The 144,179-nt window shown below is 40.3% G+C and overlaps 5 protein-coding genes across 8 annotated transcripts in view; 3 read left to right on the plus strand and 2 right to left on the minus strand.

The window, feature by feature from the left end:
* Positions 1 to 4,032: 4,032 nt before the first annotated feature.
* Positions 4,033 to 9,052, plus strand: Cebpzos (CEBPZ opposite strand). 3 transcript variants are annotated; one of them, XM_052186418.1, is made up of 5 exons: positions 4,033 to 4,100; positions 6,123 to 6,238; positions 7,125 to 7,169; positions 7,783 to 7,867; positions 8,001 to 8,099. In XM_052186418.1, the coding sequence occupies exons 2-4, from the start codon at positions 6,124 to 6,126 to the stop codon at positions 7,863 to 7,865; spliced, it is 243 nt and encodes an 80-aa protein (XP_052042378.1). In that variant the 5' UTR covers positions 4,033 to 4,100; position 6,123; the 3' UTR covers positions 7,866 to 7,867; positions 8,001 to 8,099. The 3 variants fall into 3 exon arrangements, with proteins under 3 accessions (XP_052042378.1, XP_052042380.1, XP_052042377.1); XM_052186420.1 differs by lacking the exons at positions 4,033 to 4,100; positions 8,001 to 8,099 and adding exons at positions 4,107 to 4,270; positions 8,862 to 9,052; XM_052186417.1 differs by lacking the exon at positions 4,033 to 4,100 and adding an exon at positions 4,107 to 4,270.
* Positions 7,770 to 24,969, minus strand: Cebpz (CCAAT enhancer binding protein zeta). The gene is made up of 16 exons (XM_052186416.1): positions 24,764 to 24,969; positions 22,476 to 23,968; positions 20,105 to 20,336; positions 19,326 to 19,512; positions 17,659 to 17,747; positions 15,584 to 15,637; positions 14,777 to 14,879; positions 14,608 to 14,676; positions 13,294 to 13,360; positions 11,866 to 11,966; positions 10,997 to 11,054; positions 10,605 to 10,789; positions 9,855 to 9,941; positions 8,751 to 8,809; positions 8,579 to 8,660; positions 7,770 to 8,041 (listed from the first exon to the last, which is right to left on the minus strand). The coding sequence occupies exons 1-16, from the start codon at positions 24,917 to 24,919 to the stop codon at positions 7,905 to 7,907; spliced, it is 3,159 nt and encodes a 1,052-aa protein (XP_052042376.1). The 5' UTR covers positions 24,920 to 24,969; the 3' UTR covers positions 7,770 to 7,904.
* A 55-nt stretch (positions 24,970 to 25,024) lies between these two features.
* On the plus strand, positions 25,025 to 35,304 carry Ndufaf7 (NADH:ubiquinone oxidoreductase complex assembly factor 7). 2 transcript variants are annotated; one of them, XM_052186422.1, is made up of 11 exons: positions 25,025 to 25,088; positions 25,377 to 25,540; positions 26,666 to 26,746; positions 27,572 to 27,682; positions 29,948 to 30,161; positions 31,094 to 31,152; positions 31,628 to 31,738; positions 32,763 to 32,906; positions 34,208 to 34,381; positions 34,754 to 34,997; positions 35,288 to 35,304. In XM_052186422.1, exons 1-10 carry the CDS (start codon positions 25,052 to 25,054, stop codon positions 34,967 to 34,969), a joined length of 1,311 nt encoding a protein of 436 aa, XP_052042382.1. In that variant the 5' UTR covers positions 25,025 to 25,051; the 3' UTR covers positions 34,970 to 34,997; positions 35,288 to 35,304. The 2 variants fall into 2 exon arrangements, with proteins under 2 accessions (XP_052042382.1, XP_052042381.1); XM_052186421.1 differs by lacking the exon at positions 35,288 to 35,304 and having other exon boundaries at positions 34,754 to 35,044.
* A 1,450-nt stretch (positions 35,305 to 36,754) lies between these two features.
* Positions 36,755 to 110,385, minus strand: Prkd3 (protein kinase D3). The gene is made up of 19 exons (XM_052186423.1): positions 110,203 to 110,385; positions 102,348 to 103,266; positions 74,145 to 74,283; positions 72,471 to 72,602; positions 70,492 to 70,649; positions 66,468 to 66,660; positions 65,817 to 65,894; positions 63,438 to 63,621; positions 62,401 to 62,524; positions 59,100 to 59,177; positions 57,580 to 57,856; positions 54,041 to 54,093; positions 51,235 to 51,307; positions 49,119 to 49,225; positions 44,758 to 44,919; positions 44,131 to 44,229; positions 42,056 to 42,323; positions 39,816 to 39,901; positions 36,755 to 39,446 (listed from the first exon to the last, which is right to left on the minus strand). Exons 2-19 carry the CDS (start codon positions 102,633 to 102,635, stop codon positions 39,273 to 39,275), a joined length of 2,673 nt encoding a protein of 890 aa, XP_052042383.1. The 5' UTR covers positions 102,636 to 103,266; positions 110,203 to 110,385; the 3' UTR covers positions 36,755 to 39,272.
* Positions 110,386 to 142,902: 32,517 nt separating this feature from the next.
* Positions 142,903 to 144,179, plus strand: part of Qpct (glutaminyl-peptide cyclotransferase) — a 33,107-nt gene continuing 31,830 nt past the window's right edge. Inside the window, exon 1 of the mRNA XM_052186424.1 lies at positions 142,903 to 143,273. Within this exon, the coding sequence (XP_052042384.1) occupies positions 143,151 to 143,273 (123 nt within the window). The 5' untranslated portion in view covers positions 142,903 to 143,150. The remainder of the gene's footprint in view (positions 143,274 to 144,179) is intronic.

Raw genomic sequence — 144,179 nt, forward strand, 5'->3', positions numbered from 1 at the left:
AAATAGCTTCCCTTTCCTCTCTGTTCTCATGAGAGTTGGGCATATCCTATCTTGTCAAATCTCTCTGTGATTCATGTAGCTGCTGGTATCACAACTAATAATTATGTTCTCCAAAAAACTATTGGCAGGAGAGGGTCTGCACATAGCTTCTGGGACTGTTTTTCGAGACAGGGTTTCTCTGTGTGGCCCTGGCTGTCCTGGTTCTGATTGGTAAGTAAGTACCAGCAGCCAATAACTGAGGAGGCAGAGGTGGGATTTTAGGATTTTCTGGGCTGGGACCAGGAGGAAAGGAAGAGAAGGCCCACCATACTTGAGGAGAGTGTGGAGAGAGGAGAGACAGAGGCCATGATGGGGTAGAGAAGCAAGAAGAGCGCCCTGGGCTCCTGGCAAAGAAAGCCCAGAGGGTACCACAGATGGGTCCAGAGCAGCCAAGATGAAATGAAGATATTAATAAGTTGTAACTCAGAATTATCATCAAAAAGCAGCTTCTAGCAGCCCAGAGGGCAGGCAGTCACCCAGCTATTGTGCTGCATAGGACATATTAAAATATGAAGGGTGTGTGTGTGTGTGTCTTTCATTCGGGAACATAAACCTTTGAAGTGGGTAGCAACCCTGCAACCAAAATTTATTTATTTATTTATTTATTTATTTATTTATTTGGGTTCCCCCCACCCCAAAGCCAGGGTTTCTCTGTATAGCCCTGGCTGTCCTGGAACTCATTCTGTAGACCAGGTTGGCCTTGAACTCAGAAATCCGCCTGCCTCTGCCTCCCAGAGTGCTAGGATTACAGGCGTGAGCCACCAGCGCCTGGCCAAACTGTATTAATAATACAACAGATTCATCACTCTTTGTCTGACACTCAATTAGACTCACCTTCAAACTTAGGTGCTTCTTTCTACAAACTAACCTCGCCTTCATTGTTTGGGACTGAAGGTGTGTAGTAAGGGCCTGTGTGTATTCCAGCCAGAGGGAGTAAAGAAAGGTGCATGCTAAAGGCTGAGCCACACCACAACTAGAAAAGGCTTCTTTTTCCCCAATAAACAACAGATTCTTGGGGTTCACAGCGTTTTCAAATATCCTGCAACAGCTGACTGCAGCTTTATATGGTCTGTTTATAATTGACAGGCAACATATCTACATTGACTGAAAACAGAGTTGGAAATTTACCAAGGTATTATTTTTCTGGGAATTTTGAAATCTGCTTTAAATTCTTTAATTTTTAAATTTATTTTATGTGTTTGAATACTTTGACTGCATGCATGCATGTACCACGTGTGTACCTGCTGCTTTTAGAGGTCAGAAGAGAACACTGGATCACCTGGAACTAGTGTTACAGATGGTTGTGTGGGTGCTGGGAATTGCATTCAAGTCCTCTGCAAGTAAAGCAAGTTCTCTAAACTTCTTAGCCATCTCTCCAGCCAATCATATTCTTGTAGCAAATAAATAAGCTGCATATTTTTTGCTGGTCCTAAGAGCCCTGTTTAGTCAATGTATCAAAATGCAGAAAATTGTTTGCCTTAATTTGAGATTGCCATAATTTCACCTTTATTTGAAACCTTGTTATGATTTGAAACATTGTATTTCCTTTTTTGTTGTTGTTTTTTTTTTGTTTTTTTTTTTTTTGTTTTTTGAGACAGGGTTTCTCTGTATAGCCCTGGCTGTCCTGGAACTCACTCTGTAGACCAGGCTGGCCTCAAACTCAGAAATCTGCCTGCCTCTGCCTCCCAAGTGCTGGGATTACAGGTGTGCGCCACCACTGCCCAGCTGAAACACTGTATCCCTAAATTGGATTTCATCTTAAAGACGATATAATTCATTTAAGTGATGAGTGAAATTCACTGTGAGTGCTAAATCTGTATGGTAGCTTTCATCAAGTTCCGGAATAAATTCAGTTTTGAGACTATCAGCTACTTGATAACATGTCTCAAGTAATAAAATCTGATTAACAGTTGGCTTTAACTTAGTCATCTTATTCCTGAAAAGTAAATTATGCTGTTTTAGTCATTATCAACATTTTAAAGCGTTCCTGGGACTGGTAATGAGTTAGTCCCTCATCCCGTGACACTCATGGCTTTGAGGATTTTCATAACATACATTTGTAATGCTTTTTGTGCACACATTGTCTTGATGTGCTGTATAATGATAGTCCATTAAATTATAAGTGCAAGGTGGCTTTTGCATTATCTTCTATTAGTTTTAGAAATGTGTCTCTCGCCAGGCAGTGGTGGCTTTTAATCCCAGCCCTTGGGAGGCAGAGACAGGTGGATTTCTGAGTTTGAGGCCAGCCTGGTCTACAGATTGAGTTCCAGGACAGCCAGGTTACACAGAGAAATCTGTCTCGAAAAAAAAAACAACAGCAACAAACAAACAAACAAACAAACAAAACCAAAAACAAACAAAGAACAAAAAACAACAAAAAAGTGTCTCTCTTTTTTATCTACCATTAATGAGTTATTAACCATAACAGATATATTGACAGTGGACAAAGAACATGGGCTTAACATATATTTTATTGCTCCGTATAAGTTTCTTGGTTTAGTTGTGTCTTCTAAGGACACTAAATAAACCATTTCTGGATGACGTTGCATTTGTCAAAAAGACCCATAATAAAATGGCTAGTTGAGCCATGTCTTTGCCATTGCTTTATTGCTCTGAAGAGACACCACATCCAAGGCCACTCATAAAGAAAAAGCCCCTAACTGGGAGCTGGCTTACAGGTTCAGAGGTTAATTTACTGTCATCTTGGTGGGATTGTGGTGGCGCACAGACAGACATGGAGCTGGAGAAGTCGCTGAGAGCTCTACAGTCTTCTGATCCATAGGCAGAGAGAAAGACTGGGTCTGGTGTGAGCTTTTGAAATCTCAAATCACACCCCCAGTGGCACAGGTCCTTCAACTAGGCCACACCTCCTAATTCTTATAATCCTTTTAGACACTTCTACTTCAGGTATAACTTTAATTTTTTTCAAATCCTATTTTTAATGATAGTTCTTAAACACTAAACTTTCTTGTAACCCACCACCCAGCAGAGGTAGTGGGAAAGAAGGGCTGGGAGTGGGGGGAGTGGGGGGAGTGGGGGGAGTGGGGGGGAGTGGCCCTGATTAGAAAGGTTCTTTGGAGCAACTCCCGTCTGTGTTGTGTGAAAATCAGTTCAGTCTACAGGTTAGCAGGCAGCAGCAGCTGGATCCACTGGCAAACACTGTCATACTGTCATACATACACCAGCAGTCCAGTTCTGTAGAGTCAGGTTAGCAACAGCAGTGACACGAGGTTTGGGTCAACAGGAGGGACCCACCAGAAGTTCTTGGCTGTGCCTCTTTCTCTCAGGGAATCAAAGATGCAAGCCCCACAAGTGTTGCACAGCTGGCTGTACCAGCAAGCCAAGCCAAGCCATGCCAAAAAAAAAAAAAAAAAAATCCCGTTATACAAAAAGAGTCTCACGATGTTTTCCCTTGAAGATTTTATTGGGCAGCATTCATAGCTTCCTAAGTTGGACAGCCAGGCATTAGACCACATTTTATTTATTTGCTTGCTTGTTTGAGACAGCCCTGGCTGTCCTGGAGGTAGAGGCAGAGGGATCTCTGAGGGCAGACTACATTTTAATAAAAGTGGATGTAGTCTAACATTCCAGGCGTTGTCATGCACATGGTCCCCCTTTAGGCATGCCTGTTCCCCATTTCCTCTCTTTCTTTCCCTTAGGTCAGCCCTCTTCTTGACTATTGGGCAGTACCTAGGGCCAGCGCTTCACAACTTTAATGTGCAAAGGAATTGTCTAGGGATCTGGCTAAAGGGCAGATCCCAATTTAGGGTCCCACTTTTCTGGCAACTCCCTGGAGATGGGTTATTCCTGTTTTGATACATTTTGGGTTTAGAGTGGGAAAGAGGATCCATGTGCAGAGTTTGGAGCCGGTGTCCTGGGTTCAAAAGTGATTTTTTTTTTTCTTTTACTTGGGTGTGGCCGCGGGCAGAATAACCTTGTCTACAAAGCAGCAGCTTCCCACAGCAATTAAGTCAGGTCAGGTTCCTCTGTGGGGCGTGACTAAAGCTGGGGGCGTGGCGCTGCAACCGTGCGCTTGCGCAGTCGGGTTGCGGCGGCCTCAGGTAAGGACTAGGCCGTGTGTTCCGCGTCCCGCGATCCCCAGTGTAGGGCGCGTGGGGTCTGTGACATTCTTGGATCCGGGGAACCCTCGAGCGAGACCGCCCCGCAGGCGCCTGGGCGCGAGCGTTTCCGGGTCGCCGAGCCGCGGCGCATGCTGGGACCAGGAGCCCGGGTAAGGCTGGTCGCTCGCTGTTGGAACCGAGCAGGGCAGCGGCCCAGGGTCGGTCGCAGCACCGCTGCAGCCCTGGAGCACACGCAGGGTTGCTTCACCTCGCTGCAGCCCCAGCCGCTCCTGTGCAAGAAGGCCCCGTGGTCTTCGGGCTCCCTGGGCCATCTTGTCTGTACAGTGTGTCCCTGGTGACAAACGGGCTTTATTATTAAGTAGACAAGACCCGAAGCGCAGGGCCTTGGGATGTAACGCGTCCATTAGTTTTTAAGAAAGTAAATGTTTTATTAATATCGTTATTTGGACTGTTTGAAACCTTAGCATCAATCTCTTCTAATCAAAAAAGATTTTGCTCAGATCCCTTAAGTTATGGAGCAGACAGGTGCGCTGTGTCCTTGCCCCGAAACCTTAAAAAACGGCCTTGAGAACTTACTACTGAGCTGGACTGTCAGTGATGTAGCAGAGTACAAGGAAATTGAGGAAGAGAGCTGTCCCTCTTGCCTCATTCCCAGTTTTTTATTGGCTTCCTTTTAAAAATGAGAATAATACAGGTTTTTTGGTCCCTGAATAATTCCCATTATTTAAGTGGAAAAGAAACGTTGGAGGAGGGACACATGGTGACAGTCCAAGGCGAATCCTGACAGTGTTTGATTCTTTTCAGGCTTAGATACCGTGAAAGGGAAGTAAAAGCAGCGGGAAGGACTGACTGCCCATGAACATTATATACAACAGCCTGTCTCAGCTTTGAGGCCAGAGCAGTGGGAAAATATCAGAATATTAGATAAAAAGATTAGTAGTTCTTTTCTTGATTGGGGTTATAGGGAAGCAGAGTTATAAAGCCTGGGCTACCTTTTGTATATTTAGCAACTCAAAATCTTACTCGCTGTATAACCTTTCTTCAAGACACTTTCTTTTGACTGCTGGAAACTGAACCTGCTATTCATGCTAATAAGCTTGCATGCTCCAACACCAATACCCCTTTCTTGGTTTGTTTTTGCATGCAGGGAGGGAAGATTTCAATTACCCATAGCCACCCAGTCAACTTCTCCCCCATGGGCCAGGGCTTTGTATAAAAACTGGGATGGGGGCTGGAGAGACGGCTCAGTGGTTAAGAGCACTGACCATTCTTCCAGAGGTCCTGAGTTCAATTCCCAGCAACCACATGGTGGCTCACAACCGTCTGTAATGAGATCTGACACCCTGTTCTGGGGTGACTGAAGACAGCTACAGTGTACTTACATATAATAAATAAATCTTAAAAAAAGAAAAAAAACTGGAGTGACTTCAGGGGGGAGATTAGTGGGGTGCTACCTTAGGCTTGCTGAGTGAGAATCTGGGGACTGGGAAGTGGTCCGAAGGCTTAGGAATGCACGGTGCTTTGGGGATGGTGCATTGAAGCGTTCCAACACTCAGAGATTTGCCTAAGAGACAAGACTGATTTTATTGTCTGGTTTCACATCCCTCTAGGAAAGGCATGAACTGGGGTACAACGTAACAAAATAACCTTCCTCTCACAGGACAGTTTCCAAAAGGGCCTTCGAATGCTGTTCCTATTATTGGATTGTATTATAATTCCTAGGTCAGCTAAAAGGTTTCTCTAACCTAGTACCCATTATATATCTGACACTAAAAAGCCTTAGTTCCTCCAGTTTAGCTTTGTAAAAAGGTCTATGCCTTCTCGGAGTTTCTGTGCTTTATCATATTCCTTAGGCATGGAGATTGGAAAATGGTTGTAGGGATGTCTAAACCAAATACATACTACTTTTGAGTTTCATACAAGCAGTGAGCCTGGGAGTGGGTTTCCTTACCGCGGTGGCAGCAGGTATTTAAACATGCTCCTTCATCTTGCTATCTTCAGGATGGCTCGGGCCATGGAACCCCTGGCGCGGAAGATCTTTAAAGGAGTTCTAGCCGCTGAGCTGGCGGGTGTTCTTGGAGCTTATTTTTTGTTTAAAAAGATGAACTCCAGCCAAGGTAAATTCAGTTCAGCAGTTGTTTTCTAGCAGGGGATGCACTAAATATTGGTGGCATTTCTGGGCAAAATGTTTCTTGAGATTGAAGGTATCAGATGTTTTTATGGCCAGGAGGGGAGCGAGGTGTTTGTTACTGTACAATAGGTGACTCACATTTGACTTGCTGACCAGGAGTGCCTGGGTTTTACCTGGGAAGGGTAGAACAACTGTCCCTATCCTAGCTCAGAACTGAAAGGAATGGATGGAGGCAGCTTGGCCTGCCCGTCATACTTACTTGTTTGGTATTCTGAGAAAAAGTGAACACCACTGTTTGCTCAGAACAGCCTCAGGTCACCGGCATTCTTAACATCAACTGTAGGCCCTAAAACGGGTTTCCATGCTATTGTTGAAAACAAGAGTAACAATTTGTCCCAAGTGCTGGGATTAAAGGCATGCACCACCACTGCCCATTGAGCTCTCGACTTTTAAAATTAGGAATTCCTATTATTTCCTTCTCTAATTAAAGCAGGGAACAATCCTGGGACAGTGATATATCTTTGAAGACTATCACATGTCTTCCTCAAAGTACTTCACTAGGATTTTATGTCAGGGTGTGACTGGATGTTCACAATCATTAAATATAAAAGTATAGAGGCTGTTGGGCGGTGACACTGCACTCGGGAGGCAGAGGCAGGTGCATCTATGTGAGTTCAAGGCCAGCCTGGTATACAGAGTTCCAGGACATCTAGGGCTGAGAACCTCTGCCTTGAAAAATGAAACAAAAAAAGTATAAAAACTATATTTTAAGATGAATGTAATTTGTATACTATCCTATAAGATTCTTGGATTAGTAGATGGACTGTAATTGTGGTTTAATATGTTAACAGATTTTTGTTTTTAAATATCAGATTTCAGGCAAACAATGAGCAAGAAATTTCCCTTCATTTTGGAAGGTATGTTTTTCATCAAGTAAAAGTTCAAGTGCAAAATAACCTATAAATTCTGTGGTACTTTTACAGCTTTTGAGCAAGTGACATTATTTTGTTTCCAACACTATTTACCTCCTGGGACCACATAGTAAGGAGTCATTATTACCTTTTTTTATTGATCAACCTTCAGGCTTTACAAACACTGGGCAAACATTCTATCACTGAGTTACATACCTCACCCTGCAAGCTGGAGTTTTAATTCTTTCAGTGGTTAAGATCAGATTCCAGAGTGAGGCCTAAGGTGGTGATGGCACAAATCAGTTTCTGCTGTAAGACTGTCATCCTCGGGTGTGCTGTGTTCTCAGAGATGCTGGTTTCCCTGGGGAAGAGCCAATGGCCACCTCGACTGCTATGAGCTGACCACAGTGACGTCATGTACCCTAACCTAAGCTTGGCACCCGGTGTTCCAACAAGCAGCTCATCACAGTGGCAGGAGGGGGGGGGGGGTCACAGCCTGCGCATGGACTTGGAGTCCTGATGTCCCTTTCATTTGTTATGTAGCAATATGGAAGAATTTTTTTCACTGTAAGTTTAACTTTTGTGTAATTTTATAAATGACAGCACTTTGTTTTCGCAGTTTATTACAAATCCATTGAACAGTCTGGAATGTATGGCATTAGAGAAAAAGATCAGGAAAAATGGTTGGATAACAAAAATTAAGGGTAAGTATAATCTTAATTTATTATCACGCGGAAGCTGTCACTTCCTTTGCCTTTTGGGTTTCTGAGGGGCTTTCATCTTCTTCCTGAAATTTTTCTTTTTCTTGATGATACTTTTCACATCTCTGTTGTGCAGCCAGTCATCACGATCAGCTTCCCACTTGAGCTGCTTGAAACCTTTGAGGGGAGAAGACAGACAGAGGAGTCTGTGCCCGTGACCCCCACAGAAGCTCGCAGACTGTAACTGCTGGCCTGTGGTTCCCACCCTGTCTGTTGCTCTCCTCTACAGTCTAGATGAGGATTTTACAAATGAAAATATAGAAGGATTTATACTGTTAAGATTTTTCTTTTTTGTTGTATGAAAGAACAGAAACTAGTGATTATAATAATATCAGGAATAATTACAAAGTCTTCATGCATGTGAGAGTATACCTTTAGTCAAGGCTAAATAAAAAAGACTGAGTCTTAAAGAAAAAAATGTGTCTGGGTCTGTAGTTTGTGGTTTAAATGCCTTGCTATGTGGCTTTCTGCCACTTAAGGACATCTTTAGGAAGTCCCGTCTAAATACTTACATGGCACAAGGTGACCTGGTAGTGCACACTTGCAATCCTACTGCTTGGGGGGAAGGAGGATCAAGAGCCCAAGGTCAGCCTGGGCTACAAAAGACCCTGCTGCCAAAACAACAAAACAAGCAAAGAACATCAGTTTACTTACTTGCATTATCTTTGTTAGCCATGGCATTCATGCCAATAGTATCAAACTTGGAGCCCATATTCTCATCCAACAGATGGCCAAACTTAAAAAAGAAAGGAAGGGTGGGGAGGCTATTAGGAAACTGGAAAAGAATGTAGACAGCTACTTTCTTAAGTCAGTACATTAGCCTTACCTCCTCAGCAGAGACAAACAGGCTGGAGTCATTGAAACTTTTCTTCTTTTTCTTTTTTCCTTAAAGAAAAATTATGTGTAGGTTACTCAAAGTGTACCTATTTTTTTTCAGATTTGGTTCCTGATCAATGTTTATTTTTACAAGAAACCATCAGTATCACTCAGGATTAAAATCCCACAGCTGACCTGGATAGAGTTTGTAATATGTCTTATTATTTGGGCTTGAAAAGCTGACTGAAGTATGTTTTACTTCAGTAAATTTTTATTTATGTTACTGAAAATAAAATGTCTATTAAAAACTTACCTACAGTTTTGAATCTTTAGACATTTCAAGAAAGCTAAAAGTGGTGGGCTGGAGAGATGGTTCAGTGGTTAAGAAAGAGCACTGACTGCTCCTCTAAAGGTCCTGAGTTCAAATCCCAGCAACCACATGGTGGCTCACAACCATCTGTAATGAGATCTGATGCCCTCTTCTGGGGTGTCTGAAGACAGCTACAGTGTACTCAATAGATAGATAGATAGATAGATAGATAGATAGATAGATAGATAGATAGATAGCAAGCTAAAGTGGTAAGATAGTTAGGGCTCACATATAATTGGATTCTTGAAACATGACTGAAAAGATCACTGAGAGATCCTTAAGTGTGAGATGGGGGGCTTGAGAGCCATGAACACTACAGCTGCACTCGAGAACCCTCTCTCCACACTTAACAACTCTGTTAGAATTCTTAATGCACCTTCCTTGCCTGGGAGAGGGTTTAACTGGTATACTCGAGTCACAGGAGTGATGTCAGAGTTCAGACCTGCAGCAGCCATGTAAAAGCCTGAGCGTAGTGCTGTGACGTCAGTGAGGAGAGAGGAGGCAGAGGCAGGCAAGTCTAGAGCCTCATGGAACAGTTAGCCTCACCTAAATGCTGAAGTCCAAAGCCTAAGAGAGACCCTTGTCTCAGACAAATGACAGAAGGTGCCTGAGGGATGACCTTAAAGAAAAATTTTCTAAATGCGATCAAACCAACTTAAAAAACATATTTGCCCAAATAATAACTAGTACTGCTCTTCATATGGCAGCTGCTATGGTTTGAAGAGAGTACATGCATTTTCTTACCTTGAAACGACCCAGCGAAGTCAAAATCATCTTCACTCCTTCTCTTGCTTTTCTTAGTACTGGCTTTGGGGCTGGCGTCAGCAAGTTCTGTTAACCAAGAAAGTTTGCTATTAAACCATTTAAAAAACAACAACAAGCCTGGAAAATACCTATTCAGTGGCACTGTCTGTTCCATGTGTTTCCAGCCCTGGAATCCCAACAGAGCAAGCCTGGGGGATACAGGACACTAGTGCCAGAGTCCCTGCTATAGCTCCCAAGAATAAATTTACTCAGTGACTATTAATGAGACCAAATACTTGCACACTTGCTTAAGTAAGACCATCTCCTGCTGAGGTCCAGAAGCGCTATGCAAAGCAGGTGTACCCTTTAAGTAAGCGGAAGGACAAGAATACAAAACCTCAGCTGTGAGTGCCCTGCTCATTTATAATTTACACCAGTCATCTCTCACGGTGCCATACGGGTGTGTATATGAATACTGCTTTCTCTTGGATAAATGGCTCACCATCATTGCTTTTGTTCATTGGTAGCAGAGGTTGTAACCCAGAACCTCACACATTCTAGGAAGTACTCTACTACTGAGCTACACTACCAGCCGCTTATACTAAATGACAAAAAGAGGCCATATGACAGCTCAACTGCAACTGGATAGGAAAGCTGTTGACTAAAATTAGTTCAATACTGAGATGTGTACTTCAGACATAGAAACCTAGCCTAAGAATGAGCAGGAATGCTACATGATCTGATGTGTACCTGGAACATGTTCACTTTCATCGTCAGACACATCCATGAATGTTCCTCCATCTTCATCAATTTCAAAGTCGTCATCGTTCATACTTCCTAGAGAAAGCTCGTCGTCATCCAGGTCCCCGAACTCATCGTCACTACCCTCCGAGTCCTCCAAGTCGTCCTTAGCTCCTTTTGTTTTTTTCATATTGCTGGGGGGGGGGGGGGAGGAAGGGAACACTCATAAAGAAGCCGTCTGTGTCCTCTCAAGTGTGCTTGGGAGACTAAGCTCAAAGCACTGTAAAGGGTCAAGCCCAGGTAAACACTGCCCTGTGGATCACGTGGTTTCTAGGCCTCCTCTTCTGATGAACAATAATCTGGGAAATACTGGGAAACGGGAAAGAGAAAGTGCGTTTTACCTGGCAAAATCAAGATCATCCTTTCCAGGCGTGAAGCAGTTGTCATTTTCAAATGTGTCTGCCCAAGAACAAGATAAAAAATGTGAGAGATGGCAGGGGACAAGAGCAATACACATGCCCTAGTCAGCCGTGACGTAGAGTCAGGATTTCACAACAGCACAATGCTGTTATTAGAAATGCTGCTGCTTTGTCTTATACAAACCTATGAGCTCAATGAACTTTTTAAAAATGGAGTCTGTTGCCGGGCAGTGGTAGCACACGCCTGTAATCCCAGCACTTGGGAGGCAGAGGCAGGTGGATTTCTGAGTTCAAGGCCAGCCTGGTCTACAGAGTGAGTTCCAGGACAGCCAGGGCTACACAGAGAAACCCTGTCTCCAAAAAAAAAAAAAAAAAAAAAAAAAAAAAAAGTCTTGTTATTTTTAATTCCTGTTTATAGTTCTTTTGCTGAAAAAGAATGTTGATGTTTATTTTTCACCAAGAATATGATGCAACAGTAAGAGCAAAGTAAACCCTTCCATTTTTATGTAGTTTCACTTGATTAGTTAATTAAAAATCCCCAAGCTCTAAGGATGAGAAAGAAAAAAAATGATAAACCAGCAGACATTGCTACTCATAGAATTAGGAGATTATGAAAAATAAACAGCATCAGAGACTTGGTTTGAGAAATGAAAACACTCTACTTGTAAACAGAATTGTCTTATATATTATACAAAGCTCAATAATGTTATTTTTCTAGAAAGATTCTGAGTAAGTAATCTCCCATTATAATCTGCAGAAAACAATTTATCAATACTAAGTTCACTTATACCATTAATACAGCCTATTAACAAATAATAATTTTATAAATTGAGTTAACAAAAGCAAATTACCAATCATATTTTCAAATTCCTCGTCATCAACATCTTCTATACTTTCTTCGTCTGCGCTGCGTTTCTGTTTGTCTTTAACAACAGCAACTTTTTTGTAATACCTAAAGTAAAATGCATGTTATTTATCTGTTTAATTTATGACTAAAGACTAGTTATAACTCAAAGTGTGTTATGGATACTGAAATGGACACAAATGAGTAAAATTTGTATTCAATCTAAGTGTTTTGAGTTAAACAAAATAGCGATAAGCTTTTGGAACATGAAGCACGCACACTTTTCTATACTCTTTAGAGGGTCTTCCATGTAGCTGTGGCTGGCTCTGTACACACAATCCCTGCTTTCCCTCCTGAGTGCTGGGTCACAGGTATGAGCCACCAAGCACGTTTAAGTGAGGTAGAAGAAGCTTTCAAGACCTTATAGTGCCTTAAAGCCATTTCCTCAATCATCTTCACATGGCATCATAGAGGCCTTGGGGCGCGTGGAGTATTGTCTAGCATGAATAAGGCCCTGAGTTTAATCCTACACAATAGTAAAGTAATCTCTAAAGTCACAACCTTAACACTACTCATCTAATTATTAGAATATGGTGCTTTTTTTTTTTTTAGTTTTTTGGATTTGATTTTTTCGAGTCAGGGTTTCTCTGTGTAGCCCTGGCTATCCTGGAACTCACTCTGTAGACCAGGCTGGCCTCGAACTCAGAAATCTGCCTGTCTCTGCCTCCCAGAGTGCTGGGATTACAGGTGTGTGCCACCACCGCCCGGTAAATATGGTGGTTTTAAATGACCTAAAATCGCTAACATCTTATCAGCCTACACCCAAAGTCACAGTAAAACTTAAAACTTTTACTTTTGGCATTACTCTCATAAAATTATTCACAGAAAAAGTTATTTTTAAAAGCAATTTAAATTAAACATAGTTAACTAATCAAGCAGATTAACTTGACACCCACTACAGGCACTAGCAGCGTCAGTAGTGACTTTAAAGAACAATCAGTTCGGATTCACGCAAAGGATCCTTTTGCCGAAGGATCTTGGTCTGAACAAATTACTCCTGAGTTACTCCTATATCAAAGTAACACAGATAAAGACTAGCAAAGAGTTACTGTTTGGGAGGTAGAGGCCGGAAGATCACAGTTGGAGGTCAGCTTAGGCAATATACAGAAGGATCAGGAGTTAGGGTTAGAGTTAACGTGATGCCCCAGCATAGCGGGTACTAGAGTGGTGAGGCGGGAGTGGGTGGGTGGAGGAGCACTCTCTTAGAGACAAGGGGGAAGGGAGGTAGGATGGGGGTTGCAGAGGGAAGACCATGAAGGGGAACAACATTTGAAATATAAATAAAATAACCAAAAAAATATTAAAAAAATAAAAAGCAGTATATCAAATATAAACATTTAAACAGTGTCAAAGAATGCTGTACCAGGTATCTTACCTGTAGAAAAACACCTCATCCACTGGGATCTGACTTTCTTCTTTTGCAAGGAACTCTTTACTATTCACTGCAGAATGAAGCATTTTATTACACCCATTCCCGTCACCCACATGCTCAGACTATATTTAATTTATAATAAAAATAATATATAAATATATATAAATAAATATAAATAATATATCTTATTTTTTTTCTTGAAAGGGTTTTTCTGTGTAGCCCTGGCTGTGGTGCAAGTTACCACTGCTGAATGGTTCTGAAATCTTGAAACAAGACACTGTTGGGTAAGAGGCCCACCAGTACAGAGCACATCTCGGAAGTGTGTGGACAAGTCTCAGCATCCTAAACTCTTGGCTATTCCGTGGAGAACAGGCGGAACATAGCCACAGTAGGGCGACAGGTTCTTTTACTGTTCTCCAATTGTATTCAAGACACAAGTTTCAAGAGAAGCAAATTATTTTAGAAGATTTATTTTCTTTATATGTACATGTATGGGCAAAGACATGTGATTGCAGGTGTCGGCAGTAGCCACAGATGTTGTGCCTCCCTAGAGGTGAGATTACAGGTGGTTATAAGACACCCTACATGGGTGTCAAGAACCAAACTTGGGTCTTCTCCCAGAGAAATAAGTATCCTTAACCTCTGAGCTAACCACTGAGGCCCCTCAAAGAGTGCTGCTTCCACCACCCACATGCAGGATTATAGCATACTCTGGCTGTCTTGGAAGAAAAGGACAATGATGCTTGTAATTTAAAATCAGAAAGAAACCATCAACAGAACATTCCATAATTTTACTTAATAGTGAGGTAAATTAAAAAAAAAAAAAACCAAAGAGTTCAAGGATATTTGATATTAGAGAAATAGAATTTCTGATTTGATTTAAAGATTTGGTTTGCCTTACAGTCCTAATTACTTCTCAGTAATCCTGTTGACATTTCGGATTTCTGGGAGGTTGGCTGGGTATAACTAAAACTAACTTAACTCTAATTTCTGACAAGATGAGAGGCAGAGGCAGAGCTGGAAGACTGGTCCCAAATACATGTCCACAGGGGAATATCAACTGGTGCTGCACCAAAGAGCCAGCTGTTCATTTCTTGTTAGAAGAGTTTAAGGTATGGACTGCACACGTTGGGTTCTGAAGGAGCTCCATGCTCTGAGCATGGCAGAATGGTTTACTGCCAAGGCTGGGGAATGACTGCCAGACGGCCCATCGTCTACCCCACTCTGTCATCCTGGTAAAGTAGGTCATGGACGACAGAGTGGGCTGCACTGTCCTATGCTGCCCTCTGCTGTCACCTGCCCAGGCCCTGTGCTTACCAGCGAGGTCCCGGATAGTCTTCATCAAGTGCTTCCTTTTGGGTTGCATCACAACACTGTCGGTATTTTCTGAAATGTAAACCATGATGGCCTAATGCAGTTATACGTTCATCCACTTACTAAATCCCAGCAACGAAAACCAAACAGTCATTAAGTAGTGCAGGCATACCTTTGCCTTTGTGTGGCTTTGGATTTCGGTACACAAATCGATCCAAGAATCTCATGAGTGTGAAATCCTCCAGTGGGTCCCCTGAATACTGAATACAATTTCCCTGAAAGGTGAAAAGATGGAAGAGGTTTTAAGGATTTAATAAAAATTAACCCATCTATTCAAATACAAAAAACGGGAAAAACATAAGTTGGTATTATGTCCCATCTGAGGCACATATGAACAGTATTTGTATACCACACTAAAAAACTATACATACAAACACATATTTTATGGTGTACTGGTGATTTTATAGGTAGTATAGTGGCGACTATGTCACCATTATAAGGACCAAACACTGAAAAAGCACACCCAGGAAGCAGAGGCCATAGCACATTTCCCCAGAAGAGCCAGCCTGTCGTAAGCAGCTGCCTTTGACTGATGCGCTGTATTTCCATTCATCTCAGCAGGAGACCAACTTTGTTTTCTATATTAGACATTGGCCCTTAACAACAGCAGAAAAAATCAGATTCTACATGGCAGGGAGATTTGTACCATCAATTACTGATGACCAAAACCCACAATACTTAGCTAGGTGTGAAGGCTCCCTGCACTCAGAGGCAGGCGGTTCCAGACTGAGTCCAGGACTAACCCAGAAAAACTCAGTTCTAGGACAGCCAGGGCTCTGCCTCAGAAAAAAGCAAGCAAGCAAGCAAACAAACAACAAAAACAAACAAAACCTCAAAAAGACCTCCAAATCCCTGACCCCTTGATTCCCCCCCAACACCCTACAATATTTACATATTTTTAAGAGTATTTTATACTTACCTCAAGGATAGTCTTTGCAAAAAGGGCCACAGAAGGGTGGAAATGTTCAGATAGCTATATAGAAAAAAATATAAACATCATTATTTTTAAGGCCAGCCCCCCACTTTTTTTTTTTAAATAAGCAAAATTACAGGTTATGGGGCTGGAGAGATGGCTCAGTGGTTAAGAGCACTGACTGTTCTTCTAGAGGTTCTGAGTTCAATTTCCCAGAAAATGCATGGTGGCTCACAACCATCTGTATTGGGATCTGATGCCCTCTTCTCGTGTGTCTGAAGATCGCTACAGTGTACTCATATAAATAAAATAAAGTCTTTAAAAAAAAAAAAGAAAAAAAAAAGAATTACAGGTTATTTGAGAAAAATCTAGTGAACTAAAACTTAGGCTAATACAGAAAGGCTGATTTTCAAACTACAAATCATGTATGCATTTAAAAATCTGAAAATTTAAGAACTTCTGGCTAAGTGTGTTATTTTTATATTTATGTTATTAGAAATTACAACAGGACAAATGTAAATGCTTGTAGTTCATTTAAATTAATAACTCCAGGGACTAGAGGGACAGCTCAGCAGTTCAGAGCACTTGATGTACTTCCAGAGGTTCTGAGTGTGGGTCCCAGCACCCACACAGTGGCTCTGAAATGCCTGTACCTCCAATTCTAGCTTCTTTTGGTCTTGGGAACCAGGCATGCAATATATATAAGCAAAATACTCATACACATAAAAATCAAAATAATAACATATATACGATGTATTAATGCAAACAATATGTTCATGAGCTATAAGTGTATTTCAAAACAGAAGTTACAAAATTAAGCATTCATTAATTTTCAAAGTATTAGTTAACTTAATATTTTCAAAATGTCCTTTTGTTTAGGTGAATAGAATGCAATGCATTTTGAATTTTCCCCAGTGTTCTACACTGTTTGAGCAGGTATGAAGAGAACCTAGCCTTAAGCAGACCAGTGGTTAAAAAGGGAGTTATTAAGTCTTTCAACAAAGTGTGGATTTTCTTCTTTGAAGCTATACCAAAAGGAAAAATTTAACTGCCAGGTGGAATCAACCACACCAAATAGCCTCAGGCATCTGCTACTTAGAGTTAGCTGGTCTACTAGGACTGTGTGGACCTTACCCACATGTGAATTAGGAACACTACTCTGGTCATTTGAAAAACACTGGATGAGTAGGGCACTTCCTCCAAATTGTACAGAATTGCACTGTTAGTATGAACACTAACTTTATCATCCAACTTTGTAGAGAGGTACGATTGATCAATTACTTCATTTACAAGCAGATGTGTCTCAGACCGAGTAAGCAGTAGGCCAGTCAGTCTATCAGGATAGAGCCCCACGGACCAGGGACAGCTGACCAAGTTCTACCTTGAGACAGAGTTCAACCTTCATACTTTGGTGCACAGCAAGAGGGGAATGTGCACTTTCCACTCCCATGGGGAACACTGGCATGTGTTTACTTGTTGCTTTATCATTCCCAAGCGATCCTGGCTTTCGCCCTTCCCTTATTCACTACAAGAACACGTGGAGAAGGATATAACAGAAGGAATGGCTACCAACACAGTAGCTTGCCTATACAGGGCATCAGCAGCAGTTCACCTGTCTTCTTTCTCTCCTCAGTGCTACAGCTAGCACAGTGACAGACAAAGGACACACTGGCATTGCCAGGACAGTAGCTGTAGTCTTGCAGACTCAATGGAGTGCTGGGCGCATCTGTACTCACATTTCAAAAATAACTCACAGGGAGAAACTCACTGTCTTTTGATCACTGGAAGGCTATTAGAAACCCAATTCCTCTTCTTCATTTACAAAATAGCATAGGAAAAGATTTCTATTCTCACACAACAGCAGGACACGTTAGAGAGCCACATGCATCCACGTTCCTATTTGTACGCTATTTACATGCATATCAGTGAAAAGTTTCTGCAGAATGAACACAGCACACTATGTTTTTGCTAATGTATGTTTTCATGTTAGCTTCTTCATCATTTGCAAATAAAGATTCAATGTATTAAAATCCATGAAAGCAAGTCACAAGTGAATTAAGAGATAGTTGAAATTATTTTACCTTTCTGAGCTCCCAAAGACTTGTGTTTTCGGCTCCGCAGAATAAAGGATTTCTACTGAACGGGTCATATGTCTTTATTTGCTTGCCACCTAAGAACACAGTGTTTTTGAAATGCTTTATTCCTAACTCAAGAAGACATTTCAAAACTATCACAACTAATATTCTCACAGAAGATCTAACCTTCAAAATTGTTAGTAGTTCAGTAATCCAATATTAGATTAAAAATGTCAAGTCCCTTCAACAATTTAACTTGATGTCTGTCTATTCATTTTTTTTTTTTTTACCTGAAAAAACTTTGCAACATACTGGCTCCACCTTCTAAATGACTGATTCTTCAGCAGTTTTCAATCAGCCAGAGAAGTGCTAAGAAAACAGGTATTAAACAGCTAAGATGGAAATAACCTAAAGGGATATGTCTGGAGTGTGTCAGAGCATTTCATTTGTGGTGTTCCAAATCCTTACTATTAAGCTACAGTCAGGAAGTATTGTCCAGGAACAGATTTGTGTGTTTGTAAAAACCCCAAATAAAAGAGCCTTACTTTTCCTTTCTACCTTTTCTTATTGGGGGGTGGGGGGGAAGGTTCGTGTGGAGAACAGAAAACAAGTCTTTAGAAGCCAGGTCTCCATCCAGTTCATGATCTGACCCAGAGTCTGAACTGAGGCCACAGGCTTAGGGCAAGTGCTTTCCCTTTCCTGGATACGCTGTCTCATTGGCCCCAGCAAGATTTTTACAATCAGCTGTAAACTATATAGCTCTAGCACAAGCTTGTCCTCCTCCTAGAGGACAACAGTTTGTGCTCCAAACAGATAAATCCTTTTAAGAACTTCTTCCCTTATGACTACCAGCATTCCCTTGAATATATCTAAATGGACACTTAAAGCTGAGCTACTTTAACCATAGGTCCTAAAAGAAATGAGCCTGGCACTGTCTTCCTCAGTCCAAGGCCGGTGTTTTTTCATGGTGGCCCCAGATAAAGACTGTATTTCTAAGCGTTCTTTTGGCTCTAATATTCTATTAGCTGACTTATTTTCCTCTTATGTGTGTGTACAGACACTAACGGCTTCTATTTCTCAGAAGGTCTATCTTAAAAACATGCTGAAGAGATGGCTCAGTAGTTAAGAGCACTGGCTGCACTTCTGGAGGACGTGGATTCGATTCCTATCACCCACATGGTGCTCACAAAAAACACAAGAAGGCTCGTAGAGCTGTGATTCAATACAGGTCTGTTCAGAAACCAAACTTCCTGTGAAGCACACTGGGTGCTTTCATGTGTTGATTAAAGTGGCTCAGTGAGGCTTAACCTCCCATTTAGGACGGAAATTAATGATTCCCAGTGCACAGCATTTTATCGTTTTTCCGCCGAATTCCCACAGCTCTAAAGTCATCTGCTTGATTTCCAAGATTTATTTAAAACATATAATTTTGCTAACGAATATTATCTGTGATTCCCTACCATTAAAATTTCACTTTATGGTTGCAAATGTAGTTCAAAACTTGCTCAGCACACACAAAGGCTATGGATTCCACCTCCAGCATTGTGGCACTCCTGTGCGCGCCCATGCACCCACGTGCACGCACGCACGCACGCACGCACAGAGCTATGAACATAATGGAGGAAACTAATTCCTTCGTTTAAAAGTTCAAGGCAACAAGCAAAGGACTTCACCTTTCAGGTTGTCCAAGTGCACCCAGGAAGCGGCCTTTGGCTTCTCGGGTTCTGCGCTGCCCTCGGGCTCCGTCTCCTTCACATCCACTTCCTTCACGGCTTTGGTTGCTGTTTCTTTGTCTGCATCGGTAAACTTTTCATTGTCACTGTCATCTCCTATGTCAACGAAGTTTTCTTCATCAGATTCCTAACGAAATGGATCAATGACTGTTAATCAATGGGAATTTATAATGAAATCTGTATTCATTTATGTGATGCAGAGTTTCAAAGACTCAATGCAATTTGGTAAAAAGGTGAAGAAACACCAATCAAGTATAACTCCAGTCCTGACTGCCACTCAGGTGAAACAGAAGATAGACTCTCTTCTTAAACATAAGAGAGCCAAGTTCTGAACCCGGAGATTTTAGAACCGAATCCTCAAATAGTTGCCGTGTTATAAACCACAAAGACAGGTGCTATTACTATTTATTTCTACTTCATAACCGAGGAACCAGACGGAAAGGGTCTACTCATTCTATAATCTCCCATAACGTCCTAATATGACTGCAATTTCTATTGTAGTACAGTTTCTTATGTAATAAGTGGAAGAGTCAAGCAACCTGCCCATCTATTTAGCTGTACATCAGGCAGTGAAGCCCAGAACTCTAGAACTTACACTACTATAACACACTCTAGAGAAACTAAGTCACCATCAGTAAAGCAAAGAAAAACATCCACACAAAAGCCCCCACCCAAACACACTAGCACCCACTAGGGTCATGAAACAGTAAAGAAGATACCGGATGATCATCTAGTTGGCTTCTTAAATCTGGCTTTGCTTTAAAGATCTCAGACACAAGATACAGTGCTCCACAAATGAATGGCGGCATCTGTGTGCAGGTAACCTGAAGCAACCTCTTCACAAAAGCCTTCACCCGGCGCAACATGATGTCAGCTTTTAAAGATTTGTAGATCAGGTTAAGAAACATTGCTTGCTTGGAGCATGTCATCAAGCCTGGATCCAACATCTTTCTGTAAAATGAAATCAAGGTCAAGTGTTCATAAAGTCATCTTCACATCCAGGACTCACAGTCAGAGACTTCACAATCAATTACAACAACCTCATCTTAAAGATATATTTCCTACATGTGTTAGAATAAGAAACTACTTCTGTCTTATCAGATAAAGAGAGAATCAATTACTCCAAGAGAAAGAACACACTGGTACAAAGGAAAGACATCAGTTAAGGGCCACTTTTTTGTGACTTTTTTCTCAAATTTTTTCATACTGATACAAACCCTACCTGAAAGGTTACATACATGTCACACACACATAAAACTGACACCCACTCAGTCTGCTTTTAACCAGGTCTTGGAAGGCAGAGGCAGGCAAGTGCAAGTTCAGACAGCCTGGTTTTCATAGCAAATTCAAGGCTATCCAGGGTTAGTGAGCTGCTAACAAAACACTAAAAGCGGATACCTCTAAGCACGGATGAGATGACCCCAGTGTCTGTTTACTCTTGAGGTGAGCAGGGCAGCCCCCGCGCCCCCTCCTGCCAATATGGCTCTAGTGTACACCACATGAGTACTGAAAAAGGAAATTCTGAGTCCTTAATATGTGACCCAATGGACTAAGCAAGTCTTCCTTCATATACCGCCCCAGTTCAGAATGTCCGCTGCAGGTCCACAGTCCCTAAAATAGGTTTGGTTCTTCTAATATTCTCCCAGTCTTAGGCTTCTGCTCTGCCTAAACCCTGAGTCCTCAGTTTTCCTGCCCTTTCTCCCAAAGACTATTACTAGTTTCCTTCAGGTACTGGTTTCCTAAATGAGGGGTCCAATCAGACACTGACTAAAGCCTTCATTAATTATCCCAAATAAAGGGATAATTTTCCCTTTTCCCTTATAGTTCTCTTAGGAAATGTGTGTGTGTGTGTGTGTGTGTGCACGCGCGCGCCTATGGAAGTCAGAGGACAACTGAGAGAGTTCCTTCTCTCCCTCCACCATAGGTCTTGGGGGCTGAATACAGGCTGGCAGTCTTGTCAGTAAGCACCTTTATCCCCTGGACCACCTCACTGGCCCTGGAGCGCTGCTCGGTAAGATTCCAGTTCTTTCACTCACAAGCTAAACTTAGGAAGCGCTTCTTAATGTGCATTATCAGGCCATGAGATAGATGCACATCCCCGCACTGCACTAAGAAAAATGAGGTTAGTCAAGTTACCAGTAGGGTTTTACTGCTAATTAAATAATTTATCCAGTTTTAACATGGCCAACTACTGCCTGGGATTCAAATCATGCTAAAAATGGCTTAAGTCTAACTATTAATCACGACTTTACATTTTTCTTCATAAGTTAGATACAGATGTGCATCTGTTAAAAACAAAACAAATTACAGGCCAGGTGTAAAAGAACAGGCCTTTAATCCTAGCACTCAGGAGTCAAAGGTGGATCTCTATGGGTTTCAGAGCAGTCAAAGCTAAATAGTGAGGAAATGTCTCAAAAATAAAAAAGCAGACAAGAAAAGGATAGCTAAGTTGCTCAACGTAGCTTGCTGGCACGTATAAGGCAGAACAAAGTGCTAGCACTGTAGCACTGCCTGTCTTGGTGAAATACAGGGCAGCTGCATGATTCAACAAATTTATCTTAAAGGTGGAAAAAAGTACAATACAACCAACCAAAGCCTGAAATCTGAAACTCCTAACACACATTCTTTAGCATATTTCCAGTAAGGGTCTGCAGGGGTAGGATATCTGTTGATGGTGATATATCTTACACACCCAGAACATGGGCAGCAGATATAAGCACTCAAAAAATCACTTGTTGAATGAATTACTGAATGGCTGTCTGAAGAAGTGGAGGGAGATTTAGAATGAGTATATTGGGGAAAGGGAATTTCAATTACACCTCTGGTTCTAGTTCCTTCCTATCCAGTTCCAGTAAGACTTAAAACAAATGTTAGCAAAGTGCTAGTTTTTAAAACAGGTGTCAAAGAGTTATGTGCTCAAGGCAGGGGAATACTCAGTTGCTGTGGGGCCTATGTGAAATATATGAGTATGATTGTACACATATATACTCATATGCATTACCTACATATGCATATATACAGACACATTTTTTACCCTATATACTACATATGCTACACACAGCAAAGTTTACACCACATTCACGCACTTACCTGTATAAAGCTGTGTAATATCGGTCAGATATTGTCTGTTGAGAATTCATTACTTGGAAAAGTAGCATTAAAGCCTGCACACTAGTATTAAAATTTACAACATGCAACACTTTGAATAAAGTGTCCACCTGCTCTCTCACTTTGTCGTTACCTATCTGGGAGTAAGGGTATGCTCTGTTCACTCCTGTTAAAATGGCACTGAGCATTTTTGATTCAATGTCTTTTTTCTTGATACAAGTCCGAAAGAAACAAAAATAAAGAGTAATTAATTTGTTAGCCAACTCACTTTCTTCATGGGAGAGGACCATTTGGTTTAAAAAGCAAATTGCATAATACTGAGCCTTGGGGCTGATATTTGAGCGAAACAGTAGCCTTTCTATTTCTCCACACACAACTCCTTTCATATTGGGATGCTTCCGAAGCAACACTTCTAAGAGATGGGAAGCTTTTGTGGCAATTCTGTTCTGAGGATCTCCCAGCTTATTGATCACCTGCACAAGTAGAGCCTTTTCCTCCTCAGGTTTATCACAGAGAAGCTCATGAGCGGCTACCAGGGCTCGTGTTTTAGTGGTTACCAGGGAATCATGGCTCAAAGTCTCTAGGACCTGAACGAATTCTGCTACCCAGTGTTTCAGTTGGTGTTCATAATACCACAGAATCAGCCTTCTATCTCTCGAGTCCTTGTTGCCACTGGACAACTCTTCCAGCTTGTGAAAAGGGTGCTGGCTGAAAACCCGGAGCTTCCGACTGTCTGGCAGAAGGTCTGTGATGAGCAGCTCCTTGAACGTATCCAAAGCCATGAGGCACTGCTGCTTGCTGCCCTTCTTTTTAACAAGGTTCACGAGGGTCTCTACAAATTCCAGTGTGTGAACAGCAGCATCCTGGATCAGAAGGATCATGGCCGCCATCCTGTCCGCCAGTGTCCCTGAGGACACGATTGCCTTCATCCAGGTAGAAGAGCCTCCCTTCTGATTATTTGTCTTGCTCTTGAACAAGCTGACTTCCTGCTCATACAGCCTCTGTGCCAGGGCTTTGTACTTGGACACCACATCCTGAGGCTGCGGTTCCAAGGAATATTCACTGCTGTACTCCAAGTCGTACCACTTGCCCCCGGGCTTGAGCAGCAGTGTCTGTCTCTCTAGAAATTCAAATACATCTGGCTGCTTGTCTTTCTTTGCTTTAGAGATGGTACGGCTCTCCGGATGCTGCTCTGCTACAGTCTTATTTTTCACCTTTTTTTCTGATGTCTTCTTTCCTTCTGCCGCTTTTTGTTTTTTAGTCTCTACCTTGGGTAGTTTTGCTTCTTTTTTGCTGGCATTTTCATTTTTATCTGGTTCATCCTCTTCAATCAAAGACTTCGAATATTTGGCCAAATTCAGATTCTGAATAAATGCCTCCAATTCACCCTGTTGAAGGTCGTCTATGGTGCCCTTTCTGCCCCCATCCACCACTTCCTCATTTTCATCCAAAGTAGCCAGCATAAGGTAATCTTGCTGCAGAAACACATTTAAAAAAAGCCACATTACAAACCCAGAACTTCTGTAAGAACTTCATCTTTAAAAACCATCACATCTTAATTATTACACTACTACCTGGCAAACTCACAGATATGCAACAGAAAAATGTGTAAAAGATATGTACACCATAGGGAAAAGGTTTCTGAAGAACCTTCTTCAAGATATGAAAACATGGGCAAGCTGACGATCACAAAAAAAAAAAAAAAAAAAAAAACAATGAAAACCGCAATCTCATATGCTCTTGTAATATGTCAGGTGAGCAAGGTTAAAGGTTTATATGAATGGGCAGGGGTTGGTTCAGTGTGGGTCCAGTCCTTGCCAAGCAAGCCTGGTGACTTAGGTTCGATCCTCCGAACCTAAAAGAGGGAATGGATTCCAAAGTTATCCTCTGACTTCCAACAAACATACAGTACTCCTTCGAATAATTAAAAAAGATACTTTATAAGGTAGAGTAGGGAGGGAAAGACACTCTCTCAGAAGACTTAATGCAAACTGGCAGGTCCTTTTAGCAACTTCAACCCAACCTAGCAGATTTAGATCACACACACAGGAGTGTTCAAAACATTTGGCCACGTGGTTAGACTTGGATCGCCTACATTTTAACAAAGCATAAACACAGGAGAAAACATGCAAGCCGAATTGGTTTTTTCCACTGAAGAGCCGTGAAAGTAAAAGCGTGGGAAGCGCTCAGAACAAGTCGGAGGCTGGGCTGCGGGTCCCACACTCCCCGCAGCCGTGCACACCCCCTTCCCCAGAGCCTGCGGCCGTTACCTTCGTGCCTCCGAGGCGTAACACCTCCTCCAGAGAGAAACCATTATTGGTCTCATCGCTATCTTCCTCGTCTTCTTCGTCTGGATCTTCTGTCACCTTTTTGGGACGCCAGGGCTGCTTGGCAAGGAACTCTAAAGGTTCCTGGTCCGCCGACATTGCAGGTTGGACACGCGAGCGCAGCCCGTAACTTCCTTCCGCTTTCCGATGACGCACTTCCTGTTGGGGCAAGTCAGGAAATACCCTTCTACTCCGCCTCCCGGGGCGGAGCCTGGCCCCAAGGTGATAGGAATGAATGCTCTAGTGAGACGCTGCGTGGTCCGCGCGGGTGAGCGTCCTCAGGCAGAATCCTGTTTCCATGGAAACCGCGTGGCGCGGCTCCGTGGTTCCTCGGTTGCTTTTTGGGGCTGGAACTTGCAAGCCGGTCCGCAGAGAGGCTTGGCTGTGTGGAGGGGCTTGTACTCATGGGTTCAGCGCATGCCTCCATCGGGTTCTGTCGTGGGGCGAAGTTAGCGATGAGCTAGGCAGCCTTGCAAGCTCTAGGCTGTTTGCTGCGCATGTAAATAAAATGGAGATTTCTAATGCCGGGGCTGGGGGGCTTAATCATGTTTTTCAGGCATTCCCTTTATTTGGAGAGGGAAATGCTTCAGCTCCGGGAATGAGCCGGCAGAAAGCAACCAGGTGACGCCAATGCTGCGGCATCTTATGTATAAAATAAAGTCTACAGGTCCCATCACTGTGGCCGAGTACATGAAGGAGGTTTTGACCAACCCAGCCAAGGTAAACATAGGGGCGTGTGAACCACGTATTGTGAGCCTGAAGGTTTCCAGAGCCATCAGGGGATGGAATCACCTCCGAAGTCCTTGGAATGTAGTCTAATCTGTCATGTGATCTCGTTGCATTAAAGGGCAGTGCCAAAAGAAAAGAGGTCACGACAAATTTCTGCGGTGTTTAGGTGACAGCATGTAGTTTGAATTTCCTGAGTTAAAGGAATGATGACTTCCTAGCTGGGTCGTGCATCTATGTATGTGGTTGACTCTGAGCTTGAGGCATCAGTTTACCCGCCTGAGTGTTTGGATTCTAGGTAATCTCCACCTGCCTGGCTCTAAGAAAGCTTTGAGTCTTTCTTGAAGGTTAAGCATTATGGTAAAACTTGGGATATGAAGATAAGACAAAGTCTTCTCCCCAGATAATTAAACCCTGTAAGCAACATACTAGTTGTCACATTTAAAAAAAAAAAAAAAGCACTGAATTTAGTTTTGGGCTGGAAGTCTTTGGAGAGAGAAGTCAGTGAAGATGCTCTTTGAATAGACTGAACAGGTACAGAACTAAGATGGGAAGAAAGTGAGACTTTACATTGGCACGGAAATAGAGACAAACAAGGCCATTGTTTTAAACCTACCTTTTTATTGAGATACCTTAACCATAGGAACATTGTGTAAGTCACTGGTATATAGTTGGATGGCTCTGCCTCTCACTGTCACTAACACATGGATGGATTTTCACACAAACCACATTTATTTAGGTTTCACGATGGTCAAGAAAAATTGAGGAACAGAGTATCAGCCACAGGCAGGACTAACTGGGAGGGGAGGCAGCCAGGATGGTGAGAATCTGTGTTGACTGTGTTGACTGGGAGTGGGAGAGGGCCAGGAGTCGAGAGGTGGACATTGCACGTCCGCAGCCCTTCTACCTGAGTACCTGCTGGTCTTCCTTGAGTTTGCAAAATGACTACGACTATGTAAAATTTAGGCAAAGACTCTGTCCTTATCTTGATTATTTCAGAAGAGAGAACTTCTTAATAAATAGTTACTTCACTTATATGTATTAAATAATATTTTGGAGGAGCACTTTTAAAAATCTTATTTGAAAATTAATCCTTTCTATTTTCTCTTTTTTACGCAGGGATATTATATGCATCATGATATGCTAGGAGAAAAAGGAGACTTTATTACTTCACCTGAAATAAGTCAAATCTTCGGGGAGGTAATACCCAACATGAAGACCACAGAAGAAATGAATGTTATAGATACTTGAGAGAAGACCGAGCTATGCTCATCTGTAACAGTGTTTTATGGTGTGTGTGTGTGTGTGTGTGTGTGTGTGTGTGATTTATCAAATACTTAAAATTTTAGAGGGAATGGTAGAGAGAACATTTGAAAAACTCAGATTTCAGTATAGAAAAAGAAGTGGAGACATGTGAAGGACAAAGAAAGATAGAAAAGATTTGAGAGGAGAAAAACCATGAACAATGTGATTGAAGAGAGAGAACGAGAGGGGGAGGGAGATGCCAGCTATAACTTAAGGAGGTTACAGTGGGGTCTTCCTGTAAGAGACAAGAGTTGCGGTTCATTTACTTCCCTAAAGGTGCCTTTGATGACTTAAAAATAGGAAGTAGTACATAAACAGAGGTGGGGCCTAGGCTTGAGAAAGTAAATTATATTTAAGGGTTGTGTACTAGTGGAGATCACGAGTAAGAAGCAACGGCATAATTGTTCTGTGCGCTTTTGTTCCCAAACTCTAGTACCTTTCTGTAAGTGATTGCTTATGTGTGCCATGGGGCTTAGCACCCTTTGCCCTGATAGTAAGCTTCCTATGCAGTGTGTGTCGTGACAGTCCCACTGCCGTGACAGTGCATTCGGATGTGTGTGTACACGTGTGTGTCTGTCTCTCTCTCTCTTTGTGTATGTGTGTCTATGCATGTCCAATAACCTATATTGAATTATTTGTAAAGGTTTTGCATTTTGGTATAAAGCATGTATTCAGGTAGAGTTTTATAGTATAATGTTTTAATGATTTTTCCTGTCATAGCTGCTAGGGGTCTGGTTCGTTAGTGAATGGATGGCTTCTGGGAGAAGCACAGCCTTCCAGCTGGTAGAGCTTGGTCCAGGTCGGGGGACCCTCGCAGCAGATATTTTGAGGGTAAGTAGTAAAAGAACATCACTTAAACCCCTCTTTCTGTTTTCCAACTAGTTTTCAAGTATTATTAATCTTCTGGGTTTTCCGTCAACTTTCTAATTCTTATATTTGTCTACTAAAATCCAATGTCAGAGTAATGTGGAGTAATGGCGGATGACTTCTGCTATTGATTTTTCCTTACTTGAGGCAGGATCTCTCATTGAAATGGAAATGTGTTGACTCGCTAGAAAACTCCAGTCACTCTCCTGCCTCTGCTTTCCCAGGATTGGGATTAAAGGTGTATGTATGGCACCAGGACTCTCTGTTTTTGACATGGTGTTGGGAATAAACTCAGGTCCTCAGGCTTGCACAGCAGGCTCTACCAACCGGGCATCTCCAGCCCAAGGGGGGGATATTCTTTTATTGTTCTTTCCTGTCATTTTGCCTAGAACTCTATGAAAATATTTTAAAAGGATACATAGTAATATTGATTAAACTGTAAACTTTTGCTGTTTTGAAACTCATCAATATTTTTGAAGGTAACTCATATGCTTTTTGGCAATTTAATGTAAAAATAGGATCATAGATTTAATTTTTTGACAAATGATTTTTTTTTTTGAAATTAGGAATTGAGTTTTTTTAATGACAAATAAGAATCCCGATTATATTTTGTTTTGTAAAGATTTATTTATTTATTTATTATATGTAAGTACTGTCTTCAGACACTCCAGAAGAGGGCATTGGATCTCATTACGGATGGTTGTGGCACCAGGTAGTTGCTGGGATTTGAACTCAGGACCTTTGGAAGAGCAGTCAGTGCTCCTGACCACTAAGCCATCTCTTCAGCCCGCCTCCGATTGTATTTTAAAGAGAAAAAATCCCACTCACGAAGTTTCCAAGGTTCTATTTTATATATTTTTAAAATTGACAGCCATTTGAATATGAAGCATTTAATTGAGGTTTTTAAATAGCATTTTCTTAGTTAGGTGTGGCCGTGTGTGCCTTTAATCCCAGTCTTCCGAAGGGCTACAGAGCAAACATCCTCCCAAATAGAATAGCTTCTTTATTTTACTTTTTAAAAAAGAGTTATTTATTTTATGTATGTGAGTACACTGTCACTGTCTTCAGACACATCAGAAAAGGGCATTGGATTCTATTACAGATGGTTGTGAGCCACCATGTGGTTGATGGGAAGTGAACTCAGGACCTTCGGCAGATCAGTCGGTGCTCTTAACTACTGAGCCATCCCACCAGCCGCCTATAATTGCTATTTTAAATTTGACCTTTTGAAAGTTGTTGTTTCAGTATTTTTCATATATAATTTGATTTCAAAACAAAACAAAAAAACTTCTAGTTCAGAAGATTAGTCTGTATCTTCACACTCCCAAAAGTAGAGGAAGCAACAAGCAGCCAATGGGCCGCTGAGTTGCTAAAGGTTGGTAGAAGTGTATTTCCTTTCCCCCTGTATTTTTCCCTACAGTAAAAGCTGTTAAATAGTGAAGGAAAAATGGAAAATGTGTTTTAATCCCAGGGTTAATCAAGTCACCAGTGCCATTTAATTTGGTTCTGAGGATACAGTTTCATCATGTCCCCAGAGAAGTTTAATACCCAGGTCTTATTAAATCAACGCTTTATTTTCTCAGACTTTCTTTAGTGTACTTGATCTGAAACATTGTGTGGATGCTAAATCTTTTTATTTTTAATAGTAAATTGTTACTTGGAAGCCATATTGTAGTTTATTTCTTATATAGATGTTGCTTATTAACTCTGAAAGATGTGTTCTTGTTACTGGAGAATGTTCTGGGTCAGGGATAAATCTTTGTTGTGATTCAAGTAAATGGTTGTGGTGAGCAGTCAGAAATCCCTTTTACTTGACAGTGTTTGCCAGTGTGTGGTGGTTTGGCTCTCATAGGCTCATACATTGGAATGCTTGGCAGGTATCTCGTTGGCAGAACTGTTTTGGAAAAGATTAGGAAGTGGTCTTATTAGAGGAGATATATCACTTCGATGGGCTTAACGGTTTCCAAAGTTCACACCAGGCCCATTCCCACTCCATTCCCACTCTCTGCCTCCAGCTTATGAAAAGATGCAAGCTCTCAGCCACTGCACCAGCGTCATGTCTGCCTGCCTGCTGCCATACTCCCCACCATAAGGGCCACGGACTCACCTTCTGAAATTAATCAAGCTCCAATTAAATGCTTTCTTTTCTAAGTTGTCTTGGCCATTGTGTCTCTCCACAGCAACAGAAGAGTAACTAAGACCCAGTCTTCTTTTCTTTTTTTGTTTTAGGTGTTTAGTCAGCTTGGGGCTGTGCTAAAAACCTGTGACATTTCAATACACCTTGTAGAGGTGAGCCAAAAATTAAGTGAGATTCAAGCACTGACATTGACTGAGGAGAAGGTCCCCTTGGAGAGAGATGCTGAGTCCCTGGTATACATGAAAGGTGTCACAAAGACTGGGATTCCAGTCTCCTGGTACCGAGACCTGAATGATGTTCCTAAAGGTACAACTGCACATTGATTAAAAGTTGGAACATAGGTCGGAACTCTCCACAGCTGTCACAGCTGACCAGCTTTTTGCTACAGTTTCATAGTTGCCACTTCCAAGTCCCTAACCTACAGAGAATGGCTGATTCTTCTTTTTCTAGCAAAAAATATATCAGAACATTGCTTAACATTAAGGAGTAGTGTATTTCATATCATTTTATAGAAACCCAAAATGTAAATCTCTTCTGTACTCTGTAGTATTTCCCTTATCTAGGAAAGTACTGATGGTGAAATGCCCCGAAGCAGCTGAAAAACGTGATCGTGGATTGGGTTAGCCATTAACCTCCTGAAAAATCCTTACTTGCCCACATGCAAGCAAGGTGTGGTGGTTTACCAGTCTAGGAGTTGTTGATGGTGTGGGGACAAGATCCTTAGCAAGACGCCAAAAGCCACTCTGACCCGCAGTTCACATTCTCTCACAGAGGATCAATTCAATTCTCATTGGTTTTAGGCTTAGTGATGAATAGACGACTTCACTGACCGAGGGGTATTTCAGTTCTCAGGGCACTATGTGCAGAATGAGGAGGACTGTTTGTATGCTGTTTATAGTGAGCTTCCCATAGTTCTTAACCTGTGGTGACCTTCTTGGGGGTTTAACAACCATTTTATAGGGGTTGCATATCTCATATTCTACACATCTGATATTTACAATTTATAACAGAAGCAAAATTAAAGTTATGAAGGAGCAATGAAATCATTTTATAGTTGGGGGTGGTCACAATACGAGGAACTGGATTAAAAGGTCTCACCATGAGGAAGGCTGAGACCCACTGGCCTAGATGGTAGTACAGAAGCATCCCAGGTTTCAGGCACTTTTTATGGTTAATGTTCAATAGAGTCAGTTGTTTTGAAATGCCAAATAACTATGTTTTCTTGTACTTTTAAACAGGATACAGCTTTTATCTAGCACATGAGTTTTTTGATGTTCTTCCTGTGCATAAATTTCAGGTATTGTTGGGAAAGTCCTGTTTATGGTTAACCAAGGGCCTTAAAGCTATGCTAGTAAACATTCTGCTTACCCACCTTGGGATTTTCATGACTATGACTGAGAAGCAAATATCAACCAGGATCATATTCTCCTGGGAACGTTGCTATAAATTCTTAGTTTTGGGTGAGGGCACGAGAGAGCCTATAATGGGAATGGCTGTATCGCGAGGACTTACGACAGTGCTTAAATTACAAGACTAGAATTTCCTCTATCCATTCTTTGAGAATTTGGGTTTAGTGATTGGCTGTATCCATGGCAACTTCTAAGGCTAAGAGAAAGTTTCATGTAATATAGTCATTTGTCATGTTGGGTTTGATTTCCATCTCTGTGCAGCCCCGTGAGGCTTGCTTCTCCTATAGCTCTATTTGTTATTCCTTCATTAGAACATCATGTTTCAAGTGCTTGTGAATACTTACTTTGATGTATTTTGTTTAGAAAACACCACATGGATGGAGAGAAGTGCTTGTTGATGTTGACCCACAAGCTTCTGATAAACTGAGGTTCGTCTTGGCGCCTTGTGCGACCCCTGCAGAAGCCTTCATTCAAGTATGAATTTGAGTTTTTCTTCTAAGCTTTGTTGCTGCAGAATAGTCCAGTCTGTCTTCCTAGTTGCCAGTTTAGTTCTTCCAGTGGGAAGCTGGAGCACAGCACGTGAGGTACTTGGTGGTGGCAGTCACAGTGGCGGTCCAGAAGCCCTATGGGCCGCTTTGTCTCTTGTGTGTCATCTAGATGGGGCTTGTAAGCATTTAATCAGCTAAGCGCCCCGCTCTGTTCCCTGATGAGGAAGGATGCCATCATTTTCTTAGCAGGGACGGTCCCTGTGTGAAGGCAGTGTCTGTGGTAACTGCTGATCTGAGCAGCATGCCGGCATCTGTGTGCTCTCATCACTGACAGACGCTGGGTTATACGCAAACCCAGACCTCCCTTTGACCCCACACTGTGAACAGATTAACTGCTGCTTTCTCTTGCTTTTGAGGAATGGTCCCCAGAGCTTTCTATCTTGGGACTGCACTTAACTTAAAAAAAAAAAAAAAGATTTGTTTTTATTTAATATATTGGTGTTTCACCTGCATGTTTGTGAGGGTGAACGTTCCCCTGACTCTGGAATTATAGATGGCTGTGAACTGCCACATGGGTGCTGGGAATGGAACCAAGCACTCTGGAAGAGTCCAGTGCTGTTATCTGCCGAGCCACCCCTCCCACTCCAGGGCTATGGTTAGAGATCCCCAAGGAGCACCTGCTTCTCAGGAGTATCAGAGCTTTCTATTTATTTCTTCTTCTCTGCCCTAGAGACACGTTTACTTCCTAGATCGTAAGAATTTCCTCAAGTTTTCTGTTTTAAAAACAGGTTTTGAAAATATACCTTCATGCTCTTCGTGTCTTCAAACTTAATGTCCACCTTGAAATAACCAAGTTCTGTATACTGAAAAGGGTATCCTGTGCAACGCTGGCCACACCGTATTCAAGCAGAATTCATTATAACTAAGAAATGTTCACTGTGGAAACATGTAAGACCCTAAGGAAGCAGCTCTTCCGAGTGATTCAGTGAATCTAACGCTTCCCTCCCCAGCGTGATGAAAGGAGGGAGCATGTGGAAGTGTGTCCCGATGCTGGGGTGATCATCCAGGAACTGTCCCAGCGCATTGCATCAACGGGAGGTGCTGCCCTGATTGCAGATTACGGTCACGATGGAACGAAGACAGACACTTTGAGAGTATGTGTCACCCAGGGAATGCTTTATCAGCATCTCCTTGTTAGACCTGAAGTTCACTGAATAGTTGTCATAGCTTAGCTTTCATGGTGTCTAATTTTGTTGCATTCATTTTTAAAATTAATGTTAGTTATGCTGTTATAACTACCCATAATTTCAGATCTTACAATCATTCTTAGCACAGAGCCTGGATATGCATTGAGCCTAGGAAGCACTGAAATGATATAAAATTTGGGAAAGATTCTCTTCACATTAATGTTTTAACCCTGCTTTCATTTAAAAAAAATTAAAAAAGCTACTTTGCATGTTTAGCCTAGCTACTTCCAACTGTTTTAACATTTTTCTTTCCAGATATTTTCTTTCACCTTTCCTAAACATTTTTTTGAAATGTTTTTTTTTGTTTGTTTGTTTGTTTTTGTTTTTTTCAAGACAGGGTTTCTGTTTCTCTGTGTAGCCCTGGCTGTCCTGGAACTCACTCTGTAGACCAGGCCGGCCTCAAACTCAGAAATCTGCCTGCCTGTGTCTCCCAAGTGCTGGGATTAAAGGTGTGCGCCACCACTGCCTGGCTTGAAATGTTCTTTAACTATGACTAACCATGTTGAATAATCTTTAATTGAAAACTATTTAGCCAGAGGCTATTACTCATTTTCTAGATCATTGGTTCTTTCTAACTTTATTACTGCTAGGAATTCTTGCTGGAGGTGCATGCTTTTAATCCCAGCACTCAGGAGGCAGAGGCAGGCAGATCTCTGAGGTCAAGGTCAGCCTGGTCTATAGAGCGAGAGAGCGAGTTCCAGGACAGCCAGGGCTACACAGTGAAACCCTGTCTCAAAAAATGAAAACCAACCAAACAAAAAGGAATTCTTCCATGGGAAATGGTTCTCTAGCCTTCCTTCTAGGATCCTAGTAGAGCAGCTCTGATGGAGCACACACCATATTCTCAGGCACTGTAAACTGAACTACCTGGCCTTTGATAACCAGAACTTGTCCACAGCATTAAAGGGAATGCTAAATAGCTTATGCTAAAGGCAACTTCGTTAGGCACTCCAACTTTATAAATTCTACTGGGTTTTCCTTGTGTTACTTTGTTTGAAGAAAGAATGTTAGACTTTAGAAAGAAGAATGTTAAATTTGAAGAAAGAAAGAAGAAAGACTTTAACTGTGGTTTAAACAAATAGAGTTTAAACCACAGCCTTAGGACAGACTTAACACTTACAATGTAAAACATGGATTAGTAGGATATTCTATCATTACTCTCAATAATGTTAACTAAAACAGAATAAAAACTATTCTTTATCCTCAAGGGGTTTTATGGACACCAGCTTCACGATGTCTTGATCGCTCCTGGAACAGCAGACCTGACAGCTGATGTGGACTTCAGTTACCTACGAAGAATGGCACAAGGAAAAGTAGCCTCTCTGGGTCCAGTGGAACAGAGAACATTTTTAAAAAACATGGGCATTGATGTCCGGCTGAAGGTAATGGTTTACCTCACTAACACTAAATATCTTACTTTCTAAAATTATTTAAATTGAGTGAACTAGTGTTAATGCTGTTGTATCGAGCAGCCTCAGGTGTAATTTCTGCACAAGTAAGAGCTAGGGTGTGCACAGCTTGCCAAGTTTCCCATGTTCTCGGGTATGAATTCATAACTCCTCTTCCATATGGAGCAGATCACCCGGGATATCTGCTAAAGATGCAGCTGTATACATATGGATCACAGCATTCTACAGTTAAAGACACTGTGATCCCATCTGGGCAATCGATGCACTGGGTCATTACACCGTTAGTGGTGCACTGGGGAATTCTTTCTTCTGGGGCTGCTCGTTCAATGCCTTTCCCCCCTTCAGGTCCTTTTGGATAAAGCAGGCGAGCCATCCGTGAAGCAGCAGCTACTCCGGGGGTATGATATGTTAGTGAATCCTCAGAAGATGGGAGAGAGATTTAACTTCTTTGCCTTGATACCTCATCAGAGACTTCACGGGGGGAGTCAAGAGAGGAAAGGCTGCCAGTCAAAAGCCCCCTCAGCCTCTGTAGCCGGGTTTGCTGAACTTGTCTGGCAGTGATATTTCAGCTTGGACTTTTTATTCCTCAGTAAGTCTTAAAAATCAAAATAAAGGAAATTCACTTTGCATATTGAAGGTAACATAAGTATTCAAATATCTCTTTTCAGTCAATAAAAATAACCTGTTTATAAAAATATAATCAAAATGATAGAATGTTAAAGGTTATAACTAACTCTTGGTATAATTGGTTTCAACCCAGTAGTTTGTTGTGAAATTGTCTCTTTATCCAGTTACTGTATTTCTATTTAATTTTTAAAAACACATAGAGCACTGATTGGTTTGTTAGAAACTGGAAATAAGGTAAATGGCCATTTCCAGGGTTCCAAGTCGACAGATGTGGATATTTTTAATAAATAAGGTAAATGGCCATTTCCAGGGTTCCAAGTCGACAGATGAAGCAGTGCATTGTGACCGAAGGCTCTCAGGCTTCGTAATGGAAGACGTCACATGTGAGTTTCTAGAGTTAAGATCCTGCTTCTGCTGAAGGAAATAATTGACTAAATATGTCAGGACAGACTTAAGTGTTCTGTCCTGTGGTGTGCACCGATGAAGGGAGAGTGACGGGAAGGAGTCAGCAGTTCTCCACGCTGAAGATCACACACACTTCTGTGGTTGAAAGTAAAGAGCGATAACAAAAATATTAAAGAATAAATAAAAGTCATAACTAAAAAAACTGCAGTAATGTGAACTATCCAGGAGGAACAATTTCCTAAGCTGAGCTCATTTTGTTACTGTCAGTGGGCATTCTTGGGAAGTGATTATCAGCAGCACAGTCCTATGAGAAGCTTAGATGGAAATGGTATTAGCCATGGTAAAGTCACTGGAGTGGTATGTCACTGATTTATCTATTCCTGTCTCTGCTTAGCTGAGAATGGCATTAACATTCTGTGTCTCAGTCTGTACGAAAAGAAGGAATGAGGCCATGTTTAATTGGTCTATGCACATTTCAGCCATAGCACCTATAGTTTTAGTATGTACCCGGTGACCACATTCAGGGCATTACATTTCCATGTGAAGGTTTACAGCAGGATTTTTTTTTTTCTCCATTGCTCTCCAACTTTGTTTTTGAGACAGCATCTCTCTCTGAACTCATAGCCCTTTAATTTGAGCAAAGATTTCATCTCTGTCCCTTCTGCAGCAATGTCTTACTGGGGTTGCAGGTGTGTAACCTGTGGGTGCCGGGATCCAATCTGAAGCTCTTTTGTTTGTGCAGCAGGTACTTTCTCTTCTGAGCCCATTCCCCAGCCTTAGACCTTCCCTCACTGCTCTGCGCTGCTTTTCTATCTCTGAAGCCACCGTTTCATGTTTTCTTTGTTTTCAAGGACCAGGCTAGAACATTTGAAAGAAGTAAATACCAACAGTTGGCTCCTCCCATATACATAATTGGTTTTACTTTTTATAATTATGAGGGGAGAGTCTAGTAGTGCCTTCTATCTTAAATTCTAGAAATTAATTTTCTCGTATGAGACATTTGATTTTTCTAAGCCTTATAGTAGGTGCAATGGTTTAATGCCTGGGGTAGTCACGCAAATATTTAAATACTTATATTCCAATAAATGAACCCTCTAGATAATTATCTCAAATTCAGTATACAACAGAAATGACTTTGTAAAGGGTTGTCTTTCACAGGGAATATGTAAATATAGTCAGTGTTCATGTAGTACTGGCTATATTCACAGAACTCTCCTACTACTCAGGCCCCAGGGAAAATATTATAACCCAATAAAACTCTCTTGCGATCTTTATACTAGAGATGGTCTAAGGTTTTCACATAGGAAAGTATGGTAATAGAGAAATACATTTTATTATCAAGTTTTGAAAATATTTACAAAAGTGGGATGTAACAAAAAATATAAAATGTACTAAACAGTGTCATTATACACTACTTTGAAAATTGTCACATGTTTCTAAGAAACAATTACTTTTTATGCAAATACAGCTTGGCTTTAAGACAATAACAGAAAGTTCTGCAGGTTAAACAGTGGAGTGGTTATTCAACTCCAGACTATGACAGTGCCTTTACAGTCTCGACAGTCTCTCTCTCTCTCTCTTTTTTTTTTTTTTTTTCAAGACAGGGTTTCTCGGTGTAGGCCTGGCTGTCCTAGAACTCTGTAGACCAGGCTGGCCTTGAACTCAGAAATCTGCCTGCCTCTGCCTCCCAAGTGCTGGGATTAAAGGTGTGCGCCACCACCGCCCGGCTATAGTCTTCTCTTTACACAGCACAGGGCTTCAACAAAAAACAGTGCAATCAATGTCAATGCTTGTAATGTCTGACTGTAGAGGCACAGCGAGCCAGCAGTCACACCAGTTAGTTCTCACCTCCCATGGTAATGCCACAGGGGGCTGCCTAGTGACACGCGACAGTTCCGTCTTGTACATATTGGTCAAGTAGACTTAGCAGAAATGGAAAAATTCATTCTTAGAAGTTTCTTAAAATTACTCTTCACAACTGCTGTATGAAAACAATTACAGAGACAGTTTGGAAAGTCTCCGGGAAATACAGATATACAGTACTTGTCAATGGCTGGGTTAGTTAAAGGGACTTGGGATATAGGCCTGGGTTTAAATCCATATTTAAACTCAACGCACTTTTAACAGCTACCCTGTGCCTCAACTGTCAGTGTGCTTAACTATGTGGCTGTTGTGAGGACAGTTCAAAGCATCAACACTTATGGCAGAGGCAACCGACTGTTTCCGTCTCTTCAAAGACAGTTTTAACTTTAGACAGATCCCTGCAGCTGTTTTCTCATCTAGGACAGCACTTAGTTTTGGTCTGCTCACACACAGTTTTTCCTTTGCTATCTCAGAGCCATGGTAAGCAAAACCCTGGCATTCCAGATTGTCAGAAGTGTTCACACAGCTACATGGAGGAAGGCAGAAGGGAGAATTTATGGTGTGCACTCTACAGCCTGAGAAACTAATGCTCACAAATGTCACCTGCTCAGCCAACAGATTTACAGAATAAAGACACTTAGGCTTAAACCCAGGTTTCTGGTCCAAATTTTTGCTCTCAAAAAGAAAAGGAAAAACAAGAAAAACCTGTTTTTGGTGACTAGTGAAGAATGAAGGAATAAACAGCCACTGTATTTCTTCCGAGATGATGGTCCTGGGTCCTCTTTGGGTAAAGCTCAGATGGGAATATCACTAATGTAGAATCTGAAGGGCACACACCTCCAAAGATTTTTGATTTTGCAGGATTTCAGATTTGTAAGTCAGGGATGTTCAACTAGTAGAGTCTGCAAACATTTCAGTATCTGGTAAGTGAAGCCTTCCTGCTTAGAGCAGCTCAGATAGGGATACTGACCTGTATTAATAACTGCTACGAAACAGCTGGCTGCTGGGGCTGATGTGTAAGGAGCCCTTACTCTTCCTTCATCTGCTGCCGGGGTAATCGGGTCCCACCTTGATAAACTAGACTTTCATGTCTGACTTCAACCACTCCTCCAAAATGCTCACAATACAATGTTAATTTAAGAATACTAGGTATTTGAAAATCCAACCCAAAGACCAAGGGAAGAAGGAGACAACTGCTTGTTGTATAGTGACATTTACTGACCCTGCATTAGCTTTCCTCTTTAGTATGTAATTTTGTCTATAAATTATTCATCTCCAGGTGAGGATAAATTAGTTAAATGCAGAGGTGTGCCCACTGACTGTTGGCATACTGTATCATGTGGTGTCAATTGAGAACATAAGTTCAGCTATTTCTATTCATTTGTAACACCAATTGTTCCATTGTCCTAGTGACTATTACAACATGGAAAAGGTGACAACTTTTGCACCATACAGACCATATGTAAAGATGCATCTACCAAAAGGCCAGCAGTACATTGCTGTATTTATAGGGGCCCCGGAAGAGTCAATGCCTCCAATGGTGGACAAATACTAAGTCCTTACAGCAAACCATATGTTGTTAGCCTCATGATCACTGCTTAACTGCAAACATGTTGAGTAATCAACCTTATAAGCAATAACTAGACAGTCATAGTCCTTTAAAACAAATGATGTAATAACAGCAAAGGAGAGATAAATTAAGTGCTAATTCACATTGTGCTAATGTGAAGGATTAGGAAAAATTACAGAACCAGTTATTGCTTATGCTATAAAAATTTATAAAAGTTCCATTTTGACTTTATTACTCAGTTTCCCTTCATGTCCCTACTTGTTATGGGCTACAGAACTGATGCCACCATCCTATTCTCATGATACTGCTGCCTTGCAATGATAGCCTGCAGAGAGCAACAGTCACGCAGCCAAGTTCTCGAAATGAAACCTCTCCTTATTGAGGTTAGCTCACAGATGACTAAGGATCTTCCTCCATGTCATCTGGGTTGGGGGCCATAATGAAATGCTTTGGGTAATCAAGATTGTGCGTGTATGCGTGTATCTCCCATCGAGCATCATCACTTTCATGTGTAATGTAACGTTCTCCAATGCGAGTTTCGAATTCTCTGAGGTCAAGCCAAGTCTGATAGTCCTATGAAAAGAAAATAATTATGAACCATAAAAAATAGACAACATACCAGCAGACCCTTCTTGTTTACAACCTTCGTTACACAATTGACAACTCCTATCCCTAAGTTCTAACTGTAGTATTTTATAATGGCAACATTAAAAGGTAAATCTTAAAATCTAAAGTCTATTATCAGGCTAACTTACTGAACAGCCCAAAAGTGATTTGTTTAATGTTAACTCTACCCTCCCTTTCCTACAAAATAGTTTGTACAGCTTCTCTGCTCACTCTCAAGTGTAGACTTTTGGTCTTGGGACAAATGTCTGTAATAACTCATGGAAGAACCAGGCCAAACATAAAGAAAAACTTTTAGTGGACATTTTTTTTTTTTACCTGTAGCCAAGGATGACTAAGAGATTTGTCAACACTGTAACGTTTTCTCATCTTCACTTGAAGCAAGTTGTTTATCAAGTCAATTGCTAGATGAAAAGCAAAATTATATGTATGAGTTTTGGAGTATTGAACCCAAAGCTGTGATTCTGCCTGCAGGAGAGCAGACTGGCTCATGTAAAGACTCACGTAAGGGTGGCATGGGGAAAATCTGCTTCAAGTCTACAGAACCGAACACACGGACGTGATCCATAGATGCTGCCTGTAATAAGTAGGAATGCCAACTTTTTATGTTACTAAGGCAGGAGTCAGTGTGGTTACACGCATACACTACAGCCAGATTGACAGGCTGATGTGTGCCGTATCACAGTATGACATAGTCTGTTGCAAACTTACACTGTATCTTGATTTCCTCATCTACACAATGAAACTGTTAGGAAAATGAGATCAGCTTAATAGAAAAGTTTAGGATGTGTTTAGCACACGGGTAAGTATTCATTACTATTATTTGAGGATGAACAAAACGGATTGGGTCCAAGGTTTTCCTCTTGCAGTGATATCACAAAACTCTCCCCTGACATGGTGTGAAAAGTTGGCAGATGTCACTCTTCTATAGATATCCTCTGTCAGTTTTAGCAAACAGGTTAGGGGTGATTTGGTACTTACACTGACACTGAGCACATTCTACTCGGTTATTTGGAGAAACTGAAATACTGCCAAACCAAGGTAACCACAAAACTATATACTGATCACAGACTGTAATGAAAGCCTTGTCTCAATGTGCAGAGACATTCTTCACACCTTTATTCTGTCACCAGTGTTCAACTTCTGGTGAGTTTCAGAACTGTTTCATCGCACCTGCTGAGCCAGAATCTAGGACATGGCCAAGTGAATGACAGGAGAGGTGTATGGACCACACTGCCGTTAGAGTTCTGTAGCGGACCCAGCCTTTTTTGTTACAAAGTGAACCTGGCAGGCTGCTGGCTTTTCTGTTGTTCCCGACCCTCCTTCCAGTTCAGTGGAGTATTTATCAAACTGTCATCTGTCTCAGGACATATGGAAAGATAAAAAAAAAGACCTATTCATTTCAAGGGCTACTAAACTGAGTGGAGATATTCCTCAGTAGTACATTTACTACATAAGAGAACTGTTTACTGGGGCTGACATACTCCATCAGTAATTAAAGAGGACCAACTTATTCCTTTCCCTGACTTTTCTGTCCACCCCTTCCCCGAGAAAAGGTCTTGTACAGAGCTTTGAAACCTCCACAATACTGGGATTACTAGTGTATGCTGACAGCCCCGGCTCATTCTTGACATGTACAGAAGGAGGCATTACAAACTGAAAAGCCTTCAATAGTCATGAAGACTATAGCATGAAGCTTCCTGGTAAGAGATTGGAAGGACTGAAAAAAAAATGAACTGCAGATACAAAAGCTCATTCTAGGTATAATGTGCATAACTAAACGTGTCTATTCATGGAGTTTACAATGTTGTTCTGAAGATTGGAATAATCAGTTACCAAACATATCCTGAAGACAAAATGCTCAAGTGTTAGCATAAGATCTTTAAAGTCTGGAGGAGGGATAGGTCAGGAGGACACACAGGTCAGAAGGCAGGCTGTGAAGAATTGTCGATGCTTGTTGGAGGGGCTGTCGGCAGGAGGAAAGATGCAGACACAGAGAAGAGTTTAGGAGTGCACAAGTAGGTGTGTGTGAGAAGTAGGGGGTGAGGCCCAGAAGCCTCTTTAACTAGAGCAACATCAGAAACCTAGAGCAGCTGTGGCTAAAGGGAAGCCAAGTAGATAAAATAATTGTTTCCTGCAGATGGATCCAGGAGCAGTGACTGAATAATCAGATGAATGGGTAGCACAGGTAAAAAGACACTTGAGTAGTTTTCGGATGAGGCTCTTGGGGCCTGGCTTATTGCCACGACGCCTAAAAATTTTGAGGAAAAATAGAGACAAAACAGTTTAAAGTACTTGGCCTTGTGCAGTGGAACACACATTTAATCCTAGCACTTGAGAGTCAGTTGCAAACAGATCTCTGTGAGTTCAAGGCCATCCTGGTCTACATGGTGAGTTCTAGGTCTGCCAGGGCAACAAAGTGAGTCCCTACCTCAAAAAACAAATACAATAGAGCACCCAAAGACTGGCACTGACTCAGGGAGATGAGGACACAGGAGGATTGTGATCACCAAGATTTCAGACTAAAGGTGAGAACCTGAAACTTGATTCTCTTTTACCTTCACTGGAGATTTCTCGCCATGGATTTGGTGGGTACATAAATGCAGCATTTTGGATTTGGTCATTTATATCTTCATCTTCATTGAATGGGAATGTGCCACTGAGGCTCACATAAACGATGACTCCCACCGACCACATGTCTAGGGAACGGTTGTAGCCTTTGCTCCTGAGAACCTCCGGGGCTAAGTAGGCTGGAGTGCCTACCACTGACCTGCGGAATGACTTCTCACCAATGATGCGTGCAAACCCAAAGTCACACAGCTTCACCTGGAAATTGAACATGTGAAAACATATCACTGTATCAATACCTGTCCCTAGATATGCTCAGTGCACTTAACCAAAGGTGCTGACTATACACAAACAGCTATAGACAGGCAAACTGATGTGCCATTTCCCCAGAGGCAGACAGATACATCTGTGGCTCTGTGATACTACAGCAGCATGAAGAGCCATCCTCGCACTTATTTTAAGAATAATTTGTACTCTGTCATAAAAACTTCCAGAGTCATGGAATAGGGATTCAGTTTTGTTGTTCTGATGAAATGGATGGAGGATGCTGATCTTGAAAGGAACCCCTTGTGATGGCTATTCCTGGTTGTCAACTAGACTACATCAGGAATAAACTACAATCCAGAAATGGAGGGCACACCTGTGATCCAGACACAGGCTTCTGACCCGGATATCTTGAGGCATAGTGGCCATGAAAAGTTTAGCCCAGACAAGGTAGTACACGCCTTTAAACCCAAGAAATTGAGGTAAGCAGATACCTCAGTTCAAGGTCAGCCTGGGACAAAGCAAGTTCCAATCTAACGTGCTGTGGTACACACCTTTAATCTGGGCCATACTTCTGCTGGAGGCCTATGTAGGGACACTGGAACAAGGAAAACTCACTATTCTTGCCTGCTTGCACTTACTTGCCAGCACATCTGTTGGCAACCTACTTCTTCAACCACCTGAAACAACTAGCCTCATGAGACTGAGCAACTACTAGATTCTTGGACTTCCCACTCACAGCTGCCCCTTTTGGGTTAGTTGGACTACAGACTGTAAGTCATCATATGAAATTCTCTTAAGATATAGAGATATTCCATGTGACTCCAGAGAACCCTTACTAATACACCCCTTTACTATTTTCTGTAAAAATTGTGTTTCAGTTTTGAATCCTCAGTGTCTAGACATATAAAAATATTCATCTAGACATATAAAAGTATTCAAATGTTTTGCTTCATGAAAAATAATCTACAGTATTTTGGAACATCCTTCATTTTGCTTAATCTTAGAGTATCTGTTGGCAAGGATGTTAAGTACCAGCAGGTAAGTAAACAAGACTCATAGAAAATGATGAACAGTAGAGAACCTCTGAGCTATGCGTGCTTTCTATGCTGACAGACTACTACTACTACTCCAGTTGGGTTAGAGTTGAATAAGGTTACATATGAGCATGACCACAACCACTACCACCTGGAAGTATGATGGGCTTAGCAAAGCTTAGGACACTTACCGTGTTACATCAGTTTACATTATGTTTTGGTTATTAGTGATTGCAGCTATGCCCAATAGGCAAATGCCCAGTACTTTCCAGAGGCAATACTCTGATTGACAAAGTGACTTAGGAACTGTACACTGGGAGGAGAATTTGGTGTCTACACAGCCACAGTGCAAACAACTGCTGGAGAACAGAGTTGGAAGCATACTCAAATGCTGCTTGCTGTTTCTAGTATGTCACATGATACATGTCAAGAATAAAATTTACTGAGACATAATTGAATTTGGTGACTCCTCTATTCAGATATTTGAAGAGCTTAAATATGTGGTTTAAGTCTCATATATATAATTAGAAACTTCCTCCCCTGCCAAAGAAACCCCAAAGTTTGTTTCTTGAGACCTATTTAAGTCTGAAAAAGTGTTAATAAATACCAGCAATATAATAAGAAAGTCTGAATTTAAATGATTTAACTGGCAGCCAGAGACTACCATGGTATGTATGCAGAAGCTCTCTTTCCTATTAGGAGGAACTTTTGTAAATTTTGTTAATTCAAAAATGCTCCTTAATCAGGTTCTGAAAACGTCTCACCTGAGGAAATGGCTCTGCAGATGCAAGCAGCACATTTTCGGGCTTTAAATCACAGTGCACGATATTCTTAAAATGTAGATTCCGCAAGGCAACAAGTATCTGTTTGGGAAAAGGTTTCGAGGAGCAAATGAGAGCAAAGATGATGACAAACAGGTATGAAAAACACCCTGAAACCCTGACTTTACATACTAACCTATGACCTGTAGAGAAGATGACTAGCACAGAGGGTGGGGAATCAGCTGTCCTTGCAGAAGAGCAACTTCAGTCCCCAATACCCACGAGACAGCGCATAACTCCAGTTCCTCTGACCTCTTATGACCTCCACAGGCACCACACACATGTACATACATGGAGGCAAAACACTCATACACATAAAATAAAAAGAGAATTTAAAAGTGACCCTACTCCTGCAAAGGGCTTTTCAATGCCTAGAAAGTCAGCTAAACTCCAATGTGACTTCTTGAAATGTATAATAATTTCAAAATTCTACTATACTTAATCGAGATGTAGCTAAAAGTATTATTGCTTCACTTTTACCAAGGCTACCAATCCTTAGTTTTCCAATATATAAAAATGGGACCGTTTATTTCTCTTAGGTTTACTGGTTTCAAGGTAGAGTTAAGATACCTGTGTGACCATGAATTTAGTAATCCGTTCTGGAAGTCGACTCTTTTCACTGGACAGAATCATTTCCAACATATCTCCATGAAGCTTTTCCATCACTACGAAGACTCGTTCTGGGGTTTCAAACATACATTCCAGATTTACAATCCCAGGATGGTGCAGATTCTGAAGAAAAGTGGAAGGGTATTTAGATGATCAAATTCAGTAGAAAACCAGTCTTACTGTGAAACTACCTAAAAGACTACAATGATTATATGAAGATACAGAATGAAAAGAAAAACAGTTTACTCTCCGCCCTCCTCAGAGCTCCCTTTTGTATTAGACAGAGACCATTAACAGAAAGGCACAACTGGTCCAAACGCTGACCGTGGGGTACTCAACACCAACTGACACACCTACAACACAACCCTATACTGAGGCTCAGAACACTGTGGAAGAGCCAGGAGAGCAGAAGCCTGCTGTGAGAGAGCGTCTGTATGTGACAGGGAGCTGGACCCATGAAATTCAATGGTATGGTTGCCTAAACAAGAGCTGTAAAATGACACCACCAGGCAACATGCCAACATGGTTGGGGGGAGTCTCAGAAGGCCTACCCCTAAATGAAGAGGAGCAGGCAGTTAATGACTGCTGAGAGAGGGAGTCAGTCTGCTCCAGGGATGTCCCTGATAGCTGCAACCCCAAGCAGTGACACACACGAGCAATACTAAATGAAATCAGCAGACTGTAATCATGAATTTGCGTGTACATATACAATAATAATAATAAAAAAGTTTAGAAAGTAAACTAAAATCCTATAAAATAACAACTACAACAAGAATCACAGGTAGTTTTCCTAATTATGTGCTGGGAAATAGATTCACTGAAGGGAGAGACTATCTTCCATGTCTTCCATTATGTTTTCTTTGCAAGATGTTTTGTATTTTTTAGCTTAGGCTAAAACGTTACTTTTGCATACCTCCTTCTAAATACACACAACTGACCTCTGGACCCTGTGTGTGTGTGTGTGTGTGTGTGTGTGTGTGTGTGTGTGTGAGAGAGAGAGAGAGAGAGAGAGAGAGAGAGAGAGAGAGAGAGAGAGAGAGAGAGAATACATGTAGAATGGCAGCAGGAATGTAAACTATAATAAGGTTACCTTCAATCCATGTGAACAGCCTATCTGGAATGCTCACTGATTAAATCCTATAAAACTAATTTCAGTAAAGCAGGTATTATGTGGAATTTTTGTTTTACACAGTACTTGTGTTTCAAGTTCACACTACATTCTAACATAAAGCATGTTAAAGTTCATTAAACTATTTACACGTAAAGATTTTGATGAGTTCATACACTGTCAATGGATTATCAAAGTCACAATTTTGGATACACACAAACACACACACACAAACTCTCTCCCTCAAATACATAAGTTTTTATGAAAGCAGAGTGTACTGGCTAGTTTCGTGTGTCAACTTGACACAGGCTGGAGTTATCACAGAGAAAGGAGTTTCAGTTGGGGAAGTGCCTCCATGAGATCCAGTTGTGGGGCATTTTCTCAATTAGTGATCAAGTAGGGAGGGCCCCTTGTGGGTGGTACCACCTTTGGGCTGGTGCTCTTGGGTTCTATAAGAAAGCAGGCTGAGCAAGCCAGGGGAAGCAAGCCAGTAAGAAACATCCCTCCATGGCCTCTGCATCAGCTCCTGTTCCCTGACCTGCTTGAGTTCCAGTCCTGACTTCCTTTAGTGATAAACTGCAACGTGGAAGTGTAAGCTCAATAAATCCTTTCCTCCCCAACTTGCTTCTTGGTCATGATGTTTGTGCAGGAATAGAAACCCTGACTAAGGCACAGAGTATCTAGAGACAACCTAAAATACCTAATTGTACACTGATACAAACAAGCAGTATTCACTGTGTGCATTAACTGAAAAATCCCAAGTTAAATATTTACTCTAGGACTGTTTGTGATCAAAGCCAAAGAGAAATCAATACTTAAATGAAGATCTTTATGTATTAGTTGGACAGCAAGATTTATAAATTAAATATGAAAAACATCAACAAGACACTTATACAGAGCCTATGTGAATGATATTAATATTCTACCTAAACTTAACTTTGTTGGAAGCAGGTTTGATATGAGCCTGACTGACCAGGAATTCTTGATTATCATTTCTCTTAAAACATGAAGTAATTGTTACTTACTAGCAATAATAATGTAAGAATGTATCACTGACATTTGCTTAAACACTACTTTCCTTCAAAGAAGGGTAGTAGGCTATATTATTATCACACATACGCAGGTGAAGGTCTGAGAGTATTAACTATTACATGGGCATTTTTTAAATAGCATGCAAAAGCCACATAATCAACTGTTGCAGGATATTTGACCATACTATGAACTAAGAGATTGTGTTATTTACTAGAAACCTCTTTTTCTAGTTGCAGTGCAGCTCAGCCCTTAGCACACACCTTTAATCTCTGGCTGGAATACAGACAGGCCCTTAAGTACACACCTTTAATTCCAAACAATGAAGGTAAAGTTAGTTTATAGAAGGAAGCACCTATGTATGAAAGTGATGTCTATTTGAGTGGCAGACAAAGTGACGAATCAGAGAAAGATTTGACAGACTAGCATATGCCCAACTCTTACGAGAACAGAGAAGAGAGAGTGTACTTCAGAGAGAGCAGTGCAGAGAAAAAGGAAGGAAGGAGTTTTACTAGGAGAGTTGTACAGAGATAGGCTGAAGAGAGAACATGCTAGACATAGGTAAAGACAGAATTGAACCAGAGTATGAGAAGGAGTCAGAAGATCAGAACAGATTGTTAGAGTAAGTTGAGGCCAAACAGCAATTCAGAGAGGAGGGGGGAGGGGGTTAAGTGTCAGACTGAACAATTCTGCTTGGAGAGGAGTGTAAGCCAGAACAGTTGCGTTGAATCACTTAAGACAGAATTCAGAAAGAACTAGAAGTGGGTGAGCTTATTCAGCAACAAGTCTCAGAGGCTGAAAACATTCTAGACCTAGATAAGATTGAATGGAGGCTGGAAGCTTCCAGACTAGGTAGGAGTTGGTAGACAGAGGCAAGAAACCTCCAAGATAACAATCACATATAGGAGAATAAAAACATTTTACAATGAACTGATGGGTATTTGGAATATTATTATTTCTTACAACGTCCAGAAGATACAATAACTAAGATAAGTTTTTATCTTTTATACAACTCACAAAGAAGATAAAAATATTAGGTCAAAAGAAAAACCCAAGTACTTTATGTGATTTACATTCTGCTAACGGATTTTTAGACTATGCTTTAATAAGGTGGACATTCATGAAATTCTTAGACAAAAGGATAGAGCTGGAGAACATCATATTAAGTGAGGTAACCCAGTCTCAAAAGATCAATCATGGTATGCACTCACTGATAAGTGGATATTAGCCTAGAAAATTGGAATACCCAAAACATAATCCACACATCAAATGATGTCCAAGAAGAACGGAGGAGTGGCCCCTGATTATGGAAAGACTCAGTGTAGCAGTATAGGGCAATACCAGAACAGGGAAGTGGGAAGGAGTGGATGAGGGAACAGGGGGAGGGAAGAGAGGGCTTATGGGATTTTCGGGGAGTAGGAAGCTAGAAAAGGGGAAATCATTTGAAATGTAAATAAACAATATATCTAATTAAAAAAAAGTAGTTTTGAGAAGGTGCTTGTAGCGTTATATCCATATTGCCTTCTCATTTCTCTGAATCTAATAAAGGGAAATCATTATTTGTCATAAAAAAAATAAGGTGGGCATGGTGATGTGCATCTATAACTAAGCACCCAGGACAGTTAAAGCCAGGACCACCACAGCATGAGATTTATCTTGGGCTACATAGCAACCCTTGGCTTCAGCAAAACCAAAACAACAAAAATCCCAACTAAACAAAACTAAATACCACCAAACTTTTAATGAAGTAATGCAGTACAGAGACCTTGAATTAATAGAACAACATATTACTGCTAAAAGGCATACTTTGTTTTAACCAGTGTTTATTTTTAGAGTAACTAGCATATTTATATTATATCTGAAAATCTGATGAATAAAATAATGACATCATAAAAATACAGTAGAAGTAAGTATCTGTAAAGGAATTACAACTGAATTTCTCTTCATTGTTTTTAGAGATTTCACTCAGAAAAAAAGATCCTAATCAAGCTAGCATTAAAAATAAAACCATAGCAGGGCCCTTAAACTTTTACACATTATAATCTTAATATAAAAAAGACTTACTGTTTAGTATTCAAAAGATCCAAACAAACCCCCAAGCCTATCCTTGTCTGCATCATCTAAAATATTTATTCAAAGCCTCAAAGTCAAAGTTAACGCCCAGGTAAGCCTCTTTAAGTTTTACCTGTAAGATAGCCACTTCATTCCGGAGCTGACTTTCTTGCTTCGTGGGGAATCTCATCTTATCAATTACTTTAATAGCAACATCCCTGCCCGTCTTTCTATGTTTTCCTGTTAAAGAATAGAAAAGAATCAACTGGTAGCTCACATATAACAGAAAAGCTGCATTGAGAAGTTGTCCACAGATTGAAATTTTATGTATTTAATCTTGCATTTTTCTTTTGCTCATATTCTTTTCCACATTTTAAGAAATGTGATGCTTTCGTCTATAATACTGCCTGTAATCAAGGCAATTTCACGACCTGAAATGGCATAACACCTTCAGGCACCTGCTTGCTGAGAAGTAACAGATCATGGTAAATAAGTAACAGTTTTTAAATGCCCTGACCAAGCCTTCAGAGACTGTCAAGACAGAAATAATATACTAACGAATTTTATTCTAGGTTCACTAAGTCAGCAGAGTGATTATCTCAAACATCAGACCTTTAAATTCTAGGTTTAAAATAAGTATATAACAGTATCTCATTCATTAATTAGAATAAGTTAGTTACTTTGTATTTATTAAGTGGGTTCAAGAGGTGAAAATAGCAGGTACAGTTCTTAGCTCTATTCAACACGCGTGACCTATTCTCTACCAGTTTATTAACTTACAAATTACAACTGTTTCAAGGACCCAACCCTAAAATTCTGACTACTTTAAAAGACTAGACAAACAAGGCTTGTTTGGTAAGATGCTGCCAGTACTTCAGACCAATTACTCTTCCCTCACTGAGGTCTTCCAGATCTCACTAGTATAAAACCAACAAATCTGAAGCTGCAAACCACAGATGAGTGCACGTGTAAAACCTACACATTTCTGGCTGAGACGTAGTTCCAAGCAGATACTTGGAAAACAAAACAGACATCCGTAAGGCTACCCTCAAAGTTCCACAGGAAGATGAGAGAAACCCAGTGTTACAGGCACTCTGGCAGGAGGGGGCCCACCATATGGCAGGGGCACGGAGGAAGCACAATGCAGTTACTCAGCTGAGCAATAGGATGGTAAAACAACCACATTAGCGAGGTGGTTCTCAACCTGTGAGCACATCGCCTTTGGGGTGTGTGGAATGACCCTTTCATAGGGTCCATTTGCATATCAGATACTTACATTATGAATCATAACAACAAAATTACAGTTATAAAGTAGCAGCAAAAATAATTTTACAGCTGGGGGTCATCTAACAAGAGGAACTGTGTTAAGGAGTCATATTAGGAAGGTTGAAAACCACTGCAGAAGAGGTGGTCCTTCAGATGAGGCTGGAAACAAACACATGTTAATTAAACAAAGGATGGAGAAAGGTGCAGAGGTAAAACACAGAGGCATTCAGGCATGACCGGAAGAAACAAAAAATGAACTGTAATTAGAATGGAGGCTACCTAAGCAGAGACTGTAACTGCACACACTGTGAACAATGGACACGGACCACAGACAATGGGCTTCTGAATGTACTAATACTAACATGCGATGCTGATTTTCTGAAGGACTCACTCTGAGTGGTGTGAAAGAAGGGACTGAAGGAGGAAGCAAGGGACGCCAAGGGTTTCACATTCTATCCTGGATCACAGCTTATGGAGTTCTTTCATGGGCACGCTAGCTTTAATTAGTTCCAGTAAGCCTATGTGCAGTGCAATTCGGTTTACTACCTTCATTAAGCAGATACCAATATTTTTAGACACACAGATGCTAAATGGTTTTATCAGTATTCTTAACCTCAGAATAGAGTAAGAATTCAGTTCTTCAGACCTGAGAATATTCAAGTCAACAGAAGATGAATGTTGACTTGCACTGGAAACTAGTGGGGAACTTACTAGAGCAAATAGTGCACACGACCCAACACAAACATATGAGCTGCAAGAAGAGAGAAAGACAACTGTAGAAGTAATTTCCTGATTCTGTCACTCTTAGTTTTACTACTGAAAGAGAGAGAGACTTGGTTTTTGAGAAAAGGTCTTATTTGGGCGGATGTGAATCAGCTGTTAAGGAAAGGGCACTTAACAGAGCTGTGAGCTAAAAAGAATGACAGCGGTCTTCAAACTTCCCAAGTTAGAAAACATGCATATAACAGGCTGTAACTGCTTACCTCCATAAACAATGCCAAACTGGCCAGAACCAAGTACCTCGTCTGCAAAGATCTGGTAAACGCTGCTGATGTCCTAGAGAAAGCAAGCAGGCACAGTGTTCTTCCCGAGCACATCAATGTCACTGACTCAAACACTTAGTTTCAACTTCATGTTAGAGGCAAAAAGATGTATGAAGCACAAAATATTTCATGAAGAATAGGCATTCTGGATTTTAGAGAAAATTAGCCTGGTCTTACACTATGATTCACTATGCATATATAACTTATTCTCTAAGAAGACCCTTAGGAGCTGGGTGTGGTGACACATACCATTAATTCTAGCATTCACCCTAGGCATAGGCAGGCAAGTCTGTGAGTTCAAGGCCAGCCTGGTCTACACAGTAAAACCTGTACTAAAATAAAACCAAACCAACCAACCAAAAAAACCTTCAGGGGAAAAGATGCTTTGAGTTGAAAATAAATCTTATAATTAGTACTGACCAATAAAGAAGTTAACACAGTTTTACCAAAAAGGAAACGGCTATCTTTGACTTAAAACATAAAAACAAAACAAAACAACAACAAAATACTTAGGCTAGAGTGATAGCTCAGCTGGTAAAGTACTTGCTGTGCAAGGACCTTAGTTTGATTCTAGAAACTCGTTTTAGAAAGATGTGTGTGGTGGCTTCATGCTTTTAATTCCAATGTAGGCAGGTGAGATGCTGATCCTTGGAGGCTGACGGTCAACCAACCCACCTGGTCAGTGTGTATCAGTGCGCACATGCTGCATTCCCGCGCGCACGTGCACGCACGCATGCACTACACACAGGGTGGAAGGTGCTCAACAGAAACGATGTCTGAGTTTTCCCCGCTCCAAATACATGTGCTCACATCCAAAACGAAAACCTAGAGTCACACTGGGGTTGTACTAACTCTGACAGACTGGTAAGATGTGTGTGGAATTCTAATATAAATCACTCAATAGCCACTCCCCCTCCCCCCTTTTTGGTTAACATTTGCTGCTCTCAGAATATTCAAACACTAACTTGGAGTGTGTAGTAACCAGAATTGCATTATGGGCATGACTGGTGAAAAAATGAATGTAAGCCCATTTAACAGATCCAAAGCTTCAGCCTTGAAACAAAGACCAATGCATGCGTGTGTACACACCTTACATTGTAATGAAGACTTTAAAGGCTGTAAGAGTCATTTGTATATGCTTATCAACCTCAATCAAATTTTAAGTGACAAAACTTTGGTTCTAATCAAAGTAGACATAGGCCTTTCAAGATAAATAAGGCCAAAACTAAATCTTTTTTCTTCTTAGCCATGGATGCACGTATCTTTAGGAACCTGTGGGGACATTCAGACATTTTCTCTCATGTTCTTGGGATTCTCCTTATATTCCTTAATATGGAATTTACTTTAGCTATCACCAAGACATGAGACATAGAGGTCATATCTCTTGATGCTTGCTCGCTATTTCTAACTTTCTAGAAATTCAGTCTCTACTTCAATCTTAGCCCCAAACTTATGTTGGAAAACTATAATAGCTTCAAACTCCAGGTCAAAGATATACATATATATATATATATATGTATATATTTATCAGAAAACATTTAAAAATTTTCTAGCATATTTGTTTTTCAATCTGAGTCCAAAAGTGGCAAAGTATAGCCCTGGCCTTTCTGTACAGCTCTTGATCAGTGGTTAGGTTTTTAAAATGACTGGACAAATCAAAGTCATATTTGTGATATATAAGTATACTATGAGATTCAAATTTCAGTGGCCAAAAATTTATTACAACAGGCATACTCATTCCTGCTACAGTGGCAGAGTTGGGCAGGCGCTACCATGTAACTGTTTAATGTTTGGTCCTTTACAGCAAAGGCTGTCCCACTACTACAAAAGTTATGTGCTGAGTCACAGCTATCAAACTTCACCTACTCAGTCCGCTTCCTGTGTCCATCTATGATTCATCCTGCTCCTGTGTCTATATGACCTGTCTCCTAGCTACTCCGTCAAGGCTGTGTCAAACCCCCATTCATCCTGAGTGTAGCTTGGGTGCACCTCTCTTTAGGATGCTCTCTCTGTGGGTCAGGATGAAGCAGCCTCACCAAATACCAGATGTTAGCCTATTCTCATGTGAAAAAAATTCCTATTTTTATGATTAAAAAAACAACAAAAAACTACCCTAGCTCCTCCCCTAAAGTAGAATCACTTAGGGATAGCATCACTATGAAGTTTACTTTAGTATTGAGCTTAGCAACTGGTAAGTACTTGGGTGTGGGGGTGCGGAGGTCAACCTTGTGGAGGAAGAAGTGGGACGGAGAGTGAGGTACCACAGGCTCCTGCGACTCCTCAGAGTCCGGATCTGCCGTACACTGCATTAGATGTAAGATGGCTCCTGGAACACCAGTGAGACAGCGAAAAGCAATGGTGGCTACTTCTCTGTCTTCATAGAAGTCCTAACAGGTGATGATGCTCCCCCTATTCGAGTTACCTCATCAGGCAGGGTTTTCATTGGAGCACGGTGACAGTGTGGTGAGATATGATTGCCCGAGGATTTAGGGGCGTGGGATTGGCTCAGACCCTGCATATAAGCTTATATGTGCTGCTCAATAAACTCAGATCTGCACCCTGTTGCTGCTCTCCAGAGTCTGATTCCCGGGGTTCGGGATTGTCATGTGACTCCATCACCTCTCATCGCTGTCCTTGGCCCTGTTCCCACACTTGGGGACATAGACTTAATCCTGGTAAGATTTTCACATTAATTCCCTTATTTTAATTATTCAGTCTACACATATGGGATATAATTATTACTTACTACATTCTCCTGAATCTGACAGTTAGATACGGAGATACTGGTAGCCAGATCTTCTGTAAAATATAAGAATGAAATATAAGAAAAACACAAAATGGTTAGTATATGACTTAATATTATTTAATGAAGATCCATAGCTTATCAAACTTCAAAATACATCAATATATATATGTATTAAAAATGTTACATATGAATCTAATCCATCAATGAGAAACTGAGTAAATAAAATATGACACATCCACACAAACAATACTATAGATATTTAATAAATAGCACAGATCTGTGACATGATGTCCTACTAAATTAGGGCTCAGTGTTAGAGCATCTGCCCATTATGTGTGAAATGTGAGGCCCTGGATTCAATTACCAGCACTGCCAGGAGCAAAAGAGAAAAAACAAAAACAAGTTGTAGTGGAGCAGTGTTTGAATTAAAGCTAAAAATGCTACTTCTGGTGAGTGAGTGATGCAGACTGGGGAGTGAGGAGCATGATATTTACATCTCTATATTGCTTATACTGTTTTAAAACACAAAGAAGCACATATCAGGACAGATGGCTCAGTGGTTAAGAATACTGGCCATTCTTTCAGAGGACCTGGTTTGAGTTCTAGCATCTACTGGGTGGTTCACAACCATCTGCAATTCTAGTCTCAAGGGATCCAATGTCCTTTTCTGGCCTCTGGGGGCATCATTCACATATGTGGTACACAGGCATATATGGAGGCAAAACACCCACGCATATTAAAAAATATAATTCATTAATTTCATTAAAGAGTTCAAATTAGGTAAATCTACATCATGGTACTGAAATATGCCTTTTATGTATTAGTGTAGGTAAAAGAAATTTATAAAAAAAGAGCCCAGAGTATATGACCTTATATTTTGTAAAAGAAAAAATAAAACAACATAGCAGTTAGTATGGACTCCCATTCTCCCATGTTCCTCCCCAATTAAGACATTTATAGCAAACTGCTGACAACAGTTTCTTGAGGGCAGAGCCAGGACAGAGATGGGATGGACCCTTCCTGTAACCTGAGGACTGCCTCAAGTCAGATGACATATTCCTACAAAGTTTTGATGAATTACTGTGGTAACCAAAGGAAGTAGTAAGAAAAGGGAAACATGAAGACAAGCAAAAGAACAGCTATTAAAGACCAAACACCATTAAGACAACCCAGAGAAACAGAACCTGTCATTCCCTTCATAACTACACACATTAAAACACAAGACAGCACTAATATAAGCACATTCTTCATTATAAATAAGCAACACAGACCAGGGAACAGCTTGGTGTACAAAAGCAATGGATCTAAGTTGAATCCCCAGTACCTATTTTAAAAGGTCAAGTAAGGCCTTATGCAGCTTTGTACGGTGCAGAGAGAGGACTATGAGAGCTTGCTGGGGAGTCAGCCCAGCCAAAGGCTATAGTCCATTTCAGTGCTCTCAAGGGAACGAGCAGAGGATGACAGAAAGGACCTGACACTCTACACACACACACACACACACACACACACACACACACACACACACACACACACACACACGAGAAACTCTATTTAAAAATATTAAATCAATTCAAAACTATTTTACATCATCCAAATCTTCTAATTTTTAGGGAATAGTCTCACTATGTAACCCAGGCTGGCCTAGACCTCCCTGTGAAGGCCATGTTGGCCTCAAGCTCACAGACATCACCTTCTCTCTACCCAGAATGCTGCAATTAAAGGAGCACACCAGCATACCCTGTAAGTAATTTAAAATTTTAAGACTGATCAAAGAAAGGCACATGAGTAAAATTACTGAGCCTGCCAATGCCTTTCTAATGGTTTGCTTCCTAGTTTCATTATTTTCTTCTCTCTCAATGGCCTCCTCTATCTGGATCCATCCAGTTCTAATTTCTCTCGGTTTCAGACAAAGCAGGAGTATCGGTTAAGTCTCGGGCAAGCTGCCAAGTGTGCTGTGCTGTGTATTTATTATTCCTCCCACTTTGGATGCGGAACACCGGAGTCCAAGACGACACAGCAAAGTGGGCGAGGGAACGTGTGTATCCTCCCTCATCTTCCGACTCTAGGACTCCGCCTTAGAGACTTTAAGAAGCCTTCAGAAGTTAAGAATAAAATGTGCGTGCATGTCTCCAATATTCCTGGGGAAAGGGTCTTAGTTTTGATGAACTGTTAGTTCTGTCTAAACTCCCCAGAACATAAACACTGTTAACCATCATCCACCCCGCCTTCCTCGGGACTACATACATGATCACAGCCTTCACGCTCTTGATTATACCGTCTCCCCAACGAAGGCAGTGCCTCTGCTACCGCTGTATTTACCTCTGCCTGTCCTACCCTGACTGCAGACCAAATTCCAAACCAAGCTTTCTATGAAGCCTCTGCTCTTGTTTCCCGCACCTCAGTTTCTACAGTAAAGTGTTCCTTATTTTGTGCCTGTACTGCATTTGCTGCTGCCTAACATTCAAATATTCATCTTCCCCTACATAACTTTAATTATTTCTCTTTTGAATTTTAGTTTTAGGCCTAACAAAATGCATGAAACACTTGAATAAAATAATACAGGTAAACTGAGATAAACTGTAGTTGGACAGTGGCTGATACGTATTTCAATATAAATATATTTGTCTAATGATGGTGTTTCTCTGTAATTCTCTATAAACATAATTCCAATAAGGTAGAAGTTGTATTAGACTCTAATATTTCTTTACTATTAAATAAATATTCACTCAATTTGGGTTTAAAGTTTAATATATGATATTATTATATATTATTAATAATAATATTCTTTAATACTGTCTTTCTCTCCACCCCCTACCCCATTTTTCCTGAGACAGGATCTCACTATGGCCCTGGCCAACACTCACCATACAGAGTAGGCTGACCTCTAACTCATAGATCTACCTGGCTCTGCCTCTTCAGTGCTGAGATTCTAGGCTTGTACCACTGTGGCCACTTCAGGTTTTTTTTTAATTTCTGTCTTGATTCATTTAAAAGTAACGTCATTCTGACCTAACATATTTTATGAGTGTAATGTAAACATAATACTTTATGTCAGCACAAACAAACAAATAAACAACTACAACAACCCAAAAAACCCAAAAGCAATTCATAGACACTAAGACACTAAGCACTGTAGCACTATTCTTTGTCTTACAGGCTGGCTCCACTCAACACACTAACAATTCTACAGTAGCTACTATCATAGAGCAGCAAAAAAAGTACCCATTTCAGATCTGACAGTAGGCTGGTAGATGCAGAGTTTAAATATAAGGAGATGAGGGTAGCTGTGAATATATATTGGAGACAGCGGGGGGCGGGGGGGGGGGCGGGGAGGGGCCGCGGCGCGCGCGCGCGCGCACACACACACACAAATGATATTCAGCATAACTTTATAAAGGAATTAACTAATGGTATTGGCTATTAAAGACAAAACTTAAGCACTAAAAATGCAAAATGGAAAGAATAAAAAAAGCACAGGCACACAAATGTATCTACAAATGCTTAAAATAAAGCGAAGCCACCAAGGTGCTTCCACTTACTGTGGTCTTTCCCTTGGCCTGGAGAAGTGCACACACTTGCTTGAGGAGTGACAGGCATGAGGGCTTGGCGAATTGCTTTTTCCCAGCTCTGTGCTACATCAAGTCCCACTCCAGTGGCAGCGAGAACAGGGTTCTGAGAGCTGCTCCCATTGTTCTCACCAACAAAGTAGACCACGGTATCAGTGATGATTTCAAAACAGTGTGGGTTACTGCCTTGTGAAATGCTGGTGAAATCTTGTGGCGAAGATACGCGGAGAATTTCTGAAAGTGGAATTTCCTGTAGTAAAAAAGTTGAACATTGAAAAACTATGAATACACATTTATTTTTATTTTTTAAATATACTAGAAGCAAAGATAAGCATTTTTATGAAAGCCACTAAGACCAACACACTATACAGCATATGGATTAGGCAACCAAGTATTATGGTATGTCTGTCTTAAATGATTTCATTGGTCAGTAATGCTAGAGGCAGATCACGGAGTATTGGACTCAGAGCATGGGAGATGTATCAAGTGCTTACAAGTATGTGGACCTGTCAGATCCCCAGAGCTGGAGGGTAGCAGGCAGGGACAGATGGATCTCAGAGCGCTCACTGGACAGACAGTCTATTCAGAACAGTGAACTCTAGGCTTATTCTAGAAATTAAGTGGAGGGGTTAGAGTGAAGCTCAGTGGTTAAGAGTACTTTCTACTTTTGCAGAGGACTTGGATACATTTCCCAGCATCCAAGTGGCAGCTCACAACTACCTGCAATCCTAATTCCAGGAGACGCAATACCCAATTCTTACAACTATGGGCACCAGACATACAAATATATTCAGGCAAAATACTCATACACACACACACACACCTACACAATGAAATGCTATAGCAGATCTTTATGATGCTGGCAGAAAAGCATTTAGGAGGATAGTTTGCTTCTACATCAACACCCATAGACTGTCAGTACCGCTCGATAGCTGTATCTCCAGTGACCACGCTTCTGGAAGCAAGACTCAAGCTAAGCAAGCACAGAGAATGGCTGGAGGCTAGAGAGATGACTCGGCAGTTAAAAGCACTGGCTGCTCTTCCAAAGGACCTGGGCCCAATTCCCAACACCCATATGGCAGCTCACAACTGTCTGTAATTCCAATTCCAGGGGATCTGATACCCTCACACAGACATGAATGCAGGCTGGACACCAACATGCATAAAATAAAAATAAATAGAGTTGCTTAGGCATTCCTCTAGTTTACATTGGCTTAAATTACTAATTATTTAATATTTAGTCCAAGTAATAGCCCCAAACCAGACAACTGATTCATTTTTTGGTGTGTATGGTGTGTGTGTGTGTGTGTGTGTGTGTGTGTATGTGTGTGTGTAATGAAAGTGGAGGGCACTTGGACCTAACGCTGACCTCTATAAACTTTACTGGGCAGTCATAAATACATTCACATAAAAATGAAGTTAACCATATAAAACTTTACTGAAACCAGAAAACACAGTATATTTTAACATTTTATAAAATGCAAAATCCTTACCTTATAATATTTTGATCCAGATTCATTTTGAAACAATGTTAGACATTTACTGTCAAGTCTCCAATAATGTCTCTTTCTCTATTCAAAACAGAAGTCAGAAAATGTGGTTCAAATATGATTCCTTCCAAAGTACTTGCACTTTTTTCTTACTATCCATTCTTCTATTTTGAGTAGTTTACATAATGAGGTTTAAAATTTTCAAAATATCAAAAGGAAATTTTTTGAAATGCATCACTCCCATAGTGACTGACATCTCATTTCTTACAGTTACCCAAGTGAAGGTTTTAGGAGGGGTCCTTTCACACAAACTTACGCATGCACACAGAAATATCTGAACATCATTGATTCACATGCATAGATTTATGTAATTTACTTTTATGCTAAATTTCTGGATGTTGTCAACCCCAAGTACGGACAGGGAAGGGGTTCTCAGGCTCCAACTGTCTCTGTCCATCCAGTTTCTGGCACCTCCAGGTAAGGGCTTTCTGGATGCAGAGCCCCAGATCCACACTTCCACAGCTCCCCTAGCTCCAGATGATAGGCCTGCGCTGCACTAGAGCTAGATCAGAGGGGTTTTTGTTGTGGACAGCAGTCCATAGACAGCCACATAATTGGTCAATGTGCTTAGAATAAAAGACTCAGTGCTCAGTCCTAAATCAGACCCTGATATTTATCCCATCACCACCAGGGCTCAGGCAACATCACACAGGAGGCAGAAAGAGCCAGGTGAGGAGGCTCTGAAATGCCATCTTCAGGTAACTAGCTCATATACTCATAAGTAGCTGTGGTTACCTGCTGGATCTATAATCAAGTACCTGTGGATCTATACATGATCAAGCCAGAGAAAATCCTGGCATGGGTGGAGTAGATGTTGTTTGGGTCTCACCCCTTAATGAGGAGTCCTAACTGGATAATTGCTGTGGGGAGGGCGAATCATTGCTCTCTGGTAGGGTTTCATCCTCCACTGGGTGGCCAAATACCCAGGTATTTATCTGTAGTACTCACTAACTTAGTGGCTATCACACACACACATAGAAGACATGACGTTGGAAGGGTGATGTGTTGGGGGATCACAGAGAAAAATGGAGTTCAGGTGGTATTTCACTGTATACATATATAATTCTCAAAGATATAGAACAAAATTAAAAAGATATAAAATGACTGTTTTGGCAGTGTTAAATAAGACTTGGCCTAATTTATAGTCTTATCCACTGGGGTGACACAGTCATAGGGGTAACTACTTAGACAAGTGGTTGTCAATCTTTCTAATACTGTGACTCTTTTACTATAATTCCTCAAGCTGTGGTGACCCCCAATCACAAAATTTAGCTGGTACTTTATAAGTACTGCTATGAATCATAATGTAAATATCTGTTTTCTGAAGTTCTTAGGCGACCCCTGTGAAAGGGTCATTTGATCCCCAGAAGGTGACCTGTAGGTTAAGAACCACTGACTTAGACCCTTGCTAAACGTTTTGATCTCTGATGTAGCAAAAACCAAACAAACAATCTGTTATATCAGTGCAAGTTGAAGTTTATATTTTTTATTATAAATAAAACCACACTTTATGTATAAGAGTAATTTTATTTCCTTTTTCTGTGATCTCTTTTCATATTAATTTGCTTTTTTATTGTGCTATGATCTTTTTATTACTGATTTGTTGACTTTTTCACAAATTCTTGATTAGTTGTTATTTAAAGCATAAGTTGAAATACTTTTTCCAGTGTGTCATTTGTCTTGTTTTTGGGTTTGCCAAACCCAGAATTTCTTCCCTGAGACTGGCTCATGGCTCTCCCCCTCCAGCAGAGTCTTTATAGAGGAACTGTTTTAATGTTTCTTCCACTGGTTTAACTTGAAACCATTTAAATCTTTTGATTCATTTAATTTTGTTACATGTGAAGTGTGATTTACATTATAGTCATTTCCCCCCCAAATGTCTAATTGGTAAACCTAATAGTATTTATTGAGTTATTCATCATAAGACATACCACTAAACTCTCAGATGTGTGTTTATTTCTTTTATGTTCTTGTTGAAAGGACATGGATTATAAACAAATGGAAAAATATACAGATGTAATCTGTATTGCTGTCATCATGTAAAGCTTTACTGAAACCAGTTAAATATACTAAACACTTTATATGTTTTAAAATATTTTTATTCCTTGAGTATTTTATAGATGTATACAATGTATTTTGATAATTTTATCCCCATTCTTCCCCCTAATTCTGCCCAGATCTCACACTAACCCCTAAATTTTGTGTCTCTCTTTAAAGAATAACCAGGGTCCAATCGGTGCCACCCATAAATCCTTGGGTATGGGGCCATCTGAGCATGGTTGACCTAGTAGGAGTCTTATCCTTAAAGATCAACTTTCCCTCCTCCAGAAGCCCTCAGCTAGAAACAGGAGCTTCTGAGCCCCTCCCACTGTCATGGTAACTGTCCGCTGAGTTCACAAGCACCGCAGTCTTGTCATATCCAGAAGACAGTTTTCAGTGTGTTCCTCCCCAACTCTGCCTCTTACAGTCTTTCTGCCCCTCTTTTGTAATGGTCCCTGAGCCTTGCAGAAAGAGGAGGTAAAATATGGTGGTGCTGTCTCATTTGGGGCTGAGCATTCCATGGGAGCTACTCTCTGTGCTTTGACTAGATTTGAGTTTTTCCTCTGTCAACTGTCGTCCTCTGCACAAAGGAACTTTTCCGAGGAGATCTAAATACTGCCACAGTCTAACTTCACATTATTCTAGAAAGGCTTACTAAAAAAATATTCAGCAAATTTTAATGGCTACTAATTTACTGACTGCTACTATATGCCAAATACTGCCCTAACTATGTAGATTTACAGACAAAGAAACTGAGGCATAAAGAGAAGTTAGTAACTGTACCATGCCTACAGTTTTGCTAATAGACTTATGACAGGCTAGCTCTGAAGCCAGTGTTCTCAGCTGCACTACTCTGCTGAGGCTTCCTCTGCTGTCCTACCGTAACTTGACCATGGCTCCTCTTTGCTACACTGACCCACGAGAACAGGTATATTTACACTTTATCACATTAAGCCAATGGTTTCCTACCTTACAAAGGATGGCTATTCACACACAATTTTAATTCTTTCCATCTTTAGCATAATCATAGTTTGAGTCATTAGTCTGATGTTCCTTTTGTATCTTGACTATCATTCTAGCACAGTTTTTACACATTGCTGTAGTGGATATAATGTCAGTACATATTTCATTTTTAACTTTCAAAGTGCATACAGTAGATCCATCACCCAGCTCCCTAGCACAGTCACACACATGTGGTACTGACCAGGTTGTCCCTGCTGGTGTAATGGACCATCCACCCTTCCTTCACCACTGTGCTGCTCTTCCTCTTTGTGTGCTTGATGGACTGTACCACCCTCATCAGTGGAATATTATTGCTTGTGGATGGACTAGAAAATATTTAAAATTTATGATCAATATTTTCAATATCTAGTTTAAAAAAAATCACACCTCACCAAGTTTTTAAAACATAACTGAGCTAATATTTTTCAAAGCATTATAAGAAGACCATGACTTAAAAAGAAAATAAATTAGCTCTGTTATACTGATACAAAGTGAACTTATCAAACTACTATAATACTGTAACTAATCATGTTTGTCAGGATCTTTCTGGAAGGACATGGCCACACAAGAGAGGATGGGAAAGGGGCGGGAAGATGATGGGTGGAGCAGAAGGAATCCTCCAGCCTGAAGATTTGGAGCCTGGGAGGTCATTTGGGTTTGCTGTTGAGGAATTTTCTTGCCCTAGGCAGAAAAATAAATTCATAAAACATGTTTATTCAACTGCACATGGCTTAAATTTCAAAATCAGTCGATTTTATTAGAGAAAAATACTGTTAAGGGAAATTACTTATAGGTATTAGGAAAATTAAACAGTGTAATAAATAAAATCAGGTTATAAACGCTGGAGAAAACATGCAGGTATATTGTATGCAGGCATCTCAGGAATGTATCCTTCTCTGCTGGATTACCACCTGGTAACCTGTATGTGTGAAGAAACAGGCTGCTTCAATTAATGGTTTAATATAGGCACCTTTAAGTAGTTGCTCCACAGTGAGATATTTTATCCAGACTTTAAACAAAGTCCTTTTCTTTTTAAGAAAATAAAGATTCTCTTGCTTTCTATCTTGAATTGATAGCAAAGTTAATAGAATTTATTTCAGAAATACTGTGGTGCATGCAATAATTAACCGTGATTTAATCAGATTTTAAATTACATTTAAAATTACACTGAAAGAAAGGCCACCTTTCCTAAATGGAGATCATGACCTGCCTTAGCTTTGGTGGCAGCATATGCATTACCTGATTGTCTTAACCGGCTCCTCATCTCGCTCAGCATCAAGATCAGTCGGGTCAAGGAAGAACATTTTGTCTTCGGGAGGGGACTGCTCCTCTGAGTCATCCAAGCCCCTACTGCCATCGCTGTTCACATCATTGCTGTCAATATCCATGGGCATGTCTGTATCCGTTCCCACACTAGAAGGCTCTAGGAAAGTTTTAAAAGAATTGCAGCTTAATAGTAATAGAATATTAATGCATCTAGGCAGATCAGTCTTAAAATCAATGAGAAAAAAAGTTTTAAAACTTGAGAAAAATATCCTTGAGGCTTAAGGTGAACGAGTGAGTCTTTATTATGTTTCTTACTTCTTTGTATGTGCTGGAGATCAAATCCAGAGCCTTGCAAATTCTAGGCAAGTGAGTCCACTTGCCTAAAATTTCTACCACTGAGAAAGTATATGTAAAAACTTAGATAAGGGAGTTATATTTCGAATACTTAAAGAAATTCCACAGCTTAATAATAAAAGACAAAACATTTACTTAAATACTGATGAGCTGTAGACACATGAAGTAGATTTGGAAGTCTGGCAGGTCTTTAAAATGGTAAGTATAGAGTTATCAAGTCGGCCGACCTCCTGCTATACCAGGTACTCACCCAAGTGACATGAAACCATATGTCCACAGAGAAGCAATACTAAAGTGTGCATAGCGACAGTATTCCTAAGAACCCCAAAGGCAAGTATATCACAAAAATCTACTAACTGGTGACAGCATAAATAAAATGCACTTATTTCTTTGAGAGCCATGTCATTTGTCCGTAAGAAGAACTAAAAACTGGCAAAGGCTACAATATGTATGAACTCTGAAAATACTATGGAAACATAAAAGGAAACAGCCACCAGCCTCCATATTGATTGTGTGACTGTATTTATGTTCAATGTCTAAAACAGACAGACATAAAAATAGAAAGTTGTCTACTGATTGTCAGAGGCTGTTAAAGCAAGAATAGGGTGGGAATATGAAGTAGATAATTGTTGGGAGAATGAAAATCCCTAACATTAGACAGAGTAATGGCCCCATAACTTTGTGAATATAAATGGATAAATTATAAAACAAGCAAACCATATCCCAGCAAAGCTGCTAAAAATATACCATCAAGTTATTATGACCCCTATAAATGAAGAAGTATGTCAAATGATCACAAAAATAAAGCATGTGAAGAGGCAATGTGGTGGGGGTGGAGTGGGCATATGAATAACCAGCAGACACTTGAAAGGTATCAAACTCATGAGTTACCAGAAAATTGCACATTAAAATGAATATGTAGCTTTTCATATCCATTTATTGAAAAGTAGGAAAGCACAAAAATACAAATGTGTAAACTATAAAGCTAGAGAAGACTTTAGGCATATGGAAAAACTAATCATACTCTACTAATAATGTTAACTATCTTTTATACAAAATCTGTCTATTAAATCTACCTTCTAAGGTAAATGGTATTCAGAACCGGGACCTTTGGAAATGATCAGGTTCTGAAGGGTCTGCACCTATGATTTGTATTAGTGTCCCCAGAGAGCTTAGTCACACATTTTAGCATGGTACCACATACCTGAATGGTGTCTTCTGACTCTCGCTACACTCAGAATCTGCTGGCCTTTAGACTCTCAGTCTTTAGAACCATGGGAAATAAATTTCTGTTGTTTATAAACTACCCCACCTATGGTACTTAATATTAGTCTAAACAAACCCAAGCAAGACAACTGACAACTATGAAAAAATGTACAGAAATTGCGGATTAAATTCTCAAGGAATTACATTTTCAATCATTATCCTATTTACTTTTATCAGTCATATACACTATTAAGGGGAAATTATGTCAGAAGCTTACAGCATGTCTTTCCTTCCAAAAATAAGCAATAACTTCACTAGCATTATTATCTTTAGGAAGAGAGTGATAGATTATTTGAGAGAAAAATACAGACTAACGCACCAGACATGGGTTCAAATTCTACCTCTGTCACCTCTTGGCCCTAATTCTCTGGCAAATTATTTAACGTATTTGTATCTTAGACATTTATCAGAATCATCTCAGAGGGTCAGTCTTACATTTAAAAGTCAATAAAAAGAATAAAGATGACAGCCAGACTTTAAAAGTGATCTGAAAATCGATATGCAGCACCACTGGACGCTGAAGGCCAGAATAACAAGAAGGTTAAAAGAAAGACGGAAGGCATTAACTACTCACGTGTTGTGTCACTGATTCCTGTATTCTGTTTACTGATTAAGTCAGAAAACAATCTTAAACAAAGCCAGTAAATAGAATATGCAAGGAACCTTACCAGGACAGTACAGAATCATGACCTTTTCTAATCTTTTATAAAAGTTAAAAAAATATAATTTTACCTCCATTGAAAGTAACCTCGCCAAGGCAGTCTCTTGGTACTTTGGATGCACAGCGTTTATGGCAGTTGAATTTGCAATCTAAAATATAAATATTCAGCTTATAATTTAAGCTGGTAAAATCAGATTTGATTACACTTCCTTTAAGTCACTCAAAAGCAGTGTCCCGCTCTAAGAACTCAAGCCTTAGGCAATAGTCCGGTTTCAACTTCTGATGGTACTTACTAGTTCTCTACCCTTTCAGTCAGGGGTGAGCTTCTTCATCTGTGTGATGAAGCTAATTCCATGTGTATGACACAAAGATGCTGGTAGCTCCATGTTTCCTCCTCTTACTTCACGCATAATCTAATATGCATAGATTTTCTACTTACCAATATGTGGTCGTATACTTAACTTAAATGAGAAATAGTACCATGTTCTCATATAGTTGTTCTGATTATTTCTTTTTAAAAGTATAGAACCAGAGATAAAGTTTGGCACGCACGTGCACGTGTGTGTGTGTGTGTGTGTGTGTGTGTGAATTTTCCCCCTTTCTTTTTTAAGCTAACTCAAGAACAATTTTTATAGTAAATGCTACTGAAATCTAGATATTTTAAATTTGTATTTATGATAAAAAAATACACATGAATGTACCAGGAATGTAAGCAATCCTACCTTTACATTGCATTCCTTGACGAAAGAGGCCTTTGAGCAGCCGCTTGCAGTACTGGCATATTGTTGGACGGCCATAAGAGTGGACAGCAAATGTGTGTGGAACTTTGACCCTGCACATCACCATCTTTTCCATCCAGATTGGACGACCACTCCAGGACGGGATTCTCTTACTAGGCTCTTGGTGAGTATGTGACTAGAACAAGTAATTTCTGTCAGTATAGGTTAATCTTAAAAACAAAGTATTGGGAGCCAAACTTAAGCACAAGTTATTTATCTGGAATGCAAAAGTCAATATTTAAACTGTGGACCTCAGCAGCTTCCTCTGGATTTAATTTACCAACATTTGTGTGAGGGAAGTACAGACTTTCGAAGAATTTGAGTAATTCCTAATACAAGTATGAAGAAAGGGGAATCATTTCAGAGAGTAGAGATTTCAGTTTTTAGCACCCTTGAAAAAGCAGCAGAGTTAAGATAGTGGTACATCTACACAATAGAATACCACTCAGCTATTAAAACAAGGACATCATGAATTTCGCAGGTAAATGATGGAATAGAAAATATCATTGTGAGTGAGGTAACCCAGACCCAAAAGGACATTCATTGTATGTACTCACTGATAAGTGGGTATTAACCATAAAGTACAGGATAATCAGCTATAATCAACAGACCCAAAGAAGCCAAGTAAGAAGGACAGGCCAAGGGAGGATAGCTGAATTGTTCTCAGAAGAGGAAACAAAATAGATATCAGACATCGATGGAAAGAGAGAACTGGGTGGAAGAGGGGATGGGGAGGAGGGAGAGTGAGGCAGGATCATATGTCGGGAGAGGAGGAGATTGGTGGCAGTAGGGGGAAGGCAATCTCTAGGATGTGACAGAGACCTGAGATGGGAAGAGGTCCAAAGGGTCTATAGGGGAGACTCTAGCTGAGATTCCTAGCAGTGGGGGGTATGGATCCTGAAGTGGCCACTTCCTATAGCCAGGCAGGACCCCCAGTGGAAGGATAAAGACAGAAACCCACAAAGCCTTCATCTCAACATGAGCACTGCCTACAAGATGCATAGGGAGAAAGATAGTGCAGACTGAGGGAATGGGCAACCAGTTACCTCCCCAAATTGAGACCCATCCCATGTGCAAAAAACAATCCCTGACAATATTACTGACACTCCGTTATGCTTGCAGACAACCTAGCATATGCCCTCTGAGAGGCTCCATCCAGCAGCCAATGGAAAGAGATGAAGAGACTCACTCAAACATTAGATGGGGCTTGGGGAATCTTACAGAAGGGTTGGGAGAAAGACTGAGGGAACTGAAGAGGAGAGGGACTGCACAGTTAGATCAACTAAGTCAACTAATCACGACCCTTGCAGGCTTCTAGAGTCTGTGAATCTTAGGCCCAGCCAAAGAGCGAACGCAGGGTGGGCCTAGGCCCCCTGCACATATGCAGCATATGAGCAGCTTGGTCTTCATGCGGGTCCCCCAACAACTGGAGCAGGGGCTGTCCCTGAGCCTACTGCCTGTGGATCCCACACTCCTAAATGGGCAGCCTTGCCTGGACTCAATGGGAGAGGATGTGTCTAGTCCCTCAGCAACTTGAAGTGTGAGGACACCCAGAGGAGGGCTTCCTCTTCTCAAACGAGAAAGGAAAGGGGGAATTGGGGGAGGACTTTCATGATGGGGTCCCAGGAGGAAAGGAAGGGCTAATGTTGGGTTGTAAAGGAAATAAATAAATTTAGTAATAACTTTAAAAAGATAGTGGCAATGCAGGCCCCAGACTACTGCATAGAAGCACTCATTTGACTTAACAGTGGGCAATTCATATGGTAGCTTAGCCATTTGGTTTATTTCTCTACATTTTCAGAGGGCCACAAATACACACCCTTTAAAAAAAGAAGGTCCTTGACTAAGGCAGAGCTGGTGTGGAGAAGATGGAATAGAAATGTAGAACAAGGTGTGATACAAGGTCAGATAATGAGCACTTGATACGCCCAATGGCCCACCTGACAACTGCCCACCTTACTGAGTTGGCCCAAAGTTTGTTCTGCACTTGGGACCTACTGACTGACTTCGCTATTAGGTAGGAATCACTGCCAATGGCACTCTCTACAGTTTCCTTTACAATGGTGCTCATTTTACCACCGACAAAAGCAGATTCCTCAACCAACTTAATAGCTTTCTACCTTTTTTCCAAAACACACACACACACACACACACACACACACACTTGTAAAAGAGGCACATTTAGCATTTTACAATACAAGCAAAACCTGGCAGTGACCTCACAGCAGACACTAATACCCATTCAAAGCTGACCAAGCAGTTACCCACAGGAAAAGCATCGGACTGAAGGATGCCTGTCACTGCGCACACTGCATTACTGAAAACAGCCGGGACCAATACTTACTTCACAATTCCCACTAATACTAGAATATGTGTGTAGAAATTTGAACTAAATGGTGTTAGAAAAAAACAAAAACTAAACAGCATCAGTGATAGTAATTAGATCTTAAGCAGTTCTTTATAAATATTTTCCAGTGTTTTTGGAGGATTTTTCCCCTCTAAGTGAAGCTAAAAGATTAAATAAAGAACAATTAAAAATGTTTGTGTAGCTTAAGAGATAAGTGGATTTGTTTAACTACAGCTCTCTTTAAACAAAGGGAACAATCAAACTAAATTATAGGCCAGTTCAGTTTGGTTCATTCCATTTATTGAATACATATCCAGTGATTATGATATGCTAAGTGCTCTATAATATATCTGGAAGACATCTAAACATAATCACATTTTGAGGCAAAGTAACAAAGGTTGGACACCTTCCCAGATGACTGGAAGGATAACTCTCCAGGCTTGTCTTCACTGTCAGAGGCGGCACTCTGAGGTTGTTCTCAATGTATCAGTCTACTCTACATTTCCTGCTCCTCCATCTACTATATTTGGTCTGTCTGAAGTTCAAATTATACAAGGCACAGTAAAACTGATTTAGCTATTAGTCACTCAATACAGAGGACACCCCTGTAAGGAAGGTTTTTATTTGCCAGTAGCCAGCTGGAACCTTTGCTCATGTCCTGCTGGTATCAGGGCATGAGGGGCATAGTAGTAGAGAGCACGCGTGCCAGGTACAACGGTCGGTCTGTGGTGGCAGCAGTCATAGAGTTATTTAAATTCTATCCCCATCTAAATATGAAAGTGGGCTCAGATTAAAATAAGTGATTAGGTTTTCTGCACCGAATCCCTGAAATTAATATTTTCTCCCTACCTCAGTGTGCCCTGACCCACACAATCAGTAAGGCCCCTCAGTCACAGTGACTGCCTGTCAGTGATACTGACAGGAGACAAATGACAGACTCAAGGAGCAGCAGAAGGGAGAAGGATGTCAGTAGGTTTAGCAAGAGAATTTAGTTAAAATAGGACCACTGAATGTAACTATATGAAATGTGACACATAAATGTGACACTGACATCAACACAAGAACTCGGTGAAAATTCTGGCTTTGTTTTAAAGTCTTCTATTTAAATTAACATTAGCTTAACTGTTTTTCTGTATCAATGTGTAGCCAGAAATTTTCTAAAAGTACCTTATTTCCAGTTGGCTTAGTTGTAAGCTAATTAATTCTTCACAAAACTTTGCAACATCATTGTCAATTATCACACACACACACACACACACTGTATAGGTTTTGCTCCTCTGGAGATCCCTAACATAGTTATCTAGTGGAGAGAAACATAACTGGAGTTGTGTATAGGAAACCTGGCCCTATGATTATATGTAAGATTAGGTGAAGTATGGATGCTGGATGCCAGGATAATGAGAGGAGGCTCACATGGTGATCTGTACAACAACACAATCCCAAGGGGCACACAATACAATCTACTGCTGTGGGTAAGCCTCGTCCCCATTAGTACATTTAAAGTGCTTTAAGTTAGGAACATTACTGTACTCTGGCATCACCTGTTCTAGGTTGTCATATACCTTGTAGAATCACTAGGAATAACTAGTTAAATGCCTTCTACAACCTGAGAATACATACCTCTTCACTGAGAAGGGGCACACATTCAGGCTGCAGGGGTCTTGGAACTGAGAGGCCAGGTCCTGGCAGGGACACATTTGACAGACGTCTCTTTCTTACTCCACTGCAATTATTTGGAATCTTGAAGGCACATCGTTTATGATAATTTAATCCACAGCCTAAACATATTTTAAGAGTAAAATATAAAAATTTTGAATGTAAATATATGAAATGTGACACATAAAACCCAGTACTTCTTTATTTTCACCAGCAACAATACCAACCTTAATTAAGAGCTAAGATAACAGATGACGTGGAACATAATAAATTCAAGAATAGGGAAAGTGTGTAGAAAAGTTTATTTAGAAAAGTTAATTTAACTAGAGTAGTGAATCTTGACTTATGAGAGCTAACATAACAACCTGAAAATTTCCTGGAAATATGAATTACTAGAGTCATCCCTAAGTCTACAGACTCAAGAGAGTGTGGAGGTGGAGCCCAGCAAAGCATGCTTTAGGAGACTTGTAAGAGCTGCGACTGGCTTCAAGCACTATCTAGTGGCAAACTGTGGCTTGTGTACCACAGACCTTCTTCAATGATGAGAAAATTATATGAAACTCAAATTTAGGTGTTCACAAATATAAAATAATAACAAATAATAACGTAGAGTATTAGTATTATGTAAATTATAATACACATATAACACAAAGGTTGTGTGAAGTCACGTGTGTGCAGGGATCTGTATTTGAGTATGGAGACTAGAGATGAACTTCAGCTCTCACTACTTAGGCGACATCTACCTTGTCTTGGCGGCAGGGTCTCTTACTGGGGCCTGGAACTAAAAGAAACCCTAGGGATTCCCTTGTCTCCTAATTTCCCAAACACGTGTCACCACACCCAGCTTTTTATGTGGGTCCTGGAGACTGAACTCCAGGTCTCACGCTTGTGTGGCACTTCACCAACTAAGACATCTCCCTTCCTTTATAAATATGTTTTATTGCAACAGTCTGTGTTTATTTACATTATTATCTATGGTTAATTGTTGAGTTTTTAACATTTTTTAAAATTTTCTGTGTATGAATGTTTTGTTTTCCTGTATGTATGTGTAGCACATACATGCCTGGTGCCCCTGGGCATGAGATCCTCAGGAATTAAGAGTTACATAGGGCAAGGCACCATGTGGGTGCTGGATATCGGCTCCTCGTAAAGAGCAGCCAGTGTTCTCAGCTGATGAGCCACCTCTCTGGTTCTACACTACAACAGCAGTGTTAGACACAACAGAAACCACAGCCCACAAAGTCTTAATAATGTATTCCCTGCTGGGACTTTACAAAAAAAAAGCTAATTGACCCACCACTGCAGACTGTCTGATGAATTGCTATGCCCTAACAATTCTAACTTACAACAATTTGCCAAATTTACAACTGTATAGAAAAAAACTAAAAATATAATAAAACTCTGTAATAATAAGTGGCTAATAGTTATTAAGCCACTATTTTGTATCAAATACTTAGTAATTCACGTTACCTTAACCATTTATGAAATTGACTGAGAGACAACTATATTCGTTGTATTCTCAATCTTGTTTATAAAATTCATTAAAGTGGTAATTTTATAATTTATTAATGATACGATCTAATTTTAATAGAATAGATATAACAGTAGACAAATGCTTTTGGGCTTGATTGATGTTAGAATAACATGGATGTCGCTGACCATTCTTAGCTTCATGATAAAATCAAAAGTTTACAGCTATAAGTCATTGATTTTTAGCTTTTATAATATCAAGCTTATCAAAGCAGTCTCTAGAGAGGTAGATCAGTTGCCTATGCAGAAGAACCAGTAGGTGGAGGCAGAGGAAAGACCAGAGTCCTCATCTCCTCAAGTCTAAATCCTTGTTACCTAGACAACTAGGTCTATCAATGTCTTTCATTGATAGTTCAAAAAATGCAAATGTAAAATCCTCTTTCAAATTAATACCCCAATTTAAAAGCACTTACCTTCACATTTTAATCCTTGCCGTACCAGTCCCCAGAGCATCTCACCACAGTAATCACAAAATGTAGGTGCTTTGTAAGAATGGACGTAGAGCGCATGAGGACGGATCTGGAAGTCTTCTACTGTGGCCAGAGCTTTAGAAGAAATAAAAAACAAAAACAAAAGTATTAAACTATATTTAACAACTACAAATTAATTAGGATGGTCACTATATCCACTTATATGAAAACACAAGGTAACTTCTCTGAAAGTTTCATGTGGCCACAAAATAAGTTAATTTTAGCATTTAAAACAGTGATTAAAATGTTTAGTTAAAAATCATTTATTTATTGTATGTCACGTGTTAAGGGAGGGCAATGCCCTGGCACATGTGGAGGTCAGAGACAACATATAGACATGAGTTCTCTCCTCCTCCCATGTGTCCCAGGGATCAAAATCGGAGGCCTTTATCTGCTGAGCCGTCCTTCTGGTCTAATACTGTGATTTTACAAAACAGTTCTTTTAGAAGTTCAGCAGCTTTAAATGAGTTAAGTTCCAAATAAGCCAAGTTGGAAATCTATAGGCTAGGGATTTCAAAAGCACTGTCTCAAAACAAGATGGCAAATTACATCTTCTTTAACCCATTAAAACCTGCTTAGCTTAGGATATATTGAGAAAGGAAACACTGAAGTAACATGTAAAAGTGCTATGGAACCTAACCTCCTTGTCACAGTGTTTCTGTACAATAGACATTGAGTCCACAGATGCCCAGGACTTCACCTGAGAGTCACTAGTGATGTGCTGTGGTTTGATGAGGTCCGCAGGCAAAAAAGAATGAATGCGATCATGATCTTAGGAGACCAGCACATAAATCTCCTGAGAGAGGGAAGACAGGGGCTGTGGTGTAGAATGACCAATGCAGGGGGCCAGGGAGATGGAAGAATCAGAAACACAGATGAGAGCTGTTAGGGACCAGTAAGGAGGCACAATGGCCACAGAGGATCTCAAGAACAGGCTAACCGATGACTGCGTGAGGGGAAGGCGGGCGGCCAGGCTGTGGGTGTCTGCTGACCACCTGCCTCCTCTCTCTTATCAACATTCATATCTTGCCAATCAAAGATGCCGTCCTGTGGCAGGCCTCTGCCCCTCACACTACTCACTGAACTCCTGCCCACTTGGTGTTGGGTAAGTGGAAGTCAGGGAACAGGAATGGCAAGAAGGGACAAGGCAGGAACGAAAATGAGAAATGCCCCCTGGGAACAGGAAGGGAAGACACGTTTTTAAAATCACACAAGTAACCAGCACTGCCACTTTCTCTTCCAAGTCTTTAATATTTCTCTCTTTATCTAGATTCTCTTTTTGGAACCTCGGTTTTCTTTTCCATGCTTTTAACAGAAATGGGAAAAGAAACAACTGTAATTTTCCTTTATGTTTTTGACCTGTAGAAAAAGAACTTCTTTTCAGTTTAACTGGCAATCCCTTAGCTTCAAAACACTTAAGTAATTTTCAGTGTGTTTTTTTACTTTCTCCCAGTGCTATAACCTTCCTGAAAGTGAAAAGCATGCAGAAACCATAGCTCCACATTTCAGAACCAAGCAATTGCAGAACAGAATAAAGCCAAGTGCAGCAGAACACAGCACTAGCGTAGAGACACTCTGTGGGAAAAGAGAAAGGGGGGAAAGGAGACATTTGCTTACCTGACAGGACAACCTCTACCAGATCCCCTTCATGTATTTCATCTGCTGAGGTAATCAGCTGCAAAATGTTTTCAGAGTTCATGTCGTGGCGAAAGAGAAGAATTTTATCATACATGCCAAAGAATCCACACTCTGGAAACTGAAGAAAAACAGCCCTGTGTCAATACTCCATAGCTTTCTGCTGTTACAAACGGTCTATACAAGAATTTTGAAGTGTCCTGGCATAGTGCTTGTCACTAACAACTCTTTTAATATTTAAAAGGTGAACCTTGTACGCAAACATCCTGGTTAATTTTAAAGCTCAAAAACAGATAAGTAAATTTGCAAATACATAATCATTACCTTAAAACACATGTCTTACAAATTTCAGATTTCTAATTGCCATAAGACAACATAATCTTCCACAGGCTCTGTTTTTATCCTGAGAGGCAAGTAGTTGTTTCCATTCATTAGTGCTACACTGCTCAAGACATGATCAGCTGCTGCTATTCTTCGGATGTGATGTGTACAATGTCCATGTGTTAATGTCCTAGGAGGTTCTGGAGCCCTTATGTGCCATGAGTATGTGGGGTCTGGGGACAGGGAAAGGCATAAAGGGGACTTTACACCTCTGGTAAAAGTTTTCTGGACTCTTTCCTGCTCTCTGACGGAGGATGGCTAGTTTGCTCCTGCTGTGGTGTGCTGTCCAATGCAATGGAGTCAACCAATTGTGGCCTGGAGCCTCTAACACTGAGCCAAAATATTATTTTTTGCTATAAAACTATTTTAAATATTTGTTATAGCACAGCTGTTCACCATAGTTATTTGAATCTGAAACAACTAAAATTAAAGAAAATAAAAAAATGTATTTCCTTAGTCACAGTAGCCACACTGTAAGTACCTGACTGCCACTGTAGCTGCAGCTAACATCTATACTGAACAGAACTAAAAGAGAGACCTACATCATCTCAGGGCTAGCAGAAGACCAAATAATTCCCTAACAGTATTCACAGAGCACTAACTCCAATTTAAGCACGCATCTAGTGTTAGGTATGTTCACTGCAATTGCAAACCCAGGGCTCAACAGTGTTCTAAACAGAGGCTTGAGGATTTTCCCACATATGCCCTAAATGTACTATTCTAACTATTTTGTACTATTCTAACATTTATAATAGTTAGGACATTCATATGTGGAACAAAATATGAAGATGTGTGTCCAATATTTTGAAGGAAGTAGTTTAGAGTTTTTGTTCATTTAAGAAAGCGTCTCAGCATGCAGTTCTGAATGACTTAGACCCTGCTACAGAGGCTGGACACCCTCTTGATCTCTGGGCTTAAAGGTACGCACCATCATACCTGATGAAATATTAGGAGTTTTTAATATTTGCCTTACAAAATAATTCCATTTTTAATCAATTAAAGATAGAAAAGATGCCATCTATTTACTAATGCCTTAGAACATGCTGTTGTAGAGATTCCTTGATGCTCAGAAGATAACAGCACAGCTGTCCTTTAATGAATGGTATAGTGTGTCGCTGGCTGGAACTCAATGATCTGATGTGGATCAGTCACACCGAAGTGTAAATGTGCTTATGACAGGGATGCTGTAGGCCACACGGTTCGCGCACTTCAGATAGTGGTACTACTTGGTGAGGAATCACAAAAGAGTTTCTCTGGTTTCATAATGTAGCAACTTGATTGTGTAATTAAACACATTTTCTTATTTACTGAGTTCACTGGGGGGAAAAAAGCATGACAAAAAAAGCACGACAAATTTACAGCCCACTTTTGGCAGTCTAAGATCTTATGGCAGATGTTTTAGATACAGTAACCTTCCTCATTTTCCTATTTATTATCTTATTATTGTACATTTTTTTCCTACAGAAAAACCATATACACCACTCAAATATTTTTCAGATCTTTTCTAAAAATTATTTTTGATAAGTTGAAAACAGCAGCTTATTTAGAAAGTGAAGGACTTATTTGTATTTTTAAAACATGGCAAATAACGGTAACATATAGAAATACTTAGAATTTTATAATACCAACTTTACCTTCAATTATCTGAGTTGCCAATAGTATTTATTATAGTTTAAACTATGTTTTAATGTATATCTAACATGGTAATTATTTTTAGCTGAAAAGACAGAAATAAAAAATTATTTTTTGTTTAAATTCTAATTAAAAATGTACTAAGCTAAATAATTAAACAGGAGACAAAAATAGCTTTAGAACTTAGTTGTACCATCCCTGAATGTTAGAAAAGAATTTCATATTTCACCTTCATAAGAAAATAAAGTCTCAGCTGAGCAGTGGTGGCGCATGCCTTTAGTCCCAGCACTTGGGGGGCAGAGGCAGGCAGATTTCTGAGCTCAAGGCCAGCCTATAGTGTGAGTGCCAGGACAGCAGGGGCTACACAGAGAAACCCCGTCTCCAATAAATAAATAAATAAATAAATAAATAAATAAATAAAAGAGAAAAAAAAGAAGAAAAGAAAAAAAGAAAAAGGAAGAAAATAAAACCTCTAACCAATATTTGAAAAAAATAACTGATTTTTTAAAATAACATTTCTGGCATATTTGCTAAATACAAGGTATGGATAGCAGTTGTAATCAAAAAACAATCAGTATTTTCTAAAAGCCTTCCAAAAGCTTACAATCTAACAGGGAAAAAATGGAAACAAGCACAGATATTAAACAACAGGATAGTAAATGGCAAATGAAATACAAATGCATTCTAGAATTAGGGCAAATAATAACTGAGAAACGTTATCAGTCCTGGTTATTAAATGGGCTCCTAGACCTGCTGGCTTTATGGGGAGGGCGTCAAAACTGGACCTGCTGAGGACTGTGTCTAATTCCTAGCACTGTAATTAATGAATGCTAACACTTCAAAATATTTTATATTCTAAGAGGGAAGAGACAACAGCCAAAGGCAAGATGGTAAAGATCCCTGCTGCCTTCCAGAAACTGCTCTCAGAGGACTGCGGCGAAGAGCTGAGCAAATCCCTGAAGAGAGGCTGAAGCTTTGGTCAGGACAGCATTTCCAGATCTGAATTACACAGTAAGGAACTGGAAAGAGGCGCTGTTTCTCTCCAGAAGGAATAGTTGATTAGTCATCTGGTCACTAGCCCTGACATAATCAGTCAAGACAAGTCTCAACTTGTAGTAATTGAAAAAATGACCTAAAACCACCAGTCAAAGGAAAGCAACATTTAAATAAATATACAGTCTAGAGAAGATATAAACAACAGTGCAGTAGACTTGCTATCTAACGGATAACAGGAGCAGGAACTGAGGATAGAATGTAGCCCAGTGTTCTTTTAGCAAGTGCACTGCCCAGACCAAGCCTCAGCACCATATAAATGAGTACACAAATACCCTAGCACTGGTAAAAGAAAGAGTGCAGAAATATTACAAATAATTATTTAAATTAAACACTTGTATGTAAAGAGGCTGAAAGATGTTGGTGATGACAGTCAAAAGTCATTTCAAGGTAAGTAAATATCTTCACAGAATACTCCCCTATAAATCTGACAGGTCACTGAATGACTCGTGCAGTGGTTTCCAACCTGTGGGTTCTAACTCTTTACAGGGTCGTCTAAGACCACTGGAAAGCACAGTGTACATTACAACTGATAACATGGATACTTACATTAGGATTCATAACAGCAGCAGAACTACAGTTAGGAAGTAGTGACAAAATTAATTTTATGGTTGGGGTCACCACAAGAAGACCAGTATTAAAAGGTCGTGGCATTAGGAGGCTGAGAATCACTGATCTGGAGGAAAAGGTATGACTGGCTTGTGAAAAAATACTGCTATTTATTAAAATATCATATATGTGTGTTTGTTAAGGTGGTTAGAAATTACCTGAAAGTAAATGCCAGAACTACAAAAACAGAAAACAGACTGACAAATAAGAAAAGATTAAATATTGTCACTGAAATTCAGGGAATCAATATGGTCAGTCTTTAAAATCACTGAGGTTTAGAGGCATGCTTATATTAAAGATAAACATCCACAAAGAAACAGGAAATTAACTACAAGCACAGTTTTGAAACATCTAAACAACATACAAAATAAACAGAAACAACCTGCTAAGGAAATAAACATACACATATTTGCTGCTCATGAGTTTTAAAATTCAGATGTCAGGTCTTCACAAGTAAGAATGTGACTCAACTCAGTTCACGCATGACAACCATATTAAAATTTTAAAGAAACTCACTTCCTCTCAATAACCTCAAGGCTCAGGACACATCACAGAAGAGGGCCTAGATAGACTGCAAGAGCAGAGGCTGGAGTAGACTGGAATGAAACAATCTTCTGGATATGACAGGACCTCTGTACCCATCAACTCTCAGCAGCCATGGCTGCCTGCACAAAACCTGCACAGGGTCAAGGCAGCCAACACTCCAGCACACAGCAGCAAAGATGGATCCTGCATCCCTAAAGGAGAAGCTCTGGCAGGTGACAGAGTTAGTGTTTAAGGGCATGGCTCCTAGCAGGGCTGCCCAGGCTCACAGGCTCAAGGCTCCATATCCAGGAGGGTATGAGTAGCACGAATGGACTCAACTAACTAAAAGAAAAAACAGGACCCAACACTGGGAGTATAGGGAGGTGGGGGTGGATCTGAAAGGAGTTAGGGGGCGGAGTGAGTGAGTATGATAAAAATAAATTGTATGAAAGTCTCCAAGGATTAATAAAACATTATAAAATATTATAAACAAATGATATTCAGGCTTTCTTCTCAAATGGATGCCTGAGTTTTAAAATTACTTTAAAATGTTCACGAGCTCATGAGATGGCTCAGGGGGTTCAGAGCACTGGCTGCTCTTCCAGAGGTCCTGAGTTCAATTCCCAGCAACCACATGGTGGCTCACAACCATCTGTAAGGGGATCTGATGGCCTTATTCTGGCCTGTGGATATATTAACAGTAGAGCCTGCATACATTAAATAATTTTTTTTAAAGTTTCATTTATCAGTCTTTATTTTTAAAAGTTTTTAGATGTTAAAAAATTCAGACATTACACAGTGTTCCCATTTACCCAGTTTCCCCATTATTAACACTTTCCAATACATTTATAGCAAATGCCATACTTTATTTAAATTTCCTTAGCTTTTACCTAAAGTTCTTTCTCCTTTCCAGAATCATCCATGAATCTATGTGACCTTTAGCTGCCAGGCCTTCTTTTAGATCTAACAGTTTCTCACACTTTGCAGTTTGGGAAGATTTGACTGTGTGGCCCATTGGTTGTTTTATAGGATGCCTCACTAGTTGAACCGTCTGATGTTTATCTCATTTTAACCTGGGCTTGAGGGTTTTGAAGAGGTAAGCTACACAATTCAAGTAACATCCTTACTACATTCTACCAAGACTGAGTGTGCCCAGATTTTTATGTTCTGGGGATGAGACTTGGGTCTTCACACTCACATGGCAAGCAGCTCACTAAGCCATCACTCTAGGCCCCGAATTCAAATCTTATTAACTGTATAATCTTAACTATGGTTTTCTATCTGTAAAATAGAGCATACCTGGCAGTTACCATGAAAATTAAACAAATTACTGTAACATAAAGAATTGAATTCCTGATGAGTTGGATGTGCCACGAACATTAGCCTTTACTGCTTCCAATATTTTGTCATTATAAACAATAGTAAGTAATCGCATATTTATATCTTTACTACTTCTGAAGTATATGTATGGAAATAATTTCTCAGAATACCTCCTAAGTCTAAGTATACATATGAATCTTTTAGATACTGACCTTTCACAAAGGCTATCAGCAAAACATTAAATTTGTGGGGCAGGGGAGATGGCTCAGTACTTATCCCACAGGTAGGGAGAAGACCAGAGTTCAAATCCTAGAACCCATGTAAATGCAAGGCGCGTCTGATGGCCTTCTACAGTTGGAAGGTAAGGAGGGGGCCCCCAGAGCAAGCTGACTAACAAGGCAGTCACATCAGTGAGCTTGGGTCTGACGCGAGACCCTGCCTCGATGAAACAAAGCACAACAGTGACTGAGGATGACTCTGACATCAACCCCGGGTCTTCAAATGCATGTGTACACATGTGCACACACTTGGGCCCATACATGCAAAAGTCATGCAAATACACACATGAACACAATAAACATGAAAATGGAATAAGAAAAGGGACTCTTTTTGTTAAATGCTATTTTATAAGTACATTATCAGATTTGTTGCTCTCATATGAAAAGTGGTACTTCTGTGTAGTTTCAGCTTGTACTCCCCCCTTTTTACATACATGGGTGGTGTGCATCTGCATTCATGTCCTATGGGCATATGCATTATTTTAGGAATGAGGCAAGTTCCAGCAAGTCTAGCCAGCTTGTCCCAGGATTCCCTGATTCTGTGTCCCCAGGTAGCTACCATGCCCTAGTTTTGTGTAGATTTTGGGACTCTCAACTCTGGTCTTCATGCTTATGGACATAGAGCTTTATCCATGGAGTCATTTCCCTTGCCCTGACTTGTATATGTCCATTACACATCTTTCATATGCTTAAGATATGTTATGAGAATTCATTATTTATATTTTTTGCCTATTTTTAATAGTTCACTGATCCTCAAAACTCCAAATTCAACTATTCTTCAGAATTATTTGTCCTCTTCCAGAATGATTCTCAGTACATAGGGGCTATGTGAAAGTCACGGGCAAGCCAAGCACAGAGGTACACACACACAGCCCCAGCTTCTAGAGCTGGAGGCAGAGGATCCAAAGTTCAAGGTCACCCTTGGATAAACAGGGATCTGGAGGCTGGCCTGGACCACATGAGGGAAAAAAGGGCATGAACCAAACATTAAAGCCATAAACCTTATTTATAATAGCCAGAAGCTGGAAAGAACCTAGATGTCCCTCAACAGAGGAATGGATACAGAAAATGTGGTACATGTATACAACAAAGTACTACTCAGCTATTAAAAACAATTCATATGGAGCTAGAAAATATCATCCTGAGTGAGGTAACCCAATCACAAAAGAACACATACAGTGTGCATTCACTGATAAGTGGATATTAGCCCCAAAGCTCAGAATACCCAAGATACAACTCACAGGCCACATGAAGCTCAAGAAGAAGGAAGACCAAAATACTCATGGTTCATAGCCAACCAATAGACTAAGTATAGAATCCTTGATGGAGCAGCTAGAGAAAGGACCCAAGGAGCTAAATAGGCTTGCAGCCCCACAGGAGGAACAATAATATGTACCAACCGGAGCTCCCAGGGACTAAACCACCAACCGAAGAGTACACATGGAGGGACCCATGGCTCCAGCTGCATATGTAGCAGAGGATGGCCATTTCAGAGAGCAATGAGAGGAGAGGCCATTGTTCCTATGAAGGCTCAAAGCCCCAGTGTAGGGGAATGCTAGTTCAGGAAAGTGGGGGTGGAATAGGGTATTTTCGGAGGGGTAACAAAGAAAGGGGATACCATTTGAAATATAAAGCAAATATGTAACAAAAAATAAAATATTAAAGCCACAAACAAAAGAGCTTTATACTCCAAAATCTATCAAAAATAACCTGCCAGTGAAATACACAGAAAGCAGAAGCTTTTCAAAAATAATGGCTTGTTTTTCTAAGCTATACTTCAACAGAATAGGGAATAAAGGAAGAGGCCACTCTTCACGCAGCTGTATCATTTTGAAAGGAAAAAAATATTCTGGCAAAATAATGCAAACAAACTCTTGATTCCATCTGTGAATCTGCTGTTCTCATTCATGGGGCAGCGGAAGGACAACTGCCTCACCACTGCTATTTTCTATTTACCCTTAAAACGTAAGACGCCCCCAAGAAATGGTCTACACACCTTGTAACCACTCCATGCTCATGGAGAACAAGGGCTCTTGGGACAAGGAACAGGACTAGCAGGGCAGCACCCTGGAGCGTGTTTAGCAGCTCTCTCTCAGTACCAAGCCCAGGCGACAAGGGTGCTCCCGCGGAGCTCTCCCCTGGGCCTCCGTACAGTCCTAGTGTGCAGAACCTGGGTTTGTGGACATCTGGTAGTACGTGTTGCGGGTGCACAGGTCATCTCCGCCATAGAACTATCTGGCCCCGGTTGCCGATTAAAGCTCAAGAGTCCTGCTGCTCTAGGATGAAAGGGGCCAAACCTCTAGAGCCTGGGCAACGTGGATGGGAGTTAGTAACCTTTGAAAAACACAAAGCCCATGTTTCCTTCCATACCCTACCTCAGCCCTCAACAGAGGAGGGAATGAAGGACAGCTAAGAAACTAAAAGTTTAAAGCAAATTAAGAAAAAAAAAAGGCTTTAATTTGGCCTGTTCCTAACAGCACTCTCCAGGTAACTTCTCAATTTACTTTTTTTATTTTTATTTTTTGGTCAGTAGCTTCCTTGCCTTGTGCAAAATGAAGGCTTTTCCCAGTTCTAGACCAACTGTGGCTAAACACTGAATCCTTGTCTCATAAAAATCTCATGTCACTAACTTCTGTCAGTGGAATGTCAGATAAGGTAGGAAGCTTGCAAAACTTTTATTTTACTTGGCAAAATAACAATTTGCATGTTAACAAACAACTTCAGAATTCAATGTTTTCTGAGTGAATTATTCACCTCCCAATAGGCATTTTTAAAAGGTAGTATAAAAATGAGAAACCCGGTTTTAACACACATATATTTTTGTTTTCATTATAGGTGAGTGAAATACACCAATTTTAGTTAGAGGCTGACACACATGTATATATGGACTACTAAATTGATTTTTAAACTAGAGGCCAAGCATATGTTTACAGTAAATCTTTAAAACCTATACTAAAAGATAGTAAACACATGCTAAGGATGTTCTCTTTGCAGGTTGCCACAGACTCCCTAAGAACACAGAACTTAGTTAACTGGCACTTACTAAAAATTCTGTTGACTATTCTGTAGAAACAAGACTAATATTTAGCATCAATTCTGGAAAGCACTTAACCATAGGGAAGCACTTAACCATAGGGAAGAATTCCAATGATAATTTTCATTTCAAGGCACAATCACTAGTGCAGACGAGTCAGTGAGAACTGACAACAGGAACTTGCATTGATTCTTCCCTGTCCCCACTGGCCTGGCCTCCGTTCACAGTCCTCTGGATACTGTGTGCCAGCAGAGTTGCTCAATGTAACACCTGCACATCTGACATAAACCAGAGAAATCTTTTTTCTTTTTTAAATACACTTTCTCCCCTTGTTTTGTAACTAGTTCTAAACTGTCTTTAACTCTTTCAGCTATGATTGTAACCTGAAAGTACAGCAAATTAACTTCCCCTTCAGTTTAAGTTTTTAGTAATGACTGCCTGACACTGTCCTAACCTGGATAATGTGTGTGTGGAATATATATGCATCTACATACATATGTATATCAGAAAGATTAGAATGTCGCCAAGCCACTACAACACAGCTGTAGTAGAGAGAAAACAACACAGAATGACAACTCGGTCCTAGCAAACAAAAGACACAGCTGGGGCTTTCACCCAGGATGACAGAACTGAAAATTACACCCGACTCATATCTACAGAGACAATGGAGTCATTCATTCAGACAGACCAAATCACCCCTCAAGTACATGGAATATTGTTGGGTCCTCAGATCTAGCATTCAAATGATCAAAACTAAAGTCAAGTATTTTAAATCACCTAAAAGCAGATAGCTTTAGTCAGAATTTCAATTTTACTAAATGCCACTGTAATTCCAATGGATTGCTTTCTACCAACTTCCTTTCTCATTCCAATTACATCTAGTTTTTTCATTCAATAAACAGCAACAGTAGCTTTAGAGGGTATCTTTTAAGCTTATCAATATGAAAGCAAGTAAACAGGGGAGCCAACACCCACTGGGTAGTCATCACATACCAGACACTGTGGATGGAAGTCTCCCATTTTAAACAAACATGTCAGAGCCTAAAAAAAAGGGGGGGGAGGGTTTGTTAACATGCTACAACTAAATGCTGCAACTTTGATGTTCATTAGTTTTAAGGCATCTACAGAACCAAGGATCTTTCTAAATTTAGAGTCTTTGAAGTCACAGGTGCATTTTCCTAGCATTATGTCCCAGGACTGCACTAAAAACTTTGTTCACAACTCTTTATAAAGGTAGATATTCTAACCGTAGGCTCGTAATCCAACACTCAACTGATCTGATCAGCACACTTCACCTGGCTCAGCCCCAGTTCTACTGCTGCTAGACTGCATTCTAAGGTCTGACTGCCAGTTCCAGACTTCCCTGTGGCTTCCTGGCAAACACACCCTCTCTTCAGTTTATACAACTCTAGAAGGTAGAAATCACACCCGTGTTCATTTTGCTTTGTAGACTATGAATACATAGGAATCTAGGAGTAGGAAGGTAGCTCAGCTTAGCACGCACCAAGGCCCCGGGTTAAATGACCAGCACCCCATGTATACACACGTTCTTACACAGAATAAGGAAAATGTCCGTTATTTGCATGACCTTGTTTTTAGTATAAAAGCAAATAAAATATGTCCTCTACTAAATGTTTACTAAGAGTAAGGAATTTCTGAGGAAAGACACGAAAGAAGCTAGCATTGACCTCAATGTAATATGTTGAAAGACTTTCAAAGCTTTAAAAAAAAAAAAAAGGAAGCTAAGTTTTGGCTTATGCTAACAACAACAACAAAAGAAACTCCACCTCACTCCACCCTCAGGATGTGTCATGAAATTGGATGAAATTCAAAGAGTGACCACTTTTGGTCATATCTAAGTTTTAAACAAAACTCAACTAAAAATGATCTACTAGCTAAAGAGACATTTCTTGGGAGAAAAAAAAAAAAGCCCTTGCTGTTTGTGCTGCTGTAGCCTTCGTCAGCGTTTAAGCAGGTTTACGCTCAGCACAATCCATGAATCCATGAATTCAACTACACTCTTCAGCACACCGGATACTAATTCTCTCTTTACTCCAGTGGCACACACAGTACCTAGTCTGAATTCATTTAAAAACTACTTTAACCATGTTCTGCTGTGCTACAGATTCACTGAATCATCTTGTGAAATGTGTCATCGGCCTCAGTGTTTAGTGTTTCTCCCCAACATGTGAGCACTTTATAGGGGAGGGCGCTGATCTTATCGCACTTGCTGTGTTTTCCACACTGATTTTTGTCTTATTATTTTTATAGCTGACATTATGGTTTGTTGACCTAAAAGCTGGCACAGAGCAGCCAGCCAGCTCCATTTCATATTTATTTTCCGTTGACCCCAGTTTGCACACTTACTCCCGCTGGAGCTCACTGGGTAGAGGTCAGCATTAAGTCCCTTCCACACTTAACAGAGGTTTTCAAAAGTCAATTTACGGGAAAATGACCTCCCTTCAAATGTTTTTTTTTCCCCATGACTCCTTTAGCACATACCTAAAAGAAATGTATCACAGAGTTCCTAATTCCAGCTCACGTAGTATCAACTCCAATTGTTGCAGTTCCCTTTCTATTTTTCAGATTTTTGAAATTAATGCTCTTGGCAATTTTAGAACAACATCAGATAAATTTCAGACAAACACTACTGGGGGAAAAACACAAAAAAACAAAAAACACACAGAAAAAAACAAGATCTTTAATTTAAAAAAATAATTTGAGAAATAAAAATTATATACTATTTGTCCCTTTTAAAAACAAAGCATTCATGTTGCCTTTTAAAAGACATTTTAAAATATTTTTTAAGTTTTTTTTTTTTTAAATGAGCATTTTTTTCTTTTTCTTTTGGTTTTTGAGGCAGGGTTTCTCTGTGTAGCCCTGGCTGTCCTGGAACTCACTCTGTAGACCAGGCTGGCCTTGAACTCAGAAATCCCACTTACCTCTGCCTCCCAAGTGTTGGGATTAAAGGCGTGCACCACCACTGCCAGGCTTTAATGAGCATTGATTGGTGTTTTGCCTGCATGTATCTCAGTGTGAGAGTGTCAGATCCTTTGGAATTGGAATTACAGACAGTTGTAAGTTTCCATGTGGGTGCTGGGAATTGAACTGGATCCTCTGAAAATGCAGCCAGTGTTCTTAATCACTGAGCCATCTCTCCAGCCCTAAAAATATTTTTTAAAGTTTAAAATTTTATACCTGAGATAATTATTACTAAGTTCTATTCTTTTCTAAAAAGTTTCTTAGATTCATTATCATTTTATGTGTTGTTTATATGTCTACAAGTGTGTGTATGAGCATGTATATAGTGTTTAAGTGTGTATGCATGTATGAAGTATTTGAATGAGTGTATGTGCATATGTGTGTATATGCCATGTGTGTACTGTCTGTGAAGAAACCAGGAGAGGATGTCAGATTTCCTAGAGCTGGAAATATTGGGAAATAATCTCTTGTTCTTTGGGAGAGCAGCAAATACTCTTAACTGATATGCCATTTCTCCCTACCCCCCATTGTTATTTTATCCTATGTGTATGGATGTTTTACCTGCACGTATGTCTATGTACCACATGTGTGTCTGGTGTTCTTGGAGATCAGAACAGGATATTGGATCCCCTGATACTGGAGTTATACATGGTTGTGAGCTGCCAACCATGCTTGTGATTGCGGGAATTGAACCCATTCTCTGGAAGAGAGCAGTCTGTTCTTAATAGCTAAGCCACCTCTGCAGCCCCATCTGACTCCTTTTTCCTTAATGGAATTATTTATGTACTCTGGGTTAGTTTTCCTGTCCCACTTCTGATATCACATGACCTTCTATAACCTCACTTGATTGTTACTATCCCCTTTGGCTCTACAGGCTCTTCCTGGTAGTTTAATCATTAGAGATGTAAATTCAACATTAGAATATCTTGATTTCATTGTATCTGATAAGAGTCCTAAATATATAGATGTTTTATAAAAAGCATTTACTCAGCTGCTGCTCAACCACAGTAATTAACTGATTGGTTAACTCAGCTGAACTCAAAATTATGAGATTCTGAAGTCACATATAGTCACCATTAATCTAAAATAACCAAACAAACCAACATTCTGAGAAATACACTGAACTATGTCTAATAAATCACGAGCTTACACATGTAGGCTTAAACAAATTATACAAGTGATATCAGCAAACTCTGTAACTTTCCACACCAGTAAAAGGAGCATTTGAAGTGCTAATAGAAAACTGTAATAACTTATACACTAAGGAAGTGTATAAGTTCTTTAAGAAGTGTATAAGTTACTTCTTTTTTTACCCCTTCCCCCCTTTTGAGATTGCATCATTGTGTTTGCTCAGGCTAGCCTCAAATTCAACATCCTCTTGTGTCGGCCTTCAGAGTACAGTGATTACAGGACTAACATCAAACTCAACTGAGACAATTATCTTCTACATGATACAACATAAGATTCTGACATGTAGACATTAAATAAAGCACAAAACAAAATTGGCATGAACTTAACTTGGTAGCAGCATTTTGCTACTTGTAGAGCATCACTGACCAGTTCTTCATACTGGTTCCAAGTTATCTTTGTTTTAGAGTTAGGATCAAATTAATAAGTAACATTGATAAGTTAGCATTTACTATGTAACTACTGTGTGTTAGGTAATGGACAAAACACTTTATTAATACATCTAAGATACATATACATGTACATACACAAACATAAATGAGTTAATATGTTCAGTCTCACTTTTCATATAAGAAACCAAGGTCACTTAACTCATTAAGTGGTAGAGATGAACCTCAATTTGACCAAAAACCTATGCTTTGAAACAGGACATCGTGCTGTTTTTCAGGAGTTTCTTCCTTTATTCAACTAAGAAATACTTAGATGTTTGTTTATTGTGGCTATATAATGTCTGATTTCATAGAGCTTAAAGACATATGACAGGCACATCCATGCTTAAGGGTAATTGCAATCAGCAATGAATGTTAAAATGCAGGTTATCTAGGATGCCAGTACTTAAGAAAAGGGAAGGATGATCCAAGCACCCAGGCAATGAGCACCAAGTCCTAATTGATGAGCCAGTGTGTCTCGGAAGTTTAGGAATGCTGCCCACACATATGCCTAGGGAGTCATCACTGTATTCTGTAAGTAATAATGGTTTACAGAAGCAATCACATATTTCTGTCACCTGCTTCTTGCTGGTAACCACGGATGTTTGTCTAGCGAACTGCTAGGAATAAGGGGAAGAAGAGGTCACCATGAACTTCTTGAGGAACTTGAGCAAGCTTACATAAAATTTATAGCACTACTAGGAATCATCACAGTCACAAAAATTTATTTATTTATTTGACCGCGAAAGAGAAAGAAGAGTTGTGTTGACTCGTTTCTGCTTACTTGCTGACTGCCAAAGATGTTAACAGCATCTTGCTTTATCCAGGCTACAAACTCCCAGACAACAACAGCCAGGCGTGACCCACCCCACATCTGAGGTCTATTTCTCCAGGTACAAGCACAAAAACAAAGATTAAAACAGGCTCTCATACTTCTCCAGCAAGACAGCAGTGACCCTTAATCTGACATTCACTCATCTTTTATGTAACGTGATTAGAGGGAGGAAAAGAGCCTTCCATTTTGGGAGCCTCCACAGGATCTAGCACTGTGACTGAACAAAGGAAGCACCACAAACATTCATCCAGCTGAAGCATTGAGAAGTGGATAACGGAAATCTAGGCAACAAACAGCAGCAGCGTTCTGTCTAGTTCTTTACAGACTGCCAAACAGAAAGCAGTCACTAGCTTTTATTTTCTATCTAGATTCAACTATCTTATTAACCTAGAAATAAATGTTGAACTTTCAAATTACGCAAGTATAAAAAGCATTTCTTTTCTGGTGAACAGGAAATGAGATGTCAATCTCATATAAAATTTAAATATTTCAAAGCATCTTCCTATTATCATTTACCTGCTAAGTATATTGATTTGCATTAGACTAGAGGTTCTGAAGATTAGCTGAGCTAAATCTGTATTATTCAGGTAGGCATTCTAGTGCTACTGGCTTTGAGAAGAATGTTGGTGAATTAACAATTTATAGTGGATGTTAAATAAAGTAACCTTAGGCAGAAACATATATAAAATAATGTTGTTTCTGGGCTGGCAAAAGTATTGTGAAGAAAGCTTAAGAGAAACCTACCCTGTATTTCTCCTAGTACAACAGGTCTGCATCTGCTAACTTGGTGTTTGTCCTAACTTTGTGCAGCCTGACTATGGTGAATAATGAGAACTGAAAGTATGTAGAAACAAAATATGCAACAATAATAGCACAGATAAAAAGAAGAGAAATAAAAAGTTCTGAGGTACACACCGCATATTATACAGAAGACATTCCAGACTAACTTAAAAATGTTTGTATTATCTCAACTAAAATTAAAAAAAAAATTCAGATGTTTGTAAAATGCCAGACAATATTTCAGGCTCAGAGGGCCAGATGGTATCTGCTTGAACTAACCTCTGCTACAGACCTTATGTAAATGAATGTAATGCCATGCTTCAATAGAACTATAGAAGCAGGCGCCAGGCCAGTGTAACAGTTAGATTTTAATTGTTAACTAGATAAGATCTACATTCACCTGGGAAAGAGTCTCACTAAGGGACTGTCTAGATGATCTCGTTGTGAGGGATTATCTTGATTAAACTGAGGTGGCAAGCCCAAAGCACAGTGTGTGGGACTATTCCCTGGGCAAGGTATCCGGGATGGTGTCAGAGTGGAGAAAATGAGCTGGGCACTGCATGCAGCATTAATTCACTGCTTTCTCTTCTTGACTGAGGATGTAATGTTACCCACAAGTTTCTGCTGCCTTGACTTTTCTACTGTGATGGACTGTCACCTGGATTGTGAAGCAATAAACCCTTCCTCCTTAAGTCAAGGTGTTTATCACAACAACAGGAAGTGAAACTAAGATTTGGTCAAAGGATGTAGATGGCTGACCCTTGTACTAGGGCAAACGCTAAAAGGAACTTTTAGAGAAATACCAAACCAAACCAAATAAAACAACAGCCACCAAAACAGGAGAGGAGAGAACATAGAAATAACTAAAAGAAGGCAGAAAAGGCCCCAAGAACAGAAGGAACGCATATAAAAAACACGGCAACTTCTGTCATACAGATGCTTCTTAACTGGTAAGGCACATCAGAGTACACTTCAATAGCCTGGAAATATTAAATTGAGAATGTATTTAATTCACCTAGCCCAGCAAACAGTTTAACAACTGAGTACACTGTAGGATACCAGTTGTTACCAGTACAGTCCTCAGGCTGGCTAGTAGCTGTCAGCACTTAGTCTTGTGAAAGTATTGTACTGGACCATAAGCTTTCAACATGTGAAGTGTAATTTCTACTGTATATGTGCCACTTTTTTTTTCATGAAGAGAAGTCATAAGTAAAACCTTTGTAAGTAGGAGAAATTTATATATTTAATGAATCTATATTGAAAATTGTATTAAACATGAGTGATCTTAACACTTAAGTAGTTGACTGAATAAACTTGAAACATTCAATCAACTATGAAATGGTGTACAATGTATGCACACATATGTCATGTGAAAATACATCACAATGAAAACATTAACAAAAAGTTTTTCAATACCAAAACTTCAGACAAGATATAATTACCACAAATAAAGAAAAATATATTGAAAATTGAATGAATATACCAAAAGCTTAAAAAAATCTAGAATGTGAGTTAGATTTCTGGCTCAGCAATAATGAGCACTTGCAGTCTTTCAGAGGACCTGAGTTTGGTAGTCAGAACCTATGTCAGGCACCTCTCAACCACTCCAGCTCAGCAAATCCACTGCCCTCTTCTGATCTGACAGTACCTACATACACACTGTGGCACACACTCATACAGATAGATACACACATATAAAAATAAGCCAACAAGTAAATAAAAAATCAGAGATGTACGTACAAAAGTCATTTTTATGACATTTCTTTCATACAATAATAAGTTTGGTCATGTTTTTCCCCTCTAAGATCCTCTCCATCTTCCTCTCCACCAGGAGGCTCATTTGCTTGTATACTTGGTCCCAGCTGGAACTGTTGGGAAGGATTTGGAAGTATCCTTATTGGAGGGTACTTATTGGAAAAGGTGTATCGCAGGGTGGCTTTGATGCTTCAAATACTTCCTGCTACCCCACTGCCCTCCCTGCTTCTTCCTGTTTATAGATCTGGATATGAGCTCTCTGCTGCTGCTCCAGGGCCACCAATGGCCATGCTCCTGCCACAGAGCTGATGGACTCCTATCCCTCTGGAACTGCAAAACCCAAATACACCACTCGTCCTGTAAGCTGCCTTGATTGTGATACTTTAATAAGAACTTAGGCAATATGTAACATTTACATATATGGAGAATTATATATCACAAAATAAACACCATCGAGTTATAAAAATTGAAATTATTCATGCTCTTTCTTTCTCTGTGTATGCGTGCATCTCTATGTGAACATGGAAAGTGCCATGTTAGCTGGCTAACTGGCCAGTGAGTCCCTGGGACCCCTCTGTTTCCACCCATCCTACACTGGAGCCATAGGCCATAATACAGAAAAATCAATTAAATAAAGGCTAGTTCACTGAAGGCAAAATTGGTAAACTATGAGCCAAACAAATTAAGGAAAAATAAAAACTTAACAAGAACCAGCCCCGATCAATACCAGAAATGAGTGGGTCATGGGAGATACTACAGACTTACAGAGACATGTGTGCAACTTTTACTAATGACTTTGAAAACTAAAATTAATTTTTTATACTCGAGGAACTAAATGTATCGATTGTTTTCTCTGCTGTAATGAGCATCATGACGAAAAGCAGCTTGGGGAAGAAAGGGCTTGCTTCACTGTAAAGCTTATAGTCATGGAAGAGGTCAGGCAGCATGGAGGCAGGAGCTGAAGCCAAGACCGTGGAGGAACGCTGCTTACTGGCTTGCTCCTCACAGATTGTTCAGTTTGTTTTCTTACAACCCAGACATGCGCCCAGGGGCAGCACTGCCCACAGTGGACTGGGCCCTCCCACATCAATCATTAATCAAGAAAATATCCCACAGACTTACCTATAGACAATCTGATGGAGGCAATTTTCTCAACTGCAGTTCCTCTTTACATCTAAGTCTAGCTTGTGACAAGTTCACAAAAAACTAACCAAGATACCAAACTTCACCAAAGAAATATTAATTTGCGTAGTTCATGTCTATTAGATATAAAAACTGAGTTAAAAACAGCACAAAGGAAATCCTGGTATGGAAGGGTTTCACTGGTCAAGTCCATTAAGACTAACAATATTAATTTCATTTAAAATTATTATTTAAATGTATTTAGCAAGTAGAAGAAGAGGAAGATTTTCAGCTTGAGAAGCCAACATTAGCCTGAAGAAGGGACCGACAGCACCTCAGTGGTAAGGTCCATGCACATCAGAATCCCAAGACCCTGATCAAGCCCTAGCACCCTTCTTCAAGCCACATTCTGCTGACACCCAAATCAAAGATACGGAAAAAAGTAAAACTACAGGCCAGTGTCTCTCAAAAACAAATACAGAAAAAGTTAAGAAAATATTAATAAATCAAATTAGAAAAACTGTGAAATAGATAATGTGTGTGACTAGGGGGGTTGTTCCAGGAATTAATCAAAGATTCGGCTAAGAAAATGTGCCATGTTACAAGACTAAGAGAAAACTACAGAGCTGTCAGGGAGGGGGAAGCACTAACATTCCCTGGAAAAAGTCTCCACCACCTGGAGGAGGTAAAGCTTCCTTAATCTGAAGAAGGTCACCTTCAAAAATGCACACCATCCTGATTGGTCAAACACAGAAAGATTTTCCTTTTACAAATGGAAACAGGACGCACATGTATTTCTATTCAAAATTATGCTGGGAATTCTCACTGCCAAAGCAAAGAAATATAAAAGTAAAAGCCAGAAAAAGAATGAAATACTACTTGGAAAAAAGCAAGATTCCCTAAAGACAAAATAATCTATACAGAAAACCCTAAAGAATCTTCAAAACAAAGTTAAATGTGTTTAGGAAAGTTAAGGATCTATCATAAAAGCCCGTGTTTCTATGTAACACGTAAAAAATTACAAATAAAGAAAAAGTTGTACTAACAATAAAACATAAAACTCTGACTGAAAATAATATCTATAAAGTTTCAAAAAGCTCTATCGTACAAAAACTAGTTTTAAAATTTATATGGAAAGGCAAAGATTCTTGAAAAAACAGATAAAGTTGAGGACTTCAGCATTTGACTTCATAGGGTTTTTATTTGTTTTGTTTGTAAACTAAAGAATTCACGACAATATGAGCTAGGCAGTGGTGGTGCACTTTAATCCCAGCACTTGGGAGGCAGAGGCAAGCGGATTTCTGAGTTTGAGACTAGTCTGGTCTACAGAGTGAGTTCCAGGACAGCCAGGGCTACACAGAGAAACCCTGTCTCGAAAAACCAAAAAATAAAAATAAAAAAATAAAAAGGACAATGTAACAATATGAAATTGGTATAGAGACAAAGTATTCAATGTTTAGGAATGCCCAAAATCTGTATAGTCAACTGATTTACAGGATAGAATTTCTAATAGGGTCTTGGAAAAATGATGTACATGTAACACACAAACAGACGAACTCTAACCCTAACACCACGCCATCTACAGAATTAACTTGAAAGTCACACTGCCCTTGTTAGCATTCCCACCCCAACAGCCACAAATGTCACCTCAGAATCAGGATCTTCATAAGTGACCATGTTAGGATAAGGTTACCAGTGTGAATTCTGAGGCAGCATGATTGCACCCTTCTAACACTGACGAAAGCAGAGAACATTCTACAGGAATCGAAACACAGCAAACGCGGAGATGAACACTAATGGTCTTCTTCCTTATACGGAGCATCTTAAACATTAGAACCCAGAGGCAGAAGACAGACGACCAGAGGCTAGGGAGGAGATGAAAAAGATGACAGTCGGCAAGCACAAAGCCTCAAACAGGAAGATGAGTTTATACTCTTTTGTGTCTGAAATCTTGTCAACAATGTGCTGAGTGTGTGTGAACGTATTTAACCGCCATACTTTGCATTTCAGAACTGCTGAGTAAACTTCACATGTTCAAAGCACAAGAAAATGTTAAGGCAAAAGATGTTAACAGCTTATTTTAGTTATCTGCTGTTTAAAAACCAAATCACTTTGTATCAGGGATGTATGAAGACCTTTCACACTCAGTAATAAGATGAACAGTATACTCTAGTGTAACACTGAGAAAACACCATCTGGGGAAGAAAGGTATTACTGGCTTACAGATCACAATCATCACAGCTCTGGAGAAGACAGGGGGAACCATGAGGAAAGCTGCTTTTGCTTCCTCATGTCTTGCTCAGCTCCTTTCTTCTACAGCCCAGGACCACCTGTTCAAAGCAGGCTGGGCCCTCCCATATCAATTACTAATCAACGCCTCAAAGATGTGCCCTGGGCCAATTTGAAGAAGACAATTCCTCTACTGAGGTTCCCTCTTCCCAGGTAACTCTAGTTTAGGTGAGCTGACAAAAAAACAAAAAAACAAACAACAACAACAACAACAACAACAACAACAACAACTAATCAGCACATAGTCTGTAAAAACTTCATGTAAGAAAACATAAATTTCAAATATAACCACATGGATATACAAATATCCTTAGCATCAGAAGGAGGCAGCATTACTAAACAGCAACCTGACTGGCTAAATGGAAAAGGCTGCTGATACCAAGTGTGAGCTTGTCGGTAGGGAAAAGTGCACAGCTATCTTTGTAAATCAGTCTGGAAAGGTATCACAAACACAGACCTACTAAATCACTGGGCATTACGCAAAAACCAACCATATATTTACAGCTTGTAATTGAGATTGTATGAGAAGGCTGGCAACAACTTGACTCATAACCACCAAAACTGCAAACAATTCTAGTGTGCATCAATGAACAAAGAAATTAAGGCATAGCTAATATAACAGACTAATTCAGCAATGTAAAGAACTATAGCAATACAATAATATTAATTTCCAAAACACTTCTATATGATACAATATAATACAATAATATTAATTTCCAAAACACTACATAGAAGATGATCTCATTTATCTATAAGAACACCCAGAAAGGTTTAAGTTTAAACCTTTAAACTTTTTTCACTTAAAAGTTTAAGTGGAAGCATGTAGAGTTGGGGCTGGAGTGGGGAGAAGAGACTGCAGATGTACAAGAATATGTCTAGGGTGACAGGGATGATTTATATCTTGAATTAGAGGAATTATATAGCTGTGTGCAACTGTTGAAAATGATTAATCTTTTAGTGACTTTTAGAACTTTAAAGTGATGGAACTTATTACAGATATATATGTTATCTCAAATCTGTCTATTAAAAAATAGTATTTAGGGGACTGAAAAGACGGCTCTACGGTTAGAAGCACTTGTTGCTCCCCCAAGAGAACCCAAGTTCAGTGTCTAGCATTGGACAGCTCAAATATACAGGCAATTCCAGTTCTGGGGATCTATGCCCTCTGCTGGCTTCCAAGCACACTGCATGCACGGGGTGCACATACATACACTCAGACACACACATACACACATAGAATAAGCAAATAAATCTTTAGAAACGATATCTTATAAGAGAGCTTAAGAGAAAATATAAATAATATACACGGCACGAGTGTAAGTACGTCTCACATTTCTGACTGAAGATGCTAGAAAATAAGGGAATACAAAAATCACTGTATTGAAAATATTCACTTGTCTTTTAATATGTGCCTGATGTACACATATGAAAGCAGTCTGTACTGTTGAATGCTTTGTTATTTTAATGCACCAATACAACTTCCTACCAAAAAAGTCCTTTTCTTTTTTGATGGCTTTTACACTTCAAATAATCTCATTTTACCCTGTAATCACTAATGCACTATTGCATAACAATCTTACAAAATTTCTTTTTCTTTTCTTTTTTCTTTTCTTTTCCTTTTTTTTTTTTTTTTTTTTTTTTTTTGGTTTTTTGAGACAGGGTTTCTCTGTGTAGTCCTGGCTGTCCTCAAACTCAGAAATCCGCCTGCCTCTGCCTCCATGAGCCACCACGCCCGGCTCTTTTTCTTTTCTTTAAAATATGTATTTATTATTATATGTAAGTACATATAATAATATGTACTCAGACATACAAGAGCACATCAGATCTCATTACAGATGGTTGTGAGCCACCATGTGGTTGCTGGGATTTGAACTCAGGACCTTCAGGAAAGTAGCCAGTGCTCTTAACTGCTGAGACATCTCTCCAGTCCATAAATTTTCAAATTAACCATTCATCTAGGATCAATTTTAATCTTTTATTCCAAGGTTAATTATTCCTTTTTTTCCTTTTCTTTTTTTTGGAGACAGGGTTTCTCTGTATAGCCCTGGCTGTCCTAGTTAATTATTCCTAATTTATTCCCAACTGGAAAAGCAAAACATAGAGATGGAATCTATGTTTTATGAGTACTATATTAAATACCTATTTTCAAAATCTCAAGTATGTCCAAAATTGAAAAAATAATTCAGGAAGTTCTTTCCTAATTTAAAATAGGGTGGTGGCCTTGTGGGCTTATTTCACTGTTAAAGGTCTCTTCTCAGGTTCTCCAAACTAAGAGACCTTTTCAAGCTTTTCTAACCTTGCCAGTTTTGCTAGCAAGACAACTATAGAGGTGTGAAGTCTTTCTATAAGAAACTACTCTTCACAGTCAGGCAGAGCACAACAGTCCCAATATACACCCCTGTAAAACATTGAAGTGCAAGAATACTTCTTCATTCCTCCTAGAAATTTCTAGAACACAGGAACCTTATCTTATTAGAGTTTGATGAAAGTAAGTGACATCATCCCCTCTACCAAAAACTGGCTCTCTTTTTGGATTTGCTATCTGACACCATCACTCTTCGGCTCCTCAAGCAGGCTGCCACTCTGCACCTTCCCTACAGTAACAGGGTCTCAAGTGTCACTCAATGTACTTCAGCTCTAACTCATCTTAAAAGCACCTTTAAGGTTTTTAATATTTATCTTATTTGTGCATGCATGCTTGCAAGTTGGAAGGTAACTTCTGAGAGTCAATTGTGACTCCATCATATGTGTTCAAGGGAACAAACTCAGGTCACTGAGCTTGGCAGCAAAGACTTTTACCTGCTAAGACACTTTATCAGCCCCCCTGTTAGCGCCTCAAGGCAGAAGTGATCAACTCACTTTGCTACACAAACACCTTAGTTAAATTTCTACTCTTGGAAGGAGCCGGTGTGAAAGGTTTTGTTGCTGAGGAAAGGTGGCAGGGTGCAGAGAGGTGTATAGAAGGCTTTGAGTTAAGACAGACCTAAGTTTGATCTCTGATTTTCAGCTAATTATTCTTTTCTGAAATTTGAGTTTCCCTTTTTATTAACTGAAGATCACTTACACCCTTGTAACTCAGTATATCTATGATTCTGTGGTGGTTTGAATGAGAATGGCTTCCACAGCCTTATGTTTGAACACTTGGTCCCAAGTTGGTGGAACTATCTGGGAAGGATTAGGAGGTGTGGCCTTGTTGAAAGGGACGTGTCATTGGGGGTGAACTTAGAAGTTTCAAAAAACTGTGCCATTCCCAATTAGCCCTCTCTGCCTTGTGGTGGTGGATCCTGATGTGAGATCTCAGTTGATGCTCCAGTGTCATCTGCCTGTCTGCCTGGTGCCATGTCCCTGCCACGATGGTCTAACCCTCTGGAGTCATGAGCCACAAATTAAATGCTTTATTTTATTAGTTGTTTTTGGTCATGGTGTCTTAGCACAGCAATAATAATAATATTATTAATAATAATAATAATAATAGAATCTACAAAGGACCACCAACATTACCATAATAGAAATATATAAACCTACTGAATCAAAATAATACTCCTTAGAATTCCAAGATGAATCTCATGCACATTAAAGTTTCAGATGTACCCTAAACTACTGTGTGGAGTAAGTGCATCTAAATTTCCTGACACCAAGTAGGCACTTATATTTCTTTAATTGAAATTTATTTTATTTTTAATCATGTGTCTATGTGGTACATGCCACATGTGTGGGGGTACTCATGGAAGCCAGAGACTTCAGATTCCTCAGAGCTGGAGTTCCAGGTGGTTGTCATCCACCTGATCTGGACACTGGGAATCAAGCTAAGGTTCCTTGGAAGAACAGTATAATGTTGTAACTGTTGAGACATCTCCCTAGCTCTAACACTTACCATGTTCCTTCCCCCTTCTTTGCTTATTCCAATCCTTCTGGCTGGAATACTGTTCTCACCTCCTCATTCTTTTGTTGCCAGATTTCTAGGTTTAATATTATTTTCTGTACGGCTTCAGCCTTCTACAGTCTTCATCAGCCTACAAAGTACATGTTTTACTTCAACATCTCATGCTACTTCCCATATCTGATACTAGTGAAAGTGGTTCCTGCTCTAGAATATAAGCTTTTAAGGGCAGGGACAATGTCTAGTCCATCTAATCCCTAAAATGTAACTACTGGCCTATTTTTAGAAGGTTCTACATAAAAGAGTTTATCGAGAATAGAAACTAAAAGAACAAATACGTCAGTCAGATCAAACTATCCAAATAATTATAAATGAAACCATCAAGTACCAGTCACTTTTCTAGAATTGTAAATCCCAGCTATTATTGAACCATTACTTCAGTTTGTTATGAAGGTTTCAGCACACACGAGGTCAGTTAGCTTCATGGGAACTCAATTCTATGGATACTGACTATACAGTCTCTTTACTGGAAGGCATTTCACAAATGAGCAATGGCAGATAGTGGAAAAATCAAAGCAGCTGTCTAGAACACAAAAGTTAGAAATGGAAGCTCTGAATTCTTATTATCACAGGCTTTAGAATGTAGCTGATGTTTTCTGTGCTTCTATTTCCTTTTTGATAACTGTAGTGACCTAGACATAGTGAAGCCATGAAAATTAATAGGATATGTACAAAGAGGCTTAAACAGAAACTGACAAACCAACAAACTGCAGTTTTAATTATTATTAATGTAGGCAATCTTATTATCTTAAAATCTAAAACATTTCTTTACAGAGGAATTATTATCACTACTAACTTGAAAGATAATCTGGTACATAAATTATGAGTATTAAACAACATCTTTCTTTGGAGGTTCAAAATAATCACTCAAGTACCACTCAACTAATTATTTCAGACCCTGAAACTGCACATACACAAGCTTCTAAATGGATGGCTACAAAGCAGCACCTCTAAGACAAGAGAGAAGGTAAGAAATGTCGACAGCGTTGTCAAATCTCAGATGAGTTGGGGATCCATGAACATATCTATAAAATACCCGGATCTAAGTTGGTGCTTTAAGATTTCTCGCCAATCATTCAAGCTCCTCTCTCTTGTATCTATCTCGGACAGAGAAGACCCAAACCTCACAGCTAGACTTAGAAACTGGAAATCACCCAATTCAGTGATTGGACAGATCTGGAAACTTATTGAAACAAGTAAAATCTCTTGCCCAGTGTCATCGTATAAACAATAGATCTGATTCTATAACAATCCCATAGAGAATCAGTATGTCTCTGTATAAATGTGTGAAGTAAATGAATTCATCCAAGTAAGTAAATGATCCGAAATCAATCAAGTAGCTCACAGAGCCATTATACAATGTGTTCATATTTTAATATGCTATGCATGATAAATATATGTACATATTTGATCAATTAAAAAACAAAAGTTGAAAATTCTAAATGTTGAAAAAAGGATAATAGGTTTCATTGAACATAGGTTATAAATTCTTATGCTCTCAAAAGAAGTTATCCTTAAGTTTAAACATCATCTTTCAGTTTAAAAAGTCACAAAATAGGTTCAAAGGTATTTGTAAAAAGCTGATGTGGTTTATAATGAAAGGGATATAAAACTTAAGACCCTGAAAGGTAGTTCTGGGCGTGGTGGTCTGTGTCTGTAATAATGAGGACTAAGGCAGGAGAAGCCCAGAGTCGGAAGACCAGCCTGGGCAACAACAACTCAGTCAAATATGTTACAGAAATGGCAGGTGAAAACAAGTCAACAATGCTGCAGGTCTAAAGTCACTCTTTATGCCATATTTACGCCAGCAAGTCACCATTAAAACACAGGCCCAATAGGCCATTATCACAAACTATAAATGTTTTTGGCTTATTAACTACTTTTAAATTAGAAGCTAATGACAAACCATATAAAACATAGAAAACACAACAAAAGATGCAGAGCTGAAATTCAATGTTATCATTGTCACCGAGTGACTGTGTATGTCCCTGTGTGTACACATTTGTGAATGTACATGCCTGTGTGTTTACACGGGTCAATGGTTGGCTTCACGTGTCTCCCTCATTCGTCCTCACCTTATGAGAGGGGATCTCTCATTTAACCTGAACTTACTGATTTCACTGTCACGTCTGGCCTGCCTCCCTTTATCTCCCTAATTCTGGGACTCAGATGCAATACTGCTGAGCCTAGCTTTTTAAGTGGGTGCTACAGGGATTTGAACTTAGGGTCTTATGCTTGTGAAGCAAGCATTTTATTAATTATGCCACTTTCAGTCCCCAAGAGGAAAGTTTTGCAAACAGAGTGTACAAGTCTGTTTGAAGCAAGTGGTTGTCCATTAAGAATAAAGTCAATTAATGTAAGCCATATAAATAATTCTTAAGTAGAAATCATACTATCTTATCCACTGAGCCAAGATTCATTAAAAAAATGAATAGGATAGCATGGGTTGGTACTCAGGGAGGCCCTCCCCTTTCTCAGAGGAGAAAGGGAGGAGGGACAGAGGGAGGGGCTGTGTGAGGGGGATAGCTGTGATTGGGATGTAAAATGAATGAATGAATGAATAAATAAATAACTGGGGAAAATGGCACAGGATAGGGTAAGAGCTGCTTATACAATAAACAACCACCTTAAACAACCTGTTATATATTCCAAAGTGATTTACCTGTTTAAGAGGAAGAGAGTGTGGGGCTTCTACAATAAATGGCAAGTTTAGGTAGATTCTGGAACTTCCTCTAAGAGAGATTATCAGCATCCAAAGTGAGGGCAACGGTATAAATGAGGGCAAACAACAGACACCTGGAGAGGCCGAACTTCAGTTGGACACTGGATTCAGCAGCTTTGGTGGCCCACTTTTCTAGATAGTTACCTCAATGTCTTATGCCTACTACCCCCTGACCCTTTTCTCTGAGATTAAATGAAATGTCTAAGATTAAACGGATTATAAAATGAAAGATGATGTTTAAACTTAAGGATAACTTCTTTTGAGAGCATAAGAATTTATAACCTATGTTCAATGAAACCTATTATCCTTTTTTCAACATTTAGAATTTTCAACTTTTGTTTTTTAATTGATCAAATATGTACATATATTTATCATGCATAGCATATTAAAATATGAACACATTGTATAATGGCTCTGTGAGCTACTTGATTGATTTCGGATCATTTACTTACTTGGATGAATTCATTACTTCACACATTTATACAGAGACATACTGATTCTCTATGGGATTGTTATAGAATCGGATCTATTGTTTATACGATGACACTGGGCAAGAGATTTTACTTGTTTCAATAAGTTTCCAGATCTGTCCAATCACTGAATTGGGTGATTTCCAGTTTCTAAGTCTAGCTGTGAGGTTTGGGTCTTCTCTGTCCGAGATAGATACAAGAGAGAGGAGCTTGAATGATTGGCGAGAAATCTTAAAGCACCAACTTAGATCCGGGAAAAATATGGCTTACCCCAAAATAGTGTCATTTTATAACCTTTCAGGGTCTTAAGTTTTATATCCCTTTCATTATAAACCACATCAGCTTTTTACAAATACCTTTGAACCTATTTTGTGACTTTTTAAACTGAAAGAGAGATTATCAGCATCCAAAGTGAGGGCAACGGTATAAATGAGGGCAAACAACAGACACCTGGAGAGGCCGAACTTCAGTTGGACACTGGATTCAGCAGCTTTGGTGGCCCACTTTTCTAGATAGTTACCTCAATGTCTTATGCCTACTACCCCCTGACCCTTTTCTCTGAGATTAAATGAAATGTCTAAGATTAAACGGATTATAAAATGACACTATTTTGGGGTAAGCCATATTTTTAAATTGGGATGTAGGTTCTCTTTAGATACTCAAATTTCAGACTTTTTGGCTCACTGTCTATTAGAATATTGCTCAAAATGCTCATAATCAGAACACAAATTACTGATGAGTCCAAATGTGTTCTCTCACTGTTTTATGCATAAATCATAGAGATATGTGAAAAACAATATTAATTAGGAAAACATTACTGATATAAACAGCTTGCACAGTACCTTCTGATAAACAATGGAGCATACGAGGTCTTTGACAGCAGAGAGAGACAGTTCCTGGGCTTCGATGGTAACACTCTCTCGTGTGAGGCCAATCTGAAGTAGAAATGAGACGGTGTGCACCGAGCCTCTAGAGTTTGTGAGTGATGGGGCACTGAAGCTGCCATTAGAGAGCCGAGCTGAGAGTCCTGTCCTGGGACTTGAACTCGGAGAAGGAGCTGGAAGCACAGCAGAAACAGATGCGGGGAACACAGATTTCTGGGCTGAGGGAGGGGAATTATTTGCAGACATCTGCCTTTCTTTAATCTATAAAAATAGTTGTCAATGCTTTTAAAATGGCTTTGAAGAAGTTTTCAAAATAATAGCAGTAAAAAAATGACTGCACTTTCAGATTTAGATGAAAGCTGTTCTATCTCCTCAGTTGAGCCACTCGTGCCATTGATGACAAATTCTGTTGCTCCGAGTCGACTGCTCAGAAGGTCCTATTGCTGTCAGTATCAGTCCCATCAAGAATCTTGTCTTTAGGACCACACCCAGAGCTGTAATCCACTTCACATCACCATTAGCTTCAGAAGAAGAGAGTTGATCCTGATTATTTATGAGACATCTTCACTTCTTTTAAATCTGTTCTTGTCTTTTGCTTTTCATTTCAGAAAATACAAATTGAATAGTGGATCTGTATCAAGATACAAAATCTTCCTGATTAAAAGTAGTTTCAGATAATCTATTCTTTCAGAGACTGATGGGACACCACAAATGGTCACCCCTCAATTCACCCTCTCACGTGCACCCATTTCCATCCTGGGACTGAACTTCCCTGTGATGAAGTAACAATAAAAAGCTTGTAAAAATAGAATGAACATATTTCTTTGGATGAATGGATCCAGAGAGAAAAGCTGGTGCCTTCTGAAATGCTGTCAACCTAGAAGAAAAAGTTAAGGGGATGTTTTTTAATGTTTTACATTCATTTGGTATCAGTTTAAAATGTAAGAATCCCTACAATTTTTAGTGGTAATTTTGGGTGATATACTTAAAATTCATGAATACAACCCAATAGGTAGTTATATTAACTTTAGTTATCACAATCTTTTTTTTTTTTACCACAGTTATAATTTCAGAAAGAGATTCCCCCTTAAAATAATACCCTTGTCCCTCACCACTAAGTCCTGAACCCTGGTTGGGGAGGAGGGGCAGGTAAATAGTGTCTTCTTCTTCTTTGGAGACAGGATTAGACTATGTCATCTAGACTGGCCTTGAACTCCTGGTCCTTGAGATCCCTTTGTCTCAGCCTCCCAAGTAGTTGAGACTAAGACATATACCATTGCACCCTGCTGTAAGTTATTGCATTTTAAATTTATGAAGATCAACTACTGTTATTCCACAACTCAATTATGATAAGAAACTGAAAAAGACAGAAGAGACAAAACAGGAGAAGTAAAACAAACATCACAGACATAAAATACGACTCAAGCCATATTTAAAAATACAGAATAATTTCCCACTACAGGAAAGCTTAAGTAGTCTTTTATGTTTTTATATATTAAGAGTCTAGTGAGAATACAGCTCAGTAGTAAGTACAAGGCCCTAGATTTTCCTCAGAATTCCCATCCCTCCAAAAGAGTCTATTTCTGCCAAAATACGAATCCTGGACTGGTTTGTTGACAAATACCTTCCAGAAGCCTAAAGAAACAAGTAGGGATGTACTGGAGTCATCGGGGAACTGTGACTGTGGCTGCTGATAAACTATGAAACACAGGAGAAAGTAAACTCATCACCATAAGGGATTTCTAACACTGGGGAAAGTACACCAGGAAATTATGCATCCTAAGTTTTAGGAAAACACAGTTCAGAAATTAAAAAAAAAAAAAAAGGTATAATAACCCTTCGTGGCTGAATGAGATGGCTCACAAGAGATGAATCCTTCTAAATTCTTTGTAGCCATAAATAATTACAATGATGAAAACTCAAAGCATCCAAAGTGTGTGTAGAGTGGAAATGAGTATATGGAGTTAAATTAAAATGAATGGTATATATGAAATGAAGAACAAAATTGTACAGATACAGGAATACAAATGCAAAAATTCAGAATAAAATAAGTCTAAAATAACTTTTAAAAATACAAGCACTGATAATAACACTTGGGCAAATGGCTAGAATTCAAACTCCTATTTTATAGCATTTGATGGTAATGTTTCACTAATAAGCCTCGTGATACTTTTTCCAATTAACGGGGAAATATCATTTTTGCAGATGAGAAGACCAAAGCGCAAAGTGCTAAAGCAATGTGCCTAGTATCACATTGCTATAAACAGAGTGGGGATTAGAACCCAAGTCTCAGGCTTTCTTACCAGTACTGTTTTCACAGTAACTACTCTTTCTTAAAGATAACAAGGAACTGAGAATCACTGTTTAGAGAGGAGGGTAAAAGATTACACAGAAAGAATTGCTCAACTTGTATCGCACTAATCTTCTCCCAACAGTTTTCAAGCTAACTCAGAGAACTGAAACTTGAACTTTGTTGAATTCTCTCTTGAATCTGAGAGAATTAAATGACTTTATTTTTTAAGGTCTTTTCTTTTGAATCTCACTATGTAGCCTAGGCTAGCTTCAAACTCACCATGTAGCCCTGGATGGTCTCAAATTTACAATCTTTCTATCTCCACCTCTTCAACACTGGGATTCTAAAATTCTGTGTGAGTGCGAGTCTCTGGGCCAGGATGCAGCTCATCCCATAGCAAGTTTCACCATGGCTATTATGCAATAACCCTGCAGAAAGAGCTCAGGGGGAGAGCCGTGCCCACGGCTGGGGGGAGGGGCTGCATCCAGCGCTGAGCACCGGAAAGCAGGTAAAGCACGATTCAGAAACTACCAAAGACACTTACCTAGCCTTTGCCGGGCACTGGAGAGGTGGCTCTAAGAGAAGAGCACTAACTCTTCTAACCAAAGACTCACTAACCAAAGGACAGAGGTTCAATTCCCAGCACCCAGGCGACAGCTCACAGCTGTCTGTAACTCCAGGTCCAGGAGATCTGACACTCTCACAGACATATATGCAGGCAAACACCAATATAAATAAAATAAAAATAAATAAATGGTTTTTAAAAAAATAAAGAAAATCTTTAGCCAGATTGCTATTCAAATGATTTGGAGCTGGGCAGTGGTGGCGCACGCCTTTAATCCCTGCACTTGGGAGGCAGAGGCAGGTGGATGTCTGAGTTTGAGGCCAGCCTGGTCTACAGAGTGAGTTCCACGATAGCCAGGGCTACACAGAGAAACCCTGTCTTGAAATAACCACCACCACCACCAACAACAACAACAGCAAAGATTTGTGAATAACTAGAGGATAGTATAATATCAGTCTAATTTCAAACAGAACAAGAAATGCCAAGTCCATCACACTTATAACTTCATAAAGACTAGACTTCTCAAGTGGAAGAAGTAAGTACTGACCTTCACTGAACTCTTACTATCAGATATCTGACAGACACGAGTCTAAACACCATGTAGTAGCACCGCATTAATCTGCACAACCAGCCACTTTAGAATTGAGAAAGGGAAAGTTCAGAGGTTACTCAATCAAGGCTATTACAATCTCATTTTCCCACTTCTTTGTAAACGTGCGGTCTGAGTTTGAGCTGGGCAGCACTGCAGTAAAGGAAACTGCTGTATGTCAACCGCATGTGTGGAGTCCTTGGGGAAATGTTCCCAAACCACTCTCAGCTCTGTATTTTCATGAGATGTGAAATGGTAAAGACAATCTACTTATATAACCTTCAGGCTGAACAAAACTGACCAAATGGAGTAAAATTAAAGTGAAACAACAAAGAAAAAATCCAAGTTAAACATGCAACACCAGAATGGGGGAGATGCTGATCTGGAAGCCATTTATGAGGGTGGGCTGTGTTTCTGAGGCTTCAGACAAGTGCTGTGAATATAAAGGGCTGACTAAAAGAACTAATACAATCCTAAATCCCCTGGACATTGAAAAGCCACACTTGTTAGTCTATGTTACTTCAGAGATGTACAATGAAAATGACAGCACCACTTGTGCGATTCCTGGCCCATAAGGACTGGCGCCTGCCGGTTACATACTAGTAACAGCAGCTGGCTTACTGTAAGAACTCAGACCATTCAAAGTTTTACAGCAATTAGATAAAAGGTACCATCCTACTAAATTTACTTTTTTATTATACCACTTGATATTAACAGTAACAATCTAATAACACACTTGATTAACTTACTAGAGACACAAATTCCTTATAAACTACATATAATTTTGTATAAAAGTGTTTTTTTAAAGTTTCAGCATGAATACAAATGTAAGAACCTGTGTTAACAGCTCCCACCCCCTCTTCCCATCTTCCCTCCCTCTCCTGGTTTTGTTTATGGAATACTGACTTGATCTGTAAGAAATCTAACAATTCTAGTTTGGTATGCTGTTTAGTTTCTTTGATTTATGCTTCAAATAAAAAAATACGAGTTTAGAAGTTAACAAATAGTGCATCTTGTTGATTTATAAACTGTGTATTAGATATATTGTTTCTAATAGCTATGAGAATCTCTAAATCAGAACAGTATTGTCCAGTTGTCAAGAATGTATAAGTGTAGTTGGCATTTTTCCAACCATTCTTTTAGATAGTTGTCACATATCTCATTCAAATGAACTTACAAATTCTGTCCCCACTGAATGGAATCAAAAGGTATTTTGAGCTCAGTGTGCCCAATTGTCATAGAGGAAGTAAAACAAAGACCTTGGAGGCGAGGTGACTGGGCTGCTATACTTCACGGTAATGTCACAAGCTGATCTATCCCCCTCCCCCACCCAGCTCTGTCAACTTCATACATTATGTTCCAATCTCAACCAAATCTCTAGTCAGAAGCTCTACCAGCAGGAGTATCACTCGATGCATATTTACAGAACACTAGGTATTTGCCAGATGACTAAGAAAGACACTAAAGTTCCACAGCAGTAGCAGAGAGATATGGCCACTGCTCTCTCTGAACTCATGGACATTACACAAACATTTGCATAAGTAGCTAGGTAATTACAAACTATTAGATACAACAGAGCATATGCCAGGAAGACTTAATTTCAGTTGGGTCTCAGGGAAGGTCTCTTTAAACAATCAAGAAAACAAGAGGATTCCAGAGAAGAAGACACATTAAATACTACGGGGGGGGGGGGGGGGGGGGAAAGGCTCTCACTATTTAGGGTACAGCTTTCTATGTGAATTCAGCAAATGTTAACATAAAGAGGGAAAAAAATGCTTTTCCTTTGTAACGCCTTGTTCACCTGACTCCCAGGAGTAAAGGGTCGTCCAGGTTGAATTTCCACTTTGTGTACATGGAATGGTAATAAAGTGCAAGGTTTTATCCTGACCTTCATCAAGATATGCACATGTGTATGGTATGTATTGTTTTAGCATGTAAAAAAGCAAGTGAGCTTTTTCAGTGGCATACCAGTACACTGAAGTCAGCGACCATGTTTTACCTTGAAAAAGGTCTTTGCTTAATGCATGTGTATTGTACAAAAACTCAGGTATTTTTGTAGATTAAAAAAAAAAAATCGGTGGCAGTCTCTTCATCTATTGCCTATTTCAGAAACGCTCCCTCAGATTAAAAGAAGACTGTCTTTCTAAGAGCTTAGCACTCCACTAAATTGTTCTTTCTACAAGTCTACTTATCTGGGTAGCAGCAATTCAATCTCGGCCCTTCCACTGTCCTGGAGAACACAGAGAGGGCACACCAGGCAGGTTCTCTGAGCAAGCACGGAGACGCAGGCACTGAGAAGTGTATCCAGATATTAGAACACCAGTCTGGCAAAGCAATACGAAGCCATGGATAAGCTTGATAGATCTTCAGTCCTGCACCAGTAGTTTCTAAGAAATCTGATTGGCTAATTGCCAAAGAGCAATTCTCACGTGTGGCCATTATAAGATCACCACACAAGCGGTGGAAATGGTTTATGTACATTGAAATTAAAACTGAAACATCTCTCAAGTACCATATCCCAATTTTTCCTCTTAAAATGACTATTCCAAAGAGGCAAGTTCCGTTTGAATTACATAACCCAAGAGAGTCAAAGAAGAGAAGTGATTATTAAATCCAATTATGTGCCTAATCAAGTTATATGTAAGTAATTATACATCAAATCCTGAATGAGTTTCTTTAAAAACAAGCAATGAGCTCTGCTATGGTTAGTATTTTTTGCCAACTTTATAATTTTGTTGAAAACTGTCTGTCCGTCGTGTGAAAACTGCACTTTAATAAATCTCTTTCCCACCATCTTTATGCAGGAGGTATTTTCAACTCCTCTGACTTTTAAAGTTTAACTTACTGTGGTGTTTGGTGTATGTAGCAGTGTTTAGATGACAAACAACACGTAAACAGAAAGAAATGTCTATTTTAAACAGGTCATCTGATAAAATATCTTATAAAATGTGCAAGATTAAAGGCTCATGGCTATAAAACTCCTTTAAGGGGCTGGTGAGAGGGTGGGGGGAGGGGCATCCGAATGTATGAAACTGCCAAACACATTTAAGAAAAATTCTTTTAGTTTTAACAATCCTGGAATGTGAACTGCCCTGGCTTATCAAAGAGGCTTCCAAACTCATATTCTCAGGCCCATGACATTTATAAAACTATCCTATGAAGCAAAATCTACTGTGAATGTTCCTGTGAGACATATTAAAAAATAATACATTTACAAAAACCTGAAACAACTTTCTAGCTAAACTGCTGTTTTAGCCCACCCCAGATAACTGGGTGGGAAAGTGTTTCTATACAGCAAATCTTACTTAGAACTGGGTCTGGAAACTTCATGAATGCCTCCATGAAGCAACTTCGTAGGCTTGTCTACCCGCCTGGAATTAAAAGTTTAAACACCAGCTAAACAAAATCAAAACTGCTAAAACTGCAACATCAGGTATAGATAAAAGTATTTTTTTTAGTGTAACAATGTTTTTCTAGGATATATTTGAAAGTATCCCAAACTTTTGTTTCATTTGTGCCTACAGGTTTTAAAGGCCCTGTCCTACAAAGCAGTACTTCGAGTTGTAACTTATCCTCTTTAATCAAAGATGACACCGATAGTCTTATTTCCTGTGGGGACGGGCGTGGTTGAAGGGACAGTTATGTCCATGCCATCAATCTGTGTATGGGAAAGTCTGCAGGTCGCCTGTAGCCTGATTTATATTCATGCTTGCTGACAGCACGGCCTATACTTCTGATTTTGAAGATGTGAAATAAAATACCCAACACGCAATCAAGTAATGTCGTGTAAGTTCATTATTATTATTATTATTTTAATTGCTCCACACTCGCGGGCGTTTCAGTTCAGGGCAAAGCTCCCCGGGGGAACAAGAACGACTTGGAGCGAGGCTGCAACTGGCAAGCCTAAAGGCAGTCAGGAAACTGGGGTCACCATCCTCCAAACCCCGGATACTCGCCCCTTCCAGCCCCAGGACCAGGAAAAGTGCAGCAAAGAACCGGGAAGGCTCCCTGCACGGCGCCGCGGGCGGCAGGACGAGTTTGCGGGGCTCGGGAAGAGCGGGTCCCCGAGGGCCAGGGCGCGGTGGGTCACCCGCAGCCGCGCGACTCCAACTTGGCCTCGGCGCGGACCGCGGAACTTGGCTGCGCCGGCGCCCCCGGCCGCCCGCGGAGCACCGCCCCGACTTCCCGCCCAGCCGCGGCCGCCGCCCAGCCCCGTGCGGGTCCGAGTCCCGCCGCTACCGCCGCGGCCGCCGCGTGCGGTGGGGGAGGGGCCGCGCCACCTCAGCCCGACGGGTCGGGAGAACAAAGCGGCGGCGGCGCGAACTTTTTTCGGCGTCTGCTCCGCACTCCCTCAGCGACTACTTACAGAGGCGGGCTCGGCTGCAGTGGGGAGAGTTGGCGCGCGCCAGCGTCCGCGTCCGGGAGCTGGAGCCAGCGAGGCTTCACGCGCCTCGCACGAACCCGCCCGCCGCCCGCGCCCCTTCCTCCTGCCCTCCCTCCCGTCCCGTCTCGAGGCCGGAGGGCGGGGGGCCGGGGCGCGCGGGCGGGGGCGCGCGGCCCGCGCGGGGCCTGCCGGGAGCTGTAGTTCCCCGCCGCGCGCCTTGGTGGGTCTGGTTCCGAGGGGGGCGCGCGGAGGCTCTGCACCCCGTTTGAGGTCCCCGACGGGCAACGGGCGCGGGGTCGTGCGCGACTCGAGGGACGCGCTGTACTCGAACCTCACTTTGCTGTTCTCTAGGCGGGCGATGGCGGGCGGTGACAAGAGGTGATCACCCGAACGCGGTGTCCAGAGTGGAGGAATCTCCTTTCCAAAGTTCCCGGTGGCAGCTGTCACCCCGCACCCGGAGCTACAGAGCCACAGCCCTTCACCTAGGGCACAGTAAAACTTGGAGACGCGGTTTGCACGTGCCTGTGTTTCCTCTTGTGCATCTTTACACTGGTGTGTTGCCCTCACTACCAAAAGAGCGATCGACAGTCATGGAACCTCAGGGAAGAAGCCCTATGTGTTAAATAGTAAATAGTTGGTGAAAGAGAAACATCTGCGTGGCACATTCATTGACACAAAAGCTAGATAGTTCATCAAAGTAAAATATATTGTCATAGGGGGGGTAAAGGCCACTTGTTTTGATGCAGAAAGCAGTGTGGAGGGAGCAGCTTTTGAGAAAACTGGGAGAATAAACCTAAATGGACTGCCAATTTTGGTGCAGAATCTGTAATATTAATGGATACTCCTGGATTTGAAATAAGTGAGACCTCTCCCTTCCCCAAAGGATAGAAATGGAGACCGAAACTACTTGCTAAGACTCACGAGATCACTGATGAGCTAAAGCACTGGCCATGCTGCTAGCTACAGCCTCATCTCTTAGGGAGTGAGGCTTTTAAAATAAAAATGTGTCTAATCCTTTTCTACTGGGGAGGGTCAAGGGGTGGGAAGACATTTCAGACATTTCTCTGGAATTTGAAGCTGCAACATCCACTAACATCTAACTCGGTCTGATTACATCGCTGTACTTAAAGTCTTACACATACGTCACTCACACTAAAGCAGGCAACCCTAATTAAACAAACAAACAAACAACAAAAAGCGTCAAAGGAAAGGGCCCACTTCAGAAGAAGGGGCTCAATTGAATAGGGGATGGGTTGTGAATACGATCAAAATGGTGTGTGTGAGTGTGTGTGTATGTGTGTGTGTGTGAGGGGGGAAGGACTCTTTAAATGCATTTTGCTATTCTTTTACTTTAAGATTAAAAGCAGATTCATTCCAGTGTATCTTCGTCTTAAGCTATCGCTTGTCTAACTGCTCTTTCCTTCCTTCCTTCCTTCCTTCCTTCCTTCCTTCCTTCCTTCCTTCCTTCCTTCCTTTCTTTCTTTCTTTCTTTTCTTTCTTTCTTTCTTTCTTTCAACTTCACAATAAATATTTTAGTCTAGCCAGAAATATTTTCTCTCAGCAAGACTCCCAGGATCTTATCTGAGCAGTCTGCATCTAGTTTCAACCCACTCTAGACTTCCATTTTCTGTTGTGGCCCTTTAAGAAACAGTTAATTTTCATAGGCGTAACATTCTCAAAGATTTAAACTGCTGCTCTACAGAGATTTAAGTGTTTATGTGAAATACATACTTTACACATAAATATTTCGTTGAACTGCATTCTTACTGTTTTGCCTTTTAATTCCATTCTAGTTAAATCTTTCAACAGGTCATTTCAGGCTACTGTCTTTGCACCTGAAAACTTATCTTTCCTTAACATAAACCACTATTTTCCCACATGTTCTTTTCTGTCCTAAGGGATGAAGAAAACATTGGTTTTCTTAAGGAATGTTCATTATCCCTAAGAGAATTACAATCTGAAAGTTCAATGAATGTTTAAGACTTCTCAGGTTGTTTTTTTTTTTTTTTTTTTTTTTAGTGGAAACAGGAGTTTGTACTCCCCCCCCCCCCTCACTGGCTTTTGTTGTAAATCTTCCTGTTCCCACATTTAATGTCCCCTCTTGTCCTTAAGGACATAATCATTTACATGTGTTACCTAATACAAGTAAAGAGAGCAGAGCTTCCTGATTTAGAATCCTAAATGTAGAAAACCACGACTTGCTGAGGACTCGCCAGAGGAAGTAGCCATTATTTTAAAACTTCAGCTGGGTTTGATTTATAGTACATGGCTACTGGAAACTCATTTTGTGTTTGTGTCTCTTTTTTTTTTTCCATGACCCTGGAACACAGCTGAAAATTTATACAGCATTCAAGTGTCAGCACAGAGTTAATAAAATGATTACTGGGAGGTGCTGTAGGCTCTTTACTGGTAGACATACAAGTTACAGTCTTATAGCACCCCACCTAATTCCATTACAGTTATCCTAGGACAATCTCAGTGTAGGTTACTCCAACAGACATTTAATTAGTCTATCCTAGACTAACTCGAACTGTTCCATCCTTGGTAACACGTTCACGATGGCTGTGTCCACCATCATCTCTGATTTTTGCAAGTTGTGATTGCTCTGTCCTGATTGCCCTATAGACAACTCTCGGGTCACTCACCACAGTTCTTTGCATCTCTGCTATGGAGCTGCCCTGACCTCCCCTGAACTTGTGGAAAGACACGTTTCGTTTTTATTCATTCATCACTTAGTACATGGCTTAGTAGATGTTTGTTTGTTTGTTTTTGAGACAGGGCATTTCTACATAGCCCTGGCTGTCCTGGAACTTATTATGTAGATCAGGCTGGCCCCAAACTCAGAGATGAACCTGCCTCTGCTGGGATTAAAGACATGCATCAGTTCCCAGGGCTTAGTAAATTTTTAATTGAACTGGCAAACTTTTGCTTCATTATCATGACTATATTGGTTAGCTTATAGTCCTAAATATCAAATGCTAAGCCCTGCAGTAGTTACCTACAGTCTTCTAACATGGGCCAAATTGATAGGATTCAAAGGCTGGTAATAATACCACCATTAACTGCATACCAGCCCTGAGTCAAATACATTCATTCTTTTTTATATAGTTGTCTCTGCTTATCCTACAGAGGATTACCTCTTTATTTTTATTAATTATACTTTTATTAGCTTTATGCTTTTCATTTAATTTTGTAAACAATAACATTGATAACAGTATATGTATTTACAAGAACATATCATAAAAGAGCATATATGATCATTTGACAAATAGGAAGACTAGAAAAAACAAATTACTAAAGGGAGAGATAATCATATGTTACACCTAGGTTTTCTATCTTTTCTTTACAAGTTAAAATTCAGGTAATAGGAGAAAGAAAACAATTATCTTGTTGTCTTGCACAGTGATTTCTGTTTGTCTTTGTGGCTTTCCCAAACAAAAAGAAGGTAATGTGTAAATGCTTATGGACTTCTTAAAAGTGGAATTAACATCAAGTTCCCTTAGACAATAGAGTATTGAGTTTTAATTTAAAGCTCTGTTGTGAAATAGTGTCAACTAGTTACAGTCCAACAGCCAAACTGAAAAGAACAAAGGTGTTACAGGCTTATCACATCTGGACTGATCAAAACAGAAGTCTGGGCTTTCTCACCACCTAGAAACAACTCAGAATACTCCAAGTAGAAGGAGTTGGGGTGGGACTTTGAGTGTAGTCCAGTCAAAGCTCTACCATTTATCTTAATCTTATTCAGAGTTAATTTTGCTCAAAATGGGGGGGGTAGTTTTATACATCATACGATTCTTGTGAAAATCAGTAATTCTATTTATAGTTTTAAAAAGCTTACTATAAAGTCCTGCATTGTGTTTTGCTGATGGCAACCTTGTATGTCTCATAGTTACAGCATCTCTTAGTCTTTCTTGTGCTTGATTGAATGTCCTGTTTTGTCTGTCGTGGCCCTAGGAGAAATATGCCATACCAAGCATATCATACCTATAAACTTTCATGTGGGTAACTGGAAAGATGGCAGCAGTTAAGAGCACTGGCTGCTCTTCCAGAGGACTGGGGTTCAATTCCCAGCACCAGCATGACAGCTCAAACTATCTACAACTCCACTTCCAGGGAATCTGACACCCTCACACAGGCACACATGCAGGTAAAACACCAGTGCAAATAAAAAAAAAAAATCCAGCCTGATCTACAGAGTTCCAGGACAGCCAGTGCTACACAGAGAAACCCTGTCTTGGAAAAAATACATATATATAAACAAGCAAACAAACAAACATACAAGTGTACTTTGTAGTACCAACTACATTTGTGAAGTCTGATGTTTGTAGAGTGATGAAGTCACATAACACCATACTTTTAGAAGACTTTTTTTCTTGTCTTTAAGGGTCACACAACTAGATTTATATTGTAAATTAAAATTACATTTAATTAGTAATACTGTATACTAATTGAATGATCTGATAAACACATGCAGTCCTACAGATATGTGAGTAGTCATGCTGCTTGCCTATTATTTCATATTTACCTCATATTTTCACCCTGTAAAGCTTGAATAACTTTTACTGCATCCTATATATAATGGCATCCATTTCTGTCTGAGACATTGCCGTATTTTCTTTTCTTGAAATCACGGTATTTATTTATTGTGGGTGTTTGTGTGTGTGTGTGTGTGTGTGTGTGACACACACACACACACACACACACACAGAGAGACAGTGTGTGTGTGTATGAGTGTGTGCATGTATGTATGTATGTATGTGAGAGAGTATGTATGTGTGTGCATGTATCTATGTATGTATGTAAGAGAGTATATGTGATTGTGTGTGTATGTGTGTGAGAGAGTGTGTATGAGTGTGTATATGTGAGTGTGTATGTGAGTGTGTATGTGTGTGAGTGTGTGTATGTGAGTGTGTGTGCATGTATGTATGTATGTGTGTGTGTGTGAGTGTGTGTGTTGTATGTATATGCCTGCATGTAGAGGCCAGAGGAAGGTATCAGGTGTCTTTTTACATCATTTAATCATTAACATAGGATTACATACATCCTTTGTTGACACAGGATCTCTCACTATACCTGGAGTGGCATTGGTGGCCAGGTCCTCCTTTCTCTATCCTCTATAGCGTTGGGTTTATCCAAGCCATGCCTAACTTTTTATGTAGGTTCTGGGGGGTTGACATTAGATCCTCATTCTTGTGAAGTGAGATTGCTTACCTTATAAGTCATCTCCCCAGCCCTGTGGCCTTGTTATCTTATTGGTGTTATTTTCCAAAAGCAGCACTGAAAAGAGACCATATTGCCTTACTGAAGGATGAACATGCCCAGTCCTAGGGTGGTCACTCCTTTTTGCCTATGAAATTTCTTTCCAGTTCCCTTTCTAAAATTACCACTTTCTTTCCTTCTAATTTGTAATACATGTTTTTATGACAAAATAAACATACATTGTGGAAAATAATTATTCAAAAAATTATTTTCACAGGGTCTCACTATGTAGCTCCTGACCTATAGAGATCTGATTGTTTCTACTTCCAGAGCGCTGGATAACCGAATTATTTTGCTTTGTCCAAATTTCTAAGTTGAAACTGACATGTTCTGTGTGATATGTATCTGATTTACCAACTGATAACCTAAAAGATCAAGCTTTGCCAGTGACAGAAGGGGATTAGTCTTGCTACAATTGTGCCCTGAAATGTTAAGCTTCTTTTTCAGGGGGTAGAAATTTAGGTATACTCTGGTTGATGATCAGCTCTGTTGAAATGCTTTTTCAAACATTAAAATTGAAATGGATTAGTTCATCAAATTTATGAAATGAATCATGTAGTATAAATAAACTATAGTTTTCAAAAAAATTATGACCATGATATATGCTGTTTTAGGATTACAGAAACTCAAAAATACTTCACTAATGTTTATAGATATATAAATAAAACAAACTAGTATGAAGTTAGTCTAAATTTAAACCCGTCTAGACAAAAATTATATATGTGAGCTTATATATATATAAGTCATATATATATGTATGATTTAGAGGTAGAATTTGAGTTACGATATTATGTTGCTACTTCCTGTTAGCATTGGTAGTAATAGCTATATGTGGTATAACAAACATTATTTTTAAAGACTGTTGTTATTTCTGTGAATTTGTGTCATTTTTTATTTGTTTTGTTGAGTTCTGGGATTGAGCCCAGAGTTCTATGCTAAGCATGTGTTACACAACTAGCTACACTCCTAATACCTATTTACTTTCTTGGCATTCTATTTTGGGGCCCCCTGGAAAGCAATTTTAGAGAGATTGTTAGGCTTCACTATTTCACTGGAGATTTCTAGGCTTAACCTGCGTGTCCCTCTTCCAGCTGTGTCCACCTTGTCCATCTTCAGCTTGGCTCTTTTAATTGTTTATTGAGGATGAGTGGACAAGACTTCAAGTGGCACAGGGTATGGCACCCATATACAACAACTGACCCCTTTCAACACAAAATACAAATATAGCACTATTTAACAATAATCTTTCTCTTTTTGTTCATCCCCAAGATCTCATATTAATAAATATCACAATAAAAAGTGATTAAAAAACCCAAACAGTTTAAAAGTTCAGTATCTTTAAAAATCCAAGGTCTCCTTAAAAATCCAAAGTTGTTTTGTTTTGTTTTGTTTTGTTTATAAACTTCCAAATCTTTTTCAAAGTTCAAAGTCTCTCAATTGTGGCCTACTGTAAAATAAAAATTAATGCTTTCTTATTCCAAGTAGGAAGAGCCAGGTTACAATTACAGTTTGAACAAAGCAAAACCAGCTCCAACAGCATCAATAATCCAGTGTCCAACATCTGGAGCTCACTCACAATCTTCTGTACTCCTCCAAAGGACTTACCGCAGGACAGCTCAAGCCCGCTCCACTCAGTGACTTCTGCTGTCCATGGCCATGGTCCCGTGACTGCTCGCTCCAAAATCCTGGGGTTTCCTGCAGCAACTGGGCTGCACTTTTGCTAATTGCTTCTCCTGGGTTTTCTTCCGGGTGCCAAGCCTCATCTTCTCTCTGTGACCCCATCAATCCTAGAGCTTCAACTGCTACTTGAATCCTCACCAGTGGCTGCTCCTGAACTCTTTGTTCTCCGTGACACAAGATCAAGTTTGACTGCCAGGATGGGTACTCCCATACTGTTCACCTCTGGAGCACCTTCTGTGTGCTGCCCATGAAGAAACACTTTCCAGAAGATTTCCCCTCAATGGTGTTTGTCTCTTCTTAATCAGTAATTTCCCAACCAACCCTAGCTAACCAACATCAGTTGTCCTAGTAAAGCAAAAGTTTCACTTTAGTGATCTTTTTTAAAAATATTTTTTCTTTCTTTTTTAATCACTACATTCTTTATTTACATTTCAAATGATTTCCCCTCTCCTGGTTCCCCCCTCCCCACAAGTTCCATAAGCCCTCTTCCCTCCCCCTATTCCCCAATCATTCCCTCCCTGCTTCCCTGTCCTGGTAATCCCCTACACTGCTGCACTGAGCCTTTCCAGGACCAGGGACCTCTCCTTCCTTCTTCTTGGGCATCATTTGATATGTGAATTGTTTTTTGGGTATTCTGAGCTTCTAGGCTAATATCCGCTTATCAGTGAGTACATACCATGTATGTTCTTTTGTGATCGGGTCACCTCACTCAGGATGACACTCTCGAGTTCCACCCACTTGACTAAGAATTTCATGAATTCATTGTTTTTAATAGCTGAGTAGTATTCCATTGTGTAAATATACCACATTTTCTGTATCCATTCCTCTGTTGAGGGACAACTGGGTTCTTTCCACATTCTGGCTATTATAAATAAGGCTGCTATGAACATAGTGGAACATGTGTCCTTATTACATGCTGGGGAATCCTCTGAGTATATGCCCAGGAGTGGTATAACAGGGTCCTCCAGTAGTATCATGCTCAGTTTTCTGAGGAACCGCCAAACTGATTTCCAGAGTGGTTGTACCAGCTTGCAGTCCTACCAGCAGTGGAGGAGTGTTCCTCTTTCTCCACATCCTCACCAGCACCTGTTTTCTCCTGAGTTTTGATCTTAGCCATTCTGACTGGTGTGAGGTGAAATCTCAGGGTTGTTTTGGTTTGCACTTCCCTGATGACTAAGGATGTTGAACATTTCTTTAGGTGCACTTTAGTGATCTTGATCTCTTGTTAAGCACAGCCAATTCTTCAGCCTTAGCTGACTAGAACCGCAGATTCTTAATTTAAAATAGCAAAGGCCCTGACAGTGTCTGTAACATACTCTCAAACTTCCCTGTATAGCTGATCTTTAATCCAATCTGAGCTCCTGCCGGGTGGAAGCACATCGCTGCACCCACCTATGAGCTCTGGATTCACGAATAAAACACATTGCACACACACACACACACACACACACACACACACCTTTTATATTTTGACATGCCTTGACCAGCTCAATGGCTGAACACTTTCAAACCTCCCCATGGCCAGCATACACTCTCCTCTGGTATTTCAGAGTTAATGCTTTCTAAATCTCTATCTTATCTTTGCTGTCCTGTTTCCTTTTGGGCAGCTCTCCTATGAGGCTGCTTTCCCTTTGCACCTACATTGCTGGGTGATTTCTCTCCTGCAGCTCTTAAGTCTGATCTCTCTGCTTCTGAGTCACAGAGATTCTGATTCTTCTTTCCTCTGCATTTCTAGCCCAGGAATCCTGAAAGTCCTGCGTCTTTCACCCTGCTCAGAAATTGGCCATTGGCTTTTTATTAATTAATCATAAACCCACTGGGGACAGGGTAACTCAGCCTCTGGACATGCAGATTCCCATTTGATTTTGGGAGCTAAGACAAAGCATTAGAACGAATCCCCAACATCTCACCCTTTCTGTCCAATAAAAAAGGCTCTTCTCTCACACATAAATTAAGCATAACCATAACAATTATGTAAATTACTTTGTATGATATATAATTAACATCCAGTCCATCATATCTGTCAATTAGATAAATTATTCTACCATCTATCCTAACTTAAAGAGTTGACAATTCTATACTTAATGCTTTGATTTTAACTTGCATTACCATCTGAAAACCATCCTTTCCAATCTATATTACCTTCCTCAATGCTAAACAACTTAAAAGTCTGAGAATGAACTAAATTATTATCTGAATATTTAGGATATTCACAAAAACATAGCTTCTAAAACTTAAATTATAGAGGCAGCTGACTACCTGGACAGTCTCCTATTCCTCAAAATGTCAGAGTATCTGTCTTCAGCCTTGTGGCCCAGAACCATCTGACAGACATTGAAATGAAGCAGGAACTATGAAGGACTTGTTTACTCTGTCTTGGCAGAGCTAGGCTGTCAACTCTCCTGCATTATGTGTCATTTCCTGGACAGCCTTTCTTTTAACTGTAGATGAATAGGTAATTTTTTGTTCCGTGGCGATTTTGCCATAACTGTAACAACTCCATATGGAAGTTTGGATGCTCAATTTCTTCTTTGAACTGTGACAGGGGTACTGTCAGGGGCAGACATGACTCTTAAGTCAAAAGATCTTTGATACTTCCCTCTCAAACTTCCCTGTGAAGTGTCACAAGTGAGGCCTCCATCATCCACATTGCTCTCGGCATTCTTGTTTCCCAAACTCCTACAGAACAGTCCACTGAACTCTCTTAATGTGTTTTCTAGCCCCAGATTCAGAGGTTCTTCCTTCCACAATCCTCCCCCAAGCAGCAGATCCAGTTCTTCACAGCAATCCCCTATCCCTGGTACCAATGTCTGATTTAGTTAAGGTTAATATTGCTGTTACAAAACACTGTGATCAAAAGGAAAGGGTTTGTTTCACTCACATTTCTGTACAGTTAGGCAGAAACTCACAAAGGTCAGGCAGCTGGAGAGAGTAACCGATGTAGAGGCAGTGAAAAACTCAGCTCAATGATTTGCTTCTCATGGCTTTCTCAGTCTGATTTCCCATGGGACCCAGGGCCACCATACCAAGAGTGGTCCACTCAGCCTAGGCTGGGTCCTCCACCTTACTCACTAAGGAAGAAAATGCCTTGCAGACTTACCTGATGTATGGAGACAATTTCTCAACTGTGGTTCTCTCCTTTCAGATGACTTCAGCTTTTGTCAAGTTGACACAAAACTAGCCAGCACAATAGCAAAATGACAACCATGAAGATATAAAGGCACATTTTGGGGTAGGGTGCCACTCACAGTGAGCAAACCACATGTGGAGAAGAAAGATGGGAATTCTCAGCAGCCGCCTGAGTCACTTTATTCCAGGGACATTTTCCTGTCTTTCCTCTTCAGCCAACTGCTTTATCTCTCCTTGGGAAACAGAGAAATACGTTGGACTTTGTTTTGGATTCTCAAGAAAGTCTATCTGTTGAAAATCAACTTTTGGGGAAAAAAAGAAAACCCTGAACTTTTGTTCAGAATTTTTGAAAATTTTGAGATGCTAGGACAGTGCCTAAAGGAGAAGCAGAACGTATTTCAAGTTGGTTTGACCCAAGAGCTACTGCTTAAATTGAGACTAAATGGTGCATTGGCACAAACTTCTTGACATCTGTCACTAATTCCCTCTGACCTCCCTCCTCCCCCAATGTGGGATCAAATCAGACTAACCAGGACAAATCTTTTCCTGGCATCGTGGGACAATGGAGAACAAACCAGCTGATGGTTAATCAGCAATGTCTTCAGAGAATATTGTTCCAGGGACATGGGGAAGTTGTCAGAACTATGCTGGGCATGGAAGTGGTGGCATGAAAGCCACACCCTTGGGAAGCTGAAATAGGAGGATATTAAAATCAGAACCAGTCTGAGTATCATGATGAAATCCTGTATCAATCCAAGAAGACAGAGCTTCATGTGTCAGCTCTTCTGAAAGCCAAGAACCCTTATGAAAAACATTCTCATGCCTGGCTACCTGGCACTAGCAAAACACATTCATTGCATTCACATTGATTCTGATCCCTTCTTGTATTTTATGTTTTAGATGTAGAAATCAAGATTAAGGTGCTAAAACAGAAAGCAGGGGATTATAACAGCCTGGCAGAAATAAAGGTATTCTAAAGAGACACCCAAGTCTCTCAAGGCATCAGACTATTGAAACAATCCGAAGTTCTTAGGTGAAAATTCTTTGTTTAACTCTGTACTCCATTTCTTAATAGGGTTACTTGGCTCTCTGGAGTCTACCTTCTTGAGTTCTTTGTATATCTTGGATATAAGTCCTCTGTCAGATGTAGGGTTGGTAAAGATCTTTTCCCAATTTGTTGGTTGCCGATTTGTCCTTTTGACAGTGTCCAAAGTTTTACAGAAACTTTGTAATTTTATAAAAAAGCACCTAAAGAAATGTTCAACATCATTACTCATTAGAGAAATGCAAATCAAAGCAACCCTGAGATTTCACCTTACACCAGTCAGAATGGCTAAGATTAAAAACTCAGGTATTGGCGAGGATGTGGAGAAAGAGGAACACTCCTCCACTGCTGGTGGGATTACAAGCTGGTGCAACCACTCTGGAAATCAGTCTGGCGGTTCCTCAGAAAACTGGGCACGACACTTCCAGAGGACCCTGCTGTACCACTCCTGGGCATTACCCAGAGGATTCTCCAGCATGTAATAAGGATACATGCCCCACTATGTTCATAGCAGCCCTATTTATAATAGCCAGAAGCTGGAAAGAACCCAGATGTCCCTCAACGGAGGAATGGATACAGAAAATGTGGTATATATGCACAATGGATTACTATTCAGCCATTAAAAACAATGAATTCATGAAATTCTTAGACAAATGGATGGAGCTGGAGAACATCATTCTAAGTGAGGTAACCCAGTCTCAAAAGAACACTCATGGTATGTACTCACTAATAAGTGGATATTAACCTAGGAGCTTGAAATATCCAAGACACAATCCATATATCAAATGATGTCCAAGAAGATGAAAGGAGAGGTCCCTGGTTCTGGAAAGGCTCAGTGCAGCAGTGTAGGGGATTACCAGAACAGGGAAGTAGGAAGGGGTGGATGGGGGAACAGGGGGAGAGAAGAGGGCTTATGAAACTTTTGGGGAGGGGGGATCAAGGAAAGAGGAAATCATTTGAAATGTAAATAAATAATATATCGAATAAAAAAAGAAACAATGGATCGCAAAGAAATGGAAATTTCCACTGGGAATCTCACACTGGGAATAGGAGAAAGTGCTGGCCAGAAGGGGAATTTGTTTCCTGGAAAGAGATTTCCAACAGTTCTAATGACTCGTCAGTCATTATATCCACTTTACAGGATGAGACCAAGCATGGGTCAAGGGCAAATAAGAACACATGTTGACCAGGAGTGCTTAGTTAGACTCACTTGAGCACCCTTGAAGGAACTGTGTGTGCTGGGGGATGGGGGAGCAATCATTAGATCTCTTCCTGATGTGTCCATATTGAATAAATCTTTTCTGCTTTCATACATATACATTAAACATTACTCATGGAAAGACTGTTCTTTGAAAAGTTAGATGGGGATAATTAATAATCACAGTTAACTTTATCCAAACAATATAAGATGGAAGGAACTTTTTTTCCAATAAAGACTGATTATTTTGTCTGTGGCCTGATCAGTAGAAAAAATTCACATTGTCATAGTGTTACAACATAGATGAATAGAATATAATTTCTTAGAAAACTCACAAACAGTTCCAAAGCAGAGGGGAACTGAGTGTGTCAGCCCTGACTTTAGATTAAGTTATATTTTGGTATGAATGAAAAGGAAATATATATTCTTTTTGACCCTCTTCTAAGAGATATAAAAGCTACTTGGTCAAAAAGGAGTGAAAACAATGCAAAAATAAACACTCTGCTTAAAACCTGGAAACAAAATCACTTCAAAGATGTCTCCAAGTCAAAGGTTAATTTAGCATATTAAACTTGTACTTTAATGAGTTCTCAAGTTTTCTCATCTGGAAAACTTTCTTTGGGATGTGTTGAAGATTTGCTACCAGTGTGACAACATAAGAGGTAGTGGACTTTTAAGAAATAGGACAAGTCTGAGGTAATTAAGCTCCAGTGAAGGTAGTAGCCTGGGAAGGAATTGCTGTAGTCTTGGGTAATGTTTTTGCTTTGTTTTTGTTGTGTGTAATGCTGGAGGTCAAATCCAAGGCCGTGCACCTGTTGAGCACATGCTGTACCACAAACACACTGCCAGCCCCTCGCTATCATTTTTATGGGACCCTGGTGAGTGAGCCCTTGTCATGCTCTGGGTTTTTGTCTTCATGTGTGATTTCTCCCTCAGGTGGGACAATGTCATAATGTCATTTGTGATGTGGTCAAGATGTCTTTGGAACTGTAAGAAGCCTTTCCCCCCATTTGGAGTTACTCAGCCTCAAGGATTTTGATACAACAGAAATTAGTCTAAGAGAAGGGTAGACTAAAGATGATTAATTAGCTCTGTTTGGACTTTGACAAATAGCTACTTTGTGCTTTAATATTTTTTGATTCACAATGAAAATGATGATATTACCAGTATACTGATTTTTGTGTTAGAAGGTCTTTAAATGCATATTTTCGTAGATACACCTAACATCCCTGGTCATATTTTCGATTATATCATAAAACTGAATGTAAGTAAATTCTTTTTTGCAGATCTGGCTAGGTTGGGAATTTTTTGTGCAGTCCAAATTGGACTTGAACTTGCAGAATCCTCCCTCCTCTAGAATTACAGATATGTACCACCATTCCTGGCTAGAGGTAAGTTCTTAAAATAGAACATCCATAGCTTCCATGTTTTATATTCTACATAGTAGAAGTTGGTGTTTTGCCATTCCATTGATCCCACAAGATGCAATATATATATTTGTATATATAGCATGTATAAATATATATAAAATATATACATGAAATATATATGGAGGGGGGGAGCATCTTTTGGGATCAAGAGAATGGCAAAGCACCAATTTCTACTACATGTTAAGGATAATAAATTTATAGTATAATTAAAATAAAGTCAATATACGTGTATTTGTAAACATACATACTTGCACCAGATATATGATACACTCACTATGTTGATGGGTTCTTCCCATGATAACCGCTTGATTGTAACTTCACTTGACAATCTTGACATTGTGCATCTCAGAGCTGTCTGTTCTGTGAGAAATAGTTTTCCCATCTTTAAGTCTGTCTATGCTCATTTCGTTGAGTGCATAAAAAGTCCTCATTGCTCATTAGGGATTATTTTCTTTTCATCTTGAATATTTTTAGTTTTCAGAGGCCTCAGAGAAAATTTAATTAAAAAAGCAACAGTTATAAAAAAGATGCAAGAAATTTTGTTGGAAACTCAAGATTTGTGATGTAAAGCCAGCCATGGTGGCACAGTCCTTTAATTGTAACACTCAGGAGGCAGAGACTGGTAGATGTCTGAGTTTGAGGCTAGCCCAGTCTAGGTCACAAATTCCAGATCAGTTAGCCAAGACTCCGTGGTGAGACCCTGTCTTGAAACAGAAACAGAAGGAAAGGAGGGTACAGGAATCGGACGTTCCCGTTTTGGAGAGAAAAGTGAATGTACTAAAGGACTGAAGAAAGGAAACAGGGAAGCCAGAGATGAAGGGCCTTGCCCTGACTTCAGCTTCCATCCTGAGCTGACCTCTGGTCTTAGGAAAGGCTGTGGAAAGACTCACACGAAACCTGGATTCTTAAGATTTCCGAGGAACAGCAAAACCAAACCAAACCAAACCAAACTAAACTAAACCAAACCAAACCAAACCAAACCAAACCAAACCAAACCAAACCACCTCACTGGACTGCAGCAGGAAATAGTTTAATTTCCCTTTCATCTTTGAAAGCCATGGTGGACAGATTTGGGCAGAGATATTTTATGGGCTTCTTTAATTCCCCACGACCCTTAAAGGAACCAAGCAAGGCATGCTTCAGTTTGAGGCTGGCAAAGAGGCACAAATGACGCGAACAGAGCCACTGAGTGGGGACTTGAGGATCTAAGTTGCTTGTTTCATAATTTGTTCATGAATGGCCCATTTCCAATCTTTTTACTTTTACACACAGGTCCTTACTAAATAACTATTTTGCTTTCTAATATTATGATTAATCTGATCATGGTACTTTGGTTAATGTGTTTCTCAAAGTGTGTGGCTCGAGGCTGTACTCTTCAGTCTTAGCTGATCATTAGGACCACCTAGGGGCTTTTAGACAAGCCCATGCATGCCAAGACCACACACTACAAACAACTCTGATGTATGTCCATAGTTGGAACTATTGGCTTAATGCATAATCTCTCCCAAGGAAAACAGCTTTGAGAACAATGGTTCTTAAATGCTTGGGTCTCAAGAGCCCTCCCATTAGTAACAATATGAAGGATCACAAGTAGTTTTTATTTATGTGGATTATGTCTGTCAAATAGCTGTTGTACTGAAAAGTGACTACTCTATTAATATTTAAATATGGATTTATTAAAAATAATGAAAGCATTGCATGTCACACAGCACATTTTTATGAAAAAAATAAAAAAGTAGATTTTCCCGAAACAAAAAGGATTTTGAAAGAGCACTGGCATTGTTTAATACATTAAAAAAATTTAGTGTCTAACTTCTTAGAAGACAGCTAGATTCTGATATTTACCGATATATTCAAGCTCTTATTTGTTGAAGTATATTAAGGAAACCTGCTCCCACCCCCATGTATAGAAGAAAAAGTGTTTTAATAGAATTTTCAGATAACTTGAAAATCTTCATTATTCAATTGAAATACGACAAAAACAGCCAAAAAGTCAGTTGCCATTTAGAATCTTATGCCAAATGGGTAAACTTCTTTATTCTGCTCATTGATGTAAAAGCTCCTAATCTCATTTACTTTGAATGGATCTTTTCTTTGTGATTTTGTAATATGGCTGATAGGGAATCTGATAAATATTGATTCTCTGAATTATACAGATATTTCAAATGTTGAACATTTCATTAAACATTATAATTATGCTTTTCAAAGCCACTGACTTCATCAGGAAAAAATGCTCCGCAAAAGAAACTATTGAGCGTATGGTAGCAAAAACAACAACAAAAAGTTCTCCAAATCTAATTTTTGCTTGAAAGATCCAATGTTATCATTGGCAACAAAAACTGTCAGTTATTGTCCCAAGAGTACAGGCACCATTTATTCATTTTCAACCAAATGTCTGCCAAATACCCAAGTCTGAATACTCATAATTTATCAGCCATTGTTCTTTCAATTAGAAACTGGTTTTTCATGAGAAAAAGCAAATGGTTCACAATGCATCTCAAACAATGGCATAGCGGAGATAAGAACTGCCCTCCAGCGTGCAACAGATATGCTTCATTTTTGCTTCCCGTTTGTCATGCAGTGTATAAAAAGGGATGCTGCCAGTCAGGATGTGCCTGGATTTATCATCTCATCTTGAAAGAGAACCTGTCCAGAAATGATGCTTCCGTAACCGAAGACACGCACCATGGGGAAACGATGGAGAGGGACCGGAGAGCAATGAGCCCTGATGCTTCCTTAGCTGACCCGATGGAGACTCTCCAGAAGGCACTGCAGGTGGGGGATTCTAGACAAGGGACAGATGACAAATGGTCTTCTCCACAAGGTGGAAAAACAGAGCGGAGTCCCTGGGAAGGCAGGTGGTTAGATTTGCAAAGGAAATCTGAGGAGAAGATAAGGAGCTTTGTGGAAATCAGCAAAGTTTTTTTTGTTTTGTTTTGTTTTAATTCTACAAGGGTTTCAGCTGGGTACTGACCAACAGCTCAGTATACAAAGATACTGCTCAAAGCAGGAGAAAAAAACTGTGAAAATGGGGCAGAGTAACAAGTTCTAGGTGCTGATGGAGCTAGGAATAGTTGATGTTTCTGCCATTCATTGAAAAATGGCCTTATCCAAATAATGAACTAGAATGTTGAGGAGAGAGCCTTACCTTGGTGGTGGTTGACATGAGCCCCAGATTGCTCACTGCTCTTCGATTGGGTAGCAAGGGTTAAAAGCAGTTCCCCGGAAGATCAAAATATTTCCAACTTAATCCACTGTGTGTATTCTAGGGCAAAGATGAAAACTGTTCAAAGAAGTACAGAACAAATTTCCAGCACTAAAAAAAATTAAATTTACTATGCCTATTGTGTATTGAAAATGACTAGCTATGCCAAAGAATAGGCATACTAAGAAGAAAACACACTACCAATGAAGATTATACCGATGATAAGTGAGCAGGTGAGGATAAACACTTCTTAAAGCTAAAGTCCATGTATCTAAGCAGGCAAAACAAAACTTTCTTTTTTGTTTTTTCAGGACAGGATTTCTCTGTGTAGCCCTGGCTGTCCTGGAACTCACTCTGTAGACCAGGCTAGCCTTGAACTCAGAAATCTGCCTGCCTCTGCCTCCCAGAGTGCTGGGATTACAGGCGTGCGCCACCACCGCCCAGCAGAAGAAAACATGAGCACACAAGGAAAGACATGATGGTCTAAAGAGAATCTAAAGCAGTCATATAGAGGGACGTCTGAGATAAAAAAAAAATGGCATTAGTGAAACAAAGATCAGATTAAACATTGCAAAAGAAAAGAGTGGTAAACTTGAAAAGAAATAAAATGAAGTGAAAGAGACAAGAAAGAAAGAAAGAAAGAAAGAAAGAAAGGAGAAAAGAAAGAAAAAAAACAGAACAGAGCAATATATAGCGCCCAAGAACCTACTGGAAAATCTTAAACACCTTACTGCACATGTAACTGGAGGTCTCAAAGGAGTGTATAATATGTACAGGAACAGGGAGAGAATAGAAATACTTGAAGCTGATAATTTTCCAAATTTTATGAAAACTTAAAATCCCTTGACCAAAGAAACTCAGTATGAAGCACAAGAACACAAAAGAAAATTCTACTAATGAATTACACAATTAAATATAAAACTTGTAAGAGTATTGCTGCATCTCCGGGGGATTGGAGTTAGGTTTCCAGCACCTACCCCATAACTCCAGCTCCAAGGAGATCTAACTCCCTCTTCTGACTTTCTTAGATACCTGTGTGCTCCTGTACACACACAAGCAGACACACAGATATATACATACATAAATTTAAAAAATATCATTTAAAAAAGAGAGTGTTAGAAGTTGTGCATGGTGGTATGCATCTGTCCTTTAGTTCCAGAATGCAGGGACCAGACACTGAGGGCTTTTTAGGAGTTCAAAGGGGTCGTGCTCCAGAACAGCCAGGGCCACACAGACTCTGTCAGAACAATAATACAAAAAATATCATCATCATCATCATCATCATCATCATCACCATCATCATCAGCAGCAGCAGCAGCAGCAATATAAAAACATTATATACAATGGCAAGAAGATAAGAATGATAGCAAAATTCTTCTCCAACCTCAAACAAATCAAGATGGTGGTGCTGCAGTATCATCTTTAAAGCATGGAAAAAAAATCTGTTAACACAGATCCAATACTCAGAGAAAATACTAAAAATTAATGATGATAAAAATGCTTTTTCTATAGAGAAAGAGAGCCAGTTGCTATCATACCTAAAACACAAGAAATATTAAAGATATATTTCAGGCACAAAGAAAATTGATCCAGATGACTATACAAAGAAAGGTAACCAGAAATTGTTAATTGTTAATCGTTAATATGTTTATAAGAGATCCAGACACACTTCTTTTTAGTCTTTAAAGGTCATTGCTTGGTAAAAAGACAATCTATCATGGGTTAGGTAACATATGATTAAAATAATACAAGGGGATTCCAAAAGTGGAACCACAGAAGTCTGTTGTGGTCCACATATGACCACATCAGTGATTCTTTAAGATTGTGATACACTAAAAATACAACAAATTCTAAGATTTATTATAAATCTAAACACATAAATACAAACTCCTACCCCCCCAAACAAACAAAACCCCAAAACAAAAGAACCAACCAAAAATAAAACCCAACATACCCAAAACAAAAACAAAGAATCTTGAGTATAGCAAGGTAAGTCAACAAAAGAGATAAAGCAAAATAGTCTTTAAAAGTCAGCTAATCACAGTAATTGTAAAAGGTGGCAAAAATGAACAGAAGTCAGAATACATAAAATCTAAGTGGTAGAGTAATAATATATATAGGTCTGATCATATCAATAACCACACTGATTACAAGCACCTCTTTTAAAAGCCATCTGTAGTTCAATTATATGTGTACTTACTTGTTCGCTGTCTCTAGTAAGTCTGTATTTAGTGTAGAAAGGGGTCGGATAAGACGGCTCAGTGGCTGGGGTGCTTATTGCCAAGTCTGATGACAGTTTAGTGTCCAGATTCCGCATGCTGGATGGAAAAACTGACTACAAAAGGTTATTATTATTATTTTTTGACCTCTACAAAAGCAGTGTGATCTGCCTCCCAATAAAATAAATTTAATAAAATTTTATTTTATTCAGTGTGTAGGTGTATTTTTGCCTGCATGTATGTCTATGCACTATGTTCCTGCCGGGTGTTCACAGAGGCCAGAGGAAGGCATCAGATCCTCTGGAACTGGCATCACAGATGGTTGTGAGCTGTTCTGTGGGTGCTGGGAATTAAAGCTGTGTCCCCTGGAAGAGTATCCAGTGCTGTTAATTGCTAAACCATTTCTCCAGCCCATAGAATAATTTTTTTTTTTTAGGTTTTTTTTTCCTTTTTTTTTTTATTATTCGATATAATTTATTTACATTTCAAATGATTTCCCCTTTTCTAGCCCCCCCACTCCCCGAAAGTCCCGCAAGCCCCCTTCTCTTCCCCTGTCCTCCCACCCACCCCTTCCCACTTCCCCGTTCTGGTTTTGCTGAATACTGTTTCACTGAGTCTTTCCAGAACCAGGGGCCACTCCTCCTTTCTTCTTGTACCTCATTTGATGTGTGGATTATGTTTTGGGTATTCCAGTTTTCTAGGTTAATATCCACTTATTAGTGAGTGCATACCATGATTCACCTTTTGAGTCTGGGTTACCTCACTTAGTATGATATTCTCTAGCTCCATCCATTTGCCTAAGAATTTCATGAATTCATTGTTTCTAATGGCTGAATAGTACTCCATTGTGTTGATATACCACATTTTTTGCATCCACTCTTCTGTTGAGGGATACCTGGGTTCTTTCCAGCATCTGGCAATTACAAATAGGGCTGCTATGAACATAGTAGAACATGTATCCTTATTACATGGTGGGGAGTCTTCTGGGTATATGTCCAGGAGTGGTATAGCAGGATCTTCTGGAAGTAAGGTGCCCAGTTTTCGGAGGAACCGCCAGACTGATTTCCAGAGTGGTTGTACCAATTTGCAACCCCACCAGCAGTGGAGGAGTGTTCCTCTTTCTCCACACCCTCTCCAACACCTGCTGTCTCCTGAATTTTTAATCTTAGCCATTCTGACTGGTGTAAGATGAAATCTTAGGGTTGTTTTGATTTGCATTTCCCTAATGACTAATGAAGTTGAGCATTTTTTAAGATGCTTCTCCGCCATCCGAAGTTCTTCAGGTGAGAATTCTTTGTTTAACTCTGTACCCCATTTTTTAATAGGGTTGTTTGGTTTTCTGGAGTCTAACTTCTTGAGTTCTTTATATATATTGGATATTAGCCCTCTATCTGATGTAGGATTGGTGAAGATCTTTTCCCAATTTGTTGGTTGCCGATTTGTCCTCTTGATGGTGTCCTTTGCCTTACAGAAACTTTGTAATTTTATGAGGTCCCATTTGTCAATTCTTGCTCTTAGAGCATACGCTATTGGTGTTCTGTTCAGAAACTTTCTCCCTGTACCGATGTCCTCAAGGGTCTTCCCCAGTTTTTTTTCTATTAGCTTCAGAGTGTCTGGTTTTATGTGGAGGTCCTTGATCCATTTGGATTTGAGCTTAGTACAAGGAGACAAGGATGGATCAATTCGCATTCTTCTGCATGCTGACCTCCAGTTGAACCAGCACCATTTGTTGAAAAGGCTATCTTTTTTCCATTGGATGTTTTCAGCCTCTTTGTCGAGGATCAAGTGGCCATAGGTGTGTGGGTTCATTTCTGGATCTTCAATCCTGTTCCATTGATCCTCCTGCCTGTCACTGTACCAATACCATGCAGTTTTTAACACTATTGCTCTGTAGTATTGCTTGAGGTCAGGGATACTGATTCCCCCAGATTTCCTTTTGTTGCTGAGAATAGTTTTAGCTATCCTGGGTTTTTTGTTGTTCCAGATGAATTTGATAATTGCTCTTTCTAACTCTGTGAAGAATTGAGTTGGGATTTTGATGGGTATTGCATTGAATCTGTATAGTGCTTTAGGCAAAATGGCCATTTTAACTATATTGATTCTGCTGATCCATGAGCATGGGAGGTTTTCCCATTTTTTGAGGTCTTCTTCCATTTCCTTCTTCAGAGTCTTGAAGTTCTTGTCATACAGACCTTTCACATGTTTGGTAAGAGTCACCCCAAGATACTTTATACTGTTTGTGGCTATTGTGAAGGGGGTCATTTCCCTAATTTCTTTCTCAGCCTGCTTATCCTTTGAGTATAGGAAGGCCACTGATTTGCTTGAGTTGACTTTATAACCTGCCACTTTGCTGAAGTTGTTTATCAGCTGTAGGAGCTCTCTAGTGGAGTTCTTTGGGTCACTTAGGTAGACGATCATGTCGTCTGCAAATAATGATAGTTTGACTTCTTCCTTTCCAATTTGTATCCCTTTGACCTCCTTATGTTGTCGAATTGCCCGAGCTAGTACCTCAAGTACAATATTGAAAAGATAAGGAGAAAGGGGGCAGCCTTGTCTGGTCCCTGATTTCAGTGGGATTGCTTCAAGTTTCTCTCCATTTAGTTTGATGCTGGCTACCGGTTTGCTGTATATTGCTTTTACTATGTTTAGGTATGGGCCTTGAATTCCTGTTCTCTCCAAGACTTTAAGCATGTAGGGATGCTGAATTTTGTCAAATGCTTTTTCAGCATCCAATGAAATGACCATGTGGTTTTGTTCTTTGAGTTTGCTTATGTAGTGGATTGTATTGATGGATTTCCGTATATTGAACCAACCCTGCATTCCGGGGATAAAGCCTACTTGATCATGGTGGATGATCGTTTTGATGTGTTCTTGGATTCGGTTGGCAAGAATTTTATTGAGTATTTTTGCATCGATGTTCATAAGGGAAATTGGTCTGAAGTTCTCTTTCTTTGTTGGATCTTTGTGTGGCTTTGGTATCAGCGTAATTGTGGCTTCGTAGAAGGAATTGGGTAGTGTTCCTTCTGTTTCTATTTTGTGGAATAGTTTGAAGAGTATTGGTGTTAACTCTTCTTTGAAGGTCTGGTAGAATTCTGCACTGAAGCCATCTGGTCCTGTGCTTTTTTTGGTTGGAAGACTTTCTATGACTCCTTCTATTTCTTTAGGCATTATGGGACTGTTTAGATGGTCTAGTTGGTCCTGATTTAATTTTGGTATTTGGTATCTGTCAAGGAAATTGTCCATTTCCTCCAGATTCTCCAGTTGTGTTGAGTATAGGCTCTTGTAGTAGGATCTGATGATTTTTTGGATTTCCTCAGTTTCCGTTGTTATATCTCCCTTTTCATTTCTAAGTTTGTTAATTTGGATACTTTCTCTGTGCCCTTTGGTCATTCTGGCTAAGGGTTTATCTATCTTGTTGATTTTCTCAAAGAACCAGCTCCTGGTATTGTTGATTTTTTGTATGGTTCTCTTTGTTTCTACTTGATTGATTTCGGCTCTGAGTTTGATGATTTCCTGCCTTCTACTCCTCCAGGGCGAAATAGCTTCTTTTTGTTCCAGGGCTTTCAGGTGTGTCATTAAGCTGGTAATGTATGCTCTCTCCATTTTCTTTTTGGAGGCACTCAGGGCTATGAGTTTTCCTCTTAGCACTGCTTTCATTGTGTCCCATAGATTTGGGTATGTTGTGTTTTCATTTTCATTGTGTTCTAAAAAGTCTTTAATTTCTTTCTTTATTTCTTCCTTGACCAAGGTATCATTGAGTAGAGTATTGTTCAGTTTCCACGTGTGTGTGGGCTTTCTGTTGTTTCTGTTGCTATTGAAGACCACTTTTACTCCATAGTGATCAGATAGGAGGCATGGGATTAGTTCGATCTTCTTATATTTGTTGAGGTCTGTCTTGTGACCAATTATATGGTCGATTTTGGAGAAGGTACCATGAGGTGCTGAAAAAAAGGTATATTCTTTTGTTTTAGGATAGAATGTTCTATATATATCTGTTAAATCTAATTGGTCCAAAGCTTCAATTAGTTTCATTGTGTCCCTGTTTAGTTTCTGTTTTCCTGATCGGTCCATTGAGGAAAGTGCAGTGTTGAAGTCACCCACAATTATTGTGTTAGGTGCAATGTGTGCTTTTAGTTTTAATAAAGTTTCTTTTACGAAAGAGGGTGCCCTTGCATTTGGGGCATAGATGTTCAGGATTGACAGTTCTTCTTTTTGTATTTTTCCTTTGACCAGCAAGAAGTGTCCCTCAGGGTCTCTTTTGATGACTTTGGGTTGAAAGTCAATTTTATCTGATATTAAAATGGCTACTCCAGCTTGTTTCCTGAGACCATTTGCTTGTAAAATTGTCTTCCAGCCTTTTACTCTAAGGTAGTGTTTGTCTTTGAACCTGAGGTGTGTTTCCTGTAAGCAGCAAAATGTAGGGTCCTGTTTACGTATCCATTCAGTTAGTCTGTGTCTTTTTATTGGGGCATTAAGTCCATTGATGTTAAGAGATATTAAGGAATAGTGATTGTTACTTCCTATCATTTTTGACATTATTTTTTAAATTTGAATGCTTAACTTCTTTTGGGTTTGATGAAAGGTTACTATCTTGCTTTTTCCAGGGTGAAGTTTCCCTCCTTGTATTGGTGTTGTCCTCCTATTATCCTTTTTAGGGCCGGGTTTGTGGATAGATATTGGGTAAACTTGGTTTTGTCATGAAATATCTTAGTTTCTCCATCTATGGTGATTGAGAGTTTTGCTGGATATAGTAGTTTTGGTTGGCATTTGTGTTCTCTTAGAGTCTGCATGAGATCTGCCCAGGACCTTCTAGCCTTCATAGTCTCAGGTGAAAAGTCTGCTGTGATTCTGATAGGTCTTCCTTTATATGTTACTTGGCCTTTTTCTCTTACTGCCTTTAGTATTCTTTCTTTGTTTAGAACATTTGGTGTTTTGATTATTATGTGACGGGAAGTATTTCTGTTCTAGTCCAGTCTGTTTGGAGTTCTGTAGGCTTCTTGTATATTCATGGGCATCTCTCTCTCTTTAGGTTAGGGAAGTTTTCTTCCATAATTTTATTGAAGATATTTGCTGGCCCTTTAAGTTGTAAATCTTCACTCTCATCTATGCCTATAATCCTTAGGTTTGGTCTTCTCATTGTGTCCTGGATTTCCTGGATATTTTGGGTTACAAGCTTTTTGCATTTTGCATTTTCTTTAACTGTTGAGTCCATGGTTTCTATGGAATCTTCAGCATCTGAGATTCTTTCTTCTATCTCTTGTATTCTGTTGTTGATATTTGTATCTCTGTCCCCTGATTTCTTCCCAAGGCTTTCTATCTCCAAAGTTGTCTCCCTTTGAGTTTTCTTAGTTGTTTCTACTTCTGATTTTAGATCCTGGATGGTTTTGCTTAGCTCCTTCACTTGCATGTTTGTGTTTTCCTGTAATTCTTTAAGAGATTTTTGTGATTCCTCTTTCATGAGCTCAGCCTGTTGACCAAAGTTCTCCTGTATTTCTTTAAGAGATTTTTGTGTTTCGTCTTTCATGACCTCAGCCTGTTGAGCAAAGTTCTCCTGTATTTCTTTAAGTGTTTTTTGCATTTCCTCCTTGTTGGCTTTTGTATTCTCCTGGATTTCTTTCAATGATTTTTGTGTTTCCCTTGCAAGGGCTTCTAACTTTTGATCCATTTTCTCCTGAATTTCTTTATGTATGACCTTCATGTGTTCCTGTACCAGCATCATGACCAGTGATTTTAAATCCAAATCTTGTTTTACTGGTGTGATGGGGTATCCAGGACATGTTGGTAGAGGAGAATTGGGTTCAGATGTTGCCATATTGCCTTGATTTCTGTTAGTGACGTTCCTGCGTTTGCCTTTTGCCATCTAGATCTCACTGGTGTTAGTTTATCTTGTCAGTGCTGGACTCACCAGTGCAAGCTGCCCCTTCCCAGTTGGCCTCTGGTGCACAGCTTACCTCCTGCACTGCTTGTAGACAGTGTGCTGCTGCCCAGGCTGTTCCGATCCCAAAGCAGGCACCCGAAGGCTCCCGCTGGGGCCCGCTGGATTCACTGGAGCACACTGACTTCTCCCAGCTGGCCGCCCGGAAGCCCAGCTAGCCACTTGCAGGACTTGGAGATGTAATGCTGCCGCCCAGACTGATCTGGATCCGGAAGCGGAGAGAGTAGAGCTAAGGGCTTCTGCCTGAGGCCTTGCCCCAGATTGTGTCTGTGGAGCAGATGGAGCCCGTGTGCACTCCCAGGGAGTGCCGACGGTGTATGCTACTGTGACCTCCCCTGTGTTCCGCTCACTCCGCTGGGCAGCCGATCTGCCAACCGGGCTGGCGCACACAAGGTTAGCCTGGCCGCCCAGTCCCTGAGTCCAGGCAAAAGCCTGGGAGGCCAAGGTCCGAGCAAAGTTCCCCTAGGGCTATGACTGTTAATTGGGTTTGTCAGGTGACTAGGATGGCGGGCGTGCGCGCCCGCGCTCCCTGAAAGCGCCGGGAGAGTCTGCTTTGCTAACAATCACCTGGGCGGGTTGACTCACAGATGGCCCACCAAGCCGCCCAGTTCTTGGGGTCAGTCCTGTGCCTTTTGGGGCCTGGACCCCCGCTTTGTTAGCCGTAGGCTATGCCTGTTACAGGTCTGCCCGCCTGAGCTCTCTGTCGTCCTGCAGGCAAAATGGCGGCGGCACGCTCGCAGGCCTGGGCAAAAAACCTCCTGGTTGGGTTGGCACCCCGATGGCCCCCCGACCCGCCCAGGGCCTGGGTGCAGGCCAACGCCCGTCGGGCTCAGACCACCGCGGTGTTGGCCTCGGATTATGTTTGTGTACCTCAGTCTGTCCGATTCCTGGAGGACGGAACCAAGATGGATGCTCCTCTCCTGACTGGTGGGAGGCCGAGTTCTGAAGTGGCCTCCGTGCAGGAAAGGCGCAGCACAACTGCAGCTGCTTGCTGCCCGGCTGGTCAGCGAAGGTCAGTGGTCGTGGGCGCAGGGCCTAACTGGTCCCTGTGACGCCTTGGTTCCACTGCTGATGGCCCTTCAGCTGGAGCAGCCACTGCTGCCGCTGCCGCCGCTGCCGCCGCTGCCGCCACTGCCGCCGCTGCCGCCGCTGCCGCCGCCGCCGCCCGAATAATTTTTTAAAAAAAGAATTTGTGCTTCTAAAAAATTTGTTCTTAAAAGGAAGTATAAAGATGAAAAAATGCACCCTATTAATACTCATCAAAAGAAGCTTCAAAGAATTATATTACTATTTGTGAAAAATAGGTTCCAGGGCAAAAAATATTACCAATTATGGAGTCATTTAACAATGATAAGGGATACTTTTTTAAAGGACATTTTACTTGTATTTGAATATTATATGCTCACTAGAAAAGCTTAGAAATGAATAATATAGCAATTTATAGATCTGCAAGGCGGAAAAAAGACAAATTCACAACTGTAATTAGACATCTCAATGCCATTTTTTTTTTTTTGAGTAATTGGTGGAACAAGTATGCGGCAAAGGGCCAGTTATTGTGTAGATTTCGGCAACACATCAGCCACCTTGACCTAAATTGCACTAATAGAGCACCCTTCTTTATAACAATAGCACACACCATTCTTTTTACCCACACAAGGAACATTTACAAAGAGAACTTTAATTGTTAAGAACAGTCCTCAAAACTGAAAAAACAAAAACAAAAACAACCACCCAACTTATTCTCTGAATATGAAGGAATTAAATGTGAAATCTGTAAGGAAAATCATTAACTGTTTGGAATTTAAATAATACAATTTAAACACTGCCTGGGTAGGAGGTCAGAGTGGTAGCTTAGGGGTTTGAGATGGCTTGTGGCTTTGCCAGAGTACCAGAGTTTGGTTGCTAGCACCAATATAGGGCAACTCGCCACAGCCCTAGCTTCAGGAGATCTGACATCCTCTCTGGCCTTCATGGGCACCTGCACATATGTGGCAAATGCACATACATGCATCGTGTAAAGGAATACATGGGAGGAAAACTGTGAAGTAATTGAATTGGATGAAAAGAAAAAGTAGCCATAGCGACACATGTGGACCTCGAGTAAGTAGCACTTAAGGGCGAATTATAATAGCCAGAGGCCTCTTGCTGGAAAACGGAAATGTTGTAAAGTTACTGACTTAACCTTACACTGTCTATAACATAAATAAAAAGTGAGGAATATCAAAGTAAAACCAAAACAAAAAGAAAGGAAATAATAAAGATTAAGACAGAAATGAATGGAATATAAAATAAAGCAGAGGCCGAAGAGAAAATCCAGTGACATCAGGCTTCTCTCCTTATGGTCGGTCACAGTTAGAGACTGGCCGTGTGGAGCATCAGGGGAATGCGCAGAAGCTCTTACACCTGTCGGCTAGTAATACAAAGTTACATCTGCACTGTGCATTGACTCTGGAAGATAGAGTGGCTGACAGGCAGTTGTGTGGGGTCAGGTAGTGCATGGATGGATTACCAAGATAAAAAGGGGTATTTGGGAGGTAGTGAAGATTTTGTTTTTCTGGCTATGAATTCAGGTGTATATGAATGTTAAAGATGGTCACAGTTTATATTTAAAATGTATAATGTATCATAATTATAGCTGTTGTTTAAAAGATACTCACTTAGAAGTTGAGATTTAATAAAAATGGTGCTTCCTATTGTCTCATCAACACAATTTTAAAAAAGATTTATATTTACTTATTTATTTGAGTGTGTGTGTGTGTGTGTGTACTTGTTTGTATGTGGAAGCTTGAAGAGAGTGTGTGATAGCTTCTTCTATGACTCTACTATTCAGTTGAAGAAGTGTCTCTCTTTGAGCAGGCCCTAACAGTCCCCCTGACTCCATGTCGTCCGAGGTAGGATTAAAACACTGGGGGAAATACCCTGTGTGTTATGTGGTTGCTGGGATCCGATTTACAGTCCTCAGGATTATACAGCAGGCTCTCTTAACCATTGAGCTGTCTCTTTAGTCCCTACTGCTGGATTCTTAAGTAATACCAGCTATTTTAATTTTTATTTTTCTTCCTCTTTGTGTGTGTGTTTTTTTGTTTTGTTTTGTTTTTTTTGTTTGTTTGTTTTTTTTTTTTTTACTCTGTGCACTGTAGTAAAAGATATGACTATGGCATCTCCTTTTATTTTATATATATTTAAATATTTGTGTATTTCTTATATTATTTATATTCTGCTTCCGAGACAAAGATCTCATTATGTACAGCATCTTCAGTGTTTAAAACATAAAGCTTACTCATTATTTTCCATAGAAAGAGTTTGAAAACAAGAAAAATTGCAATAGAAAAAGAAACAATGCAAAGATCAAGGATTTTCAGAAGTTTCTTGAATGAAATGGGAATGGAAGAATGGGTGAAGAAAGGTGAAAGAAGAATAATTGGGGTGTAAGGGTTTAGAAAGGCTCTACTTCTCCCACCCCTGTTCCAGAGACAGCAAGCAGACTCACCCCTGCAACACAGTGGGAAAATTTGGCATGAATGGATTGGGCTGTACTGGGGCCTGGTCACCAGGACTGCCTTCAGCTCTGGCAAAGCGGATGTAGTTGCCACCAACGTCCCTTTCATTGCCCTCAACCACATGCTGTACATGTTTGGGTGTGGCTCTATCCATGGCACGTTCAACAGCACAGTAAAGACCGAGAGAATGGGAAGCTTGTCATCAACAATGAGGCCACCATCATCTTCCAGGAGTGACACCCTACCAACATCAAGTGGAGTGATGCTGTTGCTGTGTATGTTGTGGTGTCTACTGATGTCCTCACCACCACGGAGAAGGCCAGGGCTCACTTGAAGGGTGGGCCCCAAAGCATAGTCATCTCTACTCCTTCTGCTGACGCCCCATGTGACAAGGGCCAACCTAAAGAAGTATGACACTGTAGCCAAGATTATCAGCATTGCTCTGCCCCACCAACAGCCTAGAGCCCTCACCTGCCCACCATGATTATACATTACAACTTTAACATCATGGAGGGACTCATGACCACAGTTCACACCATCTCTGCCACCCAGAATATTTTGGATGACCCCTCTGGGAAGCTGTGGGATGATGGCTCTGGAGCTTCCCAGAAAATGATCCCTGGAGCCACAGACACTGCCAACCTATGGGCATGGGCATCCCAAAAGTAAACAGGAAACTCAGCATGGCCTTCCATGTTTCTATCCCCAGTGTATTCATCATGCCATCTGGTCACAGCCACCAAGAATGAAACAGGCATTGGAGGGCCTCCTAAAGGGCATCCTGGGCTACACTGAGGACCAGGTTGTCTCTTGTGTCTTTAACAGTAATGCCTACTCTTCCACCTTTGATGTAGGGCTGGCATTGCTCTCAATGACAATGTTGTGAAGTTCATTTCCTGATATGGCAACAAATATAGCTACAGCAACAGTGGGTTGGACCTCGTGATCCACATGACTTCCAAAGGGTAAGAAGTCCTGGACTATCCACCCCAGCAAGAATGAGAAGAAGAGAAAGGCTCTTGATTGCTGAAGAACTCCTGTCACAACTCAGCTCCCAACACACTGAGCACTCTTTATAGCATCTGTTCTAGACCTCCAGGAGAACGGGTGGGGACTAGAAAGCTCTATTGTCTTGAATACCATCAGTAAAGTTCACTTCACCCCAACCTCCAAAGGAATGAAGAGATGTGAATGTGGAAGGTAGGGATTTGTAGCGTCATGGGAAGTTGTAAGAAAAGTTTTTACCTGAGTAAAAACTCAATTGATCGGGGCTGGAGAGATTGCTCAGTGGTTAAGAGCACCGACTGTTCTTCCAAAGGTCCTGAGTTCAAATCCTAGCAACCACATGGTGGCTCACAGCCATCTGTAATGAGATCTGACTCTCTCTTCTGGAGTGTCTGAAGACAGCTACAGTGAACTTACATATAATAATAAATAAATCTAAAACAAACAAACAAACTCAATTGATCAAAATCAGTCACTACATAAAATATTTAACGCTTATAAGTTTCAATGTACGTTTCAAATGCACTTGATTACCTTTGGGTGTGTGCAGACATACTGCTTCGATCCTACTTTAGGGAAGGTCTGCTCCAGCTGTTGGAGTGGTGCTGGCTATAGCTTTCCTGACAGCGGAGTCTCTTGCAGAATTCCCTCTGTCAAGATGGGTGGACAAAGCCCCAGCCATTTTGACCCTTGACAACCGAGACCGCTATTTCCGTTCCATGGCTCCCTACTGTGCCAGCCCCCCCCCTCTGCCCTCTCCTGTTCCTCCCAGGAGGGTTTGTCTCAAGGGTACTCCCTAAACACATCCTACTTTCTAAACAGCTTTAGTCTGCTTCCTGTGGATGCCAAACTGCAAGAACACTTTACTGAAAAATATAACCCAGCTCAGAGAACTCCGGGAAAGAAACCATTGTCAAGTGATGTATAAACATTTTAGCTCAAGTAAATTCAGTTTTATTTTGCATGGCTTTTACTTAGCATGCTGTGTTGTCTTTCATATAGGCTTGGCACTTTTACCTCCTCTCTCTCTCTCTCTCTCTCTCTCTCTCTCTCTCTCTCTCTCTCTCTCTCTTTCTCTCTTTGAGTCATATTGTGAAAACATGAAAAGGCAATAAGGTAAACAAGATAGCTTCTTCATTTTTTTTAACCAATGAGGAAACAACTGTCTTAAGGCTGGCTTAGTTACAGAGAGGAAGCATACTAGGAACTGTTGATAGTGGTTTGTTCTGAATACAGCAACAACAACAACAAGACCTCCTAAAGTGGTGGGATTGTGAGAACTTTCCCTGGATGTCCCCCACCCAAAAAAACCCCTCTTAACATTAGTTAGGCTTAGATATTTAAACTGCCACTCAAACCTCAGACCTGAATAGAGTTACAGCAATCTTTTAGACTAGCAAAGAGATACTTACATTCTGTTTTCCCTTGCAGCTCCAGATGGGGGCAGGACAGTGTGTTCCCAGCTCTCCTTAAAAACACCCAGTAGCCAAGCCTAGGAAGGTGTGTGTTTGTGTGTGTGTGTGTGTGTGTGTGTTTCTGAAAGATTTCAATGCCCTTAACTTTCATCTTTAGGAAAGAGTTCTATATGTCTTTGTTCTGATTTTTCTAGGAAGTCCGTGTAGCTGGGAGCTGACTTGGGGCAGAAGAATCTCTTTTCCTCACTGTGGAAGAAGAAACCACCTTCACAGTTTAGGCCAGAAACCTATGAACAAAATATACACCCCCCCCCCCATTTTTCTTTTCTGCAGTGCTGAGAATTGAAGCCAAGGTTTAAAGTACCCTACCACTGAACTACCCTGCCAACTCTGGTTGTTCCTCCCCCTTCTCCTGCGGTCCTGGGGACTGTACATGTGTGCTTTACATGAGACCCATATCTAGCCAGATATGGCTTATGCTTGTTTTTATTTTTAAGATGGGATTGTCTAGACACTAATGATTTATGACCAAAAAAAAAAAAAAAAAAAAAAAAAAAAACCAAACCAACCTCTCCAGACCCCAGGGTTGCCTGCAGGAGATTATTTCTAGTATTACCCTCTCCATATCATAATCCTTGGACATGCACTGTATCTCTTATATACAAATCGCAATAACATTTACATATAAGATGAACATCCTCCCATGGACTTTAAACCCTCCCATAGTTGGCTTATAGCATTTAGTGACATGCAATAAGTATCATATTCTTTAAAGAATATGGTGTGGGGAGCTGTTCGTGTTCAGCACTGATGCAAATCCCCGCTGTTTTTGATTTGTGGTTACTTGTATGCCCAAAGGCAAAGGCCAGTGAAGAAGAGGCCTCCCCCCCCCCCAAAAACAAAACAAAACAAAACTTTACTTGGGCGTTTCCTTTTAGAGGCAGCCGTAATAATTACCTTTCGGACAACTGTAATATTTTAAATCTCATATATTTTAGTAATTGTTTCAACCTTACTTGTCAGTCTGGGCACCCAGTGGTCTGTCTCTTAAAGGGAAGATAACTATTTTGGAGAAAAGGGACACAAGATAAAAATGGTAGCTTCTAGAGAAGTGGTTGTCAACCTGCGCTCTAACAGCCCTTCCACAGGGGTCACATATCAGATATTCTGCATAGCAGATAGTCAGATTATGATTCACAAAAGTAGCAAGATTACAATTATGAAGTAGCAACATGAGGAACTGTATTAAAGGGTCAAAGCCTTAGGGAAGTTGAGAACCACTGTTCTAGAGGGACGCGTTTCCCCTGACGCTTCCAATCCAGGGCCGCCTTCCTCTAGGTCTCAGTTAGACCAACTAGAACCTGGGACTGGGACGGTGCCTGGTACACAGCATTGCACAAATATTGATTTTGTTCGAGTGTCATCCGTGAATAGGTGCAGGCCCCCAGGGCCTGTTAAACCCTTTTCGTATTTATGGTGCTGGGGACTACAGGAAGGCTTTTCCTTGCCCTTCCTTCCTTCTTTCCTTCTTTCCTTCTTTCCTTCTTTCCTTCCTTTTCTTCCTTCCTTCCTTCCTTCCTTCCTTCCTTCCTTCCTTCCTTCCTTCCTTCCTTCCTTCCTTCCTTCCTTCCATCGTTTCTAAAATAAGGAAGTGGTTTTCTTTGTTGCTTGGATTCCAAAGCTCATGTCACTCAGGGAAGCTCAGTCCCCTGCCTTGCCGGCTTCTGGGAGAGAAAGACTGAGGGTTTGTGCTTGCGCTGCACAGCGGGAAGCCACAGGAGGCCACTGGGAGGCAGACCCAGTCGATCCAGGGGTGGAGAAGGGAGAAGGCAGGGCGACCGGCGCGCGTTCCCGGGCTCGTGACCGCTGGCGGCCCCGGGAATCCGCGCCCACACACTCTTGCAGAGATGGCAGGCGGCGAAGACCGGCGTGTCGTGGGCACCCTCCACCTGCTGCTACTGCTGGCGACCGTCCTGTCCCTGACAACTGGGAGTCTGAGTCTGGTCTCCGCTGCCTGGACGCAGGAGAAGGTGAGGGGTCGCTGCTGCTTTCTGTACCTGAGTGGTTGTTGAAGGGTGCCAGGACCTGGGACTCTGCCACCTTCTCTGGACTAGCGGGAGGCGGGTCAGGGATGCTGTGCCCCTGCCCAGGCACCAAGTCCTCACCCAACTCCTGGGAAGCCAGTGCTCTCTCTCCCAAGTCTCGGCGCCAGGGCTGGTCTCCGGGCTGCTCTGGAGTCGCCTGGGGGCTGGGTGATGTCACCCGCCTCCCTTTGGCTGCGCTCTGATGGGGGTGCTGATAGCACAGGAAGTATGTCTCGCTGGCTGTGCCAGAACAGGGACATGGGGGCGCCACAGCCCAATCGCGACCTGCGAGGCCGCGCTCGCTCCTAGGCGCCTAGACTGTGCCTAGACTGCTGCGGATCCCCAACTACAGCATTCAAGGATGCTCCACGGGGATTGAGTTTCCTTGTGGACTCAGCGCCAGCATATTGTTAAATATTTAAAAGAGACGCTGTTTTCAGATAAATGAATTCAGTTGTGGAAATCTCATTTAAGGAATTAAGAATAAAAAATGATTTGCCAAGTCGCTCTGTGTGAAGAAAATAGATTCACATAATTGTGAATCTTCCTTTTCTTGTGCAACAGTTTTGAAAGCAGGAAATTGCTACGAGCTGTGCAAACGATGACGGTTTTGGAAGAAAATGGCATGTCTTTAAAGAAACTAAGAAAAGCATCAGTCTCAGGATAGAAACTTCCGACAACGTTACTAAATAAGTACTTTAAATGCTTTTAGCGTTTCTGCGCGTCCAAAATGCTCATTCCCAGTTAGTCTCATGCACTTGTGTGTGAATGACCCACTTCAGGTGAGCTCAGGCTAGCCGGCTTCTCTTCAGGACTCACAACAGATCCCTGTTTACACGGGGAGTCTGGAGT

This window comes from Apodemus sylvaticus, chromosome 6 (genome assembly GCF_947179515.1).
Source record: "Apodemus sylvaticus chromosome 6, mApoSyl1.1, whole genome shotgun sequence".
NCBI classification, from domain to species: domain Eukaryota; kingdom Metazoa; phylum Chordata; class Mammalia; order Rodentia; family Muridae; genus Apodemus; species Apodemus sylvaticus.

Bases quoted from the DNA above. Each gene is read 5' to 3' on its own strand.
- Cebpzos (XM_052186418.1), top strand. From the start codon at position 6,124: ATGGCTCGGGCCATGGAACCCCTGGCGCGGAAGATCTTTAAAGGAGTT. The intron at 6,239-7,124 runs GTAAATTCAGTT...TTTAAATATCAG, and splicing joins AAAGATGAACTCCAGCCAAG to ATTTCAGGCAAACAATGAGC. The intron at 7,170-7,782 runs GTATGTTTTTCA...TTGTTTTCGCAG, and splicing joins ATTTCCCTTCATTTTGGAAG to TTTATTACAAATCCATTGAA.
- Cebpz (XM_052186416.1), bottom strand. From the start codon at position 24,919: ATGTCGGCGGACCAGGAACCTTTAGAGTTCCTTGCCAAGCAGCCCTGG. The intron at 15,638-17,658 runs GTAAAATAATTT...TTTTCTATATAG, and splicing joins GTCTTTGGGAGCTCAGAAAG to CTATCTGAACATTTCCACCC. The intron at 8,661-8,750 runs GTAAGGCTAATG...TTCTTTTTTAAG, and splicing joins TGTTTGTCTCTGCTGAGGAG to TTTGGCCATCTGTTGGATGA.
- Ndufaf7 (XM_052186422.1), top strand. From the start codon at position 25,052: ATGAATGCTCTAGTGAGACGCTGCGTGGTCCGCGCGG. The intron at 30,162-31,093 runs GTACAACTGCAC...ACTTTTAAACAG, and splicing joins CCTGAATGATGTTCCTAAAG to GATACAGCTTTTATCTAGCA. The intron at 32,907-34,207 runs GTATGTGTCACC...TTTATCCTCAAG, and splicing joins CGAAGACAGACACTTTGAGA to GGGTTTTATGGACACCAGCT.
- Prkd3 (XM_052186423.1), bottom strand. From the start codon at position 102,635: ATGTCTGCAAATAATTCCCCTCCCTCAGCCCAGAAATCTGTGTTCCCC. The intron at 54,094-57,579 runs GTAAGTGGAAGC...TATATTTTACAG, and splicing joins AGGCCAAGGGAAAGACCACA to AAGATCTGGCTACCAGTATC. The intron at 39,902-42,055 runs GTAAAAGAGAAT...CTTTTCATCTAG, and splicing joins GCGAGAAATCTCCAGTGAAG to CAATTGACTTGATAAACAAC.